Below are 134,720 nucleotides of genomic sequence, written 5' to 3' on the forward strand. Positions count from 1 at the left end.
TCTTTCGCTTTCGAGGCGCATACTACCTTAAGGTAGTATAATAAGCACATAAGGGGTCACTTTGTGTTACAATATTTCATGCTACAGTTATAGAACTCACCGTTCACTCAAGACAATAGAAAAAGTTAAGTTCGGAAGCAACAGCAGAGTCAACATGTAGAGCCAACGTGTAGAGTCCATGTGTAGAGTATATATATGTAGAGTCCACTCTCAGAGGATGGTGAGTCTGGGACTCCAGCATGGTACTGTACTCTGAGGTGGAGCAAGACACTTTACTCCTCATTGCTGGAACTATTTTGCTGACGAATTTAATAGTAATATTTGTATAGAAAGAGATTCAATATAATCTAGTATTTTTGGAGGTTTTTTGAGAGTACCACATATCACATACCAGTATTTTTAGATATTTGGCTTCAGAGAATTAGCATTTCACCAGGAAGTTCGTGCTCTGAATCATCTTGCACTTCAAAGCAGCAATGGATAATGCTTATTGTGTCATCTGCAAAACCGTAAATTGGCGTGGTAGAATGAAACAATGTAGGAAGATCATAAATAAAAATTGCCAAATAATGACGATGGTCCAAAGACACTACATTGTGGTAAACCACTACTTATCAGAATGCATTTCGAAGACATTTGCTTATTGATTTCTGCCATATATGTAACTTCTAAATATAAATCTAAATATTATAGGTGGCTGAAAGTTGTAATGTTGAAGTTTACTAAGAATGATAGTGTGATTGACTTGACCGAAAAGTCCAACAAAAAGGAAATGTGCAATTTTCTTGTTGTACATGTTATCAACTACATGGGCAACTATATAACTGTTACAATAGAATGTTTTGGGCAGAAACCGGTTGGATGGAGGATTTTATATTATGCTGAACTTAGAATAAGTTGATTGTAGACTAGACGCTCAAGAACTTTTCTGAGAGAGTTTGCAGCAAAGAGACTGGACGGTAATTGGAAATATCTTGCTTACTACGCTTAATTTCGAAAATGAGATTAATTTTAACTTGCGTATAATCAGTTGGCACGATACCCTCACAAATGGACATGTTCTATAAAAATTTCAAGGTCAGAACTGTTGCTGGAATGAACAGTTGGATTAGGTCAGTGTCAGTATCACTAGATGATAAGAAATCATTGAATGGAATAATGATACAAGGTTAACTTTACTGTTCAGTTACATAGGATAGTTGAAAGCTATTCGGTGGCCGGGAGAGGCTCAACAAAATTAATTTCTTTCTGAATGCACATACCTATGGCACGGGCAAAGTGGTCATTGAAGTTGTTTGCGAGAGATGAGTGGTCACGTGACTGTTAACCGACAAGGCGGTGTTTCCAGACTTTGTGCGCATTGTTACTGTTTTCATTGATGACAACATCGCAGAATTGTGACTTAGCAATTGTGATATCCTGCTTTATTAGATTGTAGAATTAAACGAACTCGTCCCTTTTCGGATGATACCTTTCAAGAATGCCCGGGTAGTTCTCCATCGTCCTTGCTTACTAGAAATATCACACAGGCATCACGTGTTCAAGAGGTTTAGCGTCATTTCTTTTTTGCTGCAAAGAGCTGTCAATCACTTGGTTGATTTGCATACTCAATTTGAAGTTTGGTATGTATTGCATATTTATGTAGCTAAACCGTTGGCATAGTAATGTAATGGTATAAGTAATAATTATCTCGGAAGTTGTCAACCAATTAGTGTGAACTTCTTCTCTGTTACTTAGCATGTGATAATTGATTTCTGATGGGAACTTACTCACTTTATACATTAACTAATTTATTTTACAACCTTGCTCTTGTTCGCGTGACACCAAGTAAAATGCGTGGTCACACTGACATGTTTGCTTTCAACCAATGTAGTGACGTGATTGTTTGAGTTCGGACATGAAATTCAAGTTTAGAACCTGAACGTAAAACGAGAGTGGCTATTGGTCACCTGGCAGCGTGTGCACTGTTAATAAAACTGCCTACATACACGGAATAGTGGGACACGCTATTTGACTGAGAGAATGAACGTACCAACTCAAAGGTTTGTATGTGATAGACGGCAAAATTTATGCGTAGTATATATGAGACTAAGATTACCATGGAAAGCTCAGCCATATTTACTGCGAAGTGTAATCTATGATGTTTATCAAAGGAAGAAAAATGTTTTGACCGTAAATTCGAATGACACAAGATACGATGGCCCTTACGCATTAATACATGCTTTTACAGGTACAATACAAGAGGTTGATTTCGTTGAATGAGGTAGGTCGTGAGCCAACTACGTGCAAACAGATACGACGACGATGGCTGACGGGCAAAGCGCGACAACTAGCAACTTTCCGTTCAGTGAAATCAGCTCTGGCGATGTGGGAACTTTAAGTGAGGCATCACAGTCGATGCAGAACTTGTTTGGATGGAAAATGAACGGGAAATGGAGCTGCGATCCAATGAGAAAGTCTGGCAAGAGATGGCAGCTGACCAAGATGATAGCCCTGACTATGATTCCCATCATTACATTGGCCGCCTTGGCCAGCAACAACTTGAAATTGGTCATGGCAGAGAACGAAGCCTCTATGAAGATCCGTCAAGCTATTTCGTTTGGTAGAGAGCTGGGAAAGTTTCTTCATCATCTGCAAAATGAGCGTGATATGACTACCCTGTATCTAAGTAGTATAAGTCCATTAAGCCGACAGTTTCTCACAGAAACGTATCCTGAGACTGATGCCGCACTTGCTGAACTTAAAAGCTGGCCAGTTGCTGCAGATAACCTTATACTTGATCTGAATTCTAAAGAGGCTTTTCAAAGATATCTGGATACTCATCGCCGTGATCTATACATCTCTTCATCCACTATGTTCGACGAGATCGAGTTTTACTCTAATTCTATTAAGTTTTTCATCGACTGGCTGTACACTGCTATAGGCACCTTTCGTGGTTCTGGCCAGACGTGGACAAACCTCGTTGGTTACCAACTTTTAATCGTGAGCAAAGAAGACGTTGGAGTTGAGCGCACACTTGGATCTGTTTACTATTCTCAGGGCACGTTTACAGACTACAATCATTTCGTTGACTACCTGGAAAAAGCTTACAGGGCACAAGGCAACTTCGAGGCATCTTGGCAGTATGCTCCAATAATCAAAACACTTCATGATTCCATGATGGATGATCTACCAGGTGATGTGGTGAAAGCTATCGCTAATATGCGAAGTATCATCAGGAAAAATGTTCCAGTAGAAGCTTCCTGGTCTGGAGCAAACTACTGGTATGGGAATATGACAAACTATATGGAAATCCTACTTCTCATACAAAATGAACTCTCAGATCAAATTTTGCAGCTCATGACGGAAGAGGTCGCGAAAGATTACCAAAACCTAGGTATGGTGATCTTCGTCCTGGTGTTGACATTGATTGTAGGCCCTGTTGTTCTGTTTCTTGTAAAGAAATCCACGTCCAACATGCAAACGTTTGCGTCCACCCTGCTTGGCCAAAGCAAAGCTCTTAGTCGTGAGCGTAAACGAGCGATATCCCTCCTCTACCGTCTTCTACCAAGGGCAACCGCCGAACAACTTAAGAAGAATCAACAAGTGTCTCCAGAAAGTTTTAAAGAAGCAACTATCTTCTTTTCTGATATTGTCGGATTCACCTCAATTTGCTCTCAAAGTAGTCCACTACAAGTGATACGCATGCTCAATATGCTGTACTCGTGTTTCGATGCTCGCATTGAAAAATACGACGTCTATAAAGTGGAGACCATCGGAGATGCTTACATGGTGGTATCAGGTATGTGGTTAAAATTGTATTGAACTATGGCGTAACATATTCAACTATACGTGCGTTGTGAAGGTTTTGCAAGTTTCGTCTTTTTTGTTTTGTAAGACTTGAAGATCTCTTTAGAGTTTTCAGTGAGAGACATCGAAGCTACAACTTTCCTTCTGTCAAAATGTTAAAGTCAGAAGGACATTAATATGTATTGAAGGATTACATTTGACGCCAATAACAATTCCAACCCTGATAATTTGACGGATGTAATTGGCTCATTATCCCTACACTGTGCAATTATATATGAATTATGTTATTCATAAAAGTGAGAGTATTGTATCTGCGGTTTCCTCGATCGTTGTAAGGAAAATGGAAATATTGCTAACAAGGGTTTCCGTTCATGAATTCCAGCCATTTTGTAAAAGTAATGTTGCCGAGCAGATGCTTAAGATGACAAATTTTCTAATACAAGTGATGACATCATATTCCCGATTATTTAACTCGTTGCTGGTGGGCATGCATATAGCACCGTAACTAGTATAGTAAATGTGTATCTAAGCTAACTTTCAAAAAGGGCGAAATAGTCCCTTGCATAGCAGGGTGCAGGGTAACTGGAAGCTATAAATATCATAAGTGCAGTATCACAAGGAGTTCATACACTACGAAACGCAATCATGTGTAATCAATGAGAATAGTTTCTGACGTTTGCAATTGAAATTCTCAATCACAGCTTCCACTATAATCGATATACGTCTTCTAGCGAATTGAAATTCTCAATCACAGCTTCCACTATAATCGATATACGTCTTCTAGCGAATTGAAATTCTCAATCACAGCTTCCACTATAATCGATATACGTCTTCTAGCGAATTGAAATTCTCAATCACAGCTTCCACTATAATCGATATACGTCTTCTAGCGAATTGCCTTAAACAGTTATGTTTCTATAATGGTAATTGTAGGTGTTCCCCGTCGCAATGGAAAGAGACACGCTGGAAATATTGCAACGTTGTCATTGGATGTAAATCACCATATATCAAGCCTTGTTCTGCCGCATCTTCCAGGAGTGGTGATGAGGTTACGCATTGGAATTCACACTGGTATGTAAAAATACACTCACTTTCCATCTATACCCAAAAATTATGCAATAATTACATCCCTCCTTTACTCTCCGTAAAATTCTTTTCTCTCACACTACTGTCTACTCGTCACTAACTGCAGCAGAAATGATGGATTTGTCGAGAAAAGTCGACGTAATTCAACGTGATGATTAACAGTATAAGCTATTTTACTTTTTCCACATCAGAATGCCAGTCACCCTTGCTTGGTAAGTAGAGTAGAATGTCCGGGAACAGACATTCTGGCTCTCAAATTTTCCCAATTCTATTCTGATCTAGGACTTGTGGGGGCTCATTTTACATGTTATGTTACATGTTACATGGCTTATGTTAGAAAACTTTGATGGCATAGTTTCTTTTTGAAAATCGATAATTTTATTTTCCCCGTAGAGTAAATACTGGGATGGCGACCATATTGAATGTCAAATATCGATAAATGTCAGGCAATTGTTTCTCTAGTACCAAACTTTGCTCTGTGACCCTTGGTTTTATTCTTAATTTGGTAAGAGTATAGTTGAAAGTTCCACCGAGGAAGATTTGAGCTAAAGGTTAAATCTTTTACTTTCGAGACGCGTACTATTAAGTAAGGGATTTCCGAATTTTCTCATTTATCTCTGTACTATTCTATAACAGGGCCTGTTGTCGCTGGTATCGTGGGTACAAAGATGCCTCGCTATTGCTTATTCGGTGACACTGTTAATGTTGCAGAACGAATGGAAACTTTTGGAGAACGTGAGTATCATATTAAATCCTTCGCTTTCAGTTTTGTCTAATTTTACTCCATTCAATGGGAGTACATCCCTCCTAAAACTTCCAAAATAGTTTAGTTTCAATAAATAAACAAACCATAACAGTTTTGTGCCATTACACGCCAATTCAGTCAGCGAACAAACAAGCTGACCAATCAATAATCAATGTGAATCAACGAATTGATCAACAAATCGTGCAACCTACGATACATCCAATAATCAATCAAATTAATTGCTTGCCTGGGAATTATACTATCATGAAATGCTACAAAGGTGCTGCCATGTCCATTGTTAGCATCTTGATAAAACCTCCATATTGTCTTAAAGTGATAGATGTTATTAATTTTCAGTTCTGAAAAATTTGCTCTTCAGAGTTCAATTATTTCTCATCCTACATTTGTCATCGGTAAGTTTGTTCATCTAGCATCTCAAAGTCAACTTCTTCAAGCTTAGTATTTCTCAGATATAACTTTGGCGCCCTCAGACTTCAACATTGTTTAAGTTCTGTACATAATATGTAGATATCATTCCATACTGTTATTTCGTATTCTAACTTAGCTAACCGTATCCATGTGAGTAGAGAGACATACAACGTTCTGATGGAGCTAGGCGGCTACTACTTAAGTGAACGCGGATTTACTGAATTGAAGGTATGAGTTTTTGTTTTGCCTGAATCAGTCTTGTGTTGCCATCGTTACTTGATAAAAAGAGAACTGAACGTAGTTATCAATTTAATAGATTTGACGAGCGTAGAATATATACGCAATACAGCCATGTCTGTTTCTTCCCTAGCACACTCTGTTATTTTATAATAGCTCCATTGCATTATTGCATTATTCCCAGTATTTTGTTTTGTTGTTACAATCAAGTTTCTTGTTATCCTCCACGAATCGGGTCGAAATGCCTAATGTTCAGTTTGTCAACATAACATGTTTGTAACGCCCGATGTTATTGTTTAATTAGTCCTGAATTGACGTCATTTCTCAACAATACCGTTACATAATGTTCAAAATGCACTGTGTTTGCAAGGCTAGTACTGCACTGTACACTGTGTTTGCAAGGCTAGTACTGCACTGTACACTGTGTTTGCAAGGCTAGTACTGCACTGTACACTGTGTTTGCAAGGCTAGTACTGCACTGTACACTGTGTTTGCAAGGCTAGTACTGCACTGTACACTGTGTTTGCAAGGCTAGTACTGCACTGTACACTGTGTTTGCAAGGCTAGTACTGCACTGTACACTGTGTTTGCAAGGCTAGTACTGCACTGTACACTGTGTTTGCAAGGCTAGTACTGCACTGTACACTGTGTTTGCAAGGCTAGTACTGCACTGTACAGCGTACAGTTAAACGTGACTCTGGACGAAGAAGAAATATCCGTGTTTTATGGAATAATCAGAATCATATATGAAAATTTTGATGCAAGTTATACCTATTGTCCCACTTATCGATATTCCTTGTAAATGCATTTTACATGATGACGATTGTAAACTATACTTAGAGAGCAGATTTTCTGTTTGCTATTATATAATAGGGCAAAGGATGTCGGTTTACATACTGGCTTAACGGCAAAGATGACTTTGATCCCGAAGCCCTATCTCTAGTGAGCGGAGCAACGACCTCGTTAAATGTACCTACATCTGGTAATAAATGATCAGCCATTCATCTCTGCTTCTCTGAATAACAACAGTATTGTTCCACCGAGATTTCGGATCTTTTAGTTACATTTTCAGATTTTTAGGGGAAGATGTTCACAATGTAACATCTACAGCATCTATTTGGACAGTAATCGTGTGAAAGGATTTCCGAATAAACAACATACCCGAGATTTTTTCTTATCAAACCAATGGTCCAAATTAGCGGCATAACTTACGTAGCTTTGTTTCTCATTGCTGGTAACTATTGGAAGGCCAAACTCAAATTGAACAATACGTCAGTTTTCACTGTGATAAAATGTTAATGTAACAGTAATTGTTCAGTGGTAGCCTTGCATCGTACTATAGAAGACGAGACCGCGTATGGTATCATTGCATCGTACTACGAGACCGCGTATGGTAGCATTGCATCGTACTATAGAAGACGAGACCGCGTATGGTAGCATTGCATCGTACTATAGAAGACGAGACCGCGTATGGTAGCATTGCATCGTACTACTATAGAAGACGAGGCAGCGTAAAAGGAAGAGAGACTGTTTAATGTCAATTTACTGTAATCTTTTCGTCAAACTGTTATCACTGAGTAAATTACACTTGAAGCCTAGCTCTATAAATTAACGCAATGACGTGCCAAGTACCCTGTTCGTGTAAACATTGGCCATTTCAGATTTTTTTGTAAAACTTAAACCATGCTGACGTGCCTTGGTCGTTGGTATGAAATGGGAAGTAGTACAAAAATTGCTGAAATAAAATGAGCAATTTCAAGAATAATGTAATCATTGCTAGGCTAAGATTGTATACTGTATACCTTGGTTAAAAATTAATCAAAATGGTTCAATGAACCACGGACAAGGAGTTTCTCCTTATCTGTAGATCTGATGAACACGGCGCAAACGCAGACCTTGTAAAATGTGTGTGCACAGTGAACAATATGTATAAGGATGGTACAGAGCAGTGAGCAATGAAAATAGGAATAGTTTCCAGTGTATTAAATCAAAGAAATAGATTCTTTGTAACGGTACCATGATTCTGTCTATGTTTAGAATGTTAATTTTATTGTATGTCTACTTTTCCAACATGGATAACAGAAAATAAAGTTTCCAAATGAAAGTATTAATGAAGTCGAGCGGTAAATTGATATTTACACCAGACTTGGCTGCCACGACAGTAAACCAATACACATCAATTTGCACTTTATTTGAACACAGATTCAGTTTAATATTTTGCGTTACGCTGGTTGCTGATATTCGTTAAAGTAAATACTTTTATAAGAAATAAATTTAGAAAGAAATGCACCATTCAATGGCAAATATTAAATTTTATACGGTTACATCGTCGACAATTTACTTCAAAGGTGAGTTGTATATTGTTTGTGTACATGCGATACATTGATCATGAAGTTGTTTCTATATGTGAATGCAATGTGTACATACTTTACTGTGACCGATGTGCACTGTGTTGCAGGGCAGTCAACTAGCCTACAGGGACAATTCTAACCACACAGCTTGTAAATGTGCTAGCGTAACAAGTCGTAGAGACACAGGACTTATCTTTCCAGCTCTGTAATTAGACCGTTACCGTTACCAAATAAAACAAAGTAAAATCTCCTTAAAGAGTGTCTTCTTGCTTGACAGACAGTGTCAAAGGATCATAAAATAAACTGACTTCATTACGAACACATTTTATTCTTAAATGAAGAAAACTTAAACATTATACTGTAACTATCGCAGATAAATGGCCAATTTCAAACACATCATCGTTGATCTCACGGTGTAAATATACTCAATTAATATTTGTTAACAAGCCTTATAGGCTTGTTAACAAATATTAATTGAGTATTATTTCAGAACGCACAAGCATCTAAAGTCACCGGTTTTTAATTAACTATTAACTAATTGACTTATGTTGAAACCACAGAAAGCTGATTTAGTCGATTAATATTCAGTAGATAAAAACATGAAAAATAATCAAAATATCATATTCAAGAGCAGCTTTTAACATTCAAGCTTTTCGTTCTGACTCGTAAAATGAAATCATGGCAATTTAAACAGAGAGCGTTGACCTCCGCACGGCGTACTTTCGCAAAATGAAATTCATGGAGCTTAATCAAGTTGACCATCAAACGTTTCATATAATTCCTCTTGGAACTACAAGTACGTCATTTTGACTTTTCAGGGAAAGCTGTATAGTCTTACATCTTGTCTTAGAGTACAAACATGTTACTGAGAAAAAGTGACTCTAAATTGTGATTATAACAGACAACATTTTACCATAAGGGGTCTGCTACAAGATCTTACAAAAGGGGTGGGGGCTCAAAACAGAAAATTAAAATACGGAAATTTCTTAAAAACTATGCATACCTCCGTCAAAAACTCTTCCTACCTCCATGCTTTTTAACTATCACCAAAAAAGTCTATCTACCAAATTAGATTATTAGTTGATGAGACTTTCTTCTGATATTATGCCAACAGACACTGCAGACAGACCGACACAAGACAGGCAGAAATCAGTAGGCCACACCATTTCGTGAACTGTCATGTATAGCGCCCTCATCACTTATTACCACCCCTGTCTTCTTTCACAATTTAGGTTCATGATGGTGGCTTTCTCATAGACTTCCACAGTGGCAAAGTATTCTGATGTCGATAACGTTATTATCGCTCGATCACTCTACCGATTGTCAGATTGTCTTCAACCGTGTTTGAGATATTGAAGACACACAGACAGACAGCCATCGATGTGAGATAATCTTGTGGTGTGAACACGTGAACTAAGGGAAGAACCATTTGATTTCGAGGGGGTATGGAGGATTTTGAGGGAAAACAATTGTCATCAGGTGAAAGAGAAGGAAAAAAAATAATCCTGTAATGGCTTGAGAAAAAAAACTGTCATAAGAGACAGAAGTGAAAACAAATTGTCACAGTGCACCTGAAATGAGCAAAATTTGGAAACCTTAGTCTCATGTATTCTTTGCCAAGGCGCCGCCTATGGAACTGTTTTTACCATAAGCAATTCTTATGTTTTTACCATAAGCAATTCTTCCCCGGCACTTATGATATAAGCATACACTACATAGGTCTACTTTACACCTCAGTACACTCAATGTTTTCCTTCCCTTTTCTGACCCAAGAAATCATATTTCAGGATTTCTGTTGCAATATCTCAATGGCATAGGCAATATCTAAAGGGGACTGTAAATTGTGAAAATTTAAAACACAAGACAGTAATAAACCTGTGTTAAAACCAATATATTATTCTCTCAATATAAATATGTTAGAAAGATTACAAGTTGACAATGAAAAATTGAGGAACAACAAATATAATGTGTGAGCCTTGTTTCTCTGACAACAAAAGATAACATCTCCCCTGAGAACTTAAAAGGAATTGACTGTTTTAAAGAAAAACAGGTATAGTACTGATCAGAGATGATTTTTTCCAGAAAAGTGTTCTATAATTCAAAGTTTTAAATATGCTAGAATTCACATTTCGTTTTCATTTGTTGCAATTTAAAATGATGTAGAACTATCCTGTGTATGTGAAACACTGGCTTAAATTTAAAAAAATGCACTGCTGCTACATTTGAAAAAAATATTGATGCAGGTCTGACAGTAGAAAAAATTGCTCCCATACCCACTTCCTCCATACCCCCCCCCGCAGAAATCAAATGGTTCTCCCCTAAAATCATTTGTAAACGCTGTAACAGAATGCGCTGAAGTTTTACTATAAGTGTGAGTCAACAGAGTCAGTAATTGTAAACGGAAGTTAATCCACAACATCGTAGCAACAACTGAAAAGGACCGAAAAGCGTAACTAAAGTTGTAACGTCTACAATTGACTTTAGTCATCGGAACGCTCGCTACTGAGAATTGTACGTAAGTAGAAAGATTTTATACTAGATCTTTACTGTTACAGGTAGCAAATGAAACTTACGGTAGAATGTGCCTCGGAGACAGATATTCAGACACAGATATTCAGACACTCAAAAGTTTTTTGAAATACCACTTGTGGGGTTCGTTCTGAAGCTCATACAAAGTTTTTTACCGGCTCGTTTCTAAAATTTTATTTTCCCCATACAATTAACACAGGGATGGCAGCCATTTTGAATTTCACATGTCGGTAAATAATGGATTGTTTGTTTCTCTAGTACCAGATTTTGTACGGTGACCCCTAATTTGCAAGGGAATGAATTAAAGTCTCTTTACGATACTTGAGCAAAATTTTAAGCTATTCAGTTCCGAGGATCGAAAACAAAGAATCATAAGAGATATGATGTAATCAAAACCATAGGTTGAAATTCTGTTCCAAGATAACATCTGTATCCTCAAAATTGAGATATCTGTCAGCCAACAATGTCGTATGGCCTTTGTAAATAAGATTAATTTTCATAGATATTAAAAATTATTACTTCAGTTATTTGTTTGGTTACGCGTACGGAGGGGTAGCTTATTGTGTAGGGACGACAGACAAAATTTGCATAATTGTAGATTGGTGTATCAGAATCTCATCATGGACTATCTTAAATCGAATAGCCACCCGCCAAAATTCTACACAACATCAACATGACGAAACATCAGAGACAAAACTGAAAATATAAAGTCTACTAAGGAGTACTGTTATAACTACCAGTCGGATGAAAGATTAGGCACATTTAATCTAAAGGATTGGTAGGATAAAATTATGCAACAGTGCAAAGTCCTAATGAAGATTACACGACGTAATGCAATGCTAAGTAAACTTTAACAATCATTGATGACAGTTAACAAAGACAAGTTCATTATTCCTACGGGGTGAGCCAGTTGGACTTGAGGGACCGTTTCATGGTATCGTATATATATATATATATATATATATATATATATATATATATATATATATATATATATATATATATATATATATATATATATATATATATGGTTTCTCATTTTCATCGAAAGTGGCAAAAAATCAAACTTAAGCCTGTCTTTCTGTCTTTCTATGTTGTTTCTTTCCATTCCTTATGTTTAATGAGTAACTGTGTCATTGAATTTCATATTACAATTCACTGAAAACGATCAGTCATTTTACAGTACTTAGTGTTTGTTTTCACCTCATAATATGACTGCAGTATATATAGGCCTACAATATCAGTAATTTATGAGGCAAACATTTGTTTACACGAAATATTCCATTGCCTCCTGAGTTGTACTGATAAGAACATTATTTCCTTTATGATCAACAAGGCTTTTTTGACATTTCATTTTTTGTCGGCAAAGAAAATACAGCATTATTTTCAAGTTGAATGCCACTGAAAACTTTATCACCAACACGTTCAAAAACACCTCTTGAAAAGCGGAATAACAAGCAAAAGTTCTCCTTTCTCAGACCCCCTAGAGCATTCAAAAAAGTTAAGATCTCTCGTCTCACTCATAGATAATTTGAAGTTCTCAATATATTGTGCTTAAATCGACATAAACATGATCCAAATGCTCCTTAAACCGACCTCTATCTTTACTTTGCTGTAATGTTAAAGTGTTTATGACATGCCCCAAACAACATTCTTTAAAAACTTTCCTCTGAAGTTGTTTAGTCACATTATGCATTGTATCGATGTGAAATATGAAAAATACACAACATTTTCTACTTCTGCGGGACCTGCACACACCTGGCTAGGCTGGGCCGATTGAGCCTCTGGAGGCAGCTGAGGTATTTGCATACTGTTGACAAGGGACGAATGACGTCAATCGTCCTAATTGATATGCATGATATGTAAATCAAAACAATGGTAAAATACGGTTTTAAGTTCATCGTATTACAGTCATAGTAAATGAGTGCTGAAATAAGAATTAGTTGCAGTCAGTTTGTCAACAGAGCCTGATTTGGTATTTTGTTTATTTTGTTTATTGATAAATCCAAGTCTGCATCAGTCATGATGACGTGTGTTGCCTATTCTTGTGTTAATAAGCTGATTTTTAATTACTGTACTTTGCTCTATGGAGTAGATTAAGAAAGAAATACAATACAACAAGTTTCCGCCACAATGCTCTTAAAAGAAAACAATATGCCTTTATATGATTTACATGTGATCACTGAACGACGTGATTGATGCCACTCGTCCAGCCAGTGTCATTCATGCTGACAAAGAGTTACAAGATGGACCCTAAAGCTGCAGAGAGTGGTAACTTTAATTGTTGAGTGCAACGCTTTTTAAAACTACATCATAACTACATAATATATTTTCTAAGTCTATTGTATTTTGTCTAACATTTGTTGTCCAACATTTCAAACACCGTAAGATTTACCTAAAGGTTTGAGACATTTGACTTAGAGCTCTCAGAATGTATTTCAGAAAGCTTTGTTACTGAGATCTGTGCACAGCCACACTCTCGACCTTGATACGTCAGCGGAAGAACAATTAGCCAGCTGACTGACTTGACAACTTGATGATATTCAGCCAACAAATAAGCTAGAAGTTACGAGACGGTGCACATTGCCATGCCATACTTGAGGCGATCAATAGAGGCTACGAGAAGAACACACATATGTATCTAATGAAAACTAAGCACCATCGTCGTTTGTGTGACAAATCCTCGACTCGATTCTCGTAGGAATATACATACATGTTGCAATGCACCATGGCTAATTTATCTTCATCGGGAGGGTAGGGGGTTCTCTCATAGAAAAGGTGAATGCGTATGTGCCGCCCGAATGGGTCACTTTTGCAGGAAAGAATCTCTAGGCCTAAATGTGGGTCGATATTTTCATCCGAAAAAAGCCTTAACTTAAAACATTGGTCGATAACAAAGCAGACGACCAATGCTTCAGGAAGACCTTCACATGCAACAGAATAAAGGTGAAAATTCCCAAAATTTATCAAGCAAATCCTTAACATGGGTCATATTTTGGAATATGCCGTACATGGGTACATGTTTTCAACTCGGATGGATCACCCCCGCATGAAAACATCAGGAATGCCCCCCCGGAAACTTCATATGAAGGAAAGCCGCGTACTATGGGTGTTTAGACTTAGGATGTTGTAAATTTCGTCGTTTTTAAGGACTGTAGAGTGATATTTACAGCTTTTAATGACTGTTGAATTTATTTGCAGCATATAACAATTTTGAAAAGTTATTCTGTTTAGGAAAACTGAACAATTTTTTAAATTGTTCAAATGAAAACTCTGTGTGGAAGGTTTCAGTGTTGTGTGTACTTCTCTAGAGGGTTACGCACAAACGACTGGCCTTTTGGACGAGGACTCAGTAAATGACGCATTGGATTTGTCTGCGGCTCGTCCATGTTCCTCCACAGTAAACGTTATCTTTGCAATCTAATCCCAGATAAGGCGTTTCTTTTATGGAAAATGCGACTCAGCCTATTTGTATTGGCATTATTCTTTGCCCCTTAGACAGTTTGTAAAATCCTGACAGTTCATGGCCTGATGCAAATTTATCAGACGCAAATGTATCAAGTTGCTCAGTCGTATTTGGTATTGGAGTTCCTGAGACTGATAATTGATTTCATTCTGAGATATTGCCGATAGCTATGCTTCTTTGAGCACAACAAAGCATCTATAATTTGAAGCAATGTATAAAGGCTGTGAACTTTGTGCCTTTAATTTCAAAACCTGGAAATTATTGTAACTAGACAAGTAAAAATAGATACACTAGACCACCCGAAAGTATCTAAGTAGATTGTAACAATTTACAGAGTAGTTTTGCGTTTTCGGGTAGTTGTGATTTGGCTTAAACAAGTTGGAGAGTGTTTAGGTCAGTGGTTGTCGGGTGATATTGTAACCTATTAAAACCAGGGGAAGTGATTAAACCAATGAGCTGGTGCAGTAATAGTAGTAGTTTTATTTATTATAGTGACTTATGACATCACTAATACAAAGTAAACATTATAAGTCATACATTAGTGTGAGGGGTCATCCAGCCCAACGGGCTTACAAGTCATTATGAAACAAAATTACACCTTAAGCATCATTAGAGGGTCTTAGGACGAGGACAGTAATGAACTAGATTTAAAACTAATAAATAAAGTAAATCAACATCTCATTCGTGACAAACTTTGGAAAGAAACATTTGTCGCAGACACTGCGTCAACTAATTGAATAAAGTGTTACGTCTTTTCTGAAACGCTTTCTTGATATATTTTGCCGTTAATCTGGCATTATTCAACATAAGATAACACAATTTTTGCATATCATCAAAAGAGGAAAACCCCTGATTTGTTAACTCAACGTCATGTGTTGACGATAATCATTATACATAGGACAGTGAAACAAAATGCAGCTCATCCTCGATAGCATTTAAATCACACAATCTACGAAATACGTCTTTCTATAATCTCATTTCGATAACGCCCTGTTTCAATTCTTAAAGGAAGATTCCAAAACGCAGTTGTACTAAAAAGGATCTTTCAGTCCTTGACATATCCAGTGACAAATATTTTCCATCGCCCAACTCAGTCTGGAATTTCGCAAACGTACGTAATTTTGGCTTATTTGACACATACGTATACCAATGCTCGTTACATTTGTTTTGTTTCATCTCTTGAATATCTTTTACATTACAAGGATAGATGTCATCTATTTCTAAATTATCGAAAATGTTATACATTTCTTATGCCCAGCTATTATAGAAATAACGGACGACGCGTTGACTACTAACGTTTATTTATGGGCAAGGGCGAGAGGAAAGCAAAAAATTAACGGGCGAGGCTTGCCGAGCCCGTTATTCGGCTGTTCTCTCGCCCACGCCCATAAATAAACGTTAATGGTCAGCGCGGAGTCTGTTATGTTATCAACGAATCCCGAAAAACCGTCAGAATTTACGAAAAATTCCCGTGCGAACGACAACAGGGCCCCAGACCCTGTCAGTGAGTAGTGCGCGCTGCAAAAATTTTGCAAATCCGGAGATTTTTTGAAAAAGCGTCTAAACTTGGCCCACAAATGCTCCATTTTATTTTGTGGTTGATTATGATCTTTGTACAAATTAGAATATTCGTTTTAGCCGTAAAGTTACTATGTTTACGATATTATTCATATTCACGGGCATGAAAACAAACCATTACTGTGTATTTGTGGGTAGGTGTAGCCGTGTTGATCTTCAAACCTATGTATACTTGGGGTTTGGTAGCACAGTGAGATCAACTAAGCGCATGCTCATGCTATCAAAAAACTTAGTTAATCTCACTGTGCTACCAAACCCCAAGTATACATGTGTATTTGTGGGTAGTCACATGGTTCAGCTCGACCAATTAAAACGCAATGGACAGGGCATGGTTATCCCATAAAATATTTTCTTAGTTAATCTATTTTCATTCAAATTACACAACCGATTCCACAGGCGTGCTTTATTTGCCCAATGCCTTGAAACACAAGATTTCCATCCAGTATCTCCTTTGATAGCCAACGTAGGGGCAAATTTGTGTATCCCAAGGAAAAACCTTAATGCTCTTATCTGAACAGATTCACAGACATTGTACTTTTCGTAAGCCCAGACCCCTGAACAATAGTCTAAGATTGGTGCAATCGAAGTTTCATATATTTTAGTACATGTCTTAAAACCCATATTATTCAAAAATTTAATAATTTTGCTATCAGACCACCTGTTAGCTGCATCAGCCAGAGCTGTGGGAGTTACTGAAAAATCAAGATGTTCGTCAAAAACAATTCCTAAATATTTATATTTTGATGCATAGTCTAGGATATAATGACCTACTTTAAAGGTGACGACTGCGTTCGTCGTTATTTTTTCGAAAATGATCAACTTTTGATTTTAAAGCATTTACAGACAATCTCCATTTTATACACCAAATACTAAATTGATCTAACATTTTCTGAAGATTATCTTCCGAATCAGAAAAGAGTACAATATCATCTGCGTAAAGTAACATACAATAGTTAGTTCCTCCTATGGTGATACCACAATTTAAAGCACACAACTCGGTAACTAAGTCATTTATAAAAAGTGAAAAAAGACTTAGTGATAGGTCATGTCCTTGTCTTACACCACTAATAGTGTCAGATGAAGCCGTTAAATTACCGTTAAGACAAAGTCTGGCATTAGTATTTGTATACAGAGCTTTAATTGACCAGTGATAATTGTTTCAAGCAACATCAGTCCTTTCTCACGTTAAATGACAATTTTCTCGAAATCATACTCAGAGGCACGATGTAATTTTAAAATTTCCGTCCTCGGGGCGACTCATGCTATCATATTCCTTGTGACACACACACACGCACACACGCAATACACACACACACACACTCTCTCTCTCTCTCTCTCTCTCTCTCTCTCTCTCTCTCTCTCTCTCTCTCTCTCTCTCTCACACACACATACACACACACACACGACATCGATTTTCCGTTGCGATATCACGACATAAAGCATATGTTTGTTGCAAGATTTGGATGCAATATTATCATACAGCTCCTTGTTTGTCACAGGGTCACAGCACTCATTGCATTATTGAGCGAATTATTATACATGTACATAAAATAAGTATAAGTGAATAATTTTTTCAAAGTCGTTGAAAACTTAATTCTGTTATCTTTCTATTTCTTTCCTCAAACGCTCAAAAGAATGCCTTACAGTATACTATAAAATGTCATTTTCTGCATTCATTTTAAATTAGGTATTTATTTAATTATTTTTTAAATTTTTTTCCTTTAATTCCACTTAACGTTATTCTAATCGAGAAAGGCAGAGTTTTATCGCATGCAATCTTTATCTCTGCCAATTCTTAATAATACTTCCCATATGTAAGAATAAATGGTATTTTTATGACACATTACATAAATGAAATGCGATCATGTTGACAAAATAGCTTTCTCTGTATTATTCATACGCGTTTAAGCTGTATTTCACGAAAAACTGGTATGTGTACCTGCCTGAAATTTGCCCTTAATGTCGGTTGGAAGGGGTCAATTAGTGCATGCAATTTTATGCTTCTTATTGTGTATATTTCTTGAATGTTGTTTTTAAATCTGTGTTCAAATTTGCTATCGAGACAAGACCGACGGTCGATGTATTATTTTTTCTTTGCGTCCGCAGCTGAAGTGCTATCGCCGTGACAGCGAGAAAATAGTCGAATGAAATGGAAGAAAACGTCGATTCAAGAAACAACCTCACTCAGACCAATGAAGTCCAAATGGACATAATGACACAGGTATGTGTGTAAGACGTCGTATTGTCCGATAATAATGCAACATTTAATATTAATGGACATAATGTAGAACATAAGCCTTATGTTTTGTGTCTGGTTTTAAATAATTGCAACATTCAAGCAAGCAGGGGTGGTGTGACCACCAAACGATGACGTCATACCTGCCATAGGCAAAACACAGAGATTCGTAATGGTGGCACACTTTTTAGCTTGAATGTTGTCGTATGGATTTACATTTCCAAATCTGTGAAACATTGTGCATAATCCATTTCACCAGGAATTTAGAAGTGGGCATGGCTTACATTTACAAACATATCAAAGCGAAACGAAAAGTCAGGAAGGCTGGCATATTTGAATATTGTGAGAAATAGCTAAATAACATATTTAAAATATTTTCAATAGCAAGTTATCAGCAAAAACAATACAGTATTAAAATTCCATTAATAAAACCTTTAAACAATTTTAACATTTCACTGTGAGATACATTAATTTGAACACGACAGTCCGTTCATCTGTTTGACGGTCCCCAGTCGATGAAGCGGTACGTTGACAGCCATCCATGGCTCAATGTAGCTGGTGTGTAGATTTGAAGCTATGGCAAGGAAACTTAGCCCAGCTACAGCTGAGATATAAAGCTCTGTTCACACTAACCTGGCATACTGGTGAATCTGGCACAACACTGACAACAGTTCTGCAGTAATACATGGACAGCTTACAGTAAAACACTTGACAGCAGAGACAGAGATAACACAGGAAGGAGAGGCAAAAAAGGACATATCTGCTTTTGCTTTTCTGTGCTTCTTTGTTGTATAAACGGTTCAATGTATATCCGACCCAATGATGCCATACTTGCAATTCCGACTCTGGTTGGTGTCACGCTGACAAGCAACAGGTGCTGCTCTAAGTATATGTAGATAAGAGTTCATTCGTCCGCGTAATTCTGACGCGTAAATTTAAGGTCCAATGCATATTCAATTTGCTAAAGCTGTACCAAGTATCTGCATTAAAAACGTTTTACCCGAAACTCTCGGAGCCAAGGCACTCAAAACAGAAAAGTACTTAAAAATTTATGAATTGAATAAAGCCTCGACAATCCATGCTTATTTCAGCTGACATGTTTTGTCGTTACATGCTTGTGTAAATATGTGTCCTGGTCTGGCATTGAACATTGAATCTAACAAAGCATTTCTTTCTCCCTGCCATTGGATAGGAGTTGACGTCTGAAAGGGAACGTCGAACAGCAAAAGAGGAAGCGAAAGAAATACTGGCGAATATGAAGGGTGATGTTGCCTATGGCATAACTGAAAGCCCACGATGGTATATGGCCATATTGCTGGGATTTCAGGTATTTTGACCTACCATATATCTACCTTCATCGAAAAATCTCTCTTGGAGTATTCTTCACAACAAGGGTTGGAAATTTAACGTATATTATGATCAACTAGTAAAATTACCTTTGAAAACACCGCAATTTGCGTACAGAACTTGCGACTCGATAGGCATATCACCAGAATTACATATCCCACTCAAAGCAGCATTCACTTACCATGATCAAATGTGCTTGTGAACTGAATAATTTGAACCCCAGAGTCGAAAATTACTAAACACTTAATTTACCATGCTGCTTATTTTCTCTTTAAATCAGCATTACCTGACGATGTTTGGTCCAACTGTAGCTATTCCAATCTTGTTATCGGATGCACTGTGTATCGGAAAAAGTGACGTTGCTCGTAGTGAACTTATCGGCACTATTTTATTCGTGTCCGGTATGGCTACTCTACTGCAAGTACTGTTTGGCGTCAGGTATGTTTTCCTTTGATTGGCTGGTCAGGTATGTTTTCCTTTGATTGGCTGGTGAAAGTTGCACTTCTATCCATCATCGTAGTCATCGATTCACCGGTGAAAAGCAAAGATTAACAGTCTGTCTGTCGGATAATTATCATGAAAAGATAATTTAACTTTCGTATTTCCCGAGACAGTGATTCATTAGCAAATGTTCCTCCAATCGTACTCTCAAGAAATTAATTCGACTGAACACTACATTATATTGATAATTGCCCACTGACGATGATCACCTTCTGCCCTTGAGGTTATCAGTTGATATAAAATCGGAATACATTGATAGTATGGTCAACAAATTGAACAATGCGGTATTTGGTTGACAGTTTAACACCAGTACCTATCAAAGCTGGGGGGGGGGGGGAGGGGAGGGTTCGTCCCGCCTGCAGCTGTGCGATATTCTTGGTGATAAAAATTGCCTCTCCCCAGAAATTGGCGATGAATCTCGAGCTATTGTGAAGCAAATTCAGCATTTGATGCATGTTCATAGTTCACAAGTTTTGCAGTTTTCAAATCACTGCAAACTTTGATTGCGTTCTTTCGTTTATATGAAGCTGTTTCAGCGATGGTCACCATCGGTACAGCCGCCATTTTACAACAAAATCATTATTTGTGTTGAAATTGCATTTTTGAATCACCCCCCCCCGAAAAACCTGTTGTGAATTGATAAGGCAACACTGAAGCAGACACAATTGAGACAAAGATACAACTCGTTCAGAGAGAGAGAGAGAGAGAGAGAGAGAGAGAGAGAGAGAGAGAGAGAGAGATAAACTAGGGCGAATGTCACATTTCCGTCGAAATGACTTAATACATGATTACATTTGCAACCGTGATTTCAACGTATATTTATTACATGTGTATAACCCTAGCGTTCAAAACACTTGCATCGAGTTTTGTCACCGAGTTTTCAGGGAAACTCTTTCTGATTTGTTCTATTTAAACCACAAAGGGCCCCCACCATATCATAGACAGAGATTTATGTTGGGGATATATGGGGAGGAACGTCTTTGGCATGTCTTCTGACTGGACGTTGGTGGTGTACTATGCGCCCACGTTGATGTTCAGAGAATGAAAACACATCATATCCCACCAAATTCAAGTCAGGAATCGAGAGAAACAGCTTCAGACTTATCTTCTGAATAAGGTAGTAAACAAATAAAACATTGAGCAATGCTCCATGATTAAACGTTTCGTCATTAGCGGACGACGGTAAATTTTGTCTGATATGAGAGTCAAGTTCATGATACTTGATCGCAGTTCCCCTGCTGTAGAAGGATCCAGGAATTAAAACTCGTCTCAAGGATTGTGAGGAAACTTTTTTATTGGAGTTATCAAAAAGATTTGAATACATGTCTTGTTAAATCTGAGAAATACATTTTTGTGTGGAAACTTTGGGAAAGCAACCAGTTTGGTAGCCCAAGCAAACATGTCAGACAACTTGCACTTCGAGAGATGTTGTTTATGTCAACAAGTCGCCTATTGAAGTTGACATACATGTAGAATTGAAAAGCACAGGACTAAATTAAATAAAAACTGAAGAAAACATATTCAGACGCGCCCGACATCAACTTCAAGTGAATCGGAAATACACATAGTAATTTACCCTGCTAGACGTATAATTGGTCAAATCATTTGATTCGGGTCTAAACCGCAATTCTTTCTGCGTAGTCTTGCGTTTCAGTTTGCAGTTGGGTTTTTCGTGCCTGTTTCAAACAGACAATCGCATTACATGCACAAGGCATGCCAAGATATGTCGTTCATAGCATGCTCAACAGTATGATTTCCTTATGCACAGTCACAGACGGGACGACGACGACGACGACGATTTTAGTTAACTTTCCTTCATGATTGACTTCTCGTCATATTGGCGTCCTGGCAAGGCGATGAATGTTTACACTAATCATGATATGATGGCTGGTCGTATCTCGTCTTCAGGATTCTATGCAACACACTTTCATTTTGAAAAATGTGTAAATATTTTGTAAAGTCTCTCATATTTTTGCTATTCCAGATTACCCATAGTTCAAGGCGGTACATACTCCTTTTTGACTCCCACGTTTGCATTGCTATCACTACCACAGTGGCAATGCCCAGCAGAGCCTGGACCAGAACTTGAAGGTAGGTTAAACCTTGAAAAAAGCGCAGAAATAAAAAAATATGAAAAAATTATAAACATGTTTCAACTGGAGCTGAAATAGCAAAGTATGAAATGTTTATTCTTTATCAGGTCACAAATTTAAGCCGTCACCATTACAAAGTTAAAGTTTCCATTGTAACCAGTCTGGTATATCTTCGTTGATTCGCGCCGATCACTGATTGGCCTCCACTATTTATTAGAAAATTAACGTCTTATCGGTTTGTTACCTCTGCTGCGCCCTACGTGTAAGCTGATTTGCTTTGCGGGACTCCTTTCAGCGATACTGCAGAACATGACGTCATCCGAACGAACTGAACTATGGCAAGTGAGAATGAGGGAGGTATGTAGAAGGAATAATCACGATGGAGCCTAACAATTATTTTATTCAGCCCTATCGACGCTCTGGCAGGCAGAGCGTATCAAATACTGTGGTAGTCTACTGTTGCCTGTCACATGCAATTAGAATTGTTGAAATCATATGAATGTTGCCAATATTGTGTGTGAAAATCACTTCGAAATTATTCGTCAGATAGGTGTAAAATTATGGTTTCCAAATTCCTTAGAGATAACTTCACCGTTCAAACTATGATTACATCAGCAATGATTTGTGGACATTAGTCATCTAATTGCTTTGATAATTGACAGATAAATTCCCAGATAAACTACTTTTAATATATTTCAAGTAAAGGTGTACTTTTATAGATGTTATACTTTTCTCACGAAAATGTTCTTCAATACTGACCCTTACCAGATAGCAATTCATATACCACTCAACCTACACTCAGAAATAGGAATTTCATGACGAAAACTTTTGCAACATTGGAACTTATCATTATTGATTGGAACAAAGTATTTCTTATCTTAATTTAGGTCACACTGACCACAACATTTATGTTTCACTGTGTTTGCAAGGTCACACTGACCACAACATTTATGTTTCACTGTGTTTGCAAGGTCACACTGACCACAACATTTATGTTTCACTGTGTTTGCAAGGTCACACTGACCACAACATTTATGTTTCACTTTGTTTGCAAGGTCACACTGACCATAACATTTATGTTTCACTGTGTTTGCAAGGTCACACTGACCACAACATTTATGTTTCACTTTGTTTGCAAGGTCACACTGACCATAACATTTATGTTTCACTTTGTTTGCAAGGTCACACTGACCATAACATTTATGTTTCACTGTGTTTGCAAGGTCACACTGACCACAACATTTATGTTTCACTGTGTTTGCAAGGTCACACTGACCACAACATTTATGTTTCACTTTGTTTGCAAGGTCACACTGACCACAACATTTATGTTTCACTGTGTTTGCAAGGTCACACTGACCATAACATTTATGTTTCACTTTGTTTGCAAGGTCACACTGACCACAACATTTATGTTTCACTTTGTTTGCAAGGTCACACTGACCATAACATTTATGTTTCACTGTGTTTGCAAGGTCACACTGACCACAACATTTATGTTTCACTGTGTTTGCAAGGTCACACTGACCACAACATTTATGTTTCACTGTGTTTGCAAGGTCACACTGACCACAACATTTATGTTTCACTTTGTTTGCAAGGTCACACTGACCATAACATTTATGTTTCACTGTGTTTGCAAGGTCACACTGACCATAACATTTATGTTTCACTTTGTTTGCAAGGTCACACTGACCATAACATTTATGTTTCACTGTGTTTGCAAGGTCACACTGACCATAACATTTATGTTTCACTGTGTTTGCAAGGTCACACTGACCACAACATTTATGTTTCACTTTGTTTGCAAGGTCACACTGACCATAACATTTATGTTTCACTTTGTTTGCAAGGTCACACTGACCACAATATATATGTTTCACTGTGTTTGCAAGGTCACACTGACCATAATATATATGTTTCACTTTGTTTGCAAGGTCACACTGACCACAATATTTATGTTTCACTGTGTTTGCAAGGTCACACTGACCATAACATTTATGTTTCACTTTGTTTGCAAGTTGGTAGTAACATACGAGCGTAATGCAATTCTGGTGCCTCTCCTCCAAAGGCAAATATGTACGAGGCGTAATTGGAGTAAAAGTGATCGAAGATCGAGTCTTCTAGCTCTCCTTGATCGGTTACAGTCCAGTTTTCGCACCGACCTTTTCTTATTCGTCGTTTTTATAACTTATTTCTATAATTACATTCCTTGTGCCGAGCGTTTGGTTGATTAAATCTGCTCTTAGATAAAATCAAATAGCGATCGATTTGTTTTACAACTCACAGATTCAAGGTGCCATCATGGTTGCGTCGTGTTTTCAAGTTCTCATCGGCTTCACTGGGATCATTGGTGTGATTCTTCGTTTCATCGGTCCGCTAGCTATTGCTCCAACCATCGCCTTGGTCGGTCTGTCTTTGATCGGAACTGCAGCAGATTACGCCGGCTCCCATTGGGGAATATCGTCGGTGTATGTATCAACCTGTTCTCCTTCAAGACTTACCCTAACCATACGACACAGGCTCTTTGTATGTCAGCTATTACGTTGATATCAAGTGACTATACGCTTAAAATGTAAATTCTTGTCTTCTTCAAACAGGACGATGGTTCTTATTATTGCTTTCTCTCAGTATTTGAAGAATATCAATATTCCTTGTCTTGGATGGTCCAAGGAGAAAGGCTGTAGCGCTGTATGGTATCCAATCTTCAAACTTTTTTCGGTAGGTCAAAGTTTTCACATCTGTCTTCTTTTCACTTTGAACATGAAACCCTAACTTTTCTGGTGTGCATAGATGTAAAATTCATTTTCTTTATTTGATAAGCTGAATGTGATATGCATCTCTATCATTTATGTTATTATCAAAATAGGACTCAGTTCGCCCGAGTATTGGAAATTATTTGATTTCAGTAATACAACTCACAAATCTTGATAAAAATATGTATTTAAGCTGGGACCGACACTTTCGATACTATAACGGCAGAGACTATGCGTTATCACAGACATAAGTCATAGTCCTGCAGAATTGATACATGCGTATCTGTAATCCTCTTGTAGTCCATGGTCTACTGTCTACAGTGCATTTTGAGATAGAACATTGTAGTCCATGGTCTACTGTCTACAGTGCATTTTGAGATAGAACATTGTAGTCCATGGTCTACTGTCTACAGAACATTGTAGTCCATGGTCTACTGTCTACAGTGCATTTTGAGATAGAACATTGTAGTCCATGGTCTACTGTCTACAGTGCATTTTGAGATAGAACATTGTAGTCCATGGTCTACTGTCTACAGTGCATTTTGAGATAGAACAGAGTTGCACAATATCATCTAAACCACATTTCTACTGACAGAACTGCATTACCCTAAATTCCTTATCTTTTTTTAAACATTTAAAGCTGAACTAAAAACGACATTTTACAGGTAATTCTAGCAATTCTGTTGTCATGGCTTCTAAGCTACATATTGACCATAACCGATGCTATACCAGACGACGACTCTAGCTATGGTTACCCTGGAAGAACCGATACGAAGGGAAATATATTGAAAGACTCTGATTGGTTTAGATTTCCGTACCCTGGTAAGAATTTATATGACTTATACTATACTGACAGTTGACAATGTACAGGATCATCAGAATGTCGACAACTTGCATTATCATATGCTTACAGAGACCCTTTAATATTTGGATTTCATTTTTTACTCTAAAGGGTGACTAAAGTGGCCAATATCGTGATCTGAGTGAGACAAACTCCTCAAGGTTTGTGGTACTTGAAGATGTAAACCAAAGTTATTGATGCAATTCAGTGACACTAAGTAACATCAGCTTTTTACATCGACACAACTAGTTGCAAGCGTTTACAAGGTCTACTATTTACGATATGGATTTCACCGCTGAGAATTGCAATCTTTCCTTTTGACGGTCAGTAGAAAATAAACTAGGCACACAGGTCTTTGGTCAGCGGTGTCCGGTCTGGACGTTCTCGTGAGCCAGTTCATCATTTTCCCTCCAAATTGCATTGCAAGAGGCAATATGTTCCATGGCATTGATAAATCAAAAATGTAGAATGAGTGGAATGTAAATCTTTGGCAAATATGCACTCTTAACATTTCAGTTCAATGGGGAATACCAACAGTCAGTGCAGCTGGTGTCTTTGGAATGCTGGCGGGAGTATTGGCGTCTATGATAGAATCCATCGGCGACTACTATGCCTGCGCTAGATTAGCTGGAGCGCCACCACCGCCCACTCACGCCGTTAATCGTGGTATCGGTATGGAAGGCATTGGCTGTATTTTGGCGGGACTTTGGGGTACTGGTAACGGTACTACTTCATACAGTGAAAACATCGGTGCAATCGGCATTACAAAGGTAAACGACTCTCCCAGTTTCATCCTTCATCTCAGAATTAGTTGTGGCACAGGGGACCCAGTAATCCGGTTGTTGTTGTTGTTGTTGTTGTTGTTGTTGTTGATGTTTGTATTGTTGATGATATTTATATTAGTCGTATTGTTGTTGATGACCAATAAAATTCATTGAACATAACTATTGTGTTGCTGTTTTTTGAAGCGCGATATAGATGTCATAAGAAACACAACAATGACACTATCGTTATTTGACCCAATGCATCTCTCCCTCAACGTACACTCTCTTCCCCAACGTACTCTCTCGTCACAGGAAGTTTCATCAGGTCAAATAACGATATGCCCCATTGGTATTGTTTCTTATGACATCTTAATTACGTTTGAAACTCGTGGAATTTTATTTGTCAACAACAACAACACGACTGATATAAAACAAACATACAAACAACAACAACAACAACAACAACAACAACAAGGTTACTGGGTCGTCTGTGGTTGTGGAGAGAGTTTCCAGTATTTGCACACGTTCAGCTCGCTCTAGAGTCATGGGAAAATAATAATAATAATAATAATAATAATAATATTTGGTTCTTATATAGCGCACATATCCACAAGTATATGTGATCAAGGCGCTTTACAATTATTATTACCCCTGGTCACTGGACCTGATATGATACCACTCAACTCCCTGGGGAGCAGACAACAGCTCACATGTGCAGCCAATAAGCGCAGCAGAGCTAAACGCACACATAACAACCTCTGTCTTACCAGGTACCCATCACTCCTGGGTGGGGAGAAGCAATGAGGAATAAAGTGCCTTGCCCAAGGACACAACACCACAGCCATGCCGGGGCTCGAACTCACCATCCTTTGATCGTGAGTCCACTGCTCTAGCCACTGGCCCATGATGCCTCCAAAATGAAATCACTAACTGCTGTTGTAATTGCTATTCCAGGTGGGCAGTCGGTTTGTTATTGTGATTGGCGCTCTTATTATGATGATTTTTGGAATGTGTCTCAAGTTTTGCGCTCTGTTTGTCACAATACCAGATCCTATTATCGGAGGGGTTTTCTGTGTAATGTTCGGTAAGTTCTAACTCGATACACTGCATCACTATACCCGTCGGTAAGTTCTAACTCGACACACTGCATCACTATACCCGTCGGTAAGTTCTAACTCGATACACTGCATCACTATACCCGTCGGTAAGTTCTAACTCGATACACTGCATCACTATACCCGTCGGTAAGTTCTAACTCGATACACTGCATCACTATACCCGTCGGTAAGTTCTAACTCGATACACTGCATCACTATACCCGTCGGTAAGTTCTAACTCGATACACTGCATCACTATACCCGTCGTAAGTTCTAACTCGATACACTGCATCACTATACCCGTCGGTAAGTTCTAACTCGACACACTGCATCACTATACCCGTCGGTAAGTTCTAACTCGATACACTGCATCACTATACCCGTCGGTAAGTTCTAACTCGATACACTGCATCACTATACCCGTCGGTAAGTTCTAACTCGATACACTGCATCACTATACCCGTCGATATGACGTGAAAGAAGGATCCTATAACAAGCATAGTTTATGTGGTATTCAGATTCTGCTCTAAGATAGGGTAATTTGCGTGTCACCCTGAGATATCACATTGATATGTGCCTCACCAGCAGGCCACAGCTAACTCGCATTTTAGCATAGACATTTGCGACCGCCTAGAAATAAACCTCTTTCTTGTATTGTGAATTAACATTCCATTATTCAATATTGTAACATCCACAGTATTTTTGAAACGATGGACCTATTTGTCATCTTTGCATTCCGGAAAACGCCAATAATATGAAGTCTTTAAAAAGTTGCCTCTCTGTAATAAAACCAAGAATATTGTATATGTTTACAGATTATCGTCACACAACTGTTGTCCTACCTTATAGATGTGTCGATTCGTTTGTATATGTTGATCTGGAAGTTATCGGCTTTCTTAATGGACGTTTATAACGTTAAAAGTTAAATTATACAGATTAGAGTTACCAGATTTATTATACGTTATACGCTTACCTAGTGAAGAAGTTGGCAAACAAAGCCGCTCGGCTGAATAACAATGATGTCAAGAAATTTTCTCTATTTTAATTGGCATATAAATATTCAGAGTCTCCACCTTTGAAATCACTATCTAAGTCATGTCGACCCTCATCTATATTAATGATTATAGAACCTGTCATAGGACACTTTATTCTCACAGAAATACCATAAACCAATGTGTCGAACTCACCTCAGTTCTCAATTTGGTAAATTTGAAAGCCAGAATATCATTTCTAAAGTTAGATTATTCCTTGCATTGTTATATTGAATGTTCTCATGATGTATGCTGTTCGTTCACTGTCAACTTTGAAACCTATAACATCATGATTCCTGTCAATATTAGCCATAGAATTTACTGCTACAGACAATTTAACTACAATACCATTGGCTGCTACAGACATGAGAATTACAATACCATTGGCTGCTACAGACATTATAACTACGATACCATTATCAGCATTTTACCATGGTTTACTTGATTTAATAGCTGTTCAGATCGCTGTAATCTATACAGATACTGGAGTGCTAATTAACTTAAAACAGTCACAGTTTGTCAGTTGACACCCCATGCCTTACACCGTCTGTCACTACTATTGGGATATAACACATATGGAATGTTGATTACTCTGTCTGTGGATGGCCACTCTAGTAAATCAAGGGGAATATTATAGCATATAAAATTTTGTTAACCTCAGTCCAAAGTGAAACCAAAGGGGCCCATCATTGCTTTCTATGTCGTATTTATGCTGGCTGAAATAATATTTATTTGATCAGCCAGGCCTGCTGGTGGCTGTTCGTCCTACTGTACTGGGCCTTGGTTTAGAACAAATTTCTATCCATCAGCTTTGTTATTGTTCTCCCATAAACCATCTATATGTTCTTTCTAACTTTTCTCGGTTCGAAATTTTCCAACTCAATCAATTGGTCACCATTTTATAATCCATGGATATTTTTGCAGCCAGTAGTGGCCCTTCGATGGCTCTGTGGGATTTTGTACAGTTCAGATCGGCGTGCTATAGAGTGAAATTGGTATATCTCAGAATGTAGCCCTGCTAATATCACTCACAGACAGTGTCCCATAGTGTGCTGATTTGATCCTGCTCTTGAAGATCGCTCATATAAGCACCAATAAGGAAGAGTAGAATTGGTATATCTCAGAATGTATACCAGAATGTGACCCGTCTCTCTGATGTGATCGACTGGTTACTTTGTGATATGTAGCTGACTTTATCTCAATACTGAAACACGCAAAACCTATTTCACATAATTACGTTCTCAGAAACTGTGACGTGTCCAGAACAAGATGTCGATGTTTCCTAGAAGGCAGTCTAAATTGCAACCCCAACTACGACGAAATACTTTGTCTACCGCACATGTTGTTCAGTAACAGTAATATTGCTCGAACGACGATTCTTCTTTACTCAATCTTACCTGAGAAATGTTTTCCGTTTCAGGTATGATAACAGCCGTTGGTATTTCTAATTTACAATTCGTCGATCTGAACTCATCAAGAAATTTATTCATTGTGGGATTTTCGATTTACATGGGATTGGTAATTCCAAACTGGCTGAATGCAAATCAAGGAATCATTTCAACAGGTATTTGTCCCATATCCGCCAATTCTATTGTTGTCTCAGTATTTGTTTTATGAAACCATTCAAAAACCTCAACGTTTACTTCGTCTGGAATGGAGACATCGACCAATCGTATTAACAATTGACTCCGAAACAATTGACTATGGCCTCTATAGTTCTTTTACCGGTCCCATGATGCAGTGCGCGCTAGGGTATATAACGCGTACGTAACTCATAGACGTTTGTCGCCGTAGGGTAGCCGCAGGCTATGTTACTTATGGCAAGTTACACCCTGACCTATATTTTCGTCGCTGATGGATACAACATACACAAGACAATTGCAAATCTGTGTCGTTCTTGTATAACAAACCGTTGTACTACACAATATCAGTATTGTTGTTTTTAGTAAGTATACGATGTTTGATGCTGCCACAGCAGTGCATTGTGGGATAACCGGGAAAAGGTCTATACAGCTTGTTATGGAGATACCGGCATTATAATCAAGGGAGCTTAGCATATCTTGTTCTCGCCCTGAAAGACAGGCCCAATACCTTCGAAACAGAAATCAGATTATATGTCAAAATTGTAGTCATAATTTTGTCAAAGAGTTCAAAAGGCAGGAACATCAAAATAAGGTAGATTACTTGTAGATTTGAAGTTCAGGTTTAGCCACAGGCTATTTAATGGAATACTTTAACCTTCCAGTATTGTCAATTTTGTAAAACATTTATAAGTAGCATCTAAGTCTTATATGTCTTGAACTTTTGAAAAAAAAACATTTCGGTAGATCACTGTGATCAGTTTTCACAATTGGTATTTGCATACTCTCTCATGAATGTTTAGTGTGCCCTTCGGCTGGTGCCAATGGCCTGGTCAGAGTTAGATCAACTCAAGTTGGCTTAGAGTGATAAATCCAAAAAGTCCACTGATAAATAAACATGTATTGGACAGTTCTACTCGCAGATGTCCGACACTACCTCTTATTAGCAGTTCGTAGAGACATATTCCTAAGGCAAGTTCTTAAATTGATTAATTTTTAAACGCATAAGTGGACGTTTTGGATTTATCAGTCTAAGCCAACGAGTCAATCCAACCCTGGCCAGGTCAATGGCACCGGCTGAAGAGCACACAAAATAACGATCATGAGAAAGCATGCACATTGTGAATTCCTGTCTACATTTTGCCAAATTGTGAAAAACTGAACACAATGACCTACTGAAATTTTTTTTTCTTCAAAAGTACAAGACATATTACGACTTAGATGCTACTTATGTTTCACAAAATTGACAACACTTGAAGGTTTAAATATTCCATCAAGTGACGTTTTAATCTCAGAAATGTTCGGTGTAATAATGGCAAATTTGGTAAAAAATAAATGGTTCAATTTACTCACACATTTTGTCATTTAAAGTCTTTTTATTAGTCAAGGTTTTATCTTATTATTGTACGATGAGCTGTGAAAACTTCATTCACTGCATGAATTTGAAATGAATGCTTTCTGATTTTCGAGAAAAACTGTGACTTTTCATCGTACATTTATAGAAAATCAGGCATGATGACCAAATCTTTTTTCTTTAATATTTGATTATTCTCAAATGCCTGAATTCAAAAATCCCTGATAACTTTCAAGTCTCCTGGTCTACCATGTGTTGCTCTCTGGACTCATTGTGTGTGCACTGTCAGTTCAGCGTCCTATGACCCAAACTTTTATTAAATTACATCAGAGTCATATCTATCACTGTCATTGCCGGTATGCAGTGACAGTGACACTGCCCATAGGCAGTAGCAGGGCAGTAGCTGTACTTTTGAAAATGTTGAGCTCTCCAGTATTCAGCTTGTCAACACAGCTTGTGTACTAGTATATCGTGCATTTGTATCATTGACAATTAACTTTCAGTCTGGACTCTGATTCAATTATCACCAATATTTATATATACAGGCTTTGGTGACAAACTGAATATTGTGTGTTTCAACATGCTATAGAGAGACATCAAGAAACTGTATTTGATACATTGCATAGAAATATTGAAAAAAATTATCAACATCTGCAGCTTCTGCCCCGTTACAAGGCCAACTTTTTGTGTTTACGAAAATTTAGTTTTTTTCTAGATTTAAAATAAGTCATAAAATGCGACAAAATGGTTCTTGATTTTGTTTAATTATTACTAACATTAGAACCATTGGATAACATCAAAAATGTTGGGAACCAAAATATTTTCAGTATCCTCCTATAGGCAGAGCAAACTTTCAAGTCCCCTCCCTACTACTTACTCCCAGAATTTTCAAATCCCCCGAATTCCTCAAGCCCCTCACCTATTTTTGTGAACGCAACCTTACTAACTTTTAAAGTTTTGTGATGCCATTGGCCTAAGGGCTTACAGAATAACGTTCAACGGAAATCGTTAATAGAGTTTTACTTACGTTCAACAAGTCATTGATTGGTTGATTAAATGATTAACCGATTGATTAATTGATTAATTAATTATGCTGAAGCCTTTTTAGTTAAATTTGGAATTGCTTTATTTCTCTCTACGAATCCATTCGTTAGTACAGTTGAATGAAAATCTGCATGCGGATGTTTTTTTAAAATGAGTGTGTTTGTAATCGTGCATCTCCAAATCATATATAATATCGGTTTCGCTCTTTTCATTCTACTTCGGGAAGGTAGGCCACTTTTGAAGAATTATACTTTCAGCGTATAATGTACTTTCTAAAAGGAATATTTTTATTAGGTGTAAGAGCTTTGTATTTCATCCACGCACATTCGTCTAGCTGAGAAGTTTCCAAACTGCATTTTACAACAACAACAACAACAACAACAACAACAACAACAACAACAACAACAACAATAATAATATAATAATAATAATAATAATAATAATAATAATAATAATAATAATACAACAACAACAACAACAACAATTATCACTTTCTCTGAGGGGCACCAGTTTGTTGGAGGGACGTTTGCAATTATTGTGGTGGCCAGTCCACTGAACTCGTATTCAAAACCTTGATTTTGTGGTAGTTCGTTCGTTGAACAGAGAATAATACCTGTCAACATGTAATTGCTTGCTGGAAACAGCAGTTATGCATGATCATACTGTTACCAACAACTAATCATTGCTTTCAGAGATTATCTGAAACTCGAAAAGCCCGATAATCACAGGTCAATAATACTGGCCCATACAGAACACCGGATGGTCAATCCCAGTTGCTCTAAAAAAGTGAACACGGAATAAAATATGGAAGCATCTACCTGCCCTTTGGCTTCGTGATTAATCCATTCATAGACTTAACGCCCGGCGCTCAATATCTGATGAATCTCTACCGAAGGGACAATGGCCAATAGCTCTCTCCAACAGTACTGTTGTGTATTTAAATACAAACTACTCACCGTGCGACACTCTACCATACTGGACTATCACACGAAATGTCATCAGGACGGTGTGTCAACATCGCATTTAAAATTAACTGACCAGATTTTCTAAACTTTTGTTACCCTATCGTAATTTAAGCATTAATTTATCAAGAAAAGATATAGAAGTTTTATTTTCTTTGATTTGCTGTAGGAACCAATCCATTGATAAGAAACAAGGTACATTACAATCATGGTTAAACGAATTCAGTTGCCAACGAAAACAAAATCCGAACGGCACAGTGACTACTGCACCCATATCGTATCCCGTTTGATTGTAACGTAGGATCTAAGAGATCTCCCCTTCTAGTTTAAACATCGATAAACCGTTTTAAAAGAAATACAGCCACTATCCATAGGATCAACCGCTGAAACAATTAATAAATTGTATCAAATTGTCAAGCTCTAGGGTTTTACATTCAAACTAAATGTCTGGTATTCGAGAAAAGACAACAGTACCATTACACAGTCGCTAACTGCCTTCATCACTTATCACTTACAGGAAATCAGGAAGTAGACCAAATAATTACAGTGTTACTAAGTACCAGTATGTTTGTTGGAGGTCTTTTTGGATTTATTCTCGATAACACCATCCCTGGTAAGTATAGAAAAATGACATTTTTAAGAAATTAAATCAAAATTTTCGACTGAACTGAACACATTTGGTAGTGAAATATTTTGATAAGGTTCTTCGCATAAAGTTCACAGAGGGTTAACTTCGTGACCTTCAATTTTCTTTTTTTCCTCAAAGTGGCTCAAACTGAAAGCTGCTGATTCACTCTTTAATTCTCTATCTGATTTTGTCTTTCACTCGGAGCTAATAAGTGTATTTTTAATCTTAAATTACTAAAGACAAACATCCTCATGATGATATAACTAATCGGTAATGTAACCACAAATAAATGGAGTGTGCTGCCATTTCCTAAAGGGGAAACCGAACTCTACAAACTACAGGCATTGTATTTCTTTTTATTAGCCTTCAGTTTTACGTTACGCAGATTTGACCCTATCTTCTTCGTTGACTCTTCAAAATATATTTGCCTACGGTCCCCTAATAATGAAATTAGGTGACACGTTTACATTAGATGACCAAAATTTTAAGGCCAATATCCATATTTTACTATACATGGCTATTGTCCGTCATTGCACTCCGAACGTCCTGTGCACCAATCGGTATGATTTTGGTATAGGAGTCACACTTTAAGTTGTAAACTTCATCAATTTAGTAATTACAGAATCCCATCGGAATCTTACTAGTCTTTAATCACCCTGAGAAAGGTAAGAACGTTGTGTGGCCTAAAATAGGAAAAATGATTTTTTCTCATCCGTGCATACGTTATTGAGTCTGACCATGTCAATCATGTCAGCCTGTTTTGAACATTCCTTTGAAAGATAAAATAAAAATCAACAGTGCGTCATATATATCGGATCATACGGAAAAGTAAAATGTCTCACTGCACGTCATAATACTTCCACGTACATACATCCTACATTGTCGTTTTCACGTCGTAATAGGACCTTTCGACTTCAAACATTATGTGGATTATAATAATCGCGTCACTGAATCATGTTTAGAGAGACCCAGGATGATAATTTTGGTCCAGTGCCAAACTTTTGATAATACCATCATGGCAGACGTCTGATGATTCAGTTGCTGACATACAATAAAATTTATAATTTCTCGTCGCTTTCGTCGAGGGCCGGTTGTAAAGTGATGATGTTAATCTATTGAAATGATCACGCATACGAACAGTGAAATATACACTAAACTTTGTTCCCATTAGACACTTAGCGAAACGAAACGCTAACGAAATATACCAAGCCATATACTCTGCCATGTAGATATTACGACGACATAAGCAAATCCTCGGCATGACAAAATTGCTGTGTTCAAACATTGCAGCTATAATGATTAACAAATGAAACATGGATACCTATTACTATATTTATAGTAAAATTATTGTTTGCACCTTCATTTTTTTGGAGCGAGGCATTCAAATCGATAGTAGTCATTCGCGTGTTGTAAACAATCTGTTATATTCTCCAAATACCCATCATTCTCCGAAAGGAATTTTTGGTTACAGCTACTTCCAACTTCCGACTAATTATAATTCGAAATCCAACCCCCTGTAACGTTTCATCGAGCCAAGCCTAATTTGCATAACGCCAAAATGTTCATAGCTTCCGATGGACATCATCTTACAAGAGACATTTTATGTTTTCCTTATAGGCTACTAAAATCTTTTCCACCACTATCTCAGAGCAAATTATCCCCACTCCTTTTTCTTCCGTCCTGTTGTTGAAAATGACATTCTTAAACACATCCAAAATATCGATCCCTGCAAAGCTATGGGACATGATCACATACACCCTAAGCTAATAAAGGATGCCGCATCCCTTATATCCAGCCCATTGGCCCATATTGTCAACTGCTCTCTCACAAAAGGTTGTTTCCCTAGTTCACTTAAGACGGCTAAAATCACCCCAATCTACAAAAAAGGTTCACCCTTGATGTTAATAATTATAGACCGATTTCAATTTTACCAGTTCTCAGCAAAGTGATAGAATCTGTCGTCAAGGACCAGTTATTGACTTTCCTTGACAAATTCGAGATACTTATAAACACACAGTATGGCTTTCGTAAACACTACAATACTAAACTTGCTCTCGCTGATCTGGTGTCAGATATTACCGATAACATGGATCAGGGTCTCATCACCTTTGGTATTTTTATAGATCTTAAAAAGCGTTCGATACAATAGACCATGGTATTATGTTACAAAAATTGTCGCATTATGGTGTTCGAGGACTACCCCTGCAGTGGTTCCAAAGCTACCTCAATAACCGTCAACAAGCAGTCAGCATCGATGGTACCTCATCAAATCCAAGACGAGTTTTATGTGGTGTTCCTCAGGGATCCATACTCGGACCCATCCTTTTTCTTCTCTATATCAACGACATTACCAATTCTACTGATGTATTTGATTTCCGCCTCTTTGCAGATGATACGAACCTTTTTAAATCCGTTAACACTAATAATATAAACCTTGATAACTTACATGACGACTTTGAAAAAGTATGTCATTGGTGTAATGCTAATAAACTTACAATTAGCGTAGAGAAAACTAATTATATGATAATTAAAACTCCCCAAAGATCTGTTACTGTTGATGGCAGATTGGGTGTCGGTAGCACACCTATAGAGGCAGTGTCTTCTGCTATTTATCTTGGGGTTGCTATTGACCCTTCTTTAACTTGGAAATCGCACATAGATAAAGTATGCAAAAAGATTAGCCCATTGATTGGCATCATCTCGCGGCTACGACACTATGTGCCAAAATGTGTTCTCCTTTTGCTCTACAATACTTTAATTCTCCCTCATTTGAGCTATTGCATTGAAATTTGGGGCAGCACCTATTACACTATTCTTGAACCCCTTCTTCGTCTACAAAAGAAAATTGTCCGACTTATTTCTTTTTCAACTTATAATGCTTCCTCATCCCCTCTCTTCAAGCAATTCAACATCCTAAATGTTCTCAAACTATGTAAATATCAAATGTGCATTTTTTCTATGATCTTAAAAATAACCGTTTTGCTCGTACTTTAAATAATTATATTGAAGATCAGGTACCCCATAGCTATCATACCCGCTCTAAGATTAAGGAAAATCTCCCTATACCCAAAGTGAAGCTTACCATTAGTCAACATAATATCAAGTATGCTGCAGTAAAACATTGGAATTCCCTTCCACATACCATCAAAAACTTAACAAATCGGCATTCCTTCAAGACGCAACTCAAGAAATATCTACTAGACATGAATTGACAATACATAGTCTCACTTATTTTCGACTCTGTACTCCCTTTACCTTGACTTTTATTTCCATGCAAATTTTTTTTTCTCCCTGCCACTCGATGTATTTCTGTTGTGTGCTTGTTTCATTTATTTATCTTAATGCTTCGTCACTTTAAAGTCATGTTGTATTATTCCTCATTATCAGTATATTTGGCCATGGACTTGACTAGTTTGTAAGAACTATTTCCATGGTCCTCACCAGGGATGTTAAAACATTTTGATGACAAACACTGTTGTAACTTGCTATTACCATTATTTATTTCTATTCTTTCACTGTATGATGTGTCTTGTAACCTTTCCCCTGGTGAAATAAAACAAATCTTTAAATATGTGAGGATATCTATTTCAAAGCCACCTCATCGTTAAGTTTACCCAAGCACTCCAAGGTTATGCATCAAGCATATTTTCTTTCTCATATCAGGTACCCAACAAGAAAGAGGACTAGCTCAGTGGAGGCGTATGTTTGGTGAAACTGCCGACAATGATGACGAAGAACACACACAAGCAGTGAGACACGAGGTCATGAAATGTTACGAATTTCCTTTCGGCAACAGTTTAGTCCACAAGTGGAAATCGGTCACGTCCTATATTCCGTTCTGTCCGACCTTCATCGAATTCAGTTGTTCGTGTAGGAAGAAAAAAGGTGGTCAGGAAAACAATGACATTGACGCTGTTGACGGAATGTACCTGCATTCAGTTGATACCGGAGACGAAAAAGCCACTCAAACACCAGAACCAGGCGACAATCCTGATGCGGTAGACGAGTCTTTGTAGAAAATAGAACTATATTAATGCATTCAAACAGCAAGAGATACACCTATATGTATCGATTTTTGAATACATCAACACTAAATATATCATCTTGCGGTTCATTACATACAGTTAACATCTCAGAGTTGGTCAGTATATGATTTATCAATAAATGAATTGCTCAAAATGTCGGAGGATATCGGAAATACAACGAAGTCATATTTCTCACGAACCCGGGCCCAACAGGGCAGAGATAGGTGCATGATTAATGTCTTCGAATATCATTGACATTGACGAAAATGTATTATATCAGCGATATCCACTGAATTGAGTCTGAATTGTGAACTCAACTGTCATCCAAGCACATCAGATAGTTTGTCTTGCTGTTAACTTTGCACTTCTCGAAACCACTCATCGGAAATCGTTGTTCTACATACTCCCAGAGATGCCTTTTTTAAAGTTGTTCATATCAGCATAAAGTTTTGTATGATTTTTTTGAGAATTTTTTTCTAATGTTTTTACCTCGAATATATTCCCTGAAACAGCGTGTCCGATAGCTTCAAACTTCGGCTTGAAGGTTCTCAACAGAGACTTCTTTCATTTTTTTACCTCACGTTTGGAAAGAGTAGTTATCTTATAAGGTGAATCAGTTCATTTGCATGTCTATGTGTATGTCTGTGTATGTATGTATGTGTGTGTGTGTGTAATGTATGTATGTATGTATGTATGTATGTATGTATGTATGTATGTATGTATGTATGTATGTATGTATGTATGTATGTATGTGAGTTCGCCCAGATCAAAAACTCCTAAACTACAGCACGTACCATCCTAGTATTTGTGTACAGGTGCACCCATGGGTGGAGATGTGAATTTGTTCAAATAAACATGTCAGTGTCAAAAATATGCAAATGAGGGGAAAAAAAGGGAAAAATCCTGCACATTGATAAAACTCTGTAATCGTAGATCAGATTTAGTTGAAACTTGGTATGCAGGTTTCTTTTGGTATACTTACTGAGGTTTCAAAATTTGGAGTAAAATTTGCATGTTTGTATTTTTGGGTTAGTTTTTTTCAGTTTTTAGTCAAAAAATATTCTTCTCTTAAACCGCTCGTCCGATTGCTTTGCAAGTTGGTATCTATGTTTCTCGGGATGACCTAAGTCAAGTTTGTACAAATTGCAGTGAAATTTTCATATTTGTAATTTTTGAACAATTTTCCCAAATTTTAATCAATTTTTTTTTCTCGAAAACTGCCCTTCTGATAGCTTTGATATTTGGTATACAGGTTCATATGCTTCATCAAAATTTGATGCAAACTCTGATGAAATCTGCAATTTTGTACTTTGTTTGGTCTGAACAAAATTGATAAATATTGTGGAAAGTTAAAATTCTTAAGTTGATCTCATTGTCATCACTCTTGTGTAAGTTGTACCGAAAGTAGATGTACCAGTTGTGCTTGAAGAAAGCAATGTTTACTTTTCCCTGTAGGGTTTCTGAGTTGATGATTGTATGTTGAAATTTCTTCATGTACCTGGTGTATGGGCAAAATGTAAACAGTGGTTGCATGTTATGTATTTCAGTCTATGTCCAATATTGTAAATGAAAAATCAAGAACAGTTTACTGTGTGCTTGTAAAAGATAACATATTTGTCAATACATAAACTGCCTTGCAGATTGATTGTCTTAAAGATTATCACAGAAGTAGAAAAGGAAAAGAAACTAATCAAATTGCTGTAACATGTTCACCACAGTTTAACTTTATCTCTTGTGTCATCATCCTTGTGTAATTGGTTAAGTTTGTAAGTTGTTCCAGATGTGGATGCACCAGCTGTTCTGGAAGAAAACAATGTTTACTTTTCCCTGTAGGGTTTCTGAGTTGATGATTGTATGTTGAAATTTCTTCATGTACCTGGTGTATGGGCAAAATGTAAACAGTGGTTGCATGCTATGTATTTCAGTCAATGTCATCTGTTGCTCATGAAAAATCATTTTAGGTTGATAAAAATCACGAAAAACTTTGCTTTGAGCCTTTAAAATATGGCACTTTTGTCAAAACTGCCTTGCTGGTTGATTGTCTTAAAATTATTACATATTTAATAGAAAGAGGACGAAACTGATCAAATTGATGTAACATATTCACCCTGAGTGCCTGTATATTTAACTATTTTATCATTACATCCAGCTGTTTTTTACATCTTTATCACTCTCCATGGGCCAAGGCACACTTGGGGTCAATGTCATCACTCTTCCAGTCTGTGTATGTCAGTCTTTCTGTCTGTATGGCCATCCGTCTGCCAGTCTTTCTGTAGACCAAGTTTGTGGAGCTTGTAGCTGAATAATTTCTTCATTAAATGTGGCCAGCTTCGAAAGGATTTTTGTTATCTGCAATAGTTCTATTGAGAAGAGAGTTACGACTTTGTTATTTGGTACATATGTTGGGAGGGACAATATATGTGATAGTTTGGTTGAAAAGCAGAACATTGGCAAATATGTATTTCTGAATATTTTTCCGCTTTTTAGTCAAAAGTGTTATGTTCAGGAATCAAATATCAGGCATCAAATTTGGATTTTAAGTTCTTCAGGATCATCTGTTTACCTTGTATCAAAATATTGATGAAATTTGGATAAGTAAATATAAGTGAATTGGCAGAGAGAAGTAAATACTGTTTTGCAAAATAAAATAGCATGGAAGTATCTATATGTTTTTTAAAATTTGGTTAGGGCTTTAAAACAGATGTACACATGATGCCACAGGCTCCTTGGTATATATTGGTTTATGTTTGGATGTTTCCCCATTTGTCTATGATACTGTGATGCCTTTACACCGTTTCATAATTTTCTTCAAAAGTCCTTCACCAAAGGTGTTTCTGTCATCTATTGCATGTCTTCAACTCTTCGGCTATATTGATTTGTGTTGTGCAGGCTGGCTTATTTGTTATGCCACATGGTGCTAAACACCATGACAACTTGCAAAGACATTAATAGATTTGCCTATTCTAAACTTAATAAGTGAGGAAAGCGCCTATGATGAAGATCTGCCATGTTCTGTACTGTCATGGCTGTGGACGTAAGAGAGCGTTCAGTTATTGTGGCCGGGGATGGGCCGGCAAATTCTTCCTGCGCATCAGTCAAAATAAGTGACCCCCTGTCCATTGTACCAAAAAGTTGATGACCACCCTTTTAAGATGACAAAAATTTCATGACACCCCCCCCCCCCACATTGCTTGAGTAAAGCACACACAAACACCTGGGGTATATGAGCGATAGAGTCCCCCCCAAAAAAGATCTTAGATTTTTTCAAATGACCTTCCTTACAAACTCACAAGGTGTTAATACTCAGATTTCCCCTTCTGATTTGCTATAATTTTGAAATTACCCCTCAAAGGGATTGATTTACATAAATGTACTTAAATGAAATAGGGTTGTTACAACTGGCATGTATACAAAAAGTCTGACCTTAGAATTTCACCAAAAATGTTCATCCACTATATATGGGAGTCAATGATAAAATTGTGAATATTTTTTTTTCAATGAAAAACTTGCTATACTTGTGCATATACAGACGTTCAATAATTAACATAATTGTACTTGATTAGAATATGATGGTTAAAGGTGCATATTATGTGTACAAGAAATCTGATTATGGAATTTCACTGAAAATGTTCATCCACTATACATAGAAGTCTATGAGGAAAGTATGAATTATTTTTTCCAATACAAAAATAGGTAAACCTGTGTATCTATGTACTCTCAATCATTAATATTAATGTACTTGATTAGACTAGGGTGGTAACAAATGGATGTGTTTGCCAGAAATTGAATTTTGGAATTTTACCAAAATGTAGATTCACTGTACATGAGAGTCTATAGGAAACCATGAATAATTTTTTCCAATACAAAACTATCAAAATCTGTGTATTTATAGACATTTGATAATTCATTTTAAAGTACTTAGCCTAGGACTGTTAAAGGTTGATATGTGTGCAAGAAATTGGATTTTTGGAATTTCACCGAAATGTTGATTCACTATGCATTGGAGTCTATGAGAAAACTATGAATAATTTTTTTACAATGCTAAAATAAATTGATTTGTGCTTTTATAGGTGTTTGATAATTGATACAAATGTATTTGAATCAAATAGGGTATTTGAAAGTTCAGTTGTTGACAACAATTATGTTATTGGAATTTCATCAAAGTATTTTTTAACTTTTCATGGTACTAGTAGTCTCAGTACAGGTAACTGTTAAATAATTTCCCTGGCAAAACTTGCTAGTAATAGGAATTGTTCATTGCCCTCAGTGAGCTCAATTTACAATAAGACAACCCTCAGAGTTGCCAAGTCAAGATGTTCATGTGACAGATAATTATACTTTTGTTCAGATTTACAGTTGAATAACTTCAGAAAATGAAATCATGCAACGAATCATTTTTATCTCCCAGAATATTTCTGAACACTGAAACTGCTTTTTGACAGGACGGATACTTATGAAAATTAGGTGACCCTCCCCTGAGCTGATTGAAAAATACATGACCCCTCTTTGCAGTTTTCAAATTTGAGGTGACCCCCCCTGGATTTTGCCGGCCCACCCCGGCCATAATAACTGAACGCTCCCTAATTTACTCGTAAAGTGAAACAAGACGTTTTCCTTAATGATGCCAACACCGAAATTAAGCTGCACGACAACCTGTAAGCTGTCTTCTACGCCTATTGATGGAAGAAATTTAATAAAAAACGAAATTTAAAGGGACAAAGTCGGCCATATTTCATGAATTGTGTTTGATGTGAGATATTTAAGAAGTGAAAACCAACAGTGGTACATATGAAATGTAATTTTGAAGAGTAAAAAATAGTTTTCTGCAATGCAAAAGGACAAAATGAATACAGAGATGCAGATACTATCATGATATAAACTAATCTGGATGGATAAACTGTCTGACTTCAAGGGCAATATAAAGAGCAGAATTTAATGTTTTGATTAAAATTTGGACCCATTTTGATAGAATTTGTTGTGAAATGTTAACTTACGAAGCCGGTTCTTTTGTATTTTGTCACAGAGAATTAAAGATCACAATCCTTTTGTAAACTTCTTATCGCCTTATTTCACTGTAAGGGGCCGTCGATAATAAAAGCTGACGCACGACAAACGTAATTCTTTCGTTTAGGGGGGGGGGAGGGGTAAAAGCTCATTTCGTTTTGTGTGCGTCACAATCGCATAAGGCTTTTCTATTGTTTACGAAGTGCGACTTTGCAGCGAGAACACAAAACTACCTTTGCGTTCATCGAGAACAGAATGTCGAAAGATACTGAATGAATTGGTGACCATGCATATGTTCGACCCCGGTGTTAGACACGATAAACGAAACCATCGCGAAAATGAATGGTCATGATCATTGATTCATTTTCGCGATGGTTTAATCGATTGTGTCTAAAACCGGGGTAGAATATATGCATGGTCACCCATTCATTTCGTATCTTTCGACATGTCAAACAATATAAGTAGTATCTCACATCAAACAAAATTCATTAAAAATGGCAGACTTTGTCCCTTTAATTTAGTCAGTAAAGAAAACCGTACCATCTTAGCACAGTTTTCTATGCTGCGAATTTCGTCTACATCTATCGTTGACAGAACCAAAATAATAATAAAAATTACAACAAATATGGTCTCATCATACTGATCGCCGTCAGTAAACACGTATTCAATTATTTGTTCATTCAGTACATCGTTTACAAGCACAGTCTCAACCACGGCACTGCTTAATTCAGGGTAATATAACGGTATAGTGCTAGTTAGCACTTTCACTGCTGTCTACTGGAGATGAAGTATGAAGTCTAATGTTGTTTTATATGAGCAATGCAAAAGCAGTGTTCGTCTGGTGATACTTGGTACTGGTTTGTCTTTCTAGTAACTTTTTTGGTGAAATCTGACCTAAAAACGTTAAAATGAAGAAATCCTTAACCTCCAATGGTTTGTTTCTTGCCGTCGATCATGAAAGGAGCATTCGGATATCTCAAGGGTTCTCCAAGGTACAGCATGTATTAATGCCAAGCCTTTATTGTAATGGAGTCAAGACAGTGTAGGCGTCGAGAAAAAACAGAGGGCCATGGGGCGGCCTTGAGTGACCCCAATGCGCAGGTACGCCGGACTAGTATGTACACAAACATATTGATTTACAAGCTTTGTAGGAGCCATACCAAGATCTTCGTTACACTTTCTGAGATTACGTTAAGGTTTCATCTCTTTCTGATTATCTGAAGTTCACTCCCCGTTCGCTCTACACGAGGGACGTCGACTTGCATTACAATTCTACCGGCAAATGCTTATGACAGTAAGTGATATTCCTCTTTTTGAATAGGTATATGTCGATTCTATAGGTGATCTGTGGTGTACGTCAATATACATGATGACGCGGCTCGCCTATTATCTGGGCATGTTATGTGAATCTTGTTGAATCTACAATTGATTCGTTAGTTGCAAGAGTCATCTGTCACCAGTGAACTCAGGTTTTCTCATTTCATATTGTAGAAAATCTGTCATACTTGTTGTTCCACGTGTTTGAGGACTAGTAACTTTTGTCGCTCGTATCACTGAGGTGTTGGTGAGGCCCTATCTTCACAGTGGAGCCTGCAAATTATGCCGATTTCACGGCAGCTGGTCAACCAAATTTAAATGCATCACGAAATAAACTGATACACAGGCAAAAGCGCATTTTCATCTTTGTCAGATTTACATAATATCCATGGATTCTGTGTATTGACTCCAGATATGAAATAGTTCAAGACAGAACGGATGGCAGGCAACCACATTAGATCTTATAGCGCAATGCGCGGTTAGGCCTACTTTAGCCCGGTTTGAACAAAATCAGCATAAGCAAGTCTGTGTATTATTCGCTCAAGACATGTAAATTTTCGTAACAAAATGGTAGAAAGGCATTCCTTTTTTAATCGCGACGAAAGACAAATAGATATGCGATTGTCCCCCGATGGACCACAGTTCACTGCGACAGGCCCCAAAGTCAATGCAACTGGAGACACAGTCACTGGATTACCGGAGAGAGTCGATCACTGTAAGGACGACCCATGTGGCATCTTGGGAAAGCTAGATTTGATGGGTACGTGTGAGCACGTACGATAGACTAGTTTGTACATGTACAGTTTGATTTATACGTTTGTGTGCGTACTACGTCCAACCTAAGTGACCCTTTCAAGATCGCAGGAAGACTCAACTATTTCTTATTACCTGACATTCATTCCTCTTTTGCTAAGATGCTTACATGGGACTTTTGGACGATTCTACAGCCAAATATCTATGGTCATAAGTGATTATCATGAAATTGAATATACGAATGTATTGGTGATCACTGATTTATATTAACAGGACTGAAATACATGAGGACTACCTTCTTGATCTTGACTTGTAATGTCAATCTTGTTGAATATACCCCGTTGATTTGTGCGTTTCAAGAGTCGTCTGTCAACTGTTAAACCAGTTTTACTCATCATCTTGGGCTGCGGTAATGCAGGTCTTTCATTATAGCTGATAAAATTTGGGGTGAACACAGGTGTGCTTCGTGGCTAGGATCGGGAAGGTGGAAGGTTTCTTGCATAGCATAGTGTATGTATTTTTTAAATTATCATCTTTTAAGAAATATTTTTTTTTTAAAAATACCCCAAAATCGGGCAATATTTTACATTTCACGGACATGTTTAAATATTTATTACATATATCAAATTATTTTATTTAGGTTTATGGTGTCTGTTATATTGAGTTATAATTACACTTTCAGAATATGCATTTGAGTCTACAGGTTGTAATTTTATCTTTTTTCTTTTCTTTAAATGGGTGAATTTTGGTGGGAAAGACGGGTTTCAGTCACGTGACCATGTCTACAAAATGTTTTCATACTCTCTGATAGAATTAAACAAAACAAAGTAGATGACCAAATTTCAGTCAAATCTGACCATATCACTTGAAAAAATACAGTCCTGTATGTTTTCTACTGTGAACAACGCCTTAGGCCCAAAAGAATCGTTTCTGGTCACCGCGCGCGTCATTTCAGAACCTGCGCGTCATGGCTTTTATTTGGGGGCGGGGGATGGGGAGGGGGGTTACATACTCATCAGTACAGTTATCCTTGAAATCCCTGTTTGCATGTCCAAAACTGTTAAAATGAAAACGTAAGTATTATGCAGCCAGTGATAAAAGATAATAATTGTTGCATCAATAGTGCCAAACCAGCATTGTTAGGAATAAAAAGAAGTAAGGAAAAAACAAGGAAAAGTGGGAAAAAAAACCGCGTCGCCACATCACTTTTTGCTGAATGTCAAGGACCAGAAACAATTATTATTTTTGGCCTTAACATACTCGTGTATTTAAGTGTATTTAAGCCAAACGTTTGTTTTAATTAGTTCAAGACAGTGTCGACGTGGAGAAAAACAGAGTGCCATTGGGCGGATTCCAGTGACCCTTTGCGCAGGTACACCGGACTAGAGTGTATACAAACATATTGATTTACAAGCTTTGTAGGAGCCATACCAAGATCTTCGTAAATTCTGAGATTCCGTTAAGGTTTTCATCTCTTTCTGATTATCTGAAGTTCACTCTCCGCGCGCACTACACGAGGGACTCATATTGCAATTCAACCGGCAAATGCTTATGAAAGTAAGTGATATTCATGTTTTTGAATAGGTATATATCGAATTTATAGGTGATCTGTGGTGATCTGAGGCAAGGCATTTTTCCAATAAGAATAATGAGTCAAACAAACATTATCTCTGTGCTAGTGAGTTTGTTTTTCGTCAGTTAAGGTATTGAAATGCATGAAGATATCCTTTGTACAGGCATGCATGTGACTGAGTGTACGTGAAATTCATGACGATACAAGTATAAGTCATGAATTCACAAATACTCATGGTTGTAGATTGTAAATTAATTGCTTCATAAAAGTACACGACTTGTAACAATACATATGCAGATAATTGCTTTGTGAACAGTTGCAGTCCACTGCCTGTCTGGTATTTTCTCTTAACCTCTTACGTAAAGGTCGATGTGTGGCGCAGTATAATCTTAGAGGATAATGTGAGCCGTGGATATATGGCTCAAAAATTAAGTGCTACACGTATAACGCAGACAAAGTAAGAATAGAACATTTGTACCAGTCACAAGTCTACCCATCTATCTAGACGAAGCCTTTGTGAAAACGTGCCAGCAACGGTTGTCTGGTTCATTTAAGGTTGACAGAAATATTCATCCCCGTTCAAAATTGTTATCGAAAGTGTTTTAATATTTTCGTATATTTGTCGGATGTAAACCCTGCCAGTCACATATAAAAATTCGGCGGGCAGAATCATTGAAATCAGTTCTAAAATAATTGGTGTACCACAAGGAAATCTGTAACATTTGTGATCTTTACAGCCAGCAGGTGGTCAGATACGCTTGCTAAATTCTATCAAGTAAACATCACCTTTTTAAAATCAGCGTTTATTTTTACTCCTTTCCGGTCGTTTTAAATGTTCTGATTTCAGGTAAAATTGTCTTTTATTCAAAATGTGGTGCATATTTTAAATTTTAAGTAACGTGAAAGTTATAAGTGTTTTATTTATTTTGCCAGTATTTGATTGAGAGTCGCCATTTTAATTGTTCAGTTTTAGGATGAGTAAAGTAATATTAAATCGGGAATGGAAAAGAAGAAATTAAACACGTGTGTTGCCCACTACCTCAAACGATCTGCCTATGTATATTACCAGTCTCTCTATATACTGTGCACAACACAAGAGTCACACCTTTTTTCAAATGTAATTTGTCGTTGGCATTGTAGCTCCTATTTGTGGCTGCAAGGTCTACTGGCGAGCAAGGTTTACAATATTTCACCTGTAGTGGCCTGTTTATATGTGCAGTTTACACATTTAACATCGCCTTGTATATCACCTAACATAATAATAATAATAACAAGGCAGTATTGCTGAAGGCAATGAGTACTTGGGCCATGATATAGTAATTTTGAGGACAATATATACTAGTATTCAAATATGGTCTCGAATTTCCTCCTGTCAATTAGGCATTTGATTAACTGGTTATTAAACGAAGCAATGGCATGGCAACGGCAAAATATGTCTAGCAACTTTTGTGGATTTTGAGGCAGGGGTTCTTTATTTATAGTGGAAATTACTTAAACTCCTTCAATATTCAAATTAAAGCAAATTTCTTTTGTTGTCGATGGTAGATGTCTAATAAATATAAGTATGTGCACAAATAACATGGTGTTTGTTTAACTATATTATGGTGGAGATTTCAGAATCCGATCGTGACCACCCCCTCACAAAGTCCTATGGTGCGTCCCTAAGTGAATTGTTCTGGCATTGGGAAGCAAACTCAACATTACAGGATTTTATTAGAGCCAGTTAAAAGACCTGAGAGGTAACTGCAAAATTAAACAACCTCAAGTTACCATTTAATTTTTGCAGATATTCATTGCTATCTATAAATTTTGCTTATGGCAGAATAGGCGAAACCAAGAAAAGATTTTTGTTAATTCTGCCATTTTCCAAAGCTTGCCATACTATTTGAAAAAAGGGTACAAATGGAGTGGATTCCTGTCCCATCCTGAAGTAGGTTGCACCATGTTGTATTTGTAAAGATGGAAAGATTGCACGTGCACCATTTTTGGTGTTTATCATAATTGTATGGCAGTACTGTGGCCATATTTGGGAGGAGAACCGGTTGCCTTACAAGCATTTTGCCCAGTGCAAGGTCACGTGACATTTTGAAAAAACACGATTGTATTGCTAATTAATCCCTATATGCCAAAAATCAGACCTCTAGCTCTATTCGCTTGCCCAGAATTAGATATGTGCATAATTAATGAGGTAAAGCGAGTGTTGTCATAAGGTCACACATCCTACTAAATATAAAGAACAAAGCACTTATGGTTACTTATTTATTGACATAAACGTATATTTAAGTAAAAGGTCATCGAGGTCACATGACATTTTGTCAAAAAATTCTACCCTATAGTTATCCCTATATACCAAAAATCGGACATCCAGCTCTACTGGCTTGCTCAGAATTAGATATGTGCAAAATTAATGAAGAACAATATGTGGCGTCATATGAAGGGTGTAGCACTTGTGGTTACTGAGTTGTGGACAAATATGTATTTTGAGGTCAAAGGTCATTGAGGTCACGTGACATTTTGTCAAAATAATTGTATTGCTAAGTTATTCCTATATACCAAAAATCAGACCTCTAGCTCTATTGGCTCGCTCAAAATTAGATATGCGCATAATTAATGAGGTACAATATGTGGTGTCATAAGGTGTCCCATCATACCAAATATGAAGGGTGTAGCACTTGTGGTTACTGAGTTGTGGACAAATATGTATATTTGAGGTCAAAGGTCATTGAGGTCACGTGACGTTTTGTCAAAATAATTGTATTGTTAAGTTATCCCTATATACAAAAAATCAGACCTCTAGCTCTATTGGCTCGCTCAAAATTAGATATGCACATAATTAATGAGGTACAATATGTGGCGTCATAAGGTGTCCAATCATACCAAATATGAAGGGTGTAGCACTTGTGGTTACTGAGTTGTGGACAAATATGTATATTTGAGGTCAAAGGTCATTGAGGTCACGTGACATTTTGTCAAAATAATTGTATTGCTAAGTTATTCCTATATACCAAAAATCAGACCTCTAGCTCTATTGGCTCGCTCAAAATTAGATATGCGCATAATTAATGAGGTACAATATGTGGTGTCATAAGGTGTCCCATCATACCAAATATGAAGGGTGTAGCACTTGTGGTTACTGAGTTGTGGACAAATATGTATATTTGAGGTCAAAGGTCATTGAGGTCACATGATATTTTGTCAAAATGTCTGAGATATCTGCGTGAACCGATGGACTCACTGATGGACTCACGGACGGATATGACCCAATCTATAAGCCCCCTGGACTTTATCCGTGGGGACAAAAAACTGTGTGACTGCATCCTTTAGGCAATGTGAATACGATGAGAAACTAAATTTTTATTTTTCTTGGCCTTATACATGGAGTCCATGGAGAACTGCCTTATACATGGGAGTCTATGGAGGTGTAAACTAAAAAGTCCTCTAACACGGCCAAATTTGATCGCATTGTGAAACAAATCGACGGGCATCTGTATGGGGTTGGGTACTATTCTTGTGCAAAGTGTGAAAGAAATTGACCAGGGCATGTCTGAGATATCTGCGTGAACGGACGGACGGACGGACGGACATGACCAAACCTATAACTCCCCCAGGACTTTGTCTTGGGCACTAAAAACAACGCAACAGTTATTACAGCTACACCGGCGGTAGGTTCATATCCAGAGCCCCGTACGGTCTGCCGCCGTCGCTTGAAAACAATCTCATAAACCCGGCCATATGGGCAGCTGCGTATGGGCAGCTGGATGCTTGACTTCCCGGAGAAGGCGAGCTGTCACGTTCAAGCTCAGGATTATTTGTCGATCAAATTTCAGTAAATTTACCTTACCTAGATGAAATCTTGTCTATAGGCTGAAATTTCGCCGAAGTTTGACAACATTACATCGATTTTTCAGGTTCATATCCGACATTTTTGAGTTTTGAGTGCAGACAGAAATAAGTTTCGAGGCAACATGGCTGCGACCCCGTGTTGACCCCAAGTGAAAATGTGTTCGCGGTCAAATCTTCCTATATTTTTTTCAGAATTTTCGACAAAATCATTGCTTCTTACATCTTTTGTAAAATATAAAATATTAAAATAAAATGCGATGTGCCATGTCTCCAGATGTCTAAAATATCGTTCGTTGACCGTTTGACGGAATACTCATTTCGCAAACTTGTGACGCAGTTGAAATTCAATACTGACCGCCAAATAATCTTAATGAGACGAGATCATTCTAGACATCCTCCAAATTATCCAACCATTCGCATTGGAGTTCAGCTCACTTAGAGTATCATAACATTCTTCGGCCTTCTTTTAGATCGACCCTAATTTCTCCCATTTAGGTAAATAAATACACAAGCTACCTTGTTCGACAAAACTTCGTGCACCATCCAGGACCAAACGCACAACAAATCTGTCTTGACGTCATCATCTCCTTACATGGTAATCGGCATACCGTATTTTTTAGCAAAGGAGACACAGAATACATTGGAGTATTCAGTTTCAAAACGTATTACATTGTGTGATGTTGTCAAAAAAAGGTAATGTTACTGCAGTGGTATAAATTACAAAACACAAAAGTTCAAATCAGTTTATTTTGGACTGGCTTTACCCAACATTTCATATTGTTTCTTATGCCAGATTTGACCACGTGCTTACTGGCGACCCCTTTACATGCAAATTTTGTGTCAAATGGTGTGTTCTCCTGGAAAAACAAACGTACGATTTCTAAATGAAGGAGGCGAAATTTGCCCTCAAGACTCGAAACCACCCCTTTATGGGGTGTACCTAGCTATTTTGAACGAGCTTCTCGAATCTGCAGCTCTATTTCGAAATGATGGTCTGGTTTTCTCAGCTCAAGGATAAGTGTTCTCCATCGCTGTGGGCATTACTATTCTCAACTGGGGTACAGTTTCCAGTCGTAAGTTTTTCATTGTGTCCGGGATATAAAACCTTTCCTTTTCACAATTTCACTTTGATTAACACTAGTCCACATCTTGTCAGTGATTAAACATGTTTCAAGTTTAAATGTTAAATTCTGGTCTCGAGCCCTCCTGTTCGACCAAACTGAAATTACCCCTCCCACTTTGGCTCGTCCAGTGGGTGTAGCAAGGGTCGTGCCATCGCCTATGAAACGGAGGGTGCATTAATTGTTGCATTTCGATGCACATTTTGATTATATTCAGAAGATTTTGTGGCAAAAACTCAGATAGAGAAGCATTAATATTCACATCTCACTTATTCAAGACTGACTGAGAGCAGCACTTCCATTCAGTTAACATCATTACGCCATTTATTATGCCAAGAAAGATGAAGCCAAGACATTTTGCCCTCCCTGGTCTCAGCCAGAAATGGTTATACCTTACAGAGTTTTTTCCCACGGAATGAAAACTAATGTACTTGGGCTGAGGCCCAAGTACAATAATAATAAATTATATTTATAATGCTCCTCATCTCAAAAGGGAGCTCTAGGCGCAAGACAAAATACTCTATTCCCTAAAAAATATGCATGGCGGAATGAAATATGTGAATCCATATGGCGTAGATTGACAGCCAGACTGTTCCAAGTTTTCGGTCCTGAGTGGGAAAAAGACCTTTCACCAAAGGATTTTGTGGCAACACGCGGCATTCTAAAAATACGTGTGTCAGATGAAGAACGTAGGTGTCTGAAGGGAGTATACATTTGCAAAAGGTCAGAGAGATATTGTGGTCCAGTCCCTGAAACCAAGTCGAAAAAACTGTAGATGCGATTTCAAAAGTGGTTGTATGTTGTGTGATTTTTTTGGCTTTATAGACAAGTCTAGCAGATACATTTTGAACACGTTGCAATTTGTCAATGAGGTGTTTTGGGCAGCCAGAAAGAAGGCTGAAGAAATTGGTTGGTGTTTGTTGCGCAGTGGGTGAAGTTTCGTAATGACTTGAAAAAAGTGGTCATCTTCAACACAGCATCCAATGATAACTGGTAATTTTATATCAGTTATCTTCAACACAGCATCCAATGATAACTGGTAATTTTATATCAGTCATCTTCAACACAGCACCCAATGATATCTGGTAATTTTATACCAGTCATCTTCAACACAGCATCCAATGATAACTGGTAATTCTATATCAGTCATCTTCAACACAGCATCCAATGATAACTGGTAATTTTATATCAGTCATCTTGGACACAGCATCCAATGATAACTGGTAATTTTATATCAGTCATCTTCAACACAGCATCCAATGATAACTGGTAATTTTATACCAGTCATCTTCAACACAGCATCCAATGATAACTGGTAATTTTATATCAGTCATCTTCAAAATAGCATCCAATGATAACTGGTAATTTAAATTATATCAGTCATCTTCAACAAGCATCTAATGATGACTGGCAATTTAATCAGTTATTTTCAACACAGCATCCAAAGATATCTGGTAATTTTATATCAGTCATCTTCAACACAGCATCCAATGATAACTGGTAATTTTATATCAGTTATCTTCAACACACTTCACTTTAACATCGGAAATCCTCCGTCGATGCATTGCACACGTTAGTCACATCACATTCCGTTGACGACAAACACTGATAGCGTCTAAATTTACTACTTCCACTTGTGCAAGTCCCTCTTCGCATCACTGCTACCATGTCATCTACTTTGATCGACGCAATGTCATTCTTATTTGCAAAGACGATTGCAAAATTGTCATTGTACGTTGGTCTTGAGAGAAGGCCGCCCGATGCATGGACATCCACGGTATTAATTGAGCAAAAAAATAAGTAGCCTTCATGTTATGACTATCTTGCGGGAGAGCTAATTTACACCACAACTTTCACGGTCGTTGCGATATTTCGTTTTTTCCACTGTACGTTTTATATGGTCGACACTTGAAAATAGCTTCAGGTGAAACATCCACTACGAAACTACAAATGACGACCAAACAGACGCAGATGCCGCCACCAACAAGGCTTTTGTAACATAAGATTGACTAAATCCATAACATTTTGACATTTTCCGACAGTTTTTGTATTCTTACATCATGCCACAATGTCACCAAATCACCTAGCAACGAATTTAGCCCTCGACACCCCTCGGCCAAATTTCCTTCAAATCGAATGCGACATTTTGGCAATAGATACATCTATTAGGCTAATAACCGAAATACCGAATACACATCATCACTTCAGTGAAATCGCATGTCTCGATCAAATGATATACGTATTCATATAACTCAAGAGGAATGAACAAAAACAAAATAGCGAGCGGAAAAACAGCGATAAAACCACACCTTCAAGAGTATGGTGAACCTAGCTATTCAAAAATGTGTCAGTTGACGGAGTTGAAGAGTGTTACCCGTACCATGTTTTGACACGATTTGTACATGCCTATTGGTATATCTTGGTTACGCTGAAAGAACTCTATATTAAGATGCATCTATTTCCATGTAGGGTGGGGATTTGGCGCCGCGGTTTTGACTGTGATGTCTTCGCTGGGCGACTGGGTGCCGTATGTTGTAAGTTAGAATCCGAACCAAAATATCTGCGGCGTGTGCGTGTACCCAAACCACATTGTCTGTACTGTTGACCTACCATTGCGATTGTGCTCTGTCATTTTTATAGTCGACCCTGAAACCTTTACCATAAATCCCCTCACTATAGTCAACTGACGTTCCATTGTGATGGTGCTCTGTCCTTTGTATAGTCGACCCTGAAACTTTTACTATAAATCCCCTCACTACAGTCGACTGACCATCCATTGTGATGGTGCTCTGTCTTTTGTATAGTCGACCATGCAATTTTTACAATAAACCCACTCACTAAGGGAGCTGTCAGAGATAATGAAGGGATGGGGCGGAGGAAATCAGAAGTGGTTCATGCTGTTTCTTGACTTCTCCAAGGCTTTCGACAAAGTATCTCACGATAAATTGTTGCATAAAATACATTGTTTGGTTTCAATGAAATGCGTTTAAATTCGATATCAGATTACTTGTCACAAAGAAAACAAAGAGTAATGGTTAAGGGAGAATACTCAGACTGACTGTTTCTTCAGGAGTTCCTTAGGGATCTATTTTGGGCTTGTTCATTTCTATTACATGCTAATGACATGCCAATCTGTGTATCTCGTCAGACTACTTATCTCCCTATGGTAATGATTCAAAATGCTTTCTTTCTATCAAATCTCAGCAAGATTGTGTTGCACTCCAAAGTGACATACATACTCTACACCATTGGACTGTCAAATGAAGCTTGTCTTTTAATACAACAAAGTGTTACGTTCTCTTGTTTACAAGATACAGAAAAACGTTGAACTTTGACTATGTTATGAATGGCAATGTTGATAATCTGTTAAGAAAGACTGTGATATTGGTGTTGATCTTACATCCATCCTGGATTGGAACACTCATATCGATCGCATTTGTATCAAGTCCTACAGGTTACTTGGTATGAATATGGCAAAGCGTACTGGCGGTTATGAGTGTGACACATAAACTATTACACAGAGCTCTTTATTCACTAATCTGTAGCCATCTGGAGTATGGGAGTTTTGTATGGACGGCACATTCTATAATCAAGTCAAATTAGAAAGAATTCAGAAAGCGATGACTAGATACATGCGCCATTATCCTACTGCTATTGATTATAAACTGAGATTGGTTTCTGTCAAACTTTACCCTTGTCATTACGCAGAGAAGTTCTTGACCTTATATTCTTTCATAAATGTATTACTTGATTATATTCTATGAACATACACAAGTTTGTTGAGTTTTCATCTTCTAACATTCACACCCCTCTTAGTGCTGATTCAAATACACTGCAATTAAATCACTTTTAACACTCTTTCCACCACTTCGTCTTAATCGTATATAGCTAATTTATGAAACAATTTATCCGGGGTGCTACGGACCATCAATTCAACGCCTGCTTTCAACCGAGCAATAAAAAATGGTTAGGGAACAAGTTTCCGTTTCATAGTTAATTTGATCCTTAAAACACTCGTATATTGACAGTCCGCTGCTTTTGTGGTAAATGAAGACCTACAAAAACATGGTTATTATTAATATTGTTTTATTGTTGTGGTTTTTTTACTTTAAATTGTTGTATATTTTACGTCAGGTTTCCTTTTTACTCGTTGTGTAGTGTGTCATGGGGGACTGACTTTGTATAGGTGTTTTGCACCTGTTTTGGTCACCAAATATCTATATATACATATTTATATATATATATATATATATATATATATATATATATATATATATATATATTATATATATATAATGCGTTTATTGATTTGCTGTCTTAACAATTCTTCTAGGAATATCGTGCAAAGTTTTTCAATTCTGCAAAAACCCCACTGAAAATTCGTATTCATTATAAATGTCCAGTGTAAAAGGTGACCATGTCCCAAGGCTATTTTGAAAAAAAATTAACTTTCCCAAAAGGCAGCCCACCCCTCATAGCAACTGAAAGCTACCTGAATACTGTTGCATTGACTTCCAAGCGGGTCCCAGAAGTCATATTGGGTAGGCCAAAGCAAAGCGACTCTCAATCACCGAAGGTATTCCAGATCATAGTATACTTAATATGTTGTATTACAGGAATATATACCTATCTGACATATAGAACGAAGAAGGTACATGTATTTTTGCAATAACGATGTCGATCAATGTGACATTTAGGAAGTATCGTTTCGTTTTGTTGTATGCCATTTTGTCGACGCCCAAGTTAAGAAGAGGCAAATTTCTGTCTTGGGAATTCACATGCCTAGTGCAGTAGTCTCTCATTTAATATCCCGTTGTGACTTCAACACATTACAGTTAAAGGATACATTGAATGGTACGAAACGAGCAACAGGACGAACCGATATCTTGACCGCCAGCTTCTATTATAAAAGCAATTCACCTGTGTTAGTTTGGTTTGTTGGGAACTTCATGGCACTGTCATGGCTGAATAAATCAAGCGACATGGATGGTCTATCTGTAGGCCAATGTTGTCTTTCGCTGGCATATGTTAGGTATAGCAGGCACATGCAGTCGGCCAGTCATAAACAATAACAGCTTAAAGATCCATGATTGCCTGTGTGTTATTCAAAAATGTTGTCCATAGCCATTTTCCCTCATACTAGATTTGTTTTGATCACCGTGATATTTTCAGTTCTCATACAATGTCCTTACAAAGGTCTGCGTTGTATCTATGGTCCGACACTGATCAAGTATTGCTTATGTGTTCACAAATCGTTTTTGTTCTGTTTCTGAAGATGGTATCACCGAGTGTTGATATCATCAAGTGTTGGCTTACAGATTATTTGCCTCTGTCTCTCACTTTACCCATGAACGCATCGACTGTCATCAACTCTCATAATCCAATCAACGTATCATGTCCCTGATAGCAGTAAATAATGCTAGTCGTGAGCCCGATGAAAGCCGTCAATTAAGCTATCTAACATCATACAACCTTGTCAACTGCCGTAAGCAAGACTATTGTTCTTGAAATTAAAGTGATTAATGCATTGCGTGTAAGGTGTTATGAAAGAGGTTTCTAGAGCTTTGTTCTTGAGAGTTGTGAATTTGATCATAAGACTGAAGGTCAATGTATTACTTTTTTTAAAGTTGCACCCGCTGTTGAATTGGTATCACCAGGACAACGAGAAAACAGTCGAATAACATGGGAGAAAACGTTGATTCAAGAAACAATCACGCTGAGACCAATGAAGTCCACCTGGACCTGACGAGACAGGTATGTGTGAGACGTCATATTGTCCGACAACAATGCGAGGTTAAATCAATATTCAATGTGTATGTAGTACTACACACCCCTCATGTTTTGTGTCACGGGCAATTTAAAGAAAATTCTTTGTTAGCTGTCCTTAGATATTTGAAAAACCTACCAGCCAGCAAAAAAAGAAACAAACAGAAAAAACACAACATAGATCAATCCCATAAACTTTAACTTTCCGATCGGTTTATTGGTCACAAATATAAAAACTCAACCATTACATTTACAATGTAATTTTTCTTATGCTCTTCATTAAGCACTCTGAAAGCAATGCTTGGAAACACAAGTTATACTTGTATTAAATAAGCACAACAAGTATACTTAGAGTTGAGTCTGAACAAAACTTCCATAATAAACAATGGCAATAAACATCATACCAGTAAACACAATTTACCACATGTGCAGTGTGATAGTAACTAACCAGTGTTTTGACAACCTGTACACTATGAATTTCAAAATGTTGAGGTAGAACAAAAATTGTTCTTTCATACACTGAACATTTCAAATATTAAACTGCAAAAGTTACTGGGTATAATAAAGTATGTATTTGACACTCAGAAAACGAATGCTAAATATATCGGTAAAAATTAAAACTACTGTTTTTTATATTTGTCGTAGTAAGAAGTATGGGTAGCTGAACATATCATAACAGCCTTGAATGCAAATCCTCCTTTAAGTGTCCAGTGTCAAATAATAACACTCCTGAACACAGTGTTCCTGTTGAGTTAAATGCTCCATTCGCTATAACTTTTGGCTATTTATTCTGAATTCTGTGTATCAACTACTTTTATCCTACTTCCAATTGCGTACTAAAATGCCAAGAATTCTGCTTGTCAAGGCATCCTATGCATGTGTAATATATGGCATTGATATTTTTGACATTGAATAGCGCTGATCGCAAATGACGTCATTTTTCTGTCATTAATATGCAAACGTAATTTTTTCGCAAGTATTACTAAAATAAAACCTGCTAGTGTTACAATGGATATTAAAAATCGCACTTATTTATGGCTAAGACTACAGCTGCAACAACAAAATTTGTATGTGTCCGATGTCATTGGCGTGTAGCTATATTTAGTAACAAACCTGAAATCGCGATCAGCACTATTCTAATCCGGACTAATAAAATGACCCAATCGTTTGGTAGCAGGAAAGTGTTCACAGTAAGAGCAAATTCAACACGTACGAACTATTTGGAGCATTCAACAATAAACATTACAATATACCTGTTTTCCCTGGTGCAGATCAAATATCGTGATCAATCGCGGATTTGAATCGAATGTTGTTCTACACATCGTTCTGCTTGGGAGGAAAAGTGCTTCAAACAGCTGATGGAAATTCAGTTCTGTTCCATAGTCGAACCAAAATAGTCAAGAATTGTTTTTCGACCTGTCTTTCATGGGGACCAAACAATTTCAAGCCCTTCCACCGACATGAAATTTTTGAGGCAGAAAATCAGCTTGACACGAAACGGGTCGATCAGTCGTACTGTACACTGCAGTCCGCGACAGTAGGAGGTGCACATGGCAGGCAGCAGAAGTTGCAACTGAAAAATGACCAAAGGGTAGCCCTGCCCTCATGGCAGCTCAGAGCGGAGTAAACATGTGTACAACATTCGATGACGTCACTGCACTATGCATTATGCAGTGTGTAAGGATAGGAACTGTATGTCTGCCCTGAGGGCAGCTCAGATATATTGCTGCTCTCAGGGCTGATTATACATATATTGCTATATCCTTACATCATCGCATAGTGTATATCAACTAATCTGATCTGAGGGCAGCAATATATCAGAGCTGCCCTCAGGGCAGACATACATTTCCTATCCTATCTACCTATCTGCCGTTAGGCCAGCAATATATCTGAGCTGCACTTAGGGCAGACGTACATTTCCTATCCTTAAAGTATTGCATAGTGATTATCTTCCAATCTGCTCTGAGGGCAGCAATATATCAGAGATGCCCTCAGTTTAGACATACATTAGACATACATTAGTGTACATCTACTACTAATCTTACCTGAGGGTAGCAACATATCAGAGCTGCCCTCACGGCAGACATACATTTCCTACCCTATCTACCAATCTGCCGTGAGGGTAACAATATATTTTAGCTGCCGTTTGGGCAGACGTACAGTTCCTATCCTTACACATCATTGCATAATGCATAGTGCAGTGACGTCATCGAATGTTGTACGCATGTTTACTCCGCTGCCCTCAGGTCATTTTTCAGTTGCAACTTCTGCCGCCTACGGTGCGAATGTTCTCTTTACTTACAGCGGCTGATGTACCCTTTTAAGGGACTGGACATAAATTACAGGGGGGGGTGGGCCGGTGTTTTTCGAAACACCGCTGCGTCAAAAATAATGACCCTTCAAAAGTTCATGCACAAAAATTAGTGACCCTCCCCCTTATCTGTGCATGAAAATAAGTGACCCTCCCCTGTTACTCAATACCCGCAGTGCGTTCAAGACCTCCTTCTGACTTGCTATACTTTTGAAGTCCCCTCCCAAAAGGAAGGCAAAATGCGGCCGATATATAACGCTTTGTCCAAAAAATATCAAATCATATGTGTGTGATGATTCATGTAAATGTACTTTGCTTGAAGTGGCAGATAAAAAGTGCATGCACTTACAAAAAATGTAATTTTTAGATTTCATCAATAATGTCGATTCACTATGCATGGCAGCCTATGATGAAACTATGAATATTTTTTTTTTAATACAAAACTAGGTAAATCTGTGCATTCATTTATGTACACCTAATTATTAGTATTAATGTTCATGACTAGACTACAGTGGTTTCAAGTCAATGGTTGTGCAAGAAATTTGTTTTTGGAATTTCACTGAAATGTCCATTCACTATGCATGGCAGCCTATGATGAAACTATGAATATTTTTTTTAAATACAAAACTAGGTAAATCTGTGCATTCATTTATGTACACCTAATTATTAGTATTAATGTTCATGACTAGACTACAGTGGTTTCAAGTCAATGGTTGTCCAAGAAATTTGATTTTGGAATTTCACTGAAATGTCCATTCGTTATGCATGGCAGGCCTATGATGAAACTATAAATATTTTTTCCCAATACAAAACTAGGTAAAACTGTGCATTTATGTACACCTAATTATTAGTATTAATGTTCATGACTAGACTACAGTGGTTTCAAGTCTATGGTTGTGCAAGAAATTTGTTTTTGGAATTTCAGTGAAATGTCCATTCGTTATGCATGGCAGGCCTATGATGAAACTATAAATATTTTTTTCCCAATACAAAACTAGGTAAATCTGTGCATTTGTGTACACCTAATTATTAGTATTAATGTTCATGACTAGACTACAGTGCTTTCAAGTCTATGGTTGTGCAAGAAATTTGTTTTTGGAATTTCACTGAAATGTCCATTCACTATGCATTGCAGCCTATGATGAAACTATGAATATTTTTTTTTAAATACAAAACTAGGTAAATCTGTGCATTCATTTATGTACACCTAATTATTAGTATTAATGTTCATGACTAGACTACAGTGGTTTCAAGTCAATGGTTGTGCAAGAAATTTGTTTTTGGAATTTCACTGAAATGTCCATTCACTATGCATTGCAGCCTATGATGAAACTATGAATATTTTTTTTTTAATACAAAACTAGGTAAATCTGTGCATTTATGTACATCTAATTATTAGTATAAATGTTCATGACTAGACTACAGTGGTTTCAAGTCTATGGTTGTGCAAGAAATTTGATTTTGGAATTTCACTGAAATGTCCATTCATTACGCATTGCAACCTATGATGAAATTATGAATATTTTTTTACCAATACAAAACTAGTAAATCTGTGCATTTATGTACACCTATTATTAGTAATTAATGTTTATTAGTATTAATATTCATGATTAGACTAGAGTGGTTTCAAGTCCATGGTTGTGCAAGAACTTTGATTTTGGAGTTTCACCGAAATGTTGATTCACTATACATTGTAGGCTAAGAGGAAACTACAAATAACTTATAGGTTATCTGATCCTAAATTGTCATTCAAAAGTTGTTCGACCTGAAGCTTCCAGTTGTTATTGATGACATTTTGCACTATTCTGAATAGTTTGTATTCTGTCAATGTCCTCAAAAAATGAAAAATGTACATACAGCTTCATGAACATTTGACACCGACCTATACCCAATGTATTGTCAATGGGAGAATGATATCAAATAAGTAATCTCCCAAATTGTTATTTAAAGCGTCATTATAGGGGACAGGTTATATGTACAATAGAGGAGTTCGATAAGTAGAAATCATGACAAATGAAATCAATGTGGCTGCTTGGATCATCAATACATTACTTACTATACCCTTAAACTTGCGCCCGAAGGGCGCGCCGAAAATGGAAATGACAGAAAATGAAAGTGCCAGGAGGTATGTTTTCTTTTTTCAGTATTCCATATTCTTTAATACGTGCACATGCAATTTCAGCTTTGATGCATAAAAAAGGTGACCCTCCCCCATAGGCTTGCACAAAATTTTATGACCCTTCAAAAATGCTTGCGCGAAAAATGGCGACCCACCCCCAAAAAACACCGGCCCACCCCCCCCTGTAATTTGTGTCCAGTCCCTAAGATAGGCAGTCTGATTGGTATTGTAACAATTGTACGACATTTGCGACATTTCAATCAACTGCTGCGCGATTGCACTCTCATCGTGCAGTTGCGGACAAAGAACGGGTAGGCCTACAACGCGCCGTATTTTCGAGCAGACGACAACTTAGACGAACTAAGACTTATATTTGTTGTTCAGATTTCGCCCGAAAACCTACCCACACGCGGTCGGCAAAGAAAGAATTTGACCATCAAATGATGACATCATACCTTCCATAGCCAAAGCACAGATGGCCCGTCGCGGCGGCGCTTACTGTAGTTTGTCTTTTTGAATGACGGACGATTTCAGACTTCCAAGCCTGAGAAACAATATGTCTGATCCATGAGACATGAGACTCAAGGATTGAGCCCCGTTGAAATATCGAAATAGATCAAAGTGAAAAAAGTTGTCAGGATAGCTAGAGTGTTGAGGTGCGGTGACGAATGCAAGTAGAATTTTTAGACAATATTGTATAGCACTCTATGAACTAATACCGTATAACAAATATTATAGATAAAAAAGCTAATAGTTTCACAGTCCCTTGTTTTGCATGAAGCGGTCAGATTAACTTGACCGGAGACTTGTAGCAATTGCTGAAAAAATGGGCCCTGCTAGCATTTACTATCAGCGCTGACCACACTAATTTTGTACACTATTGACTTTGACAAAAAACTGATAAGAGTAACAAACAACAACGAAGTCAGAGAAAACAGTGACAGTAGAGACGGAAGAACAATAACAATTACCAACAAACTGACAATCAGTGCTACCAGCTTGCTTTTATGTAAAAGTCCATACATTTTCAACTCGATGATGCCATACTTGCAAACCCGACACTAGTTGTGCCACGTTTACATGCAACAAGTAATGCTCTGAGTATATGTAGATCATATGTAGATATGTAGATCAAGGTTCATTTACTTTTTCAGCTCACATGATTGGTCGTCACATACTTGTGCTTGTATGTGACCTAGTCTGTCTACATTTGGATGTATATTTAATCTAAGGAAGCATTTCTTTCTCCCTACCAATGGACAGGAATTGTCGTCTGAAAGCAACGTCCTTAGAGAACGTCGAACAGCAAAAGAGGAAGCGAAGGAAATACTGGCGAATATGAAGGGTGACATTGCCTTTGGCATCACTGAAACCCCACGTTGGCATACGGCCATATTGCTAGGATTTCAGGTATTTCGAGTATTAATGTACCCAAGTTTGTCTGAAAGATCTCACTTCTACCATTATTTACAATAACGGTAGACTGGTTCCAGTCGCTTGGCTTTTCTCGGTAGTAGTTACTTGCTGGCCAAGCGTGAGTCAACGCCTTTAACCAACGATCTAAACAACAGCCAACCAGTAACCACTAACGCGACAGTCTGCTTATGTAGTTTAAAATCCCTCTGTTTATTCTGTTTGATATATGCCAACAGACTTGGAGCAAGCCTACAATGGCGATAAAAGGGTTAAGATATATCACGTACATCATGATCAACTGATAAAAAGCAATGGAGAGTAATGCGTCTTTTGTGAAGTCACGTGACTATGATCGCATTTCCCTCAAGCAGCACGATTCTGGTATTTGATACAAGTTTTCTTATGAACTTATGAACTCTTAGTCAATACGATTACTTATAAATGCATAACTTGCCAGTCCGCGTGTTCTTCCATTTTAAAATCAGCATTACCTGACGATGTTTGGTGCAACTGTAGCCATTCCAATCTTGTTATCGGATTCACTGTGTATCGGAAAAAGTGACGTTGTTCGCAGTGAACTTATCGGCACTATATTCTTCGTGTGTGGTATGGCTACTCTACTGCAAGTACTGTTTGGCGTCAGGTATGTGTTCCTTTGATTGGCTGGTGACTCAGAGGTATGTTTTCCTTCGATTGGTTGGTGACAGTAGGCATCTCTTTTCAGGTGAATTGCAAAATTATACAGGCTGTCTGTCAGATAATACATAAAAAAGATAATTTAACTTTTGTATTTCCCGAGACAGTGATTCATAAGCGAATGTTCCAGCAAGCGAATTCTGAAGAAATTGACTATACTTAATAAGACATTTATATTGATAATTGCCTCTGACGATGATCACCTTCTACCCTTGAGGTTATCAGTTGATATAAAATCGGAATACATTGATAGTATGGTCAACAAATTGAACAATGCGGTATTTTGTTGACAGTTTAACACTAGTCCCAGTAAAGTGAAAAGGGCTTGATTTTTAGCTAATATTTTGTAATGTCACCTTCTTGGAAAGGCGATGTACGTTAAAACAACTTGTGATATGTTGATTAGTAATATTGCGTCTGTATGATTCTCAAAAACATATGTCCATCATAAAAGTCTACAAATGTTGCATGATATCTATAACATTCCTGTATTTCTAGATTACCCATAGTTCAAGGCGGTACGTACACCTTTTTAACGCCAACGTTTGCACTGCTAGCTTTACCACAATGGCAATGTCCAGCAAAGCCTGGACCAGAATTAGAAGGTGGGTGGAATTTTGAAAAATGAGCACAGAAACCAAATATGTAAAAAATATGTAAAAACCTGTTTCAATGAGATATGAAATCGTAGTACATGAGACATTCTTACAAGCCGACATCGTAACCATGTTCAAGTTCAACCAGTCTAGTATGCCTTTGATGATTTGCACAATCATCGATGACCCACCGCTGATTATTAGAAAAAAAATAGTGTTGTTGGTAAGGCTACGTTCACAAATAACGGTTAGGGCGGGGGCTGAAGGAATCGCGATTGAAATCTTTTTTTTTCAGATCCCCCTTCAGTACCTTCAAATTTTTTCAAAATCCCCGTCTATATGATCGATATTTGTCAAGTCCTCCAGTCATCATAAAGCTGCATACTTATTAGGCTGGCAGATGTTCGACACTACCTGTTATTATCAGTTTGTACAGCCATATTCCTACAAGGCAAGTTCGGATATTGAATCATTTTAACTCGTCAGTGGATTTTTGGATTTATCAGTCTAAGCCGACTTGAGTCAATCCAACTCCGGCCAGGTCAGTGGCATCTGCTGAAGAGCACACAAGATGACAATCATGAGAAAGTATGCAAATTGTAAATTCCTGGCTACATATTGCAAATTTGTGAAAAACTGAGTAAAATGACCTACCAAGAAATATTTTTTCAAAGTACGAGACATATATATATATATGACTTTGATGCTGTTCAAAATTGACAATACTGGAAGATTAAAATATTCCATAAAATAAACATTTTAATCTCTAAAACGTTGGGTGTAATAATAGCAAATTTGGTAGGGTTTGATAATGGCAAATTTAAATAATCTCATTCAGTCACACATTTTTTTCATTTAAATTAGTGTCTTCACTGTTCAAAGTTTAACCTTTGTGTTGTTTTACGATTAGAATGTGAAAATTGAGAAAATATGGTGGTCCATCTTTTTTCTTTAATATTCGATCACTAATCCCTAATAATATTCAAGTTTCCTGGTCTTCCATATCACTTGTTACTCACTGGCCTGACCTTATGTACAAATATATTTCACTACAATTAGCGTCATTTGACCCAAACGTTTCTTCAACTACATCAGAGTCAGACCTATCTCTGTTACTGCCGGTATGAAGTGACAGTGACACTGTAGTAGCATGGCAGTAGCTGTATTAACTTTGATTATTTTGCCTCATTACTAGGCCCTCTTGTTTGGGTATTTTTTACGAAAAATCACATATGTAGATTTTTTCGAGACACAAAGTAATGAAATGTTACAAACTAGATTTATTTTCATTATTACTAACATTAAAACAATTGTATGACATTATAATGTTATTTATTTTTCATTGAATTACCTGATGAACCTTGGAATTGGAAAACGTAAAGGTAAAAGAGAACCAAAAAATTTTCTGGTTCCCTATAGGCAGTGCACAACTTTCAAGTCCCCCTCCACTACCCCCAAAGTATTCGAATCCCCCTCAATTCCTCCACCCCATCACTGTTTTTTGAATAGAGCTTTATTGTTACCTCGGCTGCGATTTGAGTATTTAAGCTGACTGTTTTGCGGGACTCGTTTCAGCTGTACTGCAGAACATGACGTCATCCGAACGAACTGAACTATGGCAAGTGAGAATGAGAGAGGTACGTAGAAGGAATAATCACGATGGAGCCTAACAATTATTTTCTTCAGCCCTATCGACATTCTACTGGGCAGAGCGTATCAAATGCTGAGGTAGTCTGCCGTTGCCTGTCACACGCAATCAGTTTAATTGAATCTACGCAATCAGAATTGTGAGAATGTTGCCAATATTGTGTGTGAAAATCACTTCGAAATTATGCTTAAGAGAGGTGTAATATTATGCTTTCCAATTTCCAAGAGGTACCTTCACTGTTCAAACAGACTACATTAGTAACGATTTGTGGATTTTTTATCCATTTTGTGTCTCACCTGAGAAAACGTCATCATTTGTCGTGATACATGACCAACAAATTAGAAGATTGCCACATTATATTTCATTCGAGATAAACATGTATTTTGTATTTGAGATATTCTAGTGAATAGCATCCACCAGAAGATAACTGATAATTGTCTCGCATGGTCTCGGTATTCGTAATTATAGATGATTTGATAAAGATGACGTGAAATTCAGACAACATTTTGAATATTGCCACCATATTGCTCAACACAAGAAGACCTAGTCTGCACATAAGCAAGCCAAAAGTGTTTCTCAACAATCATCCTTACCAGATTGTAGTCAACAAATAGCTCGAGCGTAGCCTCAACCATAAAACACAAGAATTTTATTGTGGAAAAATTAGTCTAGTATGACTGCAATATAACAGGTGCTAAAACCGTTAAGTGACTGGATAGAAATAACAGGGGATAAAGCCGGTGTTTTTGCGAGTGGGTCGCTATATTTCACGCAAGTATGTTTGAAGGGTCAAGAAATTTTACGCATGCTGCGGGAGAGGGTCATCATTTTGTGCGCAGCTTTCGCAACTATATAAGAAGGCAGGATGTGACTGATACAGTGCTTACCCCAAAAACATCAAATCATGATACATTGGAATGTATTAGGCAAAGTATTAACAATTTTTCCCTACAAAACAAGTTATATCTGTATAATTGATGTAAATGTACTTTGCTTGAAGTGAGAGCTAAAACGTACATATGTGAACAAGAAATTTGATTTTTGGATTACATAAAAAACTGTTGATTCAGTATGGTAGTCGATGAGATAACTATGAACTTTTTTCCAATACAAAAGCAATATCTGAGCATTTATAGATGTTCGATAATTGATGTAAATCTACTCGGTAAGAATAGGATGGTTGCAATTACGTACGGGTACAAGAAATGAGAAGTTATATATCAATTAAGATATTATTTATACGTACTGTGACCGGGGAGGGTAACTGTTTTTTTGGTAGGAAAATTGGGAAGGGTCACCCTTTTTCTTACAAACACTTTTGAAGGGTCACTTTTTATGCGCATCGTCATTTGGAAAACCACCGGCCCTCCTCTCCTGTAATTTCTGTCAAGTCCCTAAAGTAATTTTGATATTTGTCATTAAGATCCTACTGACCAACGTTTTTGATTTTACTGTGTTTGCACCTTGCACGAATTTTATACAAGTCTCTCAAAAGTAAATAAATTTTAGGCGAAATTTCATAATATACAGGGTATTGAACATTTGTATATAGCTCACTCTACTGCTGTTCAGCTTCAGTTCACCCTCGATTTTCCTTTGTCCGTTCAACTCAGAATTGCATGTGTCTTGTGTTCTGCTGATGAATCTGCTCTGAAATAGAATCAAATAGCTATAATTGTTTTTCACAAATCACAGATTCAAGGTGCCATCATGGTTGCGTCGTGTTTTCAAGTTCTCATCGGCTTCACTGGTGTCATTGGTATGCTTCTGCGTTTCATCGGTCCGCTAGCTATCGCTCCAACCATCGCTCTCGTCGGTTTATCTCTGTTCGGAGTAGCAGCAGGCTTCGCCGGCACCCATTGGGGAATATCGTCGTTGTATGTATTAAGCTAATCTCCTTAAACTTACATCATAACACACCATATCACACCAAGCTATTAATTTGTAGACAGATTGAATGGGACGAGAAACACCACTGTGGTTTGGAGGAAGTCATATTTCGTGTCCTTTTGGTCTATTTTGACATTTTTGTCACAAACATAAAGATCAAAATATCCCTGCCGGTAGCATTTACCCTACAGATACCCTTGAACCACAAAATACAAAGAGTATATATACAATTACGCGCTCACCATTCTTCTTGGCCCTCTACGTGGAATGGATCTATCTATTTATAATTTTTTTTCAAAAGTATAGTTTTGGTAGCAGTTTGGCTGTTACTGAAGTACAACAAAAAGGCAGACAGCCAACCTATGTGAGAGTTTTGTATTTGTACACACGGTGTTTACACAAGCTTAAAATGTCATTTGAACTTTTTCAGTCAGCCATTCCGCTAATTTCAATGAACAGTTGTATCTTTTTTCCTTCTCCTCCTTTCACAATGTGATCTCCTGTCTTTTCCAAACAGGACGATGGTTCTTATTATTGCTTTTTCTCAGTATTTGAAGAATATCAATATTCCTTGTCTTGGATGGTCCAAGGAGAAAGGCTGTAGCGCTGTATTGTATCCAATCTTCAAACTTTTTCCGGTATGTCAAAACACGTTGTTTTTACATCTGTTTTCTATTCACCATGAACATGGAAACGCTATTTTCTGGTGTACATTTTTGGAAAATGCATTTATTTGTGTAAGTTGTATTTGTTTGTTGATTGATCTATTTGATAACTTTTATTTTATTTATGCGTTGACAAGCTCGAGATCGGGATTGCGATCTGAATCTCGATTCTGCAATAAGAGAGCACATAGCCCTGCTGTGACAATAAGCCCCTTTAAGTCAGTTCCGCGGACCAGCGTTCTACACCCATGATGCTTTGCGAAATTAGTCGCCTATTCTTTAACACAGGTCTACTTTACCCAGATTCATTTTTCGCGTGTTTTTAGACTCATTCTGTGAGAAAATGTGAGCTACGCAATAATATGTTATATGTCGATGTATTTGTAGCTGTCTGTTGCAACAGTTTGCCAATTGCGCATCAATTTTACGGAAATCTGGAAAATGTTTGTGGGATTCGCGTTTGTTTACATATGTGTTCAGTGCAGATGTAGCAATCATTCCTGATTTTACCGCGGCAAAATTAGATTTGTGAGGTTGCAACGAAAACCTTACACGAGCCACCTTCAAGACATGTCTCCTTCAACTAACGTCGGACTGGTGGTGTTCTCTTCTCCGGTCCAATGATTGCCGCTGTGTCGTATCAAGTTTTACGTGTTTATTTGCATAAGCAGGGGTTCCCGTTTGTCTCCCAGCCAAAAATTTTGTTCAATAGATTTCGTCTGTAGATAATAAAATCACCATTACTTTTTGTACGTAATATTTACATGTTCAGTGCAGCCTCTAGATTCAATTTGACGGCAGTAATTGTATACTTTTGCATGAAATCTCTTGTCAAAAACAACAGCCGATTATTGTGATCAACGTTCGTATGTAAATAAATTAGAACGACACAAATTTCCTCCAGATTTCCATAAAACAGTACATAATGGGCGTAATGTTATATTCAACAGCTTTCAAACAGATTGATATATACAAAATGAATAATTAGCTTACTTTTTCGACAGAATACGTCGGATAACAAGCAAAAAATTATTCTTGTTATAGCAGACCTGTGTTAAAGAATAGGCGATATGCGCAAAGTGGTACCCTCGAAGCCGCTAGTTTCGAAAGGCATCATAGGTATAGAACGCTTTCCGCGGAACTGTAAAGGTGCTTATTGTAAGGAAGAAAGGCATATCACATGTCTAAAGAAAGCAATTATTATTAAGCGTAATATTACCATCAATATTATCTTCTGCTTTTACTTAGTCTAGTACTTCTACCGCCATTTATGGTAACATATCATGAAAGGCTGAGCTTGTGCAAAATTCGTTCGGAAATGATTTCAGTTTGGTAATGGTAGTTGATCATACAGTCATAAACTTACTTGTTAAGAGATCTACGACTAGTTTCCACCTACAGTACTATGCTATGATCCCTCTTATTCCTCTTATTGCGTTCTTCTCCTCAACATTTGAAGCTAAACGATATTTTACAGGTCATTCTAGCAATTCTGTTGTCATGGCTTCTATGCTACATATTGACCATAACCGATGCTATACCAGATGATGATTCTAGATATGGGTACCCTGGCAGAACCGATACGAAGAGAAATGTATTGGAAGAATCGGATTGGTTTAGACTTCCGTACCCTGGTAAGAGTTCACGTGTCTTAGTGAATATATTATCCTTATTGTTGACAAATAGAATGTCGACATAATCGCAATAACCCCCATTAGACCTAGCATCGTCTGTACATTTTAAATATATTTGACAGCTTATGTGAATGTGTTTACTTGGAATAGTTGATTAAACATGCATATGTGAATAAAAAAATAATATTGGAATTTAACCCAAAAATATCAAGCCATTACACATGATACAGGAAACACATACGAACAAGGAACATCGAACTTTATATGGCTTTATCATAAATGTAATACCTGCTTTTGAAAAGCAAATCTTAGTCCATCGTAAACATGAGAAATATTGTAAAATTCCAAAGAATAAATTTGCAGGGGTAAAAACATAAGAAAGTGAACATCGTATAACAAGGGACTCCGTGAGGCGCTGTTGACAACATTTTCAATACAAAGGTATTTACATCAAGTAGATGATTTTAACTAGCCAGAATATAGTTTTTTCACAGACCATTGTCTTAATTTTCAGTGACCCGATGATAGCCAACTGTTCGGTCATTTCTCATACCTACTTCTGAACAGTCAAGGTTAGTGAAGTTCGTCAGTAGTGCACACAAATGCAAACTGCGGTCAATGGCGATAGTCACTGATTTGGAGATGACGTGGGTTTCATAGTTGCATAATTATGACAGTCAGTCATCGAAATTTCATAACCTAATTTAGTTTTATAATAATAATAATAATAATAATAATAATAATAATAGTATCTTTATTTCGAGAATCAGCTCAGAAAAAAAGATTGATAAGAGATTACAACAAATCGGAAAAAAATACAACAGATCAAGTCAAACGTGACATTAAAACAGTTCTAAAAAGATTAAGAGAGAGAAACCGAGGATATCGATTAAAAAGGGCCTTTTTCCACCATTTACTGTCTTTTCTAACATAATCAGACATAACAGAACTTATCAAGGTATTGGACTCGTGTTCAGTCTAATGTAAAAGCCCGCTGCTTACTGTCAAAAGTCGTTAGGGCAATTCTGTACAAACGTATCACTGATGCTGAGTCGGTTTTTGATAAAGAACTATCTTCTGTCCCATTCAGCATAATATTTGTGTAATTTGCGTGGAATGCTAAAATTGGCGGCATCCTAAGGCTACCTCCAACACTAGGCCTTTATTCTGATCCACTACATCATTTTCTTCTTCCGCTCCTGCCATTTATTGTTTTCTTTCCCATAGACCAATCAGGCAACGAGTCCAAATCTGACATAGCCAACCACTTTTGTAACAAAGTTACTGAGCGGTTCTGTCAAAGTCAGACACCTATTCAAGCTTTCAAATTTGGAGCGTGTGGAGATGACGCGGTGTTTCATAGTTGCATTATTTTGACAGTCAGTCATCGAAATTTCATAACCTGATTGGAGGATCATGTTTTACAAAGTCCAAAAGAGGTCATATTTTAGAAAGGAATATTTGAGTGGTTCACATTTAACAAGGTGAACAGACCTTGATTTACCCTTGCCCAACTCCCTCCCATTAAAGATCCCTCAGATTAGGGTTTTGACATTCTCGTGAGTCAGCGCTGTGTTTTCTATCAACGATGCCTCATAGGGGTCATGTATTGGAGTTGTGCATTCAGCTCTTGCCGCTAAGACACGCTAGTTCACTACGATGCATGCTGAAGAACAAGTTACGTGATCTCCAAGCCAACCATGAACCTATCTTATTGGTTCGTGATTTAGTTTTTCCCAAATACTGCTATTATCCATAAACATTATGACTTTCATAATTGGTAGTGCGGTTCGTGATTAAACGTGCACTCTTATTTTTTCAGTTCAATGGGGAATACCAACAGTCAGTGCAGCTGGTGTCTTTGGAATGCTGGCGGGAGTATTGGCGTCATTGATAGAATCCATCGGTGACTACTACGCCTGCGCCAGATTGTCCGGAGCGCCACCACCACCCACTCACGCCATTAATCGCGGTATCGGCATGGAAGGCATTGGCTGTATCTTGGCGGGACTTTGGGGTACTGGTAACGGTACTACTTCATACAGTGAAAACATCGGTGCAATCGGCATTACAAAGGTAAATGAATACTAAGGTACCGTTCAGTTTTTACGGCCGGGGGGGCCGGCAAAATCCAGGGGGGGGGGGTCATCAAAATTTTGGAATCCGCAAAGGGGGGGTCATCGCTTTTTCACTGGTAAGAAAGGGGGGTCACCACATTTTCAAAAACATAATACCAACAATAAAGTTCACTTTATGCCATTGCCATGATCGACCCCTTTACCGGCGGGCCGCCTTCGGCGGCCCACTACAATAAATATACATTATGTATTACCCATGACCCTCTTAACAGGCAGACGCCTTTGGCGGCCCACTCCAATTAGGTATACTTCATGCAATGGCCATGATCGACCCTCTTTACCGGCGGGCCGCCTCTGGCGGCCCACTCCAATAAATTGACTTTATGTAATACCCCACGGTAATCTTAATGGCCGTGCGCCTTCAGCAGCCCTGTCCAGTAAAGTCTACTTTATGCAATAGCCATGATCGACCCTCTTTACCGGTGGTACCGGTGGCCTACTAGAATAAAGTTGACTTTACGTAATGGCCCATGACCCTCTTAACCGGAGGGCTGCCTTTGGCAAACCACTCCAATAAAGTTCACTTTATACAATGTCCATGGACATGAGTTGTCTATTGAAATGAAGTTAAAAATTGCCTTACAGTCGTCCTAATTAACAGACGTTTCAATGGATGTGGCTGAGAAGTTTGTGCACTGGCATCTTTGCTACACGAATAAAGTGCGCGGCCGGCGTACCGGAGTTCAAATCCAAACCATGCGGGTAAATTTGACATATGGGTTTTAGTTATTTTTAAGCGGGGGGGGGGGGGGGGGTCATCAATTTTTTTCGTCTGACAAAGGGGGGGTCATCTTTTTTTCACGAAAAATGCAGGGGGGGTCTACATTTTTTTGAACACCGGCGACAAGATTTTGCCGGCCCCCCCCCCCCAGCCGTAAAAACCGAACGCTCCCTAAGCTTCTGTTTGTAATTTCACAATTGGTTGTCATAGATGCATTTTGCATACGTCAAATCTCGGCCAATAGGCTGTGGCCATTTGAGAGTGAAATCACTCAGAGCTTGTATAATTGTTATTCCAGGTGGGCAGTCGGTTTGTTATTGTGATTGGCGCTCTTATCATGATGATTTTTGGAATGTGTGGTAAGTTTGGCGCCCTATTTGTGGCCATACCGGACCCTGTTATTGGAGGAGTTTTCAGTGTAATGTTCGGTAAGTTTTGATTGATTTCTCAGATAAGGTACACACGCATAGATATGATAGAAAGTTACTTTTATTATGTCACTAACTTGGTGCTCAACACTAGAACGCTAAATCTCACTACGATGTTGTGGTAATATTCATTTTGGTGGAACGACGATTTGGCTTTGCTTAATCTTATCTGAAAGTTTTCCGTTTCAGGTATGATAACAGCCGTTGGTATTTCTAATTTACAATTCGTCGATCTGAATTCCTCAAGAAATTTATTCATCGTTGGATTTTCGTTCTTCATGGGATTGGTAATTCCAAACTGGCTGAATGCAAATCAAGGAATCATTTCCACAGGTACTTGTTCAACAAACCGTCGGTTAATTCTATTGCTTTATCTTTAGGTTCCGGGATAAGTATTGGGCCCTTGCAAGCAATGCATATGAATTTTCTTCAAACAAGAGTTGGTAACCCCATCAAAGTATCTGAAAGTCTAGATATTGGCAAATGGTGTTATTATCCAACAAGTAAAACCATACTGAACTCGGGAAGCGTGTCTTGGATTTCTATTATCCGTTCACAGTCTTTTTGTGCCACATACTCTGAAGAGTGTCAGGCTAAGGATCCATCACCAGCTGAAAAAATTTAGCATCATAAAACTGATCAAGAACCTCAAACAAAAAACGCAAACACAGCAAATGCAAAATTGGTAAAGAGCGTTTGATCACGCAAGTTTCAACCTGAATAGATACGATTGTGGAAACGTAGAGCCGCTGTCCCTAAGATCAATCCGTAAAGTAATTCAGTGCACCCAAATAACAAGCACTATAGGGATTTACATTCAAACTAAATGTCTGGTATTCGATAAAACACAACAGTACCTTTACACAGTCGCTAAGGGAGCGTTCAGTTATTACGGCCGGGGATGAGCCGGCAAAATCCAGGGGGTCACCTTAAATTTGAAAACTGCAAAGGGAGGGTCATGTATTTTTCAAACAGCTCAGAGGGGTCACTTAATTTTCATAAGTATCCATTCCGTCAAAAAGCAGTTCCAGTGTTAAGAAATATTCTGGGAGATAAAAATGATTCCAGGCATGATTTCATTCTCTGAAGTCATTTAACTAAATCTGAACAAAAGTATAATTATCTGTCACATGAACATTTTGACTTGACAACTCTGGGGCTTGTCTTATTGTAAATCGAGCTCACTGAGGAGGATGAACAATTCCTATTACTTACATATTAGAGATATAGCAAGTTTTGTCAGGGAAATTATTTAACAGTTACCTGTAGACTACTAGTACCATGAAAAGTGAAATTGTACTTTTACGTGAAATTCCAATATTATACTTGTTGTCCATATCTGAACTTTCAATACCCTATTTGAATCAATTACATTTGTATCAATTATCAAACACCTATAAAAGCACAAATTAATTTAGCATTGTAAAAAAATTATTCATAGTCTTCTCATAGACTCAAATGCATAGTGAATTAACATTTCGGTGAAATTATAAAATCCAATTTCTTGCACACATATCAATTTGTAACCACCCTAGCCTAATCAAGCATATTGATATTAATATTTGAGAGTACATAAATACACAGATTTACCTATTTTTGTTTTTGGAAAAAATTATTCATAGTTTCCTCACAGACTCCCATTTACAGTGAATCTACATTTCGGGAAAATTCCAAAATCTAATTTCTAGCGAACAAATCCATTTGTTACCACCCTATTCTAACCAAGTACATTAATATTAATAATCTAGAGTACATAAATACATAGGTTTACCTATTTTTGTATTGGAAAAAAATATTCATAGTTTCCTCATAGACTACAATGTATAGTGGATGAAGTTTTCAGTGAAATTCCAAAATCAGATTTCTTGTGCATATAATATGCACCTTTAACCATCATATTCTAATCAAGTACAATGATGTTAATTTTTGAACGTCTGTATATGCACAAGTATAGCAAGTTTTTCATTGGAAAAAAATTATTTACAATTTTATCATAGACTCCCATGTATAGTGGATGAATATTGTTGGTGAAATTCTAAAGTCAAAATGTTTGTCCACATACCAGTTGTAACAACCCTATTCCAATTAAGTACATTTATGTCAATTATCAAATGTGTATAAATGCATATATATAGTTTTGTATTGAAATAGTTTTCTCAGAGATTACCATGTATCAACATTGTCAATAGTTGATTATCAATTAAATCCAAATATCACATTTTTGTACACACATGCTTGCTCAAAAATATTCCGATCCACCTGTAATTTCTGTCCAATCCCTTTGTGGGGTAATTTCAAAATTATAGCAAGTCAGAAGGGGAAATTTGAACATTAACACCTTGTGAGTTTGTAAGGAGGGTCATTTGAAAAAATCTGAGAATATCTTTTTTTGGGATTCTATTGTGCCCCCCAGGTGTTTGTGTGTGCAGCTTTACTCAAGCAATGTGGGGGTGGGGGGTTGGTTCATGAAATTTTTGTCATCTTAAAAGGGGAGGGGTCATCGATTGTTTGGTGCAATTGGTAGAGGTTTCACTTATTTTGACCGATGCCCAGGAAGAATTTGCTGGCCCAACCCCGGCCATGATAACTGAACGCTCCCTAACTGCCTTCATCACTCATCACTTGCAGGAAATCAGGAAGTGGACCAAATAATTACAGTGTTACTAAGTACCAGTATGTTTGTTGGAGGTCTTTTAGGATTCATACTCGATAACACCATCCCTGGTAAGTACAGGTAAATGACATTTTCAAGAAAGTAATTGGCATTTTCTCATTTTCTACCGAGCTTAATACATTTTCCTGTTAAACATTTTGACGAGCTCATCCTTATGAAGTTACAAAAGTTGTATCACCATCACCATCTTCTTCGTCTTCTTCTTGCCACATTTTCGGTAAAATTATTGTTATCGACTAAATTTTTCTGAAATCAATTCATTCAAATGAAGAGACGTCACTCACTTTTTACAAATAATCTGGAATCCATCATTCTCGGAAAAGATTTCCGATGTCTCAAATATTTTAATGCTCCTGCCGACTGTCACAGAGTATACGAAATCCAACTGCACGTAGTGTTTTGTTAAGGACAGCTACGTTATCATGACGTTACTAAGTCCTTTGAAGACAGCACACAATCTCTGGTCTTTCATGAAAACACATCATACTTTAACGTGTTAAAATGTCCATATCAAAGACAACTAACTCACCGTTGAATTTCCCAAGCACCTAATTAAAACTCATCTAATCTTGGTAAACGCCCGTTCAGCTTATGCTTCAAGCATATTTTCTTTCTTATAATAGGTACACAGCAAGAAAGAGGACTAGCTCAGTGGAGGCGTATGTTTGGTGAAACTGCCGATAATGATGACGAAGAACACACACAAGCAGTGAGACATGAGGTGATGAAATGTTACGAATTTCCTTTCGGCAACAGCATAGTCCACAAGTGGAAGTCTGTCACGTCTTATATTCCGTTCTGTCCGACCTTCATCGAATTCAGTTGTTCGTGCAGGAAGAAAAAAGGTGGTCCGGAAAACGATGACATTGACGCTGTTGACGGAATGTACCTGCATTCAGTTGATACCGGAGATGAAAAAGCCACTCAAACGCCAGAGCAGGGCGACAATCTTGATGCGATAGAGGGGCATGTGTAGAACATAGAACTATATTAATGCATACGAACAATGAGATATAACACCTATGTATAGCTTTTTAAATACATCGAACGATGAATATATATTATCTTATGGTTCATTATATATAGCAAGCATCTCAGAGTTGGTCAGTATGTGTTTATTCGATATATAATTTTTTACGGGATATCGGAAATAGAACGTAATCATATTTCTCATGAACACAACAGGGCTGAGATGGGCGCATAACTAGTGCCTTGGAATATCATTAACGTTGACGGACATTTATTGTATCAGCGATAGAATTGTGAATTTCACTATCATCCACATGAAGAACGTCAGAGAGTTTAAATTTCTGTCAACTTTACACTTCTCGAAACCACACGTCGCAAAGACTCTGCATATTCCCCGATATGCCCCTTTTAAAAATTGTTCATATTAGCATAAAGTTTAGTGTGAATGATTTTTAGAATATTTTCTAATTTGTTTCGAAATATATTCCCTGAAACTGCTTGTCCCATAGCTTCAAAATTCGGTTTGAAGATTCTCAATATAGACTTCTTTCGTTTTTATCAAAAAGTGATGAAATTTCCGCATGTAAATATCTTGAGCTAATATTAACATTTTATGTCAAAGATCTACTTGTGTGATACCATTGGTTTTACAACTTTCAAATTTGATGCGTAGGTTCAAAAAGATATTCTTGAACATATTTGTACAAGTTAGCAAACTTAAATTTCCGGATTTTCATATTTTTCTTCCAAACTCCTTCTCCGAAAGTACTTCTGTTATCTCTGGCACGTCGTCCACTATTCGGCTATACTGATTGGTATTGTGTAGGCTGGCTGTTTTGTTATGCTACATGGTACTAAACACCATGACAACTTGCACGAGCTTTAACAGTTTAAACCCTAGCAGTTTAGTATTTGAAAAACAGGCAGATGAATTACACCCAGCACTGTATAGCTGAAAAGGGAATGTGGTTGAAGTTTACAGGAGAGTGCATCTCAGAATTCATGCGCTGCACATAAAATACTACTGTAGTGTTATGACTAATAATACCCTTGTTGACATTTCACTCCTCATTCACAGCTATGAAGCATTCAATAACGCTTAGGCTGCGTAAAATATGATGGGGGGGGGGGGAGCTGACGGAATCGCAATTGAAATCTTTTTTGGTTTCAGATCCATCTCAATACCCTCAAAAAATTTCAAGTCCCCCCGTCTATATGATCAAAAAATTTCAAGTCCCCCATCACCATATAGCCGTATATTTATTAGGAATGCACGCGGAATAAAAATTAACATGTATTGCGTAGTTCTGCTCGCAGATGTTCAATACTACCTCTTATCAGCAGGTTGTAGAGCCATATACCCAGGACAAGTTCTTGAATTGATTCATTTTTTAAAATGCATCAATGGACATTTCGAATTTATCAGTCTAGGCCGACGAGTTTCTCCAAATCTGGCCGGGTCAATGACACCAGCTGAAAAGCACACAAAATGACAATCATGAGAGAGTATGAAAATTGTATATTCCTGGCTACATTTTACAAAAGTGTGAAAAACTAAGCACAGTGACCTACCGAACAAATATCTTTTTTAAGTACAAGACATATACAACTTAGATGCTACTAGAAAAACTGTGACTTTTCATCGTACATTTGTATAAGATCAAGCATGGTGACTCGATCTTTTTTCTCTGATATTTGATTGTTCTTATATGCCAGGATTCAAAAATCCATGGTAACTGTTAGTCCACTAGTCTTCTATGTGTTGCTCTCTGGCTGAATCTTGTGTAAATTTATGCTTAACTGTCAATTGAATGTCCTATGACTGAAACTCTTCTTAAACTACATCAGAGTCACAGCTATCACAGTCACTGCCAGTGTGCAGTAGCATGGTAGTAGCTGTATTAACTTTGTATTTGACAATATTTTTGTTCAGTTTATACAATTGCGCTCTTGTTCCACTCCCTATGTAGCATGTTGAGCTGTCCAGTATTCAGCTTGCCAACACAGCATACGTGTACCGTGCATTTGTATAATTGACAAATAGCTTTCAGTCTGAACTCTAATTCAATCAATATTTAGACAAACGGGCTTTTGAACAAACTGAATATTGTGTATTTCAGCATGCTGTAGAGAGACACTTAGAAACTGTATGTGAGACTGTCCAACCATCCTGTTTTTTGCTGTATTACTAACATTAGAAACATTGGACGACATCAAAATGTTTTGAGCTAAAATTTTTCAGGTCCCCCTATAGGCAGAGCAAAACTTTCAAGTTCCCCCTCGACTACCTCTAAAATTTTCGAATCCCCCACCTGAATTCCTCCAGCCCCCTCACCATTTTTAGCTCTGCTGTCAGCGATGCAGCGCTTATCAAATAGGTTGATTTTCCGTCGTCGTCCGTTGCCCATCGTCGGTCAACAATTGCCTTCTCCTTTGCAACCGCAAGTCCGATTGTTTGTTTTGTTTTTTTAAACAAAATTTTATTTTTACTCACAAAAACAAACAAAACAAAAACAAAAGTAAAACAAAACAAAAACAACACAGATAAAAGCAGCCTAATTAGGCTTTACAAGATTTTCTATTTCACTCCACTTAACTTCAAATTTACTTTGCTTACTGACACCATCGACTGCTTTACACTCAATTACATGCTTGTGTTTTATAACGGATAGAAACGCCTCAAAAGTTGGTATTTTGTTATTCTGTTTACAGGTATACAAAAAGAACTTAGCTTGCAAAATAATGTAGTTTACCATCACTAATTTGTCATGGTTGAGGATACCCAGATAAATTACAGGTCTGGTTAAATTGATATTTACATTTCTGAAAAAATAACTTTTTACACGAACCCAGAAATCTTTTGAATATCTACAATCAATAAAGGGATGGTCTTTTGTTTGAATTGATGCATGGCAAAAATTACACAGATTACTTTCTACTACATTCATTCTGAACAGACTATCATTTGTAAAAATCAAATTATTTAGCAGCTTTTGTTGAAAACATCTCACTGACGATTCAGTTATCACGTGTTTTGTGATACGACAGTGTTTGACCCAATCATCATTGCTTAGAGTAAATATGTCACAAAAATATTTTCTTGCTTCCGTTTTCTTAAGATGTTTTAGTAATATTATCTCATAATACTGTTAAGTAGTGATTTTTGTACAGTCATAACATATATCCCCATGATATAAGTATGGTTTTAAAGGTGCATTTAAGGATCTATTTTCCGAAGATGTCACTCTGAGCTCAATAGGAGTAGCCTTCGCTAAACACCAAAGCTTAAAAATCATATTTTCTGTAAAATTTGCATGACGCAAAATGTTAACATTTTCTTGTATAATGGGCAAGTTATCCTCAGTAAAAATATCATGAACGTACATGAAACCATCTGTAAACAAGTCATTGAAATACACTGAATCTCCTCCAATACGTATATTCTTATTATTCCAAATTATTTTACCACTCTAAATCACATTCTGATGGTCCCATTTTTTTCACATCAGCCCACATTCCAAAAATATATATGTAAAATATTGGCAAATTTGATGGAATATCATGTATATCATAATTACGACAAAACAAAAGTTTACCTCCTGTCTTCCGAAGTTGGCCCAATTATATTCCAAAATTTACGGTGAAACTCAACCGTTAATCCATCATTTCCTGGGGATTTCCCTGCCTTAAAAGTAGACAGCACCTTCTAACATTCTTGCAAAGTGATCTGTCTTTCCAAATCTGAAATACAAGGGATGTTATCATTTGAAAGTAAAAAAAATTCGCACTCTGATCATCAATTTTTCTTTCTGAGTACAGCGTTTCATAAAAATCTTTACTGACACTTAGAATTTCTTTACTGTTTGTGACAATATCACCACTTTCAATGTCAAGTTTTCTGATGTGCTTTTTCTTGTGATTTCTTTTTTCTATAAAATTAAGGAAATATTTTGAAACTTTCTCTCCATCTTGATGCCATCTGATTTTAGATCTAATAATTGCACCTTTGGTTTTATATTCAATCATCTGATCGTACTGTTGCTTAATTTCTTCATATTTGGCATGGTTTTCATCAGTAGGACTTTCACTCAACAATGTATCTATCTCATGTAATGTTTTCTCAAGCTTTAAAAATTCCTCTTTGCGTTCTCTAGATTTCATTTTCGAATATTACATTGTAAACTTGCGTATTTCCATTTTAACAAGATCCCACATTACACATAAATCTTCAGAATAATCAGTATAATCATGAAGCCACTTAATGTTATTTTGACAATACATCTGATCATCCAATAAGCTAGAATTAAAAATCCAGTAGCCAGGACCCCTTCCTTAGTCAAAGTTATCCCTTTCCAAACACAAGACAATAGCTGAATGGTCAGTACAAACACTTTGCATAATATTCACTGCTTTCACATCATCATGGAGGTGGTTTGAAATTAACCAAAAATCAATACGTGATTAGATGAAAAGATTTCTTTGCCTAAAGGTGAAAATGGTTTTATCACCATGTTTGGCGCGAAAAATATCTTGAAGATCAAGATCTGTGATGAGCTGCTCAATTTGTGATTACAGAATGTTTCTCAGTAACATACTGTTATGTAGGTCATTTCCCCACACTCATCATGACCTGAGTTCAATTAGTCTAGAACATTCCCAAGGTCACTGCCCTTGATGACCTCACAACCTTGAATTCAATTAGTCATGTTTGGAATGTTCTGGAAAGTTGATTAGTTGTGTAAGGGAGATAATTTTAGAACAGTAATTAGCATGTCAATAAAAGTTCTAGATTGTTCTTACATGCCTTTATAAAAGGGACGTGCACAGCTTCCAGTCAGACTTTTGGGATCGTGTCTCTTGTGTGTTACTAAACTCCAGCAGTAGTCATTCTCAAGACTTTTCAAGACCTTCACTGTCAACGCTGGATTTATACTGTGGACTTTGTGCAGCTTCAAGCCTGCAAGCCAAGGACTGTTCATTCATTCGACTGACTGTTACAACTCTGAGACTGGAGCTTTGCCGTCCCAGCTGAGATAAGTAGTCTGTACACTTTTAAAGCTTGTACTCTATCCCTGACTTAGCAATTAGTTTATTTTTGTAATAAATTCTGTTTAAACGTTATTTGCTGAGTTCACCCTTTTGTTCGTTTTCTCTGCACGTAACAAAATTGGGGGCTCGTCCGGGAGACGAATATTTTGAGCCGTTTGACAACATTTTGACAGCCTTTTCAAAACTACTGTATACTGTGAACTCAGCGAAATTTAATCATGGCGGAATTTAAACCAGACGAATTTATGGATGACCTTGATCAGGACACATTTATTCCCTCAGAAAAGACAACCTCATAGCACTGGCAAATTTCCTTAAAGTAGAAGTTAAAAGATCTATGCGCAAGAGGGAAATACAGTACCGTATTGCCAAACATCTAGTTGATTTAGGCCAATTTGAGGAATCCACCCTGAAAGATTATGAGCCCGAGTCTACCTCTGAACTCAGAAAATTAGAATTAGAAATGCAGACAAATTTGGAGATCAAGAAACTAGAATTACAAATGAGAGAGAAAGAATTACAAATGGAAGAAAGACAGAGAGAAAAGGAGAGAGAATTGGAAGAACATCGACTACAGTTAGAAATGAGACGTTTAGAGCTTGGACAGTCAGGAAAATTCTTCCCTTCAGACAAGTTTGACATCACTAAGCATTTCAGGTTAGTTCCCCCTTTCCAAGAAAAGGATGTTGATAAATATTTCCTCCATTTTGAGAAAATTGCTCAGAGTCTGAATTGGCCTAAGGAGTCCTGGTCTATGCTTTTGCAGAGTGCTTTGGTGGGTAAAGCCAGAGAAATTTACATTCAGTTGTCAGTAGAGCAGGCTTCAGATTATGATTCTGTGAAGGAATTAATTCTCAAGGGCTATGAGTTGGTGCCTGAAGCTTACCGTCAGAAATTTAGGGATTGTGAGAAGGTGAAGGATCAAACTTATGTTGAATTTGCTCGAACAAAAGAACAACTGTTGATCGTTGGCGTTCTTCTGAAAAGGTCAGTCAGAATTATGACAAATTACGACAGCTCGTTTTGATTGAGGAATTTAAAAGGTGCATCCGGAGTGACATCAAGACATTTATCAATGAACAAAAGGCAGATACATTGGAGGTCGCTGCACGTTTGGCCGATGATTATTCATTGACCCACAAATCTTCATTTCTCAGCAAACCATCCCAGTCCTTTTCATACAGAAACAATGCAGGTAAATTTAACTCCTCCTTTTCATCCAAGAATTTCTCAAAGGAAAGTAGGAAATCAAATGACAACAGTTCACAAAATTTAAGTAACACTCACACATCATCAGATCCCAAGTCTCAATCTCCTTCTGACAAACAGTTCGGTACACTTTCTTGTAATTATTGTAAGAAAGACGGCCATTTAATGTCAGATTGTTTCAAATTGAAAAGAAAACGTGAAGGTCAAAGTGGTCAAAGTGGATCTAAGCCAACCGGCTTTATTTCTTCATCAACTCAATTAGAGTCTAATAATGTGTGCAACACATTTTCTGAGGTTAAATCCCTCTTATCCCCAATTAATGAGGTCAAGGTCAATTCTTCTCAGGATAGCATTATGGGTATTTTCAAGCCATTTATTCATAATGGTTTATATCACTTTCTAGTGATTTCTCTTCCGCTACCCCTGTCAAAATTTTAAGAGATACCGGGGCTTCCCAGTCTCTTTGTTGGCAGATACCCTGCCGTTTTCTGAAAAGTCATTTTCAGGTTCTAAAGTTCTTATTAAGGGGGTAGATTGTAATGACTACATTCCTGTTCCTCTCCATAATGTCTATTTGTCTTCGGACTTTGTTTCTGGACCTGTGGCTTTAGGTATTAGGCCTTTTTTGCCTTTTGAAGGGATTCACCTTCTTCTTGGAAACGACCTTGCTGGGGACAAGGTCATTACTAATCCACTTGTGACTGATAATCCTACTTTAGATCAGGATCCAGAGCCAATTGAACAAGAGATACCCGATTTATTTCCTTCATGTGCTATTACTCGAGCCATGTCAAAGAAAACTTCGAGAATCAAAATACTCTCAAAAATAATGTCACAGATGTTGACTTAAATGACACCTTTCTCAGTCAGGTGTTTGACACGGATCATTCCGTTATCCCTCGTGGATTTGAAACTTCCAGTAAAACTTCTGCTGTTCAAAGTCAGACATTTTCTAGATCAAATCTCATTGCAGAACAACACAAAGACCCAGATATTTTGTCTTTGTTGACAGGGTAGATGATGAAGGTAAAACTTCGGATAGCTCTGTTTCCTATTATACAAAATCTGGTATTCTCATGCGTAAATGGAGACCTCCAGATGTTTTGGTTGATGACGATTGGGCTATAAAACATCAAATTGTGGTTCCAAAGCCCTACCATGCTGAAATATTGCGCCTAGCCCATGAAAACCCTGGGCTGGTCACTTAGGAGTCAGGAAAACTTATCATAAAATTCTCAGTCACTTTTATTGGCCTAATCTCAGGCAGGATGTAGCACATTTCTGTAAAACTTGTCACACATGTCAAATGGTAGGAAAGCCAAATCAGACTATTCCAAAGGCCCCTTTACAGCCAATTCCTGCATTTCAAGAACCATTTAGTAGGATACTAATAGACTGTGTTGGGCCCCTACCAAAAACAAGATCAGGAAATGAGTACATGTTGACAATTATGTGTACATCAACTCGGTTCCCCGAAGCCATACCACTGAGAAATATAAAGACAAAGACTATAGTGAGAGCTTTAGTCAAATTTTTCACTTTATTCGGCTCCCTAAATGTGTCCAGTCTGATCAAGGCTCCAACTTTATGTCTGGAATTTTTCAACAAGTAATGGATCAGCTAGGCATTAAACAGTATAGGTCATCCGCCTATCATCCAGAAAGTCAGGGTGCTCTTGAGCGATTTCATCAAACTTTGAAAAACATGATTAGGACCTACTGTTTTGACACAGAGAAGCAGTGGGATGAAGGAATTCATTTTTTGCTCTTTGCTGTTAGAGAGTCAATTCAAGAGTCTCTTGGTTTTAGCCCATTTGAGCTTGTATTTGGACATACAGTCCGTGGCCCACTTAAGCTAGTTAAAGAGAAATTCCTATCAGACGATGATGATTGTCTGAATATTTTGCAATATGTCTCAGATTTTCGTACAAAACTCTCTAAAGCATGTGAATTAGCCAGAGAAAATCTTGAGTCATCTCAGCAGTCAATGAAAACCAAATATGATAAAAGCACCTCAAAACGGAAGTTTGAACCAGGTCAAAGGTTCTTGTTCTACTTCCAATTCCTGGCAAACCACTCCATGCTCGTTACTTTGGGCCATATCTAATGATAAGAAATTGAGTGATTTAAATTACATCATAATAACACCTGACAGGCGTAAACAAAAACAGCTATGTCACATAAATATGCTTAAGCCATATTTGGATAGGGATAATCCTACTATAACTCAGCCTGTCAGTGCAGTCAGTTCAAGCCATTATGAAGATAGTGATACTGAAACTGACTTGAGTGAAAATACTCTAAACTCAAAGCTGGGCTCGGTCAAGCTTCAGAACTCAGAAATCCTGGAGAAGCTGGAGTCTACAAAGTTGGCACACCTCCAGCCAGAACAACAACAACAGGTGAAAGAACTGCTCCACGAATATAAACACCTATTTCAAGATGTTCCAACGAGGACAAACGTCATCTATCACGACGTTGATGTTGGGGACAGTAAGCCTGTAAAACAACATCCATACAGACTGAATCCAACAAAAGCGAAATATCTCCAGGAAGAAGTCAAATACCTGCTGGACAATGACTTTATTGAACCCAGTAAAAGTAACTGGAGTTCGCCGTGCATACTTGTTCCCAAATCAGACCACAGTTATCGTATGTGCACGGACTTTAGGAAGGTCAACACCTTAACAAAGACAGACACTTTCCCAATCCCGAGGATTGATGACTGCATCGACCGAGTGGGGAAGCCAAGTATGTGACAAAATTTGACCTACTGAAGGGATTTTGGCAAGTCCCTCTGACGGATCGTGCTCGTGAAATATCCGCCTTTGTTACACCAGACGGATTATTCCAGTACAAGGTGATGCCATTCGGAATGAAGAACTCTCCGGCAACGTTCCAACGGATGATCAACGACGTCATATCCGGGCTAGACGGATGTGCAGCTTACGTTGACGACGTCGTCCTGTATACTGACACCTGGGAGGAACACATCAAGCTCATGCGGAAGTTCTTTGAGAGACTGAGCAAAGCAATGTTGACTGTCAACCTTGCCAAATCTGAGTTTGGTTGGGCTAGGGTAACTTACCTCGGACATACTGTAGGACAGGGTGAGGTAAAACCTGTTGATGCCAAAATCAGTGCCATTTCAAGTTTTCCCATACCAAACTGCAAACGACAACTGATGCGCTTTCTCGGTATGGCTGGTTACTACAGAAAATTCTGTCCAAATTTCTCCACAATTACTGAGCCTTTGACTAACTTACTTAAAAAGAAAGTAAAGTTTGTTTGGTCAGAGCAATGCCAACAGGCATTTGATACACTTAAAGCCATACTGCAAAGTGCCCCAGTGTTGTCTGCACCAGATTTCATTTTGCCATTCAAATTAGCTGTAGATGCTAGTGATACGGCTGCTGGTGCTGTTTTATTGCAAGAGGATAGTCATGGTATAGATCATCCTGTTTGCTATTTTTCACGCAAATTTAACAAATCCCAGAGAAACTACTCTACAATCGAAAAAGAGTGTTTATCTTTGATATTAGCTTTACAGCATTTTGAAGTTTATGTTACTTCTTCAAATCAGCCAATAGTGGTTTATATTGATCACAACCCTCTTGTTTTTCTGCAGAAATTTAAAGGCAAAAATCAGAGATTGCTAAGATGGAGTTTAATGTTACAGGAGTTTAATCTTGACATTAGACATATCAAAGGCAGAGACAATTTAATTGCAGACTGTCTCTCTCGTATTTAGAGTTTATTGTTGTTCACTTTCAAGAAATTTTACTTTAGAGTAAAACAAAATTTGAGTACTTAAATCCTTTTCAAGATTACATTTGTAAAAGAAAGATTTTCTTTGAAAAATTTCTTTTTTGAAGAGGGGGTGTGTTATGTAGGTCATTTCCCCCACACTCATCATGACCTGAGTTCAATTAGTCTAGAACATTCCCAAGGTCACTGCCCTTGATGACCTCACAACCTTGAATTCAATTAGTCATGTTTGGAATGTTCTGGAAAGTTGATTAGTTGTGTAAGGGAGATAATTTTAGAACAGTAATTAGCATGTCAATAAAAGTTCTAGATTGTTCTTACATGCCTTTATAAAAGGGACGTGCACAGCTTCCAGTCAGACTTTTGGGATCGTGTCTCTTGTGTGTTACTAAACTCCAGCAGTAGTCATTCTCAAGACTTTTCAAGACCTTCACTGTCAACGCTGGATTATACTGTGGACTTTGTGCAGCTTCAAGCCTGCAAGCCAAAGACTGTTCATTCATTCGACTGACTGTTACAACTCTGGAGACTGGAGCTTTGCCGTCCCAGCTGAGATAAGTAGTCTGTACACTTTAAAGCTTGTACTCTATCCCTGACTTAGCAATTAGTTTTATTTTTGTAATAATTCTGTTTAAACGTTATTTGCTGAGTTCACCTTTTGTTCGTTTTCTCTGCAGTAACATACTAAGCCCAGCTTCTACTACTACATCGATCAACAGCTGCAATTGAAATCTCCACCAATCACAATAATTGACATCTGTTGAGGATTACAAATTGGTTAGCAAGTTCAGATTACGCTGAAAGAATTCGACTTGACAGTGAATATTTGTAGCAGGTGCATAAAGATTACACAACAGGCAAGTATCACCTTCAATCATTACATTAAGAATAATATAACGACCATCGTCGTCACAGATCACGTTTCTTACACTGATATCAATATTTTTGAAAACAGAATTGCTGTACCCTTGCTGTGTACTGAACCGTGAGAAAAGAAAATTCTCCCCTCACCCCACTGTTGCTGTCAAAACAATTCATCCGATTTTGTACTGTACGTTTCCTGTAGAAAATAAAACTGTGAATTCTTTTTCAAACAATTAAAAACTTTTTTCGGTTTGAGAAAATCTCTGATTCCACGTGTATTTAAAAAAATAAATTTTACTGTCATAGAATGTTACGTATACCATTCATATGTGGCTCTACTCGTCTCTTCTTTCAATCGTTATCCAGTAACTTCTCCTTGCTTCTGGGCCTGTATACAATCTGTTCTCTATGTACAGTCTATCAACTACCATCCTCACGCGTTTATTGTCTTTTTTTCGTTGCTATCATGACTGGATAGAGTCTTTTCCGCACCTGACGGATCTGATCTGGAAAATCTTCTGATATCCCGAAATGGGTTCCCCGTAGATATCGCGCCGACGTTCTCACTACTTCTCGATCTCTATAGAAGTTGAACTTTGCAATGATCGGACGAGGCGTAGCGCGTCCATGGAAATGCCGAGTTTTTGTGTTTATGCGATGTACTCTGTCCAGTTTTATTATTTGAACCTGTTCCTTCGGTAACTTCAGCTCTTTAACCAAAATATCTTGCAGTTTACGTTCTGATTCGCTGCCTGTTTCTTGTAGATTATCCTGTATGTTGTAAAATACTAGATTGTCTCTCCTACTTCTTGATTCCAGGTCTATAGAACGATGTTTCAATTCAGCGTTTATCCTCTTTTGCTGTTCTAGCTCACCTTTGAGATCTTTTATTTCATGTTCTTGTTTTTGTACAGTTTTCTTCAAGTCTGAAACTGCTTCTTCATAAAATTGTTGGATTTTAGCTATGTTCACACATTGAAGTTCAATCTTCTAAACTTTGCTTTCCACTAGCAGCAGTTGGTCCAGTTTCTTGTTGATAATCTGTATCCATTGTCCATGAATGCAGGAGTATGAACATTGTCCAGATGTTTCTGTTGTCTCGATGTCGCTGAGTGTCTGATCGCCATGTTGAATGTCATCATCAACGTCATGGTGTGAAGCAGATGATTTTTCCCTCTTCCGTTTGGCTGGCGACTCCAAAGCAGAGTTATCTGGTGACCCAAGTCTGCCGAAGAACGATGATATCTTTTGTGACGCCATTTGGGAGGAAGCCTGGCCAGGAAGGGAAAAACAGAGGGAAAAAACGCAGAGCGTAGACAATGTGTGTCTACACTCCACTACGTCGAAGAGCGCCCCCAAGTCCGATCGTTTTGAAATTTCATATGCAGTTTACTTAGGGTGACCTCGCTTAAGTTTGTTCAAATCGTGGTGAAATTTACATATCTGTGTTTTTGGGGCATTTTTTGCTGTTTTTAGTAAAAAATCTTATTCTCTGAAACCGCACGTCCGATTGCTTTGGAATACTCAGGTTACTTGGGGTGATTTCAGTTAGATTGGTTCAGATCGTGGTGTTCTGGGTTTTTTTTGGTCAAAAAATCATACATAGGTACATAGGTCCCTAGGGATGATCTATTTCAGATTTGTTCAAACTGTGATGAAATCTGCAATTTTGTATTTTGGGGGCAATTTTTGCCATTTTGGTCAAAAAATGTGTTTCTCAAAACCTGCAAGTCTGATAGCTTCGATATTTGGTATACAGCTTCCAAGGGATTATTTTAATGTATGATATATTGAAATATGGTGAAATCTGCGATTTTTATTTTTAGGGGGCAATTTCCCCCATTTTTGGTCAGAAAATTTCATTTTCAAAAAAACTACTCGTCAGGTAGGTTTGGTTGACATGTCTTAAGGATGATCCAATGTGATATATTCAAATTATGATGAAATCTTCAATTGTGATTTTAGCCACTTTTTTCTGGCCACTGAAATGAGCTATCAAAGATTTCCACCTCATTCATCAACATGTGTCAAAAATAGTTATTTTCTACATAAACACAGCGGAGCTATATCGGCCGTTAGGTCGCTTGTTTTTGAATGCGGCCTTAATGGGTCTTTTTACGTTGACTTGGCGTATTCTTGAACTTAATAAACGAGAAAGGCGCTACTAATGAAGATATGCCATGTTCTGTACTGTCATGGCTGTTGTCATAATGTACTAGTAAAGAGAGAAAATAACAAATAAAGTAAAAAAGACGCACGACAACCTGGAAGCTGTTTTCTAGGCAGATCGATGGGAGAAATTTAATAACAGAACGAAATTTCACGAAACAAAACAGATGGCATTTCAAACAAAAATTCACATAAAATACTACTTTTTGGTTATCAATAACAAGCACTTTATAGAAAAGAATATTTTTCATCCGAAGGATAAATTATGCTAATGTATCTCCAAACCCCGTGTCCATGGTTCAATGCATCATCAAAGTTGATCCTTATAGTTCATTTTGTTTTGCCTTTTTCTCTTCGATTACACTTTTGAAGATAGACGCAGTCGACACAACAAACCTTTTCCTGTCGACCAACACAAGTGTTTTCATAAAACAGTATGATTAAACTGCGGTGAACAATAAAGGAATGTTTGATGTGTGCTCATGACGTTGTACATCAAACAATTTTAATGTTTTAGTCTTGCCGACGACATCGACAAAACTGCGATTGTAATTGCAGAATTGTGTCATTGAATTTATATCTTCCGAGTATTAATAAGTGAAAATCAACAGTGGTTAAAATTAAATAAAACTTTGATGAGTAAAAATGTAGTTTTTTGCAATGCAAAAGGACAAAATGAATAAAGAAATGTAGCTACTCTCATGATATGAACTAGTCTGAACAATTATTGCGCTTCCGCCCCATTGATCAAAATTATTGGGCAGACTTGACATTGTAGGGAGCAGAAACAACAGCCAATTCACAGGTCACTATACACTATGAGCTTGGGCCATCATCATATGGGCGAATTTGCTTGTTGTGTTTTGTGCGCCATTTTCGCGCTGTCAGTAACTTTTAAAGGGCAGAAAATGGCTCGAAATGCGCAATTTGTTTGCCCTGTTAAAGTGCAATGAAAGGAGCTAAATTTAATGCTTTGATGAAGATTTTGACCCATTGTGATGCATTTGATCCAAATGTTTACTCATAAGTCGTTTCTTTTGTATTTTGATATAGAGAATTCAGGATCACAATCCTAGTCTTTCATTCGCTGATGAACTTCTCACTGCACTATTTCTGTAAGCATATTAAAGAGGCACTCCCTTTTGGTAACATTTTTAAAACACATTTTTTTAATGCCAACGGTCGATATTTGACGTGGCGACTGCGCGGATCGCGAGATATCGATAGAAACGTCATTTCCCGAGCGCATTTTTCACATCCCGAAGTTTTACGATCGTTTCTGATTATGACGCGAATCCACCGAAGGTTTGTTGTTGTGCTGATTGACGATATTCTAGGGAGTCCATAATAAGTTCGAACGACGCATTTTACCTCCCACTGTGAAAACTTTATATACAGCATTATGCCTTTACCACAGGTCAGTTTTTGAAAACTTCTTCTTAGCTTTGTCGTTGTCATTATTCTAAATCAGTTGTATTATATTTTAACCAATACCACATAAACATAAGTTTTTACGTGTTAAATATTAGCCGCCTCCGATGACTACATGTTGTCGTCTGCCACAAAGTACGTGTGGTTCCGCCGCGCGCGTGGTATGCGTCTATGCATACCACGCGGTGGCCGCTATGTATCAACTGCACGTAACTGGGCTAGTCACCTATGCGAATTCTGTGGAATCAGCAAAAATTGTTTTTCGTTTTATCACCAAGTCAGTAAGACTCAGCTTTCTCCCACGGGGCATGACCGATCACCGAGGCAAGTGGTACTGTGGCGTACAGCAGCGTCAGTGTAGACTCGTACTCCATAGCTGAGTTGACAATGGCCCCAGTGCCGAACGTTCGATGTTCGGAAGCTGAATTTAGGTGGGCCACCGGAATTCAAACTTTTACTTTTTTGAAGACATGTTTTTATCGATATCTCGCGATCCGCGCGCAGTCGCCACGTCAAATATCGACCGTTGGCACTAAAAAAATGTGTTTTAAAAATGTTACCAAATGGGAGTGCCACTTTAATGCTACTTTTGTTTTAGCTCTATCTGCTTTGACAGAAATTAACTGTGAGCAATTTATGACTCAGAGGAAGATTTACTGGTTCATTACACAAAGTTTTCCATCTCTCTTGTAAATCCAGGAACAAATACTTTTTCCTTCCGGTCGGACTGGATTTGTTTTTCAAATGTTAACCAACATTCATTTAGTCGGTAGAGAAAACCGTACCATCTTATCACAGTTGTAGTTTCTAGGCTGCAAACTTCGTCTAGATCTATTGTGAGCCAAAATCATGATAAAAATTACAAATATGGTCTCATCATACTGGTCGCCATATAAGCACGTATTCAATTATTTGTTCATTCAGTACATCGTTTACAAGCACAGTCTCAACCACGGCACTGCTTAATTCAGAGTAACTGTCTAGTGCTAACTAACACTTTCACTGCGGTCTGCTCGAGATGAAATATGAAGTTTAATGTTGTTCAAATCCCCTAATTCATTTTATAAGAGCAGTGCAACAAGCAGTGTTCGTCTGATGATACTTGGTAGTGGTTTGTTCTTCTACGGTAACTGGTTTATATGAAATCTGACCTAATAACGTTAAAATGGAGACAGTGATTAAATAAAAGGCTGGTGCGAATATTTAACCTCCAATGATATGTTTCTTGCCGATCATGAAAGGAGCATTCGGACAGCTCATAAATTCTGCCAGATAAGGCATATTAATATTTAAGCCAAACCTCTATCGTAATGGGGTCAAGACAGCGTCGGCATGAAGATAAAAAACAGAGGGCATGGGACAGCCTTGAGTGACCCCTTTCCGCAGGTACGCCCCTAGTAGGTATACAAACATATTGATTTACAAGCTTTATAGGAGCCATACCAAGATCTTCGTAACACTTTCTGAGATTCCGTAAAGGTTTTAATCTCTTTCTGATTATCTGAAGTTCACTCTCCGTCAGCTCTACACGAGGTACTTACAGTACAATTCCACCGGCAAATGCTTATGATAGTAAGTGATATAGGTATATCTAATCTACAGGTGATCTGTGGTGTACGTTAACAGGACCAACACGCATGGGGACTACTCGCCTACAAATATGGCATGTCATGTGAATCTTTTTGAATCTACAGTTGATTCGTTCGTTGCAAGAGTCATCTGTCAACAGGTAACTCAGGTTTTCTCATTTCCTGTGGCCGGGATAGTGTAGAAAGTCTGTCATAATTGTTGTTCAACGTGTTACAGGACTAATAACTTTTGTCGCTTGTGTGATTGAGGTGTTGGTGAAACCGTATCTTCACAGTGGAGCCTGCAAATTATGCCAATTTCACGGCAGCTGGTCAACCAAATTGAAATGCATCACGAAATAAACTGATACATACACAACAGCGTATTCCTTTGTTCTCAGATTTATATCATATCGGTCCATTCTGTGTATTGACTCCAGATATTGAAATAGTTCAAGACAAAATGGCTATCATCAAGCAACTACATTAGATCGTATGGAGAAATGCGTCGATAAACATACGTTTGTAACTGTGCGTTTTTGGTCTACTTTAGCCCAGTTGAACACCATCAGCATAAGCAAGTCTGTGTCATTCGCTCCAGACGAGTAAAAATTTCGTAACAAAATGGTAGCAAGGCTTTCATATTATATCGTCACGAAAGACAAATTGATCTGCGTTTGTGCTTCGAGCTATACCACAGCTCAATATGACTGGGCCCCCAGTCAAAGCCGCTGGAGACACAGTCACTGTGAGGGGCGACCCAGTTGACCTATGGGAAGCTGGAGATGATGTGTACAAACGCAATCTTGATTGCCGTTTTGACATATTGTTATCGAGTGTTGCTTTGAAGCAAATTCTTTTTTATTGGAAGAGGAAAGCATTTGTAAATATGTGCTAGCAACAATTGAATTTCCTAAAAAATCTGTACAGTTCATTTAAGGTTGACAGTATTTATCCCCGTCTAAAACAGGTATCGAAAGCGTTTTAATAATTTCGCTTATGCGTTGGATACAAACCTAACAGTCACAAATAAATATTCACATGGCAGAATCATTGCGATCTGCTCTAAAATAATTGGTGTATCACAAGGAAATTTGTAACAGTGACTGCTTTTATAACCAACAGGTTATAAAAATAGTAAATGTTCTTCCATTCTATCGTGCAGACTTTTTCTTATCCCTACTCCTTTCCAGTCATCGTTTGAGGTCTTCCACTTTCAGGTCATATTTTCTTATATTCAAAATGCAGTGCAAATTTGAAATAATGGGTAAGTTATTAGTGCTTTATTTATCGTGCTAGATTTTGAATTTCGTGTCGCCTCTTTAATAGTAAGGAATATTAAATTGAAGTGGATGAAATCAACAAGTATGTAACCCACTACCTCAAATGTATCTGCCAGCGTCTATTGCAAGTATGTCAGTATATGTGCACTACAAAAGTGTCACATCTTTTTTTGTTGGCATGTTGTTGACATTGTCGCTTCTATTTGAAGCTGCAAGCTTTACTTGCTAGCAAAGTTGACAATATTACAGCTCTGGTCGCCTGTTTGTATGTGCAGTTTACACAATCAACATCGCTTTGTTTGCACGCAACATTGTTTTGTGATATAACGAGTTCCGGAGAAACATAAAGTGTCAACAATTATTATCATATACTAAAATAATTGTTTTCCCCACTTAAAATTAAGGTTTATAGTCATAATTGATTTATCCCTAGTTTGTAAATTTGACACTGAAACAATACTGTTTTGCAATTGAAACAGTTTCAGAGAAAGTGGGCTTATCTATTTTTTGAGTAAGGGGGTCCTGAAGCAGTCCTAACCCACGCCTGTTCTGGAATCCCACTACAATCCTACCGTACCTTTCAACAAAACACACGCCTAAAACTTGATAGGCAATATTATATGCTCTGTTAAATTATAACAACAAAAGTAACAAGAAAGAGGATGGGATCTAGTAAAGGTTGGAATTCCGATTTTTTTTCGCTTCAGAGAGGAGTACGCCAGGGTTGTCCTCTCTCTGCATTACTGTTTTTACTTGTCATAGACGTCCTTGCATGTAAAGTTAGACAGCACAAGCAGATTTCTGGTATTTCTATTCCAAATAACAACTCTGCGAAAATCTCCCTACTAGCTGATTATACGACAATTTTTGTGAAAGATAAGGGTTCTATTAAGATTGTTTTCAATGTTATGGGAGACTTTTATAAGTGCTGTGGATTAAAAATGAGTAGTCGAAAGTCGAATGCAATGTGGGTGGGTAAAAATAGAAACTGTACTGATAAGGTGGATGGGATTGAATGGACAAATGAACCTGTGAAAACCCTTGGAGCTTATTTTGGGTATGATGTTGAGAAATGCAAAGATTTAAATTGGTCAAATAAAATAAAAAAGCTGGAAAATATTTTAAATACTTGGGGCAGAAGAAATTTAACACTTTATGGGAGAGTTATTATTGTGAAAGTATTAGGTATTTCGCAGATTCTGTTTTTAGCTTCAGTAATCGGTATACCCGTTGAAGTGAAAGCTAAAGTGCAAAAACTTGTTGATGTTTTTATCAAAAGAAAACGTCCAATTAAACAAACAACACTTGAAAAAGACTACCACAAGGGTGGTGTCAAGAGTATCAATGTTGATAAACAGCTTCGTGCTATCAATGCCCTTTGGGTTAAAAGATTGGTTTCTGGTAAGGCAGCATTTGCAGCCAGCATTTGGGCTGCTATACCATGGCATTACTTTACTATCGATGAGTCATGTGATTTATTACAACAAAACCGATGTTGGAATTCTTTACCAAGAAATGTATCGTCATTAGTACCTAATTTTTATGTCAGATTTTTAATGACTGGTACATAGCAAGTGATAATGTCATTGCAAAACGAAATGTAATGCAAAGGTGGTGTAAGAAATATCACATTTTTTACAAGTCACTTATAGGAGAGAATTTGCAGTATGGTTTATACACAGATAGTCAATTTATTCCAATAGACAAAATCACTTGTAAATCCATCTATCGTATTCTCCTACAGCAACAATGTTCAAACACTGACAAACTTGCAATTGATAAATGGTATTCATCACTAGGAGTAAATAGCTTAAAAAAACTTGTTCACAGTCAGATGATTTGGAAGAATATTTATTTATGTACAAGAGAAATTAAATTAAGAGAATTTCAGTGGAAATTGCTACATAGATTATTACCATGTAATAAGTATTTGTATTATTGGAAAAAAATCAATTCTGTGAATTGTAATGTATGTCAGGTTCCCGATTCTTTGGAACATAAATTTTTGGAATGTCAAGTGGCAAAACGTCTTTGGGTAAAAATTTCAATTATCATTTGTAATTTTTGAGTAAAAATGTAGTTTTGACGAATGTTGACATTATTTTCAACTGTAATGCAGAAAAATGGTTTTGCACAAAATTAAATGGAGAAGTGATCAAACTGTTTATTTTGTTAGGAAAATGGTCCATTCATAAATATTGGCTCGGAGATGGGAAAGTACTCATAGATGTACTTTTCAGACAGGAATGTGTTGTAAGATACAAGGTTGAGAAAGAATTACGAAAAGATAGCAAATTTGTAGAAGTTTTTGGAAAAATAATGAAAGCCCAGACGGTCAGTTAAAATTTGAGAAAATAATGACAGTTTCTTGCAGTATATATCGATAAAAACTAAATTCACGACAAAAATAAAGTTCACGAGGTAAGAATACATGAACAACTGCACAGAAAGTTTTAAATAAATACGTTATTTTCGCTTTTGCCGGGGAGTCTAAGTGTACACTCTGTCCGCCCATAAAGGTCATGATTGTTGCTTTCTCTGTGGGAGATGTCCTCCACGTGTCTCGTATGACCACTACCAACACGTATTCTCGCGAAGACACTTGAAATTCAATAACATGAGGACCTTCAAAGAACTACTTGCCAAAAGTCCACAAAAGTCTCTCTCTCAATTCTAAGTAGGGTTTGGAATGTTTGGCATAAAGCCATGTGTGAGCAATGTCAGGTGATTTGCTGAAACCCAACCTCAAAATGTTACGACCAATACTTAGATAAAATTACAGGTTGCTGCCACTCCTGCACTGATATGCTTCGTTATTGATCTCAATCTCCCGAATAAGGAACTCATTTATAATAATACCAAAACTTTTGCATGTAATTCGGTCATGTCAATGTCGCCAAGTAATATAATTGGAATCTATTGCTCTATTGACATCGCCGTGGGAAAAAGGGGGCCGACGACCATCTCTGAGAAATTGCTGAGCCAAAACTGTGAGCACGTACGATGGACTAGTTTGTACATGTACAGTTTGATTTTTCCGTTTATTTGATACGTACTAGGCACGATCTAAGTCACACTTTTAAAGATCGCGGCAAGATTTTCAGCTCTTTCTTATTAGTTAACATTCATTCCTCTTTCGCTAAGCACATGGGACTTTTGGACGATTCTACCGCCAAATACATATGGTCGTAAGTGATTCTCATGTAGTTGAATATACATGTGGACGTATATCGAATGTATTGGTGATCACTGATGTAACAGGACTGAAATACATGAGGACTATCTTCTTGATCTTGACATGTTATGTGAATCTTGTTGAATATACCCCGTTGATTTGTTCGTTGCAAGAGTCGTCTGTCATCAGGTAAACCAGTTTTACTCATCATTTTTGGCTGCGGTAATGTAGGTCTTTCATTATAGCTATTGAACGTGTGACAAGAATGTTTATCAGTGTGATATTTTGGAGGTGAACACAGCGGTGCTTCATGGCTAGAATTAGGGGGGTCCGGTAGATTGTTTTTTGTTTTTGCCGACGTCAAAAACTGGCAGCCCCCCCCCATTCAAAAATTTCGAAAACAGGGTGAAACCCTACCCCCGCGCGACAACTTTAAAAAAAGGTGTACCGTTATATTATATATATGTATATATATATATATATAAATTAAATTTTATATATATATATATATATATATATATATATATATATATATATATATATATATATATATATATATATATATATATTAAATAGTCATTCTGTGTTTTAATGAAATTGTTGACATGTCAGTTGTAAAATAGGAATTTCAAAGTGTCAATCTTAAAGTTTGAATACAGTACATTTTGAATGAGCTGTGAATGTATTTTACACTTTCTATGCTTAACCAGATGTCCTGAACTGTTGTACAGAAATGGATGTCAATCATTAATATCAAAGAGGAAAAAGCAGTAAATCAAAAACTTTGATGGGTGTTAAGACTTGCCAGCCACCCAATTCAATCTCCATGGGAGCCATAGACAGGCATTTTAGCCAAATCTGATGTGTGCAGTGTCTGAGAGGACTCTTCTCTTGTAACATTAAAACCATAAAAGCACTGCTAATAATGAGAAAACTGCCTTTTTTAAACTGTTATTTTGGTCATAAAAAGCATCTTTCAAAACATTTTTCTATTATTTCTATTATTTCTATTATTATCTATTAATATATATTGTGAAATATTTGTGCATGTTGCTTTCTCATACTGAATTCTCATAGAGAAATTAGAAAAGTATCAGGAATTTGTCATGCTTTTCATATGAACTGCAGATTTCATAATGGTACACTTCCACTTAGCAAACATCAAGATATCTCTGACATATGTCTCTGATTTATCAAAGCATGGCGCCCGTAAGGCGCGCCGAAAAATATGAAACATCCTGATATCTGTGATATATATTTCTTGCATATTAAAGTCATGCAACGGAAGGACGTGCTGAAAAATGTCTGATATATTAAAGTAATGTGCTCAAAGAGCACGCTGAAAAATATTTAACATACAGATATCTCTGATATATGTATGCCTGGTATGTTAAAGTCAGGTGTGCTGAAAAATATGTCTGATTACTGAACTTACGCCCCAGAAGGGCGCGCCGAAAAATGCAACAGAATAATGAAATTTGTGGCCGACACGATGCATTGACCCCCCAATCACCAAAGTCAAAAACAGGCTGACCCCCATGAATCCACCGCCCCCCCCCCAGGCCAAAGAAACTGACCAGTCCCTGAGGAAGGTGAAAGGCGCCTGACATAGCATAATGTAGGTCAGATGGCGCTTAGATGCTGTCTCGATTACCAAGAACAGCGATGTAAAATGCCATAAACAGTTCAAACATCCACTTGTGTAATATTATTATTAAAGAAGGTTAAATGTTAAAATTGCACTTCAAAGATGGTTCCAGACTGTCTAATGTAGTAAAAAGTTGACAAGATCTAGAACCATTTTGTCGCATTTCATTACTTTTGTCTCGAAAAAATCTAAAATTGAATGAATTTTTCCTTAAAAAAACCAAACAAGTAGGCCTAGTACTGGGGCAGAAAGCTGCAATTGTTCAAACGTTTTTCAGCATTACGATGCAACATATCAAATACAGTTTCTTGCTGTCTGCTTACAGCATAGTGCAACACACAATATTCAGTCTGTCGACAAAAGTCTGCATATACAAATATTGGCTGATAATTGAATTGTTTTTTTCGAGACAAAAGTAATGAAATGCGACAAAATGGTTCTAGAGCATGTCAACTTTTCACTACATTAGACGGTCTGGAACCATCTCATAAGTTCAGACTGAAAGTCATTTGTCAATGATGCAAATGCACGGTACATGTTCACAGGTTGTGTTGGCAAGCTGAATACTGGACAGTTCAACACGCCGTAGGTAGTTAAACAAGAATGCTGTTGTATGAACTGAACAAAATTGTTGTCAAAATTATCAAAGTCAATAAATCTACTGCCCTGCTACTGTCTTTAGGCAGTGTAGTTGTCACTGCATAGCGATAGCGTTACAGATAGCTCTGACTATGAAGTAGCTGAAAAGAGTTATATATTAGTTATTAGGGTCATGTGACGCTCATGACACTTAAACATACATGTACACAAGATCGGGCAAGAAAGTAAAACATGGACGACCTGGAGACTTCATAGTTATCAGGGATTTTTGAATTCTGACATAAAAGAATAATCAAATATTAGAGAAAAAAGATGAGGGTCGCCATGCTTGATTTTGTAAATTTTCACATTCTCATCGTTAACACAAAAGTAAAACTTTGTACAAAAAATAATTTTCACCAAAAATGTGTGTCTAAATGGAATTATTTTAATTTTACTAAATTTGCCATTATTACAACAAGAAATTAAAATGTTTATTTGATGGAATATTTTGACTTCCAGTATTGTCAGTTTTGAAAAACTTATAAGTAGCATATAATGTAGCCAGGAATTCATAATTTTGTATACTCTCTCATGTCATCATTTTGGCTTAGCTCATTGCCGAAAATTCACATTAATCAACAGAGGTCCTTCGTAAAACAAAATAGAAGACCCAAAAACGGCAACAAAACCACAGCTTGTAATGTCTTTTGAAAGTAGGCTCTGTATTCAAAATGTGTCAGCTGACCAAGTTGAAGAGCTCGAGGATCACCTACACTGTGATCCATCATAGTCAAATCAGCGTATATGTCCTTGATAGAAGTGAAAATGCTAGCCCGGTGAAAGTTGTCGTTAAATATTAAGCTATCTTACATCATACAACCCTGTCAACTGCCGTAAGCAAGACTATTGTTCTTGAAATCAATGTGATTGGTGCATTGTCTTTTAGGATGTTTGTCTTTTATTTGCGAAAGATCTCTCCCATCCATGTTTTTAGAGCCTTGGTCTTCATAGTTGTTGAATTTGATCACAGGACTGAAGATCGATTATTTTTCTTTGCAGCCGCTGTTGAATTGCTATCGCCGTGACAGCGAGAAAACAATCGAATAAAATGGAGGAGAACGTCGATTCAAGAAACAGTCACGCTCAGACTAAGGAAGTCAACCTTGACGTAACGACACAGGTATGTGTGTGAGATGTCATATTGTCCGACAACGATGTCAGGTTCAGACATTGAATATAGTCCTTCATATGTCTCATGTTTTGTGTCTGGTTTGAAATAATGGCAAATTAAAGGAATGGTATGACCATCAAATGATTGCACCATACCTGCTATAGACAAAACACAGAAACTCCATCATGGCGGCACTTAGGGCAGTTTATTACCGTTACCACTTCTTGAATGACGGACGATTTCAGACTTCAAAGCCTGTGAAACAATATGTCTGATCCATAAGACATGAGACTCAAGGGTTGGACCCCGCTGAAATATCGAAAGACATGGAGATAAAAGTTAAACTCTGGAAAGCTAGAGTATTGAGATTTGTTGAGAAATGCAAGTAGATAAACGGTATCTTTCGACTCTCTTGAATAGCACAATATGAACTAAGCTAACACCGCATATAACTATTATAGATAACCAGATATGAACTGAAAATGCTCACGTGTTTCATTACATTGCAGTTATGTGTAAGGGACCATTCAGTTTTTACGGCCGGGGGGTGCGGCAAAATCCAGGGGGGTTCATCATAATTTTGGAATCCGCAAAGGGGGGGGGAGTCATCGCTTTTTCACTGGTAGGAAAGGGGGGGTCACCACATTTTCAAAAACATAATACCAACAATAAAGTTCACTTTATGCCATGGCCATGATCGACCCTCTTTACCGGCGGGCCGCCTTTGGCGGCCCACTACAATAAATATACATTATGTATTACCCATGACCCTCTGAACGGGCAGACGCCTTTGGCGGCCCACTCCAATTAGGTTTACTTCATGCGATGGCCATGATCGACCCTCTTTACCGGCGGGCCACCTGCGGCGGCCCACTACAATAAATTGACTTAATGTAATACCCATGGCAATCTTAATGGCCGCACGCCTTCAGCAGCCCTGTCCAGTAAAGTTTACTTTATGCAATAGCCATGATCGACCCTCTTTACCAGCGGGCACCTTTAGTGGCCCACTAGAATAAAGTTGACTTTACGTAATGGCCCATGACCCTCTTAACCGGAGGGCTGCCTTTGGCGAACCACTCCAATAAAGTTTACTTTATACAATGTCCATGGACATAAGTTGTCTATGGAAATGAAGTTAAAAATTGCCTTACAGTCGTCCTAATTAACAGACGTTTCAATGGATGTGGCTGAGAAGTTTGTGTACTGGCATCTCTGCTACACGAATAAAGTGCGCCGCGTACCGTAGTTCAAATCCAAACCATGCGGGTAAATTTGACATATGGGGGTTTGGTTATTTTTCAGCGGGGGGGGGGGGGGTCATCAATTTTTTTCGTCTGACAAAGGGGGGGTCATCTTTTTTTCACAAAAAATGCAGGGGGGTTCTATATTTTTTTGAACACTGGCGACAAGACTTTGCCGGCCCCCCAGGCCGTAAAAACTGAACGCTCCTAAATTTGAACCTTTGCCACATGTTTGCAACTTCATTGAAAGTGTTATGATCAACATAATGAATAATATTCACCACAAATTAATTTAAATCCAAGTATATATCCCCAATCAGGAAAGTTTATTAAAATATGAAAATTAGGAATTGACTGAAATGTTCTCATTAAATATGGAAATTAGGAATTTGCTGAAGTAAAGATGTTAAATGACTTTCAATAATGTCGTATCATAGTATCTTTAATGTAAAAAGCAATTCGTCAACTTTGGTCTAGTCAAGAAAGATAAATATCACTAATCAGGAAAGTAGATCACGGTTCAGGCCCGAATATCACCCTTCAGAGTCAGTGAACTCAAAACAGAAAAATACTTAAAAATTCATGAATCAAATAAAAAGTCGACAATCCATACTTATTTCAGCTGACATGATTTAGATTTGGATGTATATTGAAAATAAGGAAGCATTTCTTTTTCCCTATCAATGGACAGGAATTGTCGTCTGAAAGCAACGTCCTTAGAGAACATCGAACAGCAAAAGAGGAAGCGAAGGAAATACTGGCGAATTTGAAGGGTGACATTGCCTATGGAATCACTGAAATCCCACCTTGGTATACGGCCATATTACTAGGATTTCAGGTATTTGACCTACAATGACCCCAAGTTTGTCTGAAAGATCTCACTTCTACCATTATTTACATAACGGTAGACAGGCCCGAAGTCGCTTGACTTTTTACGGCAGTAGTTACTTGCTGGCCAAGCGTGGCCCAACGCGTTCGACCCACGATCTGAGCAACAGCCTACCACTAACGCGACAGTCTGTTTATGAAGTTTCTCCCTGAATTTATTCTGTTTTGATATGTATATGCCAACGGACGTGGAGCTAATCTACATTGACGGTTAAAAGGTTTAGAAATATCATATATCTCATGATCAACTGATAAAAAGAATGGAGAGTAAAGCATTTTGTGTAGAAGTCACGTGACTAGAATTGCATCTCCCACAAGCAGCACCATTCTGGTATTTTAATGTAAGTTTTCTTTTGAGCTAATGAAGTGTGACTCAATAAAAATTACCGATACACGCATAACTTGCAAATCCGCGTGTTTGTTTTTTCTTTTGAAAATTAGCATTACCTCACGATGTTTGGTGCAACTGTAGCCATTCCAATCTTGTTATCAGATGCGCTATGTATCGGGAAAAGTGACGTTGCTCGTAGTGAACTTATCGGCACTATATTCTTCGTGTCCGGTATGGCTACTCTACTGCAAGTACTGTTTGGCGTCAGGTATGTTTTCCTTTGATTGGCTGGTGAGGTATGTTTTCCTTTGATTGGTTGGTGAGGTATGTTATCCTTTGATTGGTTGGTGAGGTATGTTTTCCTTTGATTGGTTGGTGAGGTATGTTTTCCTTTGATTGGTTGGTGAGGTATGTTTTCCTTTGATTGGTTGGTGAGGTATGTTATCCTTTGATTGGTTGGTGAGGTATGTTTTCCTTTGATTGGTTGGTGAGGTATGTTTTCCTTTGATTGGTTGGTGAGGTATGTTATCCTTTGATTGGTTGGTGAGGTATGTTTTCCTTTGATTGGTTGGTGAGGTATGTTATCCTTTGATTGGTTGGTGAGGTATGTTATCCTTTGATTGGTTGGTGAGGTATGTTTTCCTTTGATTGGTTAGTGAGGTATGATTGGCTGGTGATGTATGTTATCCTTTGATTGGTTGGTGAGGTATGTTATCCTTTGATTGGTTGGTGAGGTATGTTATCCTTTGATTGGTTGGTGAGGTATGTTATCCTTTGATTGGTTAGTGAGGTATGATTGGCTGGTGATGTATGTTATCCTTTTATTGGTTAGTGAGGTATGTTTTCCTTTGATTGGTTGGTGAGGTATGTTATCCTTTGATTGGTTGGTGAGGTATGTTATCCTTTGATTGGTTGGTGAGGTATGTTATCCTTTGATTGGTTGGTGAGGTATGTTTTCCTTTGATTGGTTGGTGAGGTATGTTATCCTTTGATTGGTTGGTGAGGTATGTTATCCTTTGATTGGTTGGTGAGGTATGTTATCCTTTGATTGGTTGGTGAGGTATGTTATCCTTTGATTGGTTGGTGAGGTATGTTATCCTTTGATTGGTTGGTGAGGTATGTTATCCTTTGATTGGTTGATGAGGTATGTTATCCTTTGATTGGTTGATGAGGTATGTTATCCTTTGATTGGTTGGTGAGGTATGTTATCCTTTGATTGGTTGGTGAGGTATGTTATCCTTTGATTGGCTGGTGAGGTATGTTTTCCTTTGATTGGCTGGTGAGGTATATTTAACATTTTCTTTTGATTGGCTAATGAAAGTTGCACTCGTGTCCATCATCGTATGCATCACTTTGTCCGTTGAATTACAAAATTATACAGGCTGTCTGTCAGATAATTGTAATGAAAAGACAATTTAACTATTGTATTTCCCAAGTCAGTGTGTCATAAGCGAACGTTCTTGCAATCGAATTCCGAAAAAAATAACCAAATTAAATACTACATTATATTGATAATTGCCCACTGACGATGATCACCTTCTGCCCTTGAGGTTATCAGTTGATGTAAAATCGGAATACATTGGTAAAGTGTTGAACAGTGCAATAATGGTTGATAATTTAAACCTAGTCCCTGTAAAGGCTATTGATAATAAGTGAAAAGGGCTTGACTTGTAGCTAATATTTTGTAATTTACAAAACGCCCCTTCGAAAGGCGATGTACGTTAAAATAAGTTGTGGTAAGATGGTTAATAATATTGCGTCTGTATGATTCTCAAAAACATACGTCTATCATAAAAATATTTCATGATATCTTTAACATTACTGCACTTCCAGATTACCCATAGTTCAAGGCGGTACATACACCTTTTTGACTCCCACGTTTGCATTGCTATCACTACCACAGTGGCAATGCCCAGCAGAGCCTGGACCAGAACTTGAAGGTAGGTTAAACCTTGGAGAATAAGCAACGAAGCCAAAATTGTGAAAAATATGTATAAAACTGTTTCAATAAGATACGAAATCAATCGTAAAATATGAGACATTCTTAAAAGCCGTCATCATATATTATACATGTTCAAGTTTTTGTAACAACTAGTCTATCATGCCTTCGATGATTCGGGTAATCATCTATATCCTATCGCTGTTTGTTACAAAAAATAGTTTTCTTGGTAACTGTTTCCCCTGTTACGCCCTATGTGTAAGTTGACTGTTTTGCGGGACTCGTTTCAGCAATACTGCAGAATATGACGTCATCCGAACGAACTGAACTATGGCAAGTGAGAATGAGGGAGGTATGTAGAAGGAATAATCACGATGGAGCCTAACAATTATTTTCTTCAGCCCTATCGACATTCTGGCAGGCAGAGCGTATCAAATACTGTGGTAGTCTACTGTTGCCTGTCACACGCCATTAACTTTAATTTATTCAATTAGAATTGTTGAAATCATATGAATGTTGCCAATATTGTGTGTGACAATCTCTTCAAAATTATTCGTCAGATAGGTGTAAAATTATGGTTTCCAAATTCCTCAAGGATAATTTCACTATTCAAACTGTGACAACATTAGCCACGATTTGTGGCTTTGTTTTTATCCATTTTCTGTCTCACTGAAAAGAACGTCATCAATTGCTGTGATATTTGATCAACAAATTACAAGATTACCCCATTATACTTTGTTGAAGATAAACATGTATTTGTATTTTGTATTTGAGTTATTCTGATGAATATGATCCACACGAACATAGCTGACAATTGCCTCGTAAGGTCTTGGTATTCGTGAGAGATTACTCGATAAAGTTTACGTGATATTCGGACAACATTTTGAAAATTGCCAACGTATTGCTCAACACTAGAAGACTGAGTCTGCATCCAAGGTAGCAAACAGTTTTGTCTCAATACTAGTCCTTACTCGATTAAAGTCCACAAACTACACTCGTAGCCTATAGCGCAAAACACAACGATTTCATCGTTGATATGTTAGTCTAGCACGACTACAACATAAGGGACTGGTCAGTTTCTTCGGCTTGGGGGGATGGATTATTTTTGCTGACGTCAAAAAGTGGCTGCCCCCCCCTATTCCAACTTTCGAAAACAGGATGATCCCCCCCGCACAAAACAAAGGTAAAACAAAAAGTGGCATATAAATTGAATATTTCAGTATATATATATATATATATATATATATATATATATATATATATATATATATATATATATATATATATATAGTTTTTGGGGTATATTTTAAACATTCAGTCCTTCTGTGTTTTAATGAAATTGTTATCATGTCAGTTGTAAGATAGGAACTTAAAGGTGTCAATTCTAAAGTTTGAATACAGTATTTTGAACGAGCTGTATGTATTACAACTCTCTTTATGCATAACCAGATGTCCACAACTGTTGTAAGAAAAATGTGATTGTGAAATATTAGTGCATGTTGCTTTCTAATACTGAATTCTCATAGAAAAAACAGAAACGTATCAGGATTTTTTTCATGCTTTTCATACGAACTGCAGATTTCATAATGATTAGTACACTTAACAAAACAGACTTTCAATTCACAGACATCAATATATTTCTGACATATGTCTGTGATATATTAATTTACTGCGCCCGAAGGGCGCGCCGAAAAATATTTAACATCTAGATATCTCTGATATATATATCTAATATATGCTAGTCATGCAGCTGAAGGGCATGCTGAAAAATATGTTTGATATTTTAAAGAAATGCGCCCGAAGGGCGCGCCGAAAAGAATTAGACATACAGATATCTCAGATATATATGTGTGATATATTAAGGTTTTGCACGAGGACGGGGCTCTGAAAAATATTTCATATTATTAAAGTTACGCGCCCGAAGGGCTCGCCGAAAAACGCAACTGACTGATGATTTTGTGGCTGGCACAATGCACTTTATGCAAGTATGAGCCCGTGTCGACATTGAAAAACACACTAACCCCTTATTTGGCATTTTAAAAACATGGTGATCCCCCTATCACCAAAGTCAAAAACAGGGTGACCCCATGAATAAACCGCCCCCAGGCCGAAGAAACTGATCAGTCCCTAACCGGTGCCGAATTCGCAATTAATATAAAAGCATTTCTAATCTTTTCTCATTTGGGCGCTTATAACTTTTTTGATTTGCTGTGTTTGCACCTTTGTAGTAACGAACGAGTTTTATAGAGTCTGATCGTACTATTATATAGACTATTGAATATTATTTTTTCAGGTAAGCTCAGTCTACAGCTGTTCAACTTTCGCGCTCAATTTTCCTTTGTCCGTCCTACTCAGAATTGGTTTCTTTAATTGAATTGCATGTGTCAAGTTTTCTGCTCTTCAAATCTGCTCTGAAATAAAATCAAATTGCTATAAATCTTTTTTCACACTTCACAGATTCAAGGTGCCATCATGGTTGTCTCGTGTTTTCAAGTTCTCATCGGCTTCACTGGGGTCATTGGTATGCTTCTACGTTTCATCGGTCCGCTAGCTATCGCTCCAACCATCGCTCTCGTCGGGGTTTATCTCTGTTCGGAGCGGCAGCAAACCTCGCCGGCACCCATTGGGGAATATCGTCGTTGTATGTATTAAGCTAATCTCCTTCAATTTCTAAAGAGACTTACATCATAACACACCAAGCTGTTCATTTGCAGATATATTGAACGCATTGCAGATATATTAAACGGAACGGGCAACAGCACTAGGATTTTAAAACCAATATTTCTGTACATCGAAACTTGTTAATGCTGTTTTCTCACGCCCTGCATCATTTCTTGCGTGATTTGTACTGTGTCTCTTTTAATGTTTGATTGTATTTGTGTTTTATGTCTTTTTGTGGCTCGACCTCCATGAAAAGAGATTAATATTAACTTTAAATACAATAAAATAAAGAAAAGAAAGAGGGATAAAACTGTCAGAGTACTAGTTTCCCGAAGAAACAGCGAATGCACGAGCTATCTGCTGGAATAAATTGGCACATTTTCCTGTACGCAGCGACGGGACATAAATTGGATCCCGGAATAGAACAAATTAGTAAGGAAAGCGAGCGTTCTTCAAGTTGTATCGTTTTGCTCCATTTAGGCTGCGTTCACAAAATGGTGGGGGGGGGGGCTATATTTTGGGTAGTAGAGTGGGGAATTGAAAATTTTGCTCCGCCTGTAGGGGGGCTTGAAAAGTTTTTGTTCCCTTTTACATTTTACATTTTCCAATTCCAAGTTTTTGTAGGTAATTCCAAGTTTTTGTAGGTAATTCAATAAAAGACAAATGCCATTTTTATGTCATCCAATTGTTGTAATTTTTGTAATAGTTTAACAAAATCTAGAACCATTTTGTCACATTTCATGACTTTTATCTTAAAAAAATCTAAACATATATATTTGTCGAAAAAAAATCCAAACTTGAGTCTAGTGACAGGGCAGAAGCTGCAACTGTTGATGATTTTTGCCATATTTCTGTGCAATATATCAACTACAGTTTCTTGCTGTTTCCCTACAGCATCCTCAAACACACAATATTCAGTTTGTCGACAAAGCCTTTATATACAAATATATATTAGGTGATATTAAATTTAATTAGAGTCCAGACTGACAGTCAGTTGTCAGTGATACAAATGCATGGTACATATTCACAGGCTGTGATAGCAAGCTGAATACTGAAGAGTTCAACATGCTGCAGGGAGTAGAACAAAAACACAGTTGTATAAACTGAACAAAATATTGTCAAAATTATCAAAGTTAATACGCTACTGCAGTGTCACTGTCACTGCATATACCTGAGCAGTGATAGAGATAGCTCTGACTCTGATGTACATGGTAGTTGAAGAAGAGTTTTGGTCAAATGACGCTCATGACAGTGAAACATACTTGTATACAAGATCTGGCCAGAGAGTAACACATGGAAGACCAGGAGACTTTTAGATATCGGGAATTCTTGAATTCTGGCATATGAGAATAATCAAATACTAAAGAAAAAGGATAGGGTCACCATGCTTGATTTTCTAAATTTTTACATTATCATCATAAAATAATACAAATGCAAAACTTTAAATAGTAACACGATTGGAACTAATTGGGTATAATTGGATCTTCACAGTTTTCAAATTTCTCAAAAAGTGTTTGGTGCCATATAGCTGAATGTTGCAATATTACAAATTACTCATAAAAGAAGTGTGTAACTAAAAAAAGAAAAGCAGATGAGCTTACATTTGCAGGTTAAAACGATCTTACTTCACCATCCAATTATCCCAAATTAGTTCCAATTGTGTTCAGTAAAGACTAAATGGAAAAAATATGTCTCTAAATGGAATTATTTATTTTTTAACCAAATTTGCCATTATTACACGCTAAATTTCAGAGATGAAAATATTTGTTTGATGGAATATTTTAACCTTCCAGTGTCAATTTTGAGTTGCATCTAATTTATATATGTCTTGTACTTTTGAAACAAATTTTTGGTAGGTAACAGTGCTCAGTTTTTTACAATATGACAATTAGCCAGAATTCACGATTTTCCCACTCTCTCATGATCGTCATTTTGTGTGCTCTTCAGCAGGAGCAATTAACCTTGCCAGAGTTTGATTAACTCAAGTTGGCTTAGACTGATAAATCCAAAAAGTTCACTTATGCGCTTAAAAATGAATCCAATTTAAGAACTTGCCTTAGGAATATGACTTTACAAACTGCTAACAACAGGTAGTGTTGAACATATGCGAGCGGAACGGCGCGATACGTGTTTATTTTTTCTGCGCGCACATCCTTTACTGCTATACGGGCTTGTGATAGTTGGGGGGGACTTGAAAAATTGTGATCATATAGAGAGGGGATTTGCATGCACGCCTTCTCGTCACACACACATACACACACTCAACCACACACACACACACACACACACACACACACACACACACACACACACACACACACACACACACACACACACATACATACATACATACATACATACATACATACATACATACATACATACATACATACATACAATGTATTTGGGAGAGTAAGTGAATATTATAGAAATAATGGGTGAGGCCCTGATTATTAACGTTTATTTATGGGCAAGGGCGAGAGGAAAGCCAAACATTAACGGAAGGGGATTGCCGACTCCGTTAATTTTGGCTTTCCTCTCGCCCGCGCCAAAAATAACCAGATGTGAACTTAATGTGCTCACGTGTTTTTCAACAGGTTCATTAATGATAGTGCACTTCAAAGAACAATCAGATATCTGTTATATCATAAAATGTAGCAGGCTTCATCAACTTTCGCACAGTACTCTCAGAGTTAAGGTAGCGACTCAGTTTCATTGTCACTTATTTTCAATCCTCATTTTCACAAAGAAGGCGTGGTCACACACCCGACATGTGGTACTTTTTTATCTGCTCGGTCACCGAAGAGTTCAGAAAATTGTTAGTTTTTCAAAAACAGTGCGCATACGGCTGCTTTACTCAAAAACACGTGTTTTTTAGTTTTTTTACTCAAAAAAGTGTAAGTACAAATCTCCAATCGGCCTTGGTGATCTGTTTACGGCAATCGACGGCTGGGTTACTGGGCAAAAAACCGTGTCCCGGATTTTTGAAATTCGCTTTGTTTTCGCACAATGCACCTTCAAAGTGTCAACTTGACGTTTTTTGCATAAATTATCGGCCTTTGTTCACGTTTTTCAGGATATCTTCACTTCCAGGCCTTTATCGGGAATCTGAGACACGTTCTTTCAGATATATTCATTCACTGTCCACAGGTGAAAAATCAGGCTAGTCTGTCCAGGCGCCGCCGACTTATACTTATTTGAATAATGTACGCACTGCCAAAAACGGAACTGAGAAAATCGACGATTTGTGTAAACGACCTATGCGTCACACATTGTGACCAAGAAGTCCGACTCGCGCACTATTTTCTGCGAATTTTCTTATACCAGGAATAAGTTGAAATATTTAGAGTCAGTTTTGGGAATTTTGAATATGTTTAGGATTGCAGATCGTGTGAAAATAGAAAGAAATTATACACTAAACTGGCAAATGCTTAGTGCCAGCAGTGGGTGGTATTTACACAACAAACACAGAGGGGTACTTAGCGATTTAATCCATTTTTGGAACGTTTAACTAGCATATTAACTGTATACTGTTAACTCAACGGTTACAATCTGGTTACCAGTGTTCACAGTCAAGACGAAGACGTCGAAACTTGTGTAAAAAAGTCTATCTGATCGAGACCTGTGTGCTGTCGTCGCGCGATCGCGTCGGGCATTCACTTGTTCTTGACTCAAGTTGTCTACTTCCTGTCTCGCGATCGGCAATTTATGCATGTTCTTTGTGAAAAGTGATTGTGAAGTTAATGTTAGCGCCGACACTGTGCGAACGGGACGTCACTTGCTAGTTTTCCTACCTCAAGATGAGACGAAAACATGTAACTCTTGACAACATAAAATGTCTGTCGTATTTTCTTAGCTTTTGCACCGCACTGCAAACTTGTCGCCCTTCGTTACGACGGGAGAGATTGACTCGTGTTATTTTTTCAAACTTTATTTATATGTGTTCTTGTACCGATTTTATCAAACTAATAATAATCACGCCGTAGCGTAGAACAGTGCAGGCTGTCATCGACAGCGTGTTCCGAGAGACAGAGTATCGACTAGTCTACAGTGGAGTCACTCGACTTGCGCAATACCAGCGCACACATAATTATTTCGGAGATTTTTACTTTTAGTCAAACTTTTGATGACTGACCTCATATAGCAAAAATTGCTAGTTTCAGCACTTCTAGAAGTTGAGCCGGATTTGTTTTACGTTCAGTGTTGAGGTTCAGCTAGCAGCTGTGGAGTCTGCGGGTAATTGATAAGTTTAGACAACACGCACACAATAATCATTTGTGAACCCTCGCAATTCACGTTTGACGTAATTTAATTTTTGGGTTATATTTAAAGAAAGAAAAGGCATGAAATAAAAAAAAATATTTCCATTTCGTTTCGAAAAATTAGCAGATCGGTGAACTTGCTCTTGTGAATCTACATTATGTGTGTATGAACTCCTGCACTAGCTTGGGAAACTCCTTGACATAAATGTCACTTGTTGTCGGGTACGGTGTTGTTCAAGGTTTCTCAGCAGACACGAAAAGACTGCACGATAGAAAACTCGAGTTTAAAAATATAAAAGAACACGATACTAACACCAAGCATGTACAGCAAGAGTGATAAAATTATCGCAACTAACAGAAGTTTCATCTCGCTCAGGCTAATTTTTGGACTCGGGTATGCAATCAGCATAGCCTAGGATATGTTCGAAAAGCAGCGTGTCAAATACATTCATAGTTGTCTCCGTTATCGTCTGCGTCCTCGGCCAAATCTGACTCTTCACTGCATTCTTGATCGTTATCGCAGGGAGTATGAGTCAAAGTCGGACTGTTTTACATTTAAATCGACCTTTGCGCACGTTGCCATCTTTTTCAGGTCCGCTTTTGTGGACGTCGCTTGCTTTTTTCGACGGTACGGAGCGCGAGCGCCGGCTTTGGTCTGCTCGACGTGTTTGCCGTACCAATACATGCGGAGTTCAAAACGCTGAGAATAACGTTGAAGCTAGCGCATGCGCACTATACCGCAAAGCCTATACATAATCTCTGCGTGTTTATCAAGATATCGTGGTCGGTAATCCGCGACCGTTAAGACAAAAGGGAAATAATGGCATGCAGTGTAGCTGATAGTTTGCCATTTTAGTAATATTTCAGGAATTTCCCGGTACGATGTGACCCAACACCTTTCCCCAAAAGAAAGACCATGTGTCAGTGGTTCGAAATTTGAAATAAAAAAAAAATTGCTAAAATTGACCTTTGAACCTGAGTCGCATCGTTAAATCACTAATTACAAAACTTTATTTAATATGCAAATGAGCTGTTTATTAACTTGACACTGCTCAATCCTTCATGGGACAATTAGATATCTATCAGATCAACATATATGTAGCACGTTTTATCAAATCAAATACTGTAATTTTGGAGTAATATCACTAATTACAAAGTTCATTAAATATACAAATAAACCCTTAATTAACTTGACACTGCTCAATGTTTCATAGCACAATTAGATATTTAGCAGATAAATATCTGTATCAGGTTTCACCAAATTTGGTGCCGTAATTTTAGAGTTATATACCTAATTACTAAGTTCATTAAATATGCAAATGAACCCTTAATTAACTTGACACTGTTCAATGCTTCATGGGACAACTAGATATCTATCAGATCAACATATGTAACACGTTTCATCTAATTTAATGTTGTAATTTTGGAGTAATATCACTAATTACAAAGTTTATTATCGCGGTAATTCTTGTAACTCAGAGCTATTTTGCATTCGGTAGAATATTTCGACTGAATCACTCAGCCTTCATCAGCTGTTGTGTCATAGTACGATGACGTAACCGGTCTGCTGACCGCAGGAGGGCATTGTAAACTGCTGGAATTTCATGTAAATGAACCCTTAATTAACTTCACACTACTAAATGCATTACACCACAGTTAGATGTCTGTCGGATCAGTATCTGCGGCAGATTTCATCAAATTTGGTTCAGTTATTTCAGAGTCATGTGAATAATCATAAAACTTCATAAAATATGCAAGTGAGCTATTTATTAACTTGACACTGCCCAATGCTTCTCAGTACCATTAGTTAGATATCAGGTCAATATTTGTTGCATGTATCCTCAAATTTGATGCAGGAATTTCAGAGTTATGTCACTAAATACAAAAGTTCATTTAATGTGCAAATGAGCAGATAATTGACATAACACTCACAGCATCATCATAATGTTTTGAGATTGCCATTTGTGCAATATTTCTTGATGTATGTCGACACTGTCATTACTGTCTCCATACGGAAACCATTATATGTAAAAATGATATGTCATGACGTCATTAATATGCAAGCCACACTAGCCAAATTCTTATCAGTTCTTCCAAGTAGCATATGGTATCTGTCTACCAAATCTGACTTGAATCCGTTCAGGCGTTTTTGAGTTATCGTGTAAACAGACGGACAGACAGACACACACACACACACACACACACACACATACACACACGGACAGACAGACAGACATCGCTATGACATTGGATCACGTGTGTGAACACGTGAGCTAAAAATAGTCAGGGCGGAGTCTGTTATTTCCAAAAACCGGCAAAATTTACGAACATTTCCCACGCGAAAGACAAAAGGGCCCGGATTTCAGAAAACAAATGGAAGAAATCAAAGCAGCTGTTGAAGAACTGAGAACGGAGAACAATAGATTACAGGACCAGCTTCGCAGTACACAGACGGAACTATCAAGTACTCGAGATGAATTGCATGAACTGCAACAGTACAGTCGTCGAAATAATATTGAAATTCACGGAATTCCCGTCCAAAACGATGAAAACACTGACAGCATTGCCATTTGTGTTGCCGCTGCAATTGGTGTGGATATCAACCCGAGCGACATAGACATTAGCCATCGTCTACCAAACCGACAAGTCGAACACGAGAGACAGCGACAACAACCAGCTCCTATCATCGTAAAATTCGTACCAAGATCGGTAAGAAATAAAATCTACTATGGCAGAAAGAAACTTAGAGGCAAAACTCCAACTCAGCTAAAACTGGTAAATTGTAGTAATAATATTTACATCAACGAAAACCTTACGCCTACGATGAGAAGATTGTTTCATCAAGTAAACGAAAGAAGGAAGCAACAGGGATGGAAATTTATTTGGACAAGTAACGGGAAGATTTATACAAGGAAAGATGGAAGCTCAGAAGTAACCGTTGTGTCTTCGTTGAAGAATTTAAACCGCGTGAACTAGTGCCATAAGTACATTTACTCCAGAACTGTCATGGACTCTATACAATCAGAAAACATCATTAAATCCAGTTGTGAGTCACTCACTGTTGACGATTTCAATCAGGGTAAGACCCAATATCATAAATTATTGTCATTGTTCCATCTGAATATAAGATCTTTAAGTAAACATTTTGACGAGCTTTTGTCATTTTTGCAAAGTCTGAATCACAACTTTCCTGTAATAGCTCTCTCAGAAACCTGGTTGAACAAAAATATTGATTATTCTATTTTTGAAATACCTTCGTACCACATGTATGTGTGCAACCGAGAATCTTCACAAGGTGGTGGTGTTGCATTTTACTTACATTCCTCATTACCGCATTCACAAATCACTGATTGCATATAGATAATTGTGAGTCTCTCTTCATTGAGTGTACTGTTGTCAAGAAAAAGGTTATTTTGGGCGTCGTCTACAGAAAACCCAACACTCCAATCGCAGACTTTTAGACAGTTTTGAAATTGTTCTAAGTCGTATTGCAATGAAGGAAGGAGCTGCATGATTGTTGGGGATTTCATTATCGATGTTAGCTCAAATTCTAGTACGACAGCTACTTACACTGCATTATTACATTCTTTGAATTTTGATCAACTCATAAATATTCCGACGAGGGCTAATGAGCATAGTAGCACTATAATAGACCATCTGACCACCAATATTACAGATCACTACTTGGAATGTGGATGTATTGAAACAGACATTACCGATCATTATGCAAATTTTGCGTTTGTCAATGACATGAAGCGAATCTCCAAGCCAGTGAATAGTTACACTCGCTTCGATTTTTCAAGTTTTAGTCGAAATTCATTTCTTTCTGACTTAAGAGATGTTTCTTGGCAACCTGGTTTAGAATGTACAAATCCGAATACAGCTTATGTTATTTTTTATGATCTCTTTCAAAATGTAGTTCTGAAACATGCGCCAAGAAAAATAATCAAATGCCCAAATGGTATCGTAAAGAAACCATGGTTGACAAAAGGAATTCTTATTCTATTCGTAAAAAACACGTCATTTTTTCGAAATGTAAGCGTTCACCAATGAATAGTGGCTTTCATCAATATTATAAAACTTACAGGAATGTCTTGACTAAAATTCTGAAGTTAGCCAAAAAGCGTTATTTTTGTAACAAATTTGCTTCGGCCGGGGGAAATTCTGGCAAAACCTGGCAGGTAATTAATGAACTTTTAAATAGAAATAATCGGAAAAGTATTACACCAAATAAGTTGAATCTGGAAAATGGTCACGACACCGTAACAAATTCTAGCGATATTGCTGAAGCATTTTGCGATTATTTTACAAATATTGGCCCAAACCTTGCAGCTAAAATTACAGAGCATGTTGATTTTCATAAATACCTAAATCGTAGGCATAATGGGTCATTTTATCTGCATCCTGTTCATGCACAGGATATCAGGAGAGAATTACTTTTAATAGATCACAACAAAGCCCCAGGTCATGATCTCATTCACCCGCTTCTCGTTAAATATGCAGCCGATTACATTTCCACTCCACTGTCACACATTATAAATCTTTCAATTTCAACCGGAATTTTTCCAAGCGAGTTGAAGATTGCAAAAATAACATCTCTGTACAAGAAAGGTTCCCCCTTTGACCTTGGTAATTATAGACCAATTTCAGTTTTGCCTGTTTTTAGCAAAATTGTTGAAACTGTTGTAAACAAGCAACTCTGTTCATTTCTTGACAAACACAACATTCTCTTTGATATGCAATATGGGTTCAGAAAAAAGTACAGTACAAAATTGGCACTTGCTGATATTGTTGCTTATTTAACAGATAATATGAACAAGGGTAATTCCAGTCTAGGTATTTTCATTGATTTAAAGAAGGCATTCGATACTATCAATCATGACATTCTTATACAAAAACTTCATTATTATGGGGTTAGGGGTATTCCACTAGATTGGTTTCACAGTTACTTATCAGATAGAAATCAATTCGTGGTGGTTGATGGAGAACCCTCTACTCAAAGACAAATCAGGTGTGGAGTACCTCAAGGATCGATACTTGGTCCAACTTTATTTTTGATTTATATCAATGATATCTGTAATGCAACCACTTATTTTAATTTTAGGCTGTTTGCCGACGATACAAACATATTTAGATCTGTATGTGCCAAGCAAATAAATTTGAATGACGTCACTTTTCAACTTAATGAGATCGACAAATGGTGTAAGGGAAATAAATTAACCATAAATGCAGACAAAACAAACTATATGATTATCAAAACACCCCAGAGAAGGGTTACTTTTGAGGGTAACTTGCGTATCGGTACTACAGTTATTAAAAAGTTTCTTCAGCAGGTTATCTTGGTGTAAATATTGATTCTTCATTTTCTTGGAAATCACACATTCAGAGAATTGTAAAAGCTATTACACCGAAAATTGGTATTATTTCAAAAATTCGACATTTTGTTCCAAAATCTGTTCTTCTTCATATTTACAATGCTTTTATTTTACCTCACTTATCCTACTGTATTGAAATTTGGGGAAACACCTATCAGACTTACCTTGAGCCAATTTTCCTTCTTCAGAAAAAGCTAGTTCGCTTAATCACCTTCTCCGATTTCCATGCTCATTCTGAGCCTTTGTTCCGAAATTTACGTATTTTGAATATTTACAAGTTAAGTAAATATTACTCATGTATGTTTATTTTTGACTTAAAGCATAACAATTTACCCCATAGAATTGATCGTTATTTGACCTTGTCTCTCATGATTATCTAACACGTTCAATTACTGACAATAATATTCGAGCCCCACATACAAGACTTAGAATTATTCAACATAACATGACGTATGCAGTTACCAAACATTGGAACTCTTTACCACTTTCATTAAAGAAACTAGAATCCAGAAGTTTATTCAAAACGGAATTGCATTCTTATTTACTAAATTAATTTTACAAACTCTAGTGTCATATTTATTTTAGTGTTATATTTATATATTTGTTGTTGCTGATTGACACTTTATTTTTTTTATTACAATTACCACTCATTTGCTGACACCCGTCTGTCTCATATACGTACGTATGATTGCTTTGTTATACTTTTTCTTTGAGATTTGGGCCATGGACTAGATTAGTCTCTATGGACTATTTCCATGGTCCTCACCAGAAACATTGTAACGAGGTATACTTTGACATTTGTTTTTGTGTTGTAGTTATTTTTTTCTTTCTGGTGAAATAAATTTGATTGATTGATTGATTGATTGATTGAACTTGTGCAATATTCGACGCACTGTCACGCGCGCCTTTAACAAATTGCAAATCGGGAGCATTTTTGGAAAAAAGTGTCAAAACTTGGCCCACAAGTGCTTCATTTTGTTTTGTGAATGATTATGATCTTAGTACAAATCACAATTTACGTTTTAACTGTAAAGTTACGATGTTAACATTATTATTCATATTCACGGGCATGTAAACAAACCATAACTGTGTATTTGCGGTCAGTCATGTGGTTCAGCTCGACCAATTAAAATGCGACGGACAGGGCATGATAATATGTTTTGTGATGACGGAGTCGCTCGGATTTCTTGCATTGGCAAGGAGAGTTGCAAAAATTTGCTGAATGATCGCGATTTCTGGGTGAACAAATCGATATTTCGTTCTGGTATCTTCGGTACAGACATTTCGATGTACTCGTGAAGGAGAAAGTAATCGACAAGGTTTTATTTATTGAAAGTTTATTAAAATAAATGTTATTAAAATGTTTGGATAAATGTTTGTGATCAGCAAATATTTTGTTAAGTACGAATCAACAGAACGCTGCCGATACGCGCCAAATGCTAAGGATCGTCCAATCCTGTGGTTTGGAGGACGCTATATTTCGTATACTTTTGGCCAATTTTGCTATTTTTGTCAACAATATAAATTATCAAATTTTCCAGAAATATGGGTTACCAAAGTAGAACAAAAATTCGGACAACCGACATATGTGAGAGTTTGGTGTGTTCAAGCACAGTGTTTACACAAATCTTAAAATGTCAGTTGAACTTTTTCAGTCAGCTATTCCGCTTATTTCAACGAACAGCGTATCTCCTTTTTCTTCTCCCCCTTTCACAATGTTATCTCCTATCTCTTCAAACAGGACGATGGTTCTTATTATTGCTTTTTCTCAATATTTGAAGAATACTAAATTCCTTGTCTTGGATGGTCCAAGGAGAAAGGCTGTAGCGCTGTATGGTATCAAATCTTCAAACTTTTCCCGGTATGTCAAAGCAAGTGGTTTTCACATCTATTTTCCGTCCATTATGAATGTTATTTTTCGGTGTGTATATATGTAAAATGCATTTATTTGAATATTAAGTTGTATTTTTTCCTTGATTGATTGATTGATTGATTTGTTTATTTATTCATCCAATAACTTTTATTTTATGGTATGCATTGACAAGCTGATCGGGATTGCCATCTGAATCTCGATTCTGCAATAAAATAACACATAGCTATGCTGTGACAGTTGTAAGGAAGGAAGGCATGACACATACATGAAGAAAGCAATGATTACCAAGCGTAATATTACTATCAGTATCATCTACTGCTTTTACTACTACTTCTACTGCCATTTATGGTAACATCACGAAAGGCTGAGCTCGTGAAAAATTCGTTTGGAAATAATGTCAGTTTGAATAGTACAAGATCATACTGTCAAAAACTTTCTTATCAACTAATATAATCTACAGCCAGTTTCTACCAACAGTACAATGCTATTGTTATACTTTCTTTTATTCTTCTTATTGTGTTCTTCTCCTCGATATTTGAAACTAATTAAAAAACGACATTTTACAGGTAATTCTAGCAATTCTGTTGTCATGGCTTCTATGCTACATATTGACCATAACCGATGCTATACCAGACGATGATTCTAGATATGGGTACCCAGGAAGAACCGATACGAAGGGAAATGTATTGGAAGAATCGGATTGGTTTAGATTTCCTTACCCTGGTAAGAGTTCACGTGTCTTAGTGAATACATTATCCTTATTGTTGAAAACGAAGGACCATCAGAATGTCGACATAATCGCATTCCGTGTTTATTTATTTCACATTAAAGGATTACCCATTTACATGCTCAAAATGAGTTAAAATTACCCAATAACGCTGTAATCTCCCATGGGTTCTGATTTAACACACACAATTAAAAACCAATGTGTTAAAAAACAATGAAGTCTAAAAGCATACAAAATACAAACATATATAAAAAATATAAAAAATGAACATAGCATAAAAGAGTCAAAGAAAACAAAAGATCTATTTGTCAATATTATCCCTAATAAAACATTTCAGCCGAGCTTTAAAAATTTCTACATTGTGGCTGCACCGAATATCATCAGGAAGTGAGTTCCAGAAACTTGAGGCACGCATAGAAAATGTCCTCTAGCCTGTTTGTGTACGGCATTGAGGGAGTAGCAATTTAGGTGTTGAAGCAGAGCGTGTCTCAGTCTGGTAACCATGAACATCATTTAATGGTACAATTTTCTCAGAGAGATATGTTGGTGCAGTATTCAGAAGACATTTACAGGCTAAAACACATGTAAAATAAAAGATGCGTTGTTTAACTGAAAAAAAAAACATTGGCTGCTTCAAAGAGTGAATCGGTTGAGGTATTGAAATCAACATTGATAAGAACTCTCAGTGCTCTTTTCTGTAACTTATACACTCTCTAAATTCTAAATATTTTATACAGTTGTATTTCCCCAAACTACACTACAGTAATCAATAGCTGACTGAATTAAACCGTAACAGAACTTTTCTAAGATGACATGGAATGAATTTGAACAATCGTCGAAGTAAACCTACTCTCTTACTCAGAGTGAGACATAAATCGTCAATATGTTTGTCCCAAGCAACAACATTGTCCAATGTAATACCTAAAATCTAAAAAATGAAACACAAGAGATATTATTGTCATTAATTACAATCAATTCTATCACCCATATTGTCTGCACATTTTAATTTTTGGCGAGACCCAACCAACATAGCTTTCCATTTGCCTTCATTGATGACCATGCCATTGTTAATTACTATGAGTAGAATAGAAATACGTCAGTAATTGAACGTTTCTGTTAAACTGCCAGTGCCTTTATAAATAGGGACAACGCTTGCATTTTTAAATAAGTCTGGAAAAACTGCGTTGTCGATACCAGCATTAAGTACTTTCGTAAGAGACTCAGAGATTACAGATGTACCAGTACGCAGCAACTTTGCATGGACATCATCAGTCCCTGTCGACTTCGTACTAAGTAAAGCTTTTTTGACAAAATCAACAGAAAGATGTGGAATCTTAAAGACTGAACCTCTGAGTTTATCGTTGAGATGCTCAGACAATGAAGAAAAATCAGGATTGCAGTCTGCTGAAACATTCATCTTTCTTGAAATCTTAGAGAAGTAGCAGTTAAAAGCATCGGCAATAGCATATGGATGTGTGACAGGAGTACCATCTACTTCCATCGGAGTATGTTTTTGATGCTGAGGTCTGAGGACATTGTTATAAATATGCCAAACTGCCTTCGGATTTGAACCTTTCTCCATAATTTCGTCAATCAAGTAATCCCTCTTTGCCTTATCAATCATGTGCACAAGTTTATTTCTGGCTAACCTATACTGGGCAACTTTGGAAACATCAGATTTCGCTTGCCTTGAAAGAGCATCCCTCTCATGCATAGCACTCAAAATATCTCTATTCATCCAGGCAGGTTGTTTACGTCGTTTAACACGTCTTTCAATAAAATGAGCATGAAAACACATATCTTATTAAAATATTAACCCAGAGCCTTGTAGCAACATTTACATTTTCAGCCGCATCGATTAAATACTAAGGAGCGAGTGAAAGGTCACGAAGAAAAGGACCAAGCTCGAAATGAGTAAAGGAACGAAATTTAAGAGTGAGATGAGGGGAAATCCATAAATTGTTGTTTCTCTTGTGTGTTAAATGATGGGATTGTGATCAGAAAGCCCGATCTCAGGAACACATACATTCAAGACAAGTTCTCTGTTCTACACATAGATATGGTCAATACATGTTCTAGAAATATGTCCAGTTGGTTGGGAAATAAGTTGCTCTTAATTCAGATTCATTAAAGACTGGTATATGTAGTGATTTTGACCATTTGTTGTAAAAAGATCCATATTAAAATCATCCAAAAATATAAACTTCTTTTCCAGTATAAAAACCTCTTTCTAAACTCAACTCAACGTTAACATCAATATCATGTGAGGTGTTAAGTGGTCTGTAAACACCCGCTACGAGAAAGGAGTTACAATTGGTGGGTTTAATTTCAAGCCACATGATTTCTAAATCAGAAGATTCTAAGTCAAACCGTCTCGTATACATTATGGTGGGTCTAATATAAGCTAGCACAACTCCACCTTTCTTACTAATTCTGTCTTTTCTTTCAACTAAATAATTTTATTTGTAAAATCATCAGTGCAGTCACTGGCATCGAGAAATGTTCCAGAAAAAAACATAACGTCAGTTGAAATTCGCTGATCAGTATTGAGATAATAAGTGACCTTGTCCAATTTATTTGTCAAGTGTTGAATGTTCCAGTATCCAAACCTTAAGTCTTTGTAAAACTTTGAAGAGGGCGGCTGAACGTCTGCAGAAACTATCGGCATTACCTTCCTTGCCTAACCTTTAATGCTGTCTTCGGAAACGCATGCAGCGTTGAGATTTATGACCAATGCAGCGTGCGAAATTCACGCTAACCCGATGGCCCGAGACCAGCTATTTTCATGCCGGACCAGTATCTATTATGTCCTGCTGTTCCTAAAGACGCGGGCCAGTAACTTTCACTGTATGGAAAGTTTACCCCAATGTTTTGCTAAGCTAAATACCTGACAAAATTATTCAAAGAAACGAAATTTATTCTTTCAAGAGATTTTCAAAACGTGAAAATCGCAAAAGCTCAACAGACTGATCGGTACTGCATGTAGGCGAAAGACCTAATCTCATGTTTTCTCGCGAGAGTAGTGGCGCTATTCAATATGCTCCCCATTTGCTGTTCGAGATCTCTTTTTGGTCAATAAAGAGAAATTGTTCAGCGTATGGACCGTGTCGAGGTAAACTGGTTTCGAGGACACCGCGCCGCGACATTGCACTTTTATATGATATCGGATATTTACAGCTATTAGACAACCCGGTATCGAAATTAGAATTGTTTGGTCAGGTATGTGAGATGGTGAAATCTCCAATATAGGATATTTACCCCCAGTTTTAGACAAGTCTAGTAGAGTCGGACCACGAAAATCGGGTTTGGCCAGACCGCGGGGCCAGATCTGCAAGGTACAAGTGAAACCCCCGATATATATCGAATATTTACCCGCGATTTGACAAGTATAGAACGGTCAAGTATCGAAGTTAGGGTCGGATTGAGGAAGTCGGGTTGTCAAGATCTGTGAGGTGGTAAAATCTCTGATATACATTGGATATTTAAGCTTACCCACGATTTAAAGTCTAGAGTTGACTAGTATCGATATAGGAGTCACTAGCTGCGAGTCCATAGCAGCTGTGGTGCTTTCGGACAGGATTTCTGTCTTTTACGGGCAGGTTTTGGCCTTTACGTTTTTAACCCCGCCATCACAGACGTGCAAGAGACACAAGCCAAATCTTTGTATAGTATCGATATTAGAGTCACAGCCGATAAATATCAAGTAAATATCTGTGATTTCACGTATCGAGGCAAGTCATTCTAGAATTGTTTAGTATCGATCACTAGAGTCCAAAAATCGCCGATAGGTAACAGCCTGAAGTAAAATATCGGCAATATCGCAAACCCGGCGTACCGCGACAGAAGGCAAGTCATTCTTGTATGTATGGTTCAGTATTGATATTAGAACGGCATATAGATTGTTATGTATGACAGAAATGTATTTTGACGTCAAACTTCGATACTAGAAAGTAAATGTCCGATATTTTAACATTGTGCAAAATAGCGCCTTCATTGTAACTTGACCTTGATGGCCATTTACCTTGGTCACCTCTAAAGATTACATTTTTGTGATTCGTCTTTTCACGTGGGTTTCGACACCAGGATTTTTTTCTCTTCATCAGTTGCGCTAGTCTTTTGTATTCCCTTCCTTGGATTTGATGATAGTCATCTTCCCTCAAAGAGGAGAAGCCGGAATCGTTTTTTAAAGAGTCAACTGTTGTAATGACTCCATATGTGTGTGATCCGTTATTGTAGTGCCAAAGCTTATACCCATCCTTGATCGGAGTTCTCGACGCCTAGCTTTTTCGTGTTGGCACATATTTCAAGCCCACGCTTGTGCTCGTTTTCTCAAAATTAGAAAAACTTGTTGTTAACGGCTGTTTTAAGAAATAGAAATTTTTTATGTGTTTCACTAATTTCATATGTTTTTGGCACTAAGGTCAGTTGCCCAAACTTTTGGTTTTGATATTCATCTTCATTTGCTTTCCTTTAAAAAAATTAAAAGGCACAAAAATCATTAAATCAGTTTGAGAAGTGGTGTCCTTTTTACTTTTTCGATCAATTTTTCTAGGCCCCGATACTGAGCGCGGGTAAAAAAATCTGTGCACTATATTTGGATTTGACCTGAGGATCGGACAGCTGATTTTCGTTAGGGCCAGTGATTTTCTAAAGTTGCTGGCACGTTTGGCCAGTAGAGATTTTGTGTGAGCTTCATACACTGGACCGATGAGTCCACAAGTCCAGCAGCGAATCGATGTGCCATGTCTACATACTTGTTGAATGTGACCAGATTCACCACAGTTGTAACACCGAACGACGCGTTGTTGTTTGTTGACATCGGGAAAAACATGCTTGTCCACAAATCGGGACGTGTTGGACTTCTTTGTCATGTGTCGTACGTATGGTGCCCTTGTTTTTCTTCCTCTAAGGCGCGCGCTTTAACAGAAGTTGACAAAGTTTGCATTTGAGAGAAGTATGTCACAACCAGTATACGTGAGGTGCACATCGTCACGAAGAAGCAAAGATAAATCCACTGATCCATCGCTGAATCGAAAGTTAGCGTTATTGTCAATAAATCTGACGGAAGAGTCTTCTTTAGAGCACATTTTAGCCAGTTCACCGTTGATTTGGTCTATTTTAGAGAGTAGTTGTGCCGTCATCAATTCATGGACAGAGACTGAGCACATTTACTTTACCACGACAAATTTTACTGAAGTCCTCAAGTAGTTTATTATAGTCAGCTAAAATACTTTCTACTGACTTTTTCGATGAACTACAGTCATTACCTTTAATTTCCACAAAAACTTCGTTGAATGGGTCGTTGCACGAATAGTTAGCAGATATGAAATGACGTAGCTGATGAGTTGTTGCACCTGACAGGCTTCTGATCACAAGATCTTCTGATTTACATGAAAAGTTACGTAGCAGCGAATCACCTATGAACAACGTCTTGCTACAGTTGTTATCACGATAACCGAATTTTCGATCATTGTTTAAATTCAACGCAGGTGGTCTAGGCGAAGGAAATAGTAACACTGTTGACAGGTTGTCGAAAGTTCTTGCTCATGTAAATTAGAAAATTTCATTCTTGAGATTTCTGCACTAAGCATATAGACGTTCAATTTCCGTTGTTTTTGTAGAGAGCTCTGAGACTAGTTCAGCATTCACAACTTGGAGTGCTGATAATTCAATCCGAAATTTTGTCTGTTCGTTTTTTATATCAGTCATTGTGCATCTTGCGTCCTTTATCAAGCTTGTTATGCACCGGCAGTTCCTCATCAGTGGCTTTAACACAGTCAAGATCAAACCAAATCAAGCACAACTATTATTGAAAGTGTGTTGGTACTTTGAATTGACGTTTAACTTGTAAGCTTAAACTTCAACTGCATATATCGTGGTCTGAGCAAAGCGTTGTACATATGATTCATGTCAATTATAGGTGTAATCTCAGTGACCTGTTTCAGTGAAAATAGCATCAAATGATTCCCCTCTGCTGTTTACATAAACGCAACTAGCAGCAATTTATTTATAGTCACGGCCAGTGTGGCCCAAATCTTTAATTTGAGGATAAGGGGTCTTTTGGTGGTAGGTAGAGGACAAATTTAGGGGGGAGGTTTTACGTTTCAACGAGGTATTTTTACAAACATATTGAGTGAGGGTGACGCACTGTAAACACAGACCTGGGGGAACGTCACATTTTGCATTTTCCAATTTTATAACGAATGCAAAATCTCATCGCGTTAGAAAATTGGACAATCTTATGAGAATTGTAGTAGCTGATATGTGTACATCTATCCATCGATCTATCTTTCTTTAGATAGAAGTATATGTGTGCACAACAAATGTGAAATTGCCATCCAATGTCGATTCACTATAAGTAGTCTATAGGGCAAATCTTCAACTACAACGCCCCTTAAAACTACCATCGTCTGTACATATGTTCGACAGCTTATACGAATCTATTTGACTGGAATAGGTGATTAAACATGCTTATGCAAAAATGTCATATTGGAATTTCATCCGAAAATATCAACCCACAACACATCACACATAAACACATGCAAACAAGGAACCTAGAGCTTTAAATGGCTTGATCATAAATGTAATACCTGTTTTTGAAAAAGCAAGAGTAAGGCTATTGTAAACGTGAGAAATTATCATCAAATTCCAAAGAATAACCTTCCAGAGGACAGACATAACAATGTGAACATAGTGTAACCAGGGAAGTCCATTGGCCACTGTTAAAAAAAATTCAATACAAAGGTATTTACATCAGTTACATAAATTTAATAAGCCTAAATGTATTTTTTTCACAAACCATTGTCTGACTAGTAGGTAACCCGCTGATAATCAACTGTTCTGTCATTTCTCATACCTACTTATAAACAATCAGACTTTGTGAATACACGGTTCGTCAGTGGTGCACACAAATGTAAACTACGGTCAATGGCAATAGTCACTGATTTGGAGATGACGCGGTGTTTCGTAGTAGTTGCATAATTATGACAGTCAGTCATGGAAATTGCATAACCTAATTACATTTATTAAAGAACTGTCTTCTGTCCCAACCAGCATGATATCTGTGTGATTTGCGAGGAATGCTAAAATTGGAGACATCATATCGTTTTCTGGGATTTTCAAGCCCCCTCGAACACCGAGGCTTTTATTCTGACCCACAATACTTTTTTCCTCTTCCGCTCCTGCCACTAATTGTTCTCTTTCCCATAGACCAATTAGGCAACGGGTCCAAATCTGAAATAGCTGGCCACTTTTGTAACAAAGTTAGCGGTTCTGTCAATGTCATACACGGATTCAAGCTTTCAAATTTGGGGCGTGTGGAGGGTCATGTTTTACAAATTGTAAAAGAGGTAGCATTTTAAAAATTAATAGTGGGGTGGTTCACATTTAACAAGGTGAACAGACTTTAATCACGTGGATAGAGGGACTGTGCTTTAATTTACTCTTGCCCAACTCACTCATATCCCTTACGTAAGTGGTCGTTCAGGTTTTGACGTTCTCGTGAGCAAGCGCTGTACTTTACCCTCATAAGAGTCAGTATTTCAATGGTACATCCAGTTCTTGTTGCTAAAACACGCTTGTTTGCTATGATGCATGCTGAAGAACATCTTACCTCCTAGCCAACCATGAACCTGTCTGGTTCGCGATTCAGCTTTTGCCAAAATACTACTATTATCCCTATTGTTATGGCTTTCATAACTGTCATAAGCTCAAAAAGTCGTGGAATACGAGTGGTAGCGTGGTTCATGATGAAACATGTACTCTTGTTGTTTCAGTTCAGTGGGGAATACCAACAGTGAGCGCGGCTGGCGTCTTTGGTATGCTGGCGAGCGTATTCGCGTCACTGATAGGATCCATCGGCGACTACTATGCCTGCGCCAGATTGTCCGGAGCGCCACCACCGCCCACTCACGCCGTAAATCGTGGTATCGGTATGGAAGGTATCGCCTGTATTTTGGCGGCTCTTTGGGGTACTGGTAACGGTACTACTTCATACAGTGAAAACATCGGTGCAATCGGCATTACAAAGGTAAATGACTCTCGAAGCTTCGGATGGAAGGGGACTTGGGCCTATAAGCTTAGATTTGGCCCCGTTCGTCCGTGCATCCGTCACCAGCCTTTTCTCAGACACCTGTGAAGCAAGATTTTGAAACCTGGCATATGTTCTCTTGATGTACGCCACTTGCTTTCACAAAACAATCAAATTTTGCCCCCTGGTATTCACTTTTTTTGAAAATTCAGAGCTAGATGCTCTGAATCTGAATCCAAAATTACCCATGGTTCATGGTGTTCCGACTTGTACTGTCTGAATCTGAATCCGAAATTACCTTTGTATCTCCAAAGACACTCAATCATTCTTGATATTTCAAGAAAAAATTACTGAAATCTGATTAAACTTGATACAGATGTTGATATATCAGATCTGTAATAGTGTGCAAAGATATTCGGGGATGTCATGTCAAATAATTGCCAATTAGCACATTTGATGAACTTCCCTAACTGGAGTACTGTGTCCAGAAATACTGTATCAAATTTAATGAAACATGGTACAGATGTTGAACTCTCAGTACTGTAACAGTGTACAAAGACATCTAACAATATCATGTCAATTAATTGCTAATTTGTACATTAACGAACTTTCATAATCAGTTGACTATGTCCAGAAGCATTGGTTCTAATTTAATGAGACCTGGTACAGATGTTGAACTGTCAGTAATGGAATAGTGTGCAAAGACATTGAACAGTACAATGTCATGCTAATTTGCATATTTGATGAGCTTTCTTAATTAGTGTGGTATGTCTAGAATTACTGTATCAAATTTGATAAAACTTCGCATGAATTTGATTCCACAGTGCTCTAATAGCATTCAAAGACATTAGCAGTATCCAATATCAATTACAAATAGACTTATTTTAGGGGTCAGTAATGCTTACTTTTGATAATATTTTCACCATTTTTATTTTTAATGTGAATCATAATTCACTGTTCTACTCACTAAACCATGTTGATATACACAGTATTCAACTTGTCAACTCAGCCTATACTTGTGTAAACTGCATTGTTATTGTTGAAAAGCGACTTCTGGTCCGGTCAAGAATTCAAATATAATCAATAACAGTGCATTTTATACATATAAACGCTAAGTCGACAAGTTGAATAGTGGGCGTTTCAACATTCTTTGGGGAGTAGAATAAGAAGTTGCAATCGATATATGAAATACAAATAATGAAGAAATAATCAAAAGTTAGCATTACTGGTGTAATGACCTTTCATAATTAGGTAGGATTGCAGTCCAGATAGGCTTTACATTTTCACCACCTATTATGGACCAAAATTATTTTTCTTGTAGTAAAACTGGGAAAGAATGTTTGTAATTATTAATCTATATCCTGAATGGCTGCACTAAATCTGATGAAACTTGCTGCAGATGTTGATTACACAAAAGATTTAACAGTAAAAAAGGCATAGCAGTATCAATACCTAATCATAGCAAGTCTCCTCTTTAGTGAACATAGGGGCATATTTGGTTCATATCTGGCGTTCTGATTTTTTTAAATGTTAAGAGCGATTGCTCAGACATGCCTTGACCAGTTTCTTGCAGGTTAGCTGAATTTTGACATTTCAAGAGCCAGTACACTGATGGCATAACTAATTCTGTCCAACTTGGTAAAAGGACATTAGCCTTTGCCATTCATGCTAATGTCTTCTTGTTTACAGTACAATCCAATATGGGCATCAGTCGCAAGTAGGTCTTTCGTACCCTCATTTCGTTTTTCATGTTAGTCATATTAACTTCAATTTAGTTCCTTCCACTGAATAATTCCCAACTACAAGCGGGGACTATGTCATCGTCAATGACTAATTTGTCATAGATAAAGTTTGATGCCTTGATGCCCTAAATCTCGCCCAATAGTCTGTAGCCATTTGAGAGAGGAATCAATCAGAGCTTGTAAAATTGCTGTTCCAGGTGGGCAGTCGGTTTGTTATTGTGATTGGCGCTCTTATCATGATGATTTTTGGGATGTGTGGTAAGTTTGGCGCCCTATTTGTGGCCATACCGGACCCTATTATTGGAGGAGTTTTCAGTGTAATGTTCGGTAAGTTTTGATTGATTTCTCAGATGAAGTACTATATGATAGATATGATAGAAAGTTACATTTTATTATGTCGCTGACTTTGTGCCAATTACAGGAACACTAAATCTCACTACGGTGTTGTGGTAATATTAATTTTGGAAGAATACTGATTTGGCTTTGCTTAATCTCATCTGAGAAAAGTTTTCCGTTTCAGGCATTATAACAGCCGTTGGTATTTCTAATTTACAATTCGTCGATCTCAACTCATCAAGAAACTTGTTCATCGTTGGATTTTCGTTCTTCATTGGATTGGTAATTCCAAACTGGCTGAATGCAAATCAAGGAATAATTTCCACAGGTACTTGTTCAAAAAACCGTCGGTTAATTCTATTGCTTTATCTTTAGGTTCCGGGATAAGTATTGGGCCTATGCAAACGATGAATTCCCTGCAAACAACTGAATTGGTAATCCCACTTCTGAAAGTCTACATATCTGCAAATGCTGTTATTTATATCTTGTAATCGTTGTATACATAAAACAGTGAATTTGAGTAACTTCTAAAAAATCGGTTTTACTTCCGCTTGCACCAAACGCTGTCGAAATTTCACCACCAAGTAAAACCATAATGGATTCGAGAGAGAAGCGTGTCCTGGATTTCTATTATCCGTTCACAGTCTTTTTGTGTCCAACACTCTGAAAAGTATCAGACTGGGGATTCATCACCAGCTGAAAAATTATAGCGTCATAAAAATGATCTACAGCCTCAAACAAAATCCGCAAACACAGTTTGCAAGACTGATTAAGAGCGTTTGATCACGCAATTTTCAACCTGAATAGATACGTTTGTGGAAACATAGAGCCACTGTCCCTAAGATCAACCCGTGAAGTAATTCCTTGCACCAAGATGACAAGCACTTGGGTTTTACATTCAAACTAAATGTCTGGTATTCGATAAAACACAACAATACCATTACACAGTCGCTAACTGCTTTCATCACTTATCACTTGTAGGAAATCAGGAAGTGGACCAAATAATTACAGTGTTACTAAGTACCAGTATGTTTGTTGGAGGTCTTTTTGGATTTATTCTCGACAACACCATCCCTGGTAAATACAGATGAATGACACTTTCAAGAAAATAATCGACAATTTCTGATTTTCTACCGAGCTTAACACATTTCCGTGTTAAAGATTTCGACAAGCTTCCCCTTAGAAAGATGGTGGTTTCAACTGGGTTCGAACTCACAACGTACGGTACCCAGTCACCCAGCAGAGAAGCCACAGACAAAACCGGTCGGCCAAATCCCTAATCTCAAAAAAAGTGGTTCAATAACCGAGCTATGTTGTTACAATTTCTAATTGCGACCCCTTCACACGAAGTAGAGTTCGTGAAACACTCATGTTCGTACGCTCACTATAGCAAGTGAGAATATCGCCATGAAGCATATTTCCTGAATTTTTGTTTTCATGTCAAAACTTAAGTACTTCAATTCTTTGTTTGGCGTTCCCAGGCATGTACGATTTTTGAGATTTCTGTGAGAAAACAGTATATATATTGAGAAAACGGTATATATATATATATATATATATATATATATATATATATATATATATATATATATATATATATATATATATATATATATATATATATATATATATGACTTTACCGCGTTATTTTAGTGTGACTTTATTGATAAACACAAAACTTTCCTCTGAAGGGAAGAACACCGTTACACTGGATTCATGCACTAATCACTGCAAACCGTTGCAACACAGAACCTTACGAAAACCATCGAACCATATCTGCTGTCCTTGAAATATTATGGCGATAGGCACAAACCTCAATATGGTATAAGCACCATTTGCAAACATGGCAGTTAGAAACAATGTTATATCGATACCTTGCCACATTTTCGGTAAAATTATTGTTATCAACTAAATTTTTCTGAAAGCGATTTATTCAACTTAATAGAAGTCACTCACTTTTACAAATAACCTGGAAACCATCATTCTCGGAAAAGATGTCCCATATTTCAAGGATTTTGACGGTACTGCCGACGAAGCGTCACATAAAATACGAAATCCCACTCCACGTAGTGTTTTGTTGTCATGTTGTCATGACGTAGGCCTTTGAAGACACCACACAATTGCTGGTCTTCCATGAAAACATATCATATTTTAAACGTCCTAGAATGTCCATTTCAAAACTAACTCACCGTTGAATTTCCCAAGCACCTAATGCAAATCTATTTAATCTAGATATTAGACCCAATGATTTATTCCCAGCTTGTGCTTCATGCACATTCCTTTCTCACATCAGGTACCCAGCAAGAAAGAGGACTAGCTCAGTGGAGACGTATGTTTGGTGAAACTGCCGAAACTGATGACGAAGAACACACACAAGCAGTGAGACACGAGGTCATGAAATGTTACGAATTTCCTTTCGGCAACAGCTTAGTCCACAAGTGGAAATCTGTCACGTCTTATATTCCGTTCTGTCCGACCTTCATCGGATTCAGTTGTTCGTGGAGGGAGAAAAAAGGTGGTCCGGAAAACAATGACATTGACGCTGTTGACGGAATGTACCTGCATTCAGTTGATACAGGAGATGAAAAAGCCACTCAAACGCCAGAGCAGGGCGACAATCTTGATGCGATAGAGGGGCAAGAGAAGTAAATAGAACTATATTAATGGATACGAACAATGAGATATAACACCGAAGTATAGAAATAAAGTACATCGAACGATGAATATATATTATCTTATGGTTCATTATATATAGCAAGCATCTCAGAGTTGGTCAGTATGTGTTTATTCAATGGATAAAGTGCTCCAAATGTTTACGGGATATCGGAAGTACAACGTAATCATATTTCTCATGAACACAACAGGGCTGAGTTGGGCGCATAACTAGTGCCTTGGATTATCATTAACGTTCACGAAAATTTGTTATATCAGCGATAGAATTGTGAATGCCACTGTCATCCGTCTGATAGTTTGAATTTCTGTGAACTTTACTCTTCTCGAACCACACGTCGGAAAATATTTGATCTACATAATCGCAGAGATGCCTTTATTAAACGTTGTTCATATTAGCATAAAGTTTGGTGTGAATTTTTTTGACAATTTTTGTCTAATTTTTTCCAAATATATTCCATAAAACTGCTTGTCCGATAGTTTCATAATTCGGTTTGAAGATTCTAAAGATAGACTTCTTTCAAATGGTGATGAAATTTCCGCATGTAAAGTTCTGGAGCTAGGTCAAAGATCTACTTGTCTGATACCATTGTTTTTATAACTTTCAAATTTGATGGGTAGGTTCAAGGGGATATTCTTGAACATCTTTACAAATTAGCAAATTGAAATTTCCGGCTTTTCATATTTTGCTTCCAAACTCCTCCGAAAGTGCTTCTGTTATATCTGGCACGTCGTCCACTATTCGGCTATATTGATTGGTATTGTGTAGGCTGGCTGTTTTGTTATGCTACATGGTACTAAACATCATGACAACTTGTTAAAGTTTAAAACCATAGCAGTTTAGTATCTGAACAACAGACTGATGAATTATACCCAACATTGTATACATGTAAATGTAAAGGGAATGTAGTTTAAGTTTACAGGAGCGAGTGCATCTCAGAATTCATACACCTCACATAAAATATGATTGTAGTGT

At 37.4% G+C, this 134,720-nt stretch overlaps 4 protein-coding genes across 9 annotated transcripts; all 4 read left to right on the plus strand.

Moving 5' to 3' along the window:
* Window positions 1-2,304: 2,304 nt before the first annotated feature.
* LOC139139713 (uncharacterized) lies at window positions 2,305-7,723 on the plus strand. Its single transcript, XM_070708573.1, has 5 exons — window positions 2,305-3,781; window positions 4,723-4,860; window positions 5,067-5,087; window positions 5,512-5,610; window positions 7,605-7,723. The coding sequence occupies exons 1-5, from the start codon at window positions 2,305-2,307 to the stop codon at window positions 7,721-7,723; spliced, it is 1,854 nt and encodes a 617-aa protein (XP_070564674.1).
* On the plus strand, window positions 5,543-42,536 carry LOC139139751 (solute carrier family 23 member 1-like). 3 transcript variants are annotated; one of them, XM_070708640.1, is made up of 15 exons: window positions 5,543-5,610; window positions 6,186-6,277; window positions 18,317-18,431; window positions 19,639-19,773; window positions 20,074-20,231; window positions 22,279-22,385; window positions 22,683-22,744; window positions 24,677-24,858; window positions 24,988-25,108; window positions 25,809-25,965; window positions 26,501-26,754; window positions 27,703-27,832; window positions 30,297-30,440; window positions 34,334-34,429; window positions 38,108-42,536. In XM_070708640.1, exons 3-15 carry the CDS (start codon window positions 18,360-18,362, stop codon window positions 38,458-38,460), a joined length of 1,971 nt encoding a protein of 656 aa, XP_070564741.1. In that variant the 5' UTR covers window positions 5,543-5,610; window positions 6,186-6,277; window positions 18,317-18,359; the 3' UTR covers window positions 38,461-42,536. The 3 variants fall into 3 exon arrangements, with proteins under 3 accessions (XP_070564741.1, XP_070564739.1, XP_070564740.1); XM_070708638.1 differs by lacking the exons at window positions 5,543-5,610; window positions 6,186-6,277 and adding an exon at window positions 10,972-11,152; XM_070708639.1 differs by lacking the exons at window positions 5,543-5,610; window positions 6,186-6,277 and adding an exon at window positions 10,972-11,148.
* Window positions 42,537-44,589: 2,053 nt separating this feature from the next.
* Window positions 44,590-83,067, plus strand: LOC139139750 (solute carrier family 23 member 1-like). 4 transcript variants are annotated; one of them, XM_070708633.1, is made up of 15 exons: window positions 44,590-44,767; window positions 46,848-47,100; window positions 57,708-57,834; window positions 63,540-63,686; window positions 64,178-64,335; window positions 64,887-64,993; window positions 66,560-66,621; window positions 68,328-68,509; window positions 69,040-69,160; window positions 70,665-70,821; window positions 72,644-72,897; window positions 73,979-74,108; window positions 74,298-74,441; window positions 76,737-76,832; window positions 77,406-83,067. In XM_070708633.1, exons 3-15 carry the CDS (start codon window positions 57,763-57,765, stop codon window positions 77,756-77,758), a joined length of 1,983 nt encoding a protein of 660 aa, XP_070564734.1. In that variant the 5' UTR covers window positions 44,590-44,767; window positions 46,848-47,100; window positions 57,708-57,762; the 3' UTR covers window positions 77,759-83,067. The 4 variants fall into 4 exon arrangements, with proteins under 4 accessions (XP_070564734.1, XP_070564738.1, XP_070564735.1 ...); XM_070708637.1 differs by lacking the exon at window positions 46,848-47,100; XM_070708634.1 differs by lacking the exons at window positions 44,590-44,767; window positions 46,848-47,100 and adding an exon at window positions 56,565-56,656.
* A 10,585-nt stretch (window positions 83,068-93,652) lies between these two features.
* Window positions 93,653-134,028, plus strand: LOC139139752 (solute carrier family 23 member 1-like). The gene is given in 16 exon segments (XM_070708641.1): window positions 93,653-93,812; window positions 101,556-101,676; window positions 103,603-103,749; window positions 104,241-104,398; window positions 105,964-106,070; window positions 106,360-106,421; window positions 108,527-108,655; window positions 108,658-108,710; window positions 120,109-120,164; window positions 120,167-120,228; window positions 120,807-120,963; window positions 128,743-128,996; window positions 130,936-131,065; window positions 131,259-131,402; window positions 132,056-132,151; window positions 133,368-134,028. Coding segments are annotated over 15 exon segments (1,983 nt in total). The 5' UTR covers window positions 93,653-93,812; window positions 101,556-101,604; the 3' UTR covers window positions 133,724-134,028.
* The last annotated feature ends 692 nt before the right edge of the window (window positions 134,029-134,720 follow it).

Source organism: Ptychodera flava, chromosome 9, assembly GCF_041260155.1.
Source record: "Ptychodera flava strain L36383 chromosome 9, AS_Pfla_20210202, whole genome shotgun sequence".
Lineage (NCBI taxonomy): Eukaryota > Metazoa > Hemichordata > Enteropneusta > Ptychoderidae > Ptychodera > Ptychodera flava.

Excerpts from the sequence above, each read along its gene's own strand:
- LOC139139750 (XM_070708633.1), top strand. The coding sequence starts at position 57,763 with ATGGGAGAAAACGTTGATTCAAGAAACAATCACGCTGAGACCAATGAA. Across the intron at positions 66,622-68,327 it reads GGCAAGTGAGAATGAGAGAG|ATTCAAGGTGCCATCATGGT; the intron begins GTACGTAGAAGG and ends CACAAATCACAG. Across the intron at positions 72,898-73,978 it reads GTGCAATCGGCATTACAAAG|GTGGGCAGTCGGTTTGTTAT; the intron begins GTAAATGAATAC and ends TTGTTATTCCAG.
- LOC139139751 (XM_070708640.1), top strand. The coding sequence starts at position 18,360 with ATGGAAGAAAACGTCGATTCAAGAAACAACCTCACTCAGACCAATGAA. Across the intron at positions 20,232-22,278 it reads CAAGTACTGTTTGGCGTCAG|ATTACCCATAGTTCAAGGCG; the intron begins GTATGTTTTCCT and ends TTGCTATTCCAG. Across the intron at positions 25,109-25,808 it reads CAATCTTCAAACTTTTTTCG|GTAATTCTAGCAATTCTGTT; the intron begins GTAGGTCAAAGT and ends GACATTTTACAG.
- LOC139139713 (XM_070708573.1), top strand. The coding sequence starts at position 2,305 with ATGGCTGACGGGCAAAGCGCGACAACTAGCAACTTTCCGTTCAGTGAA. Across the intron at positions 3,782-4,722 it reads TGCTTACATGGTGGTATCAG|GTGTTCCCCGTCGCAATGGA; the intron begins GTATGTGGTTAA and ends TGGTAATTGTAG. Across the intron at positions 4,861-5,066 it reads ACGCATTGGAATTCACACTG|AATGCCAGTCACCCTTGCTT; the intron begins GTATGTAAAAAT and ends TTTCCACATCAG.